Source organism: Cygnus olor, chromosome 1 (genome assembly GCF_009769625.2).
Source record: "Cygnus olor isolate bCygOlo1 chromosome 1, bCygOlo1.pri.v2, whole genome shotgun sequence".
In the NCBI taxonomy this organism is placed as follows: domain Eukaryota; kingdom Metazoa; phylum Chordata; class Aves; order Anseriformes; family Anatidae; genus Cygnus; species Cygnus olor.
In genome coordinates, this window is record NC_049169.1 from 58,177,883 (window position 1) to 58,317,684 (window position 139,802).

General features: G+C 41.8%; 4 long non-coding RNA genes across 7 annotated transcripts in view; 2 read left to right on the top strand and 2 right to left on the bottom strand.

The window, feature by feature from the left end:
• The window catches only part of LOC121071610, a 23,126-nt gene extending 20,259 nt beyond the window's left edge, over nt 1-2,867 (top strand). For all 3 annotated transcript variants that reach the window (XR_005820719.1, XR_005820721.1, XR_005820720.1), the window contains 3 exons: nt 235-343; nt 2,106-2,209; nt 2,623-2,867. This is a non-coding gene — a long non-coding RNA (uncharacterized LOC121071610). The remainder of the gene's footprint in view (nt 1-234; nt 344-2,105; nt 2,210-2,622) is intronic.
• Nucleotides 2,868-47,815: 44,948 nt separating this feature from the next.
• On the bottom strand, nt 47,816-57,726 carry LOC121071618. The gene is made up of 3 exons (XR_005820722.1): nt 57,619-57,726; nt 53,305-53,488; nt 47,816-47,899 (listed from the first exon to the last, which is right to left on the bottom strand). It is a non-coding gene; the product is annotated as an uncharacterized LOC121071618 (long non-coding RNA).
• Nucleotides 57,727-65,691: 7,965 nt separating this feature from the next.
• Nucleotides 65,692-70,834, top strand: LOC121078086. The gene is made up of 3 exons (XR_005824454.1): nt 65,692-65,799; nt 68,874-68,937; nt 70,725-70,834. It is a non-coding gene; the product is annotated as an uncharacterized LOC121078086 (long non-coding RNA).
• A 5,791-nt stretch (nt 70,835-76,625) lies between these two features.
• Nucleotides 76,626-120,926, bottom strand: LOC121071621. Of its 2 annotated transcripts, XR_005820724.1 has the most exons (4): nt 120,087-120,926; nt 103,436-103,600; nt 77,081-79,898; nt 76,626-76,980 (listed from the first exon to the last, which is right to left on the bottom strand). It is a non-coding gene; the product is annotated as an uncharacterized LOC121071621 (long non-coding RNA). The 2 variants fall into 2 exon arrangements; XR_005820723.1 differs by having other exon boundaries at nt 76,626-79,898; nt 120,087-120,923.
• Between the last annotated feature and the right edge of the window lie 18,876 nt (nt 120,927-139,802).

Genomic DNA, 139,802 nt, shown 5'->3' on the forward strand with positions numbered 1-139,802 from the left:
GCATCCTGTGGGTGCCCTGGGCCTCTGCTCTCTGGTGCCTTGAGAGGGGATTGCCCAGCTCTGCCTCTGCTTGCAGGCCGGTGTCCTTCCCAGGGTGGAGGGAAGCACAGGGTGTCTGTGCTGGGGGATCTGCATCTCCTTCTGGCATGGTTTCTGCAGCCACAGTAACTGCTTGTTTTCTGTTTTTGGTTTGCACGAGCTCATATCTTATGAGTTTTACTTTTACTTTCACAGAGAAAAAAGGAAAATCTGTTAAAAATGGATAGGTCACTGCCATTTCTACCAGAAATTACCAAGATTGCTCTCCACTGCATTGGACTCTCCTATGCCAATTTTACCAGAAGTTTGTTTTTAAAGTGTTTTTCATGCCAAAAATTGTTTCATGCTCATGGACCAGAACAAACCCTTCCGGAAATCACGCTGAGGCTGGGAGGTGATCTGTTGAGTTTGTGATTTGCTTTGGTTGGTTGCTTTGATTTAGTTCATTGTTCTTGGGGAGCTTCCTGGAGAGCAGCGGGCACTCGGGTCTCCTGCTTACTCCTATTCATGAAGGGTGGGAACTTGGGCACCTTCTGACAGCGCAGGCTCTGCAAGGGCAGGTAGGCAGAAGGATCAGGCTGTGGAAGGCATTCAAAGTGGATACAAAAAGCCTGACCTTCATGTGCTGAAGAAAAGGGAGGCTGAAGAGTGACTCAAAGAGGGTAGGAGGAGCTGACACTGGGGGGTGGATGGGTAAAGAATATGATCTTAGCAACTGCTTTTTGAATAGTGGCCTTCAGGGGAAAAAAGAAAAAAAAGAAAGAAATAAAATAAAATTAAAAAAAAAAGGTTGCAAGCAGGAAGGTTTTAGCAAAATAGGTTGACCTTTACTGATGGTAACCACTATGAATTATATCAGTTTATACCAGCAGAGGAATTGAGCCTGAATTTATTTTTCTTACCGACTTCCCCACTAGATGTAGTCAGTGGTGAGTGAGATAAAACTAGGAGGAAGCTGAGTGCTGAGATTGCTAACAGCAAAGTCCACCTCTCAGGCCAGCTATTCATGCAAAATATCTGTGATCTCTCTCTTTCTTTTTTCCTTATGAAAAGACTGAAATAAAGTAAAAATTGCACTGTGCTGCAATAAATGGTGCTAATGGAGGTGGGAGGCATCCTAGCACCCTCGTCCTCCCACCCTCCTCCCTTCCCTAATTCCAGTAAAACATGTCTGATTGAGAAGGGTTAACATTTGCTGAGGTCTGGAGCAGGACTTCCTGGACCAGAGTGGGTTGTCACGCTGGCTGCATTGGGGTTTAAGCAGCTAGTGTGAGGAGCAGAAGCTGGAGAGAAGTGGGTAGAAGTGGGGCTAACTTTTGCATGTGCAAGGACCCTGGCCCTAGCAGCAATGTATCCAATGCATTTGGCAGAACAGTGGTACCAGGCTGATGTTTTTTATTGCCAGGCTTTCTGTTAGCAATACTGCTTGCAAGACATTCGGCTATAAGTAAATCCCACTAGCACCATCTCCAAGATACCCCAACCTTGCATCACAAATGCCTGCTCAACCAAGAGCCAAGGACTGGAGGTGGTAACACTCTTTCTGGAAACAAAAAGAGGAATGATGCACCCATTACCAGTATAAAGCTTGAGTGGCAGCATGACATGGAGCTCAGCAGAGCAAGGATCCCAGCAAAGCACAGTTTGGCCCTAAGTTAAATGCTTTCTTTTCAAATGTTGTAGCCAAAATGAAGGAAAGCATAAACTGGTAGCCTTAAAATGAAGATAGGGAGAAAGAGAGGAAAACCAAAGCCTTTTTTTGATAGTTGGAAGGCTCTTATTTACAAGGAGTCACCCTGGATGAGAAAGTATAGAGTAGGCAGAAGCAGCAGCATTTCTGAATGTCTCAGGAACAAGAAAGGAAGGAAAACTAAGAGCTGAAGATGACTCATTTTACAGACCTGAACGAGGAGGATGAGGTATTCATCAGTTTCCCATGAAACAGTGGTTTTAAAAACAAACCTCATCTTTCAAAGAAAAAAAAAAGTAAGAGAAACAAAACCCAGAAACCTTTCATGAGATTTTGAGTAATTTATAAATGTCTTTTGCATTTTTCTCATCCTTAGAAAATTCCTTGAGAAATCAGTGGATCACTATTGTAGGCGGGAGCTTTCATCACCATATTGAGTAAGCAACAATGTTCATGTCAATCTCCTGCCTTTGGATCATGGTAAGTACTGTGCATGTCATCACAACGGCTGCGTTTGCACAATGCCTTAAGACACTGTTGCTGATGCTTGTGGAAAGTACAAAGCAGTCCCCGGAAGGCACTGCGCCCCATTGTCCCACACTTCTTGTTTCCAGTCTTTATCAGGTGGTGATAACAGGAAATAGTTGTTTCTCTGCTAACTTTTTTGGTTCCAGTTCTCCTGTGATTTATATAGGGTGTAAGTGATAAACGTATCTCCATCAACGCCCAGAGATTTATAAGAGCTTTGAATTAATAGGCTGAGAGAATATAAATCTTCTGGATTAAATTCATATAATCTCTACCTTACAAAGCTGATTTTTTTTTAATTATTCTCTCTGGAGAGAATAGATTAACAGTATGACACCAAAGTTTGACATACCCTTATCTTACAGGAAGAAGGCATGTGCAGAATAAGGATGGATTGCCTTAGTCCTTCACCATTAAGAGAAACAAACTAGTCTCATGCAGTTTGGGATGTATGGGCATCTCTCCCGTGCTCCTGCTGTCTTCTCAGTCTCCTCTGCCATCTCCAGAAGGAAAGACCATAAAAGCCTACACGCTCAGCAGGAAATAAGACTCAAAGGCATTTCCTACGCGCCTTCATGTTACCCTTTCGTCTGCTCCCAAAAAACAGCAATTGTTTAGCTTTTTTCTACTGCTGTGATTCGACTTAGAGATGAGTGCGTTTCAGGTCAATATCTGTATACAGGACAAGATCCCCCACTTTATATGGGGAAAAAGTCCTGGAAGAGGGAATTAAAAGATTTTCTGAGGTTTCCTGTACAGCAGTTTTCCTGGGTGGTCTTTCTGAAGAGAGGTGATAGGGGGACCAAGTAATTTGGAGGCTGCAACCGTCTCCTTCTCTTGCAAAGCACAGGACTCACTAGGATGTCGAAAACTTTTCCTAATCAAGCCAAGCATCATCTTCTAGATATAGCTCTTGTTTCTGATGCCTGTTTTCACCAAACTGCATGGTTCTACATACCATCACTTCCCTTGCAACAGTGTTCTCTATCACATTTACTGGATTTTTTTCCCTCCTACTTTATCACGCTTATCCCATCATTCCTAGATAAGTAATTCCACTCTTCATTGGGTGTTAATCTTTTGCAAATATTTACGTACACCTCTCCTCATACCATCACTCAGCCAGTCCCTTCAAACTTTTCTCTGAAACCCACCACAACTCTTGTAGCTGCTGTTACTCCTCTTTTCTATGGTCACTCACTACCCTTTTGATAACAGCCTCCACTGTTGGCCACTATACACATTTCTCTTTAAAACACAGAGTTTTTCTTATAGACCTGTCCCATCTCTGTCCTTTTTTTCCATAAGGAACAGTTGTTGGGACAGTGATGGTGGTATCCCTCCTCCATGACCTGAACCCTTTGGTGCAGGTGTCCCTGAACAGGATGGCTGGTGGTTTCAAGTCCTCTTGTATCCAACTACTTACTATCTGTAAATCCACAGTTTCTCCCAGTGTTCCTGCCTGTGAAGTTATTTCCTCCCTGCCTGTCTCTCTGTGCATTGCAGTCTATTTCTCTCCACCATGCACTAATTTATAATGAGGGAAAGTAAGTTGCTCACTGTTCTGCTTTATATAATTACGCATTTGAAACTTTAATTAGAATGCCACTAAGTCAGAGAAGAGAAAATAATCCAGCTCTAAGACATTGTTTAATCACCTAAATGCATTTTCAAATTAAGACAGAGCTCTTTGATAGCAAAGCCACTTAAAGCAATCCACACTGGTAACATTATTTACTAAGGAACCATGCACACTCCACCACCTGCATCCATCAAAACTAAGGGTGCTCTAAATCATCCAATGCCGAAATTAATGCAAACAACTGGCAAAAGGATAAAGAACAAAGAAAATAACATATCAGCCCCAGGACCTCTCTCTCTAATCTTTGGAAGAGCCTCAGGGTAGACACGTCAATTATTTTCTTTATTCATCCTTCTGTACACTGTTTGCATTACAATTTGGCATAATGATTTAAGAAGCTATGAGTAGTGTTGGATGTGGGTGGTGGATTCATGGCTTGGAGATTGTGTTGTTGTTGTTGTATATTACTGTCTAACTCTCAGGAGACAGAGCTTACTGTACTCCATCTGCAATTAATTTATCACTTTGCATGTGTGTGTTTATACAGTGTACATATTATGTATAATGTATGCATACACACCCCTGTAGCTATTAAGCAATATAATTTTATTTCTCACTCTTTTTGCTGTAGACAGCAAACGCCTGGCTAGACTCCTCCATTTTTTTCATCACCTAAAATGTAATAGGGTGTTTTGTTGCATACGGTTGAACAAACAGCAATGTGAATTTTCTTTTCATATTGACTGCTCTCAAGCTATGGAAATGTTACTCCAAACAGACAGCAAGACATTGTAGGTACATAACAAGATCTGCAGCTCATAGCTAGGGACTGTTCATTCAGGCTGTTCATCCTAGTTTTCTTCTACTAAGGATTTGGTTCAGAAAACTATTACCTAGAATCTGTGATATTTCTTCTTAACAAGGGTGATAGTAGAGACATTGAACACGTTGAGTCAATAAAAATGTGCTGGAATAGCTAAAAGAATGATATGATCCATATTAACCTAAGGCTGTACCATTGGCACATCATCCAAGAAAGCTGGAAAAGTCGCATTCTTCTAAGATTCAAGTATGCTTTGAGGTGAAAATATCATTTAGCAAGCACATATATCAATTCGTCTCATGGCCTTTTTCCTTAATACCATGGGCTGTAGGCCAAATTCAAGACTGGTGTCTGCTTCCTGGGTACAATGTGCTTCATCCGAGTTAATGTTTGGTGCCTTCCCCTTAAACCAGAACCAAACTCCTGCACAGAAATAACTGCACATATGTCATTTAAGCTGTAAGTGCAGTATTGGAGTATATGTAGGTAGTGAAATTGCTGCAGAGGAAATTTTATGCTCTAAGTGTTACTGGACATTAATCAGGAAGAGAAACCCATTATTAAAAGTGCTAGTAATTCTCTCCCAAACTGACATGACAATCAATTTGGTAAACGGATCCTTCGACAGCACAGCACACAAGCCTTGTCACGCTACAGATTAGATATTGGCTGGCCTTAGTCAAACCCTGTCGGGAAATACTCAGAGCTGTGCAGCAAATAGAGCAAATGATAGTTTTTCAGTACTGGCTAGTTAACAAGGAAATGTCAGGAAGGACAAGTTGCCTGTCCTTCCTAAGCTCTTGCGCTGCAATGTCTACCTCATCATCATACTCTACTGAGTAGGTAGACACAGGCTCACTAAAAGCAACGCCAGTCCCCTCTAGGCATCTAGGCATCTGGATGATAGACACCTGGCAGTGTGTCATGGCACTAAAGAAGTATGAGAAGTGCTGCTGATTTAGCTTTATCTTCATCCACGCTGCAGAGCAGATGGTTCTGCGTCCTACTTCTGAGGCTACTCATTCCTTGGGCAATGTAAAGGTCTTTGTAAAGGATGAATTTAATTTACACACATGTAGGGTCTCAGAGCATAATTCATAAGCCAGGCTTGAGAAATGTTTGCCACCTAGACAGTGCTGTTTTACAGGCAGTCTCCTCACCCTCCTCACACGTGAGTTGGAGCTGACAAAGTGCTACCATGCAAAAGTCCCTCAAGAATGGGGGCAAGCTAAATTATGCTCTGTACTCACACAAACTAACTTCTTTGTGGCCTCTCCATTGTAAGTCCCTTTGCATTTGGCTTGGGGACAAACCTAACATTTCTGTTGAAATTCAGCCTACCATAAAGCTTGCTGACAAGAAGTTCCAAGTGGGTTCCTCCTTCCATTCAAAGAAATCTCCTGTTGGCTTAAAACCTGCTAGGGTTTTGCTACCCTTCAGGAGAGCCTCAGCTAAGATTTTTGCTTATAATCTGAGATAAAGCCAGGCAGGTTTTGAGTGTCACTACCAAATTTGGCAGACACCAAATCTGAGGCAGACACCAGGCTGCAGAGCAAGCAGTACAACACACCTGCTGGGCGTGAGGCCACACACCCAGTAGGAGGCAAGACCTGGCAGGGCTGAGGAGCTCTCACAGCTTTCTCCTCACTACTCCAGGGTGCTAAACTGGGGTCAGCAGAAATTACTGAATATTTCCCCAATGCTAGGAAAGTCCCCATGACTGTAGCCACACTGCAGTGTCCATTTATTAGACATCTCATACATATGCATTAATGGGCCTTGTCAGGGAGGTAAAATTTGAACAATCTAGTCCCCAAATCCATGCTCCTTGCAATTCTCTGGCACTTGAGCTAGAACTTCTTTACTGGTTTAACCAGGTAGGCACTGTCTCTTATGCTTAGTTAACTTGGTCACTTCCTACATGCAGACAATATTCTTTATTCACCAGCTTTTGTAATTTGGGCATTTGAGGATGCACGAGCCGCTTAGAAGAAACACAGGAACTGGAAAAAAAAGATCCACTGCTAGAGAACCATGTCCATTGTATCTGTTCTTTGATGTAGAAAAGCAAGAAGCGTCCAAGACATGAGGTGTGAACATTTTCTGGGACAGTAATAAGGGAATAACATATTTTAAACTTCATTTTTAAGAAAATGGGGTCAAGCCCTCAATGGTGGGATCAAAGAGTCATCTGGCAGCACGATACTTCTAAGGGAAATCATTTGGCCATTTCTGCTGTGTTAGCAGAGTATACAATTCAGACACAAATAAAATTGTACCAATGTGTGAAAAGCAAATCCTCTTATTTACGAATAACTGGATAAACCCAGGCCTCGCTGAAAATTTCTGTGTAATTTGATCATTATGTCCATGGCTATAATTGAAAGGCACAATAGGATATCACAGAGGATAAATAGAGTTGTTACATGGCAGGAGTCTGATTTTGATTACATTCGTAAGGCGTAGCTGGGTAAGTTTCTGCTTACATTCTAATTTATGAGGATGTGGGTCAAAGCCATTTGCTACAGCTCAGAGTAAAGCCAGGAGATACATTCTTTACCTATTATAACTAATATGACATCTGTAGGGAGTTAAATAACGAGTGTCTCTCCTCCCAGTTTTTTTTTTTAAGCATCCTTCTACTGAAATGGGAAATAAATTCCAGGTTACAGTGTCATTATAACATCAAAAACAACAAAGCGAGGACAACCTCAGACATGTGCCTGAAACCTGGTGAGCTTCCAGAAGAGCTCTGTGTTGAAGGCAGAGTAAGTGGAGGAAGTCAAAAAGGAGTGGAAAGTGTGTGTGCCTGCTTTTTTACTTGATTACACTGGTTGGAAGAGGGCAGATAAAGTTTCATCAGTCCGAGACACTGAGTAAAGCGTGGACAATGAAATCATGTTGATGACTAATTGGTGCTCAGCAAGGCTATGATATAACCCTAAAATCTCAATAAGAAAGAAGAGGCACTAGGTCAGAGAGGTATTGCATTGTAAGGTGATACATGGACCAGGAAATCCGATCATCTGTAGTCAGCTCCAAATTCTGCTACTGACCTCTCTTGTCATCTCAAGTCAATCAAGTATACCTGTGTTTGAATAAGTGGTCATCATTTTGCATCCACCTGTGAAAACCCTAAGCCTTATTTTTTTGCAAGCCCCTATAAATACGACTGAAAAGGAAGAATTTTTCAGCTGTGCAGAACCTTTGAAAATCAGGACCAAAGTAGCTTGGGTTGATCCTTCCAAATTAGAAGATGTTTATTACTCACTTATGCACATCCCACATCTATCACGAGGCTTAACCAACTACATGCTTTAAACCTTGGGGTGGAAGATATTTCACAGAATGAATGGCACATTTGTTCTTCTGCCGGTGCCCTTTTTTTTCCCCTTGTACATAAAGACATGTTAAATTATGGAGTATTAGCCATTTTGATGCTTTAAGGAGTAGTCCAAACAATTATAGGATTATACCAACACATGATGTCCTAAGAATGTTTTAAGAAGGGTAGTGAGATTTACAACAGAACCTGGCTTTGATGCAAAGCAAATATCAAGACAAAACATCACTTCAAAACTTGAGACACGACCATGACTTTCTCTAACTAGTATAAACCTGGATAAACTTAGGGTATTTACTGTCTTATGCTTTAGGTGAAATGTAATCACCTGGTGCATATCTCTTAAAAAGAAGAGCTTTACCAAGGGTTTGCTTCTAGCATCAGCTTATAGCCGATTCTCGCCCACCACCCATGAAGTTTTAAGGAATGTGACCTTCCCGTGCAGCCCGTTCACGGGGTGCCTAGCATGCTGGTGTTTAGGAGCCTCTCCATATGGGGAAGTTCATATTAATTAGAAGGAAAGGGTTATTCAAAATGTTAAATGTAGGGTGGAGGAGCAGACTCGTTAAGCCTTATTACACCAATGGAGAAAGAAGCTTCTGCGGATGATGGGGAGGACAACCTGCCCTTGTCCTCTGAGGTACAGAGGCATTTCCCAACAGCACGTATACAGCTGGTCTCCTGCAAGGAAACCCCTGTATAAATGAGTGGTGTGTGAGTGGCTGATAAAGGTGACCAGGGGGAGCACTGTGAGCTGTTCCTGGGTAATGCACTCAAAGCCTGAGCTGTTTAAATTTTCCATAGCAGCTAAAAGATGCAGTAGATCTCTTTGACGGGAGCCTTGAGCCTGCAGCCCAGGGTCCTTCAGGACTGAAAGGATAACCTAAGAGGCGCATGCTTCTGAGTGCTACCCAAAGAACCTATCATCTGAATAGGCCTTTGCTTCCTGTTTTGTGGTATTTGTTCTCATAGGTTAACACTGTTCTTCCTGAGACCCACTGACGTCCAGTTTGCCCAACCCTGACAGGCCAGATGAGACCAGAGCAAGGTGGGTTGCTGTCAGGGAGGACATGTGGGTCCCCTGTTCTGGAGCATCTCTCCCACTTCTGCAGTTGCAGACATTCTTCTCTTTGGGATCAGACCTTTCACTCTTGCTTACTTTACCTTTTCCTTTCTGAAACAAAATCACTAGCAGCAATATCTAGCTTGTGGATTATAACAGAAGTCTCTCTTTTGTTGTCAAGGGTATTGCAAATGAAGACTTATATCCATGTATTTTATCTTGGGTGGTGGATTTCCTTTTTAAGAAGCATTACTTGCAAAATCTGTGCTGCAAAACATGCTCATTCTTCTTCATTCATAGCAGCACTGATGCTTTATTTTGCTAAGAGCAGGTACAGTAGCATTTGAGATATTTGCTATTAAGTTCTAAAGGGTTTTTGCCCCTTTGGTCATTCTTCAGATTTTCCCAGCTCTCTTCTCTTCCCTATTCTTCTGAGACGTTTCCTCAGGGGACTGTCTCTGACTGCTTTCCTTAGCCAGGATACTGTTAGCTGTGCTTGTGTATGTGCATGTAAGTGTTTCTGATTATAGAGGTTTTAAAAATGTGCCTAGTGGCTCACTACATGATATTAATGGAATAAACCCCATAATGGGAGGCAGGGGATGCACAAACCTCTTCTGCTCTGTTTCCAGTAGTTACTGCATCAGTCAGAGATGGACACAGGCGTATATCTTCACTGCAGAACAGCTTCCAGGAGGGTGAGAGGAGCCATGCAGTCCATATGTCTCATATATTTTTGTAGGTGGGCCATAAAAACTTTGGTATTCATAAAACTAGGCAGAAATGCAGAGATACCCGTGATTCTTGCAACACAGCTGGGGCTTATTCTTGAATAGTCTTTATTATCATTTTTTATGATTTTATAACTACAACCTGAAAGTTGACAGACAAATTTTCAGTTCTTTAGAGGATCCTAAATCTCTCCATGCTGACAGTGACAAATATGTACAGATTATCCATAATCTGAATGCTGAGTGATTTCACCAGCCCAGTAGGAAAGATTCTTCTGTTAATTACACAGGAACAAGTAGGGAATTGCTGTAGTGACGTGAATGGAGTTATTTTGGATAGACACCAATACAGGAGAGAACACAATCTGGCGCCTTGAATGCTGCCAACAAAAGCCTGGTTGTATTATGATTTGACTGTGGCAGCCAGTCTCACTGAACTGATGCCTGATCCAGCTCCCACAGAAGTCAGTGTGAGCTTTCGCACTGATTAAAATGCTTTTCAGCAGACCCTCTTGGCAGCCAGATCAGATTTCAGATCAAGGCCCCGGTATCCTACTTTGATGGAAACTCCTGGCCTTGATGGGGCTGACCTGACTTCCATCTTATCTCAAGATTTGCCCTGCTTTGAGTAGGGGGTCAGATCAAGCAACCTCCTGAGGGCTGCTCAGACCTGATATTCCCTGATTCTCTATGGCTTGGTAATAAATAGGGCTGTGGGAGACACAGCAACACTCCCATCTGTCAGCCCAAGCTGTCCTTTCAATGGAAGAAGGTCTCCTGTGCAGGTGTCCTTGGGAATTTCAGTCATTATTTAACTACTGTATTAGCATACCTGTTCTTATTGCCTTACAATGCTCTCATCATGTTACATTATAGGTCAGGACAAGCCCCAAACCCCAGAGATTTATCTTCCTTAAAGGAATGTTTCCAAGTATTTTGCCCAGTAAACACTGAAGCTTAGCTGGGATTTAGGAGGAATTACTGTTCCTATTTGATTTGCAAGGTCTGTGTTTTGTTGTCTCAACTACAAATTTCCAGAATCTGAGGTGATAGGGTTTCATTTAAGTAGTTTAAACTCCATAGGAAAAAAAAAATCAAACATTTAATTTTTCATCTAGAAAATACCTCAGATTACACAATTTTGGAGCTATATGCCGGTGAGACCAGAGTGCTGAAAAATATGGTTTCTGCAGAATCCACCCAATCACCGAAGCTTGTGCCCAGGGAAGTTTTCTTTAAATACTCACTTTTAGGTCTTCTGGGCTTTACAGTTTGTTTTTCTATTCCATCTTAATTTAAGTTTTTGCACATTGATAAAAACTAGACATTGTTCCCCTCCAACCCATGGATCTTTGGAACAGGGGTGGGGATGTCGAAGCAAGATGAAGTAAGTGTGTATAAATGAATATCTATTAAAAATCAGAATGGGGGCATGAATAGAGTCTCTCTAGATCTGGCCTTTCTGCCAAATTCTTCTGTATAGCTTGGACGATGGAAAGATTGATGATCAGCCTGAGTGACCACTGAACCATATCATTCTTCATCCTTATTGCTTTTGACCTGATGAATAGCTTATGAATTGCTGACAATGTTCCCTCCGCTAAGCAGATTGCACGCCTATAAAAGCAGGCTCATCTCTGTCCATTCCCTCATCCTCCTCCCAGGATTCAAATGTCCCTGTCCTAGTTTGGGTAGACTTTCTATTAAATCATGCTGCAGTGTGGAGAATGCAGTTCTCTGGTATCAAAGAGAGCACATTAGGGAAATTTGTCTATTCACTTTCCCCTTGAAGGAAAAAAATAAATGATTATCTTAGGACTCTCCAGGTTACTTACAGAGCTGAGATATGACTAAATAAGAAAAATAAAAGATCCATAACAGTTGTTATATAAGTGCAGTATGAATTATCCATAAGTAATGGAGAACTGGTCCAAATCTTACCATAATTGCCATACTCTTACTAAAGATGACATGTGGTTAAAGGCACGAACATTTGGGCAGCAAGTTTGGTACAGCGTGCAGGTCCAAAGACATTTGGTATGATTATACTATTAAACTGGCAGTGTTCTGCACCCTAGTTGTAATTAAAAGATCGAGGGCATGAGATTACTATAATTTTGTAGAGTAAAATCTTGGGCAAAATAGTATTTAATCCAATAGAGTCCACTACTGAAATCTGCACATTGTGAAATGACTCATTGACGTCACTGGAGTTTTGCCTGAGTACGAACTTCAGAATAAGGCCCTGAGGGATTAGCTGTGCTCTCCTATACTTATTCATTAAGTAAATCCTGTGTAGCTTCTAATGAATGCAAAATGGTATAAATGGAAAGATGACTCTTGCATGAAGTGAAGAAGGATTTACTGGATTTACTGCAGACACCTTCATTTAGGCTTTTCACATCATTTTTTTCTTCAGAAGCATTCTCTCCATAGAAGAACAAAAACATCAGAAATTTGGTTATGATAGCCATTATGACAGCAAATCTCTCAAAGACTGTGGTTTTTAATGTTTTTTTTTTTGATGTGGAGACCCCCAGAAAATTTTCAGTGGAAGTGCAGACCTCCTCCTAAGGAATTCAGGCAGCTTGCCGGTAGAAAGAATCTTCCTCACTATTTTTTGTGGACCTTTTGAAAGTAGCCCACCCACAGATCCTTGATTTAAAATCAATACTCTAAGACTGCTGCTACTTGGGTTGGTCCCCACAAGCACAGAAATAGAGAGTTGAGCGTGGACCATTTGGATCCAGTGTAATCACTGGCCCAGCTCCAGGGTGTTCAGCACCTGCTGTGTATCATTCTTGATCCACAATGAGGTAGGAATTGTCCTGCTGGATGGGAACCAGGATCCAGCCCTGACACCCTTCCTTCCTGCCTGATCGCTCCCCAGATGAACAACAACATGGACAGCAGAAGGAAAACCCCATGCTGCTGGGAATGAGATCTGCCCTGCTTTCCCCTTCAGCACTAGGAATAATCTTACAATTTGCTAGAAGCCAGAGGAGGATTGATGACTTTATTTATTTATTTATTTTTAGAAGCATTTTCCAGCCATTTTGAAGGAGGTGGAGAAAGTGTAAAGCCAAGAGTGCTTTTCACTGTGGCCCATGACATGTGCCCACATTAGATCATGTTCAGAGGGCTCGATTTCATGAGGGACTCTGGCCTCACTGATCCTTGAAAATGGTCTTTCGGTTCCCTACGTCAGGTTCCTAAAATCCACCTCGGCTGGTAGATAGGAATGTTAGCTACATCAGTGGTCTTCTAACAGATACCAGCACCACTGGCCCGCCTGTCCCCTGACAGCAGTGTCATTCTGCCTTGATACGACTTTGCTTTATGACAAACACCAAAAAGCTGTTATATCAGAAGGACTAAATGACAGCTGCATTTCTTTCATATAGTAATAAATTCACTGCTCCTGTTCAGCAGTGCCACAGACCTGCCCTCCTGTTGACAGCAAGTCAACGTTGAGATGCTGCTGAATGCTCCTCTCGTGTCTTCAGAGCACAGGACACCCTCCAACCCCACTGACCAGCTGGTACCACTGCAACCTGGGTGCATGACCTCCAAAAAAAAAAACATCAGTGGGAGGCCAACCCAAAACATTATCCCAATCAGTGACAAAGTGTTTTTTTCATATTCTTCCCTAAATTTAGGGTTCTCTGCTTGGAAGGCAAAAAACTTAGCTAACCTTGCCATGTCCCAGCCAGAACAGACACTCTGTTTGTTGTGTCATGAAAATGAACAACACATTTTCAATGTTAAATAAACATTTATCCAAAGGTTCAGCATGACTGCTTAAAGCTTAAGTAAATCAATCACCGTAGGTTAACCTTTGCTCGCAACACTATTTTTCCTTTCCAAAAGCACTGTAACCATGAGATCTCAGAGTTACATGGTTTTTCAACATGCCACTGTCAGGAGAAATACTTAGCAGAGAAATCTGGCACACCAAATACTTTTCCACCCAATGCTCTGTGGAGCTCAAGAAGTTTATGGGTTGCTGTGCTGTATCTTAAGGACATTAAAGATACAGTTTCAGCTACAATCCATCTGGAAAAATACCATGAATGTGAAACTACTGAGAGTTTAGAAGTTAATGTTCCCTGGCACATGCATATCAGCACAGTTCAATTACACAGTTACAAGCATGCTTTCCTTCTAAACTGGCTCAGTGGAACAGATCCTAACATGCCATACAAAGGTGTTTGCGTTACAAAGGGTTATTGTGCAGTGGTTTAGCCAAAGGAGATGAGAATAAGAAGATAGAAGAAAACATTTGCAAGGAATTTAGGCCGTGGCAAACAATGGCTGCTCTCTGCCCTGACAAAGCAAATATTTTTGTACCTGCAAAGCACCGATTAACTATGGTAAGCATAAAAGTCACCCGGCTTAACTGAACACTAAAATGGAAATCTGAGAAGAGCAAGGTGTCTTGCAAGGCCGTGTTTTGTTTAAGAGTTTATTCCTTCTGCTGGTTGGCATGGATGGCCGTTTTGCTGTGTCTGCACATCTAAAAAGGGTGACAGCACTGCATGAATCAAGACAAGGGAAATACATGGACCAAGAACAGAAGTGAAATGCTTTCAGCAGTCGGAGGCTATTTTTAGAGTGGGGTAGATGATACAGCGGAGGTGGACAAGGTGGGATCCTTTTCACCACATGTGGCTGAGCCAGCTAATGCATGTTCCAGAGGGACTCTTAAAGGATCTTCTCACTTCCCTGGAAATTCCTTTTTCTCCTCCTGTAAAATCCTACAGCACTTTTAGTTTGGATGAAAACCAGACTGTGACAGGAGCTGGGGCTATGGGGAATGCACCTTATGTGTCCTGGCTACCTTTTGGACAGCTGGAAATGCTCCCCAATTTTCCTGGACTAAATGTCACAGCTTTTCCTTCTGTGGGGATTTTCAGTGACAGCTAGAGGAAAAATCTCAGCAATGTTTAAGCCATGTACAGTCATGAGGTCTGCTTTCTGCTACTCAGATGAACTGGTCTGCAGCATGTTCCCTGCAGAGGCTGCATACAGCACAGAGATGCACAGATGGGAGCTGCAGCACCAGCCACAGGGCAAGAGGTCCCACTTCTCCACAGGCATCCCCAAGGAGAGCTGCTGTGCTTTCGGCTCAGCGGATCCCAGCCACCTGCGTGAAAAGTAGAGCGTGGGCTCTGCAGAGATGCATGAACATGGCCTGTTCAGGGAAATGCTCTGTCTCTTTCGCTCTTCAATGCCAAACAGAAGCCGTTCTTGAAGGAAAGCTGCAGCCACACACTGGCTTTCTGGCTTGTTGCAGAGCTACCTGGAAATCTGCAGCTGGTGGGTGTGGGAGGTCAGAGTATGTGGGCTTACAGTTTCCTCCTGCCTCAGTCACTGAGGATCTCTGAAGCCCCAGTGAGCTGCTTCTGGTCTCCCCATATGGCAGCTTTCACCTTTCTTTCTTTACCCTGCCAGACCAGTCTCTTTCAGCAGTGCTATTCTCTAACATACAAGGCGGACCTCGTTTCTATATCCAGTCAAAGCTGTAACTTCTGTCTGTGTAACTTTCCATCTCTTGTCTGTGGCAGGACTACTGCAGTTGTTTGCTTCCTCTTTACAGCCTTAATCTTGCCTCTCTCTCTTACTTATTTCCTAGCACTGTGTAATCAGGCTTAAAGGTATGGCTTGAAGATGGAGGGGCACCCAAGGAATCTATAGCCTGATTAGCATCCCTTTCTTTGTACTCCCACTTGCGTGAGGCTCTTCTGCCCACCCTCTGTATAACTGTCCCATTTGTGGGGCCAGCCATGGATAAGACAATTATATGGACTCCTAACAGGACAGGCCTCTCTCTCCCAACCTCTCTGAAGCACCAGCAAATACCTAACTTAGCTGCCTTGAATCTCTCCATGGAAAAAACTGTCTCTGTTAACCAGAGGAGGAGGCCAGGGTGATCAGACTCACTGAGACGAAGATACCTGTGTGTGATCCCACTTATGCCCGACCTGCATCCTCTCAAACCCTCAAAATCCATGGACCGGGGTTAGTCTGCCAGGAGTGGTAGACATCTACTTGACGCTCAAGTGATGCTGCTTCATTGGGAAATGGTCCTGGTTGGCTGTTACCTGCTGGGCCTGGGTGAGATGCAGCCTCTCCACCCTCTGTCAGGGATCCCAATTTGATCTAAAAAGCATCTGATCTGACAGCTCTGATCCAGTTAGAAGGAGTCTAAGTTTCCAATCTGGATGTCAGTCTGCTCCAGGTATAAGTACATTTGCTGAAAAGCTTGTAGGTGAGTAAGGCCAGTCCTGCAGTTGCTCCTGGAACACCACAGATGTAAATGCTGCGATCCCCCCAGCCCAGTTACCATCGCTGCCCATGCGAGGCCATCCTGGAAAATCTCTGAGCTCTGCTGCAGCCCTTTCCCTTTTCTCCACCTCTAAGCAATATCCACCAGCTCATCATGCTTCTTCAAAACCACTATGGCTGTGGTAGCCTTCCGCTTAAAGAGCTAAGTGATTTCCTCCGTTTTTTGAGGTAAACCACTAACCCAAGGCGATTGTGTGCAGTGTTACTGGTTTGAGCCTCACCCTAGAAAAGCTTCATTCAGCAATCAGAGCGGTGCTTATGCACCCTGTCCCTTCCACCAGTCCCAAAAAAACAGGCGGCAGTGGGTGACGTGGGAGCTCCTGGAGCTGTTCCCTGCTTGCTCTGTGGGTACATTGCTGTCTGCAGGCAGGAGCACAGACACAGCCCCTTCAACTAGTCCCCTGCATGGACAAATCCAGCAGAGATCTTTAGAAATAGAAAAGGAATTGGCCTTGAAGATACTACTCGGTCTCAATCAACCAAGCGTGATTTAGGCTCATCCCTTTGAAAGGAAAACTGCAAACAAACGGTTGTTTTCTCCAGCCACACTGCAAAGTCCTATTTGAAGTAATTTGCCCCTGAGGCAAAACATATAAAAGATACACCCCTGTTACAACCAGCTGCAGCTTGCTGGGGAAAACACTCCAGCAGCGCTGGATGCCTGCTCCAGAGTGACTCACTAACAATGTTTATCCTTCATTATGATGCAGGTTTGGTTCGTTAATTGCCCAACTGTTATGTCACTAATTAGAGAACCCTAAATGACTGGGACAGGAGATGTTCACAACAGCTTGTGGGGTGGAGGGAGCGACAAACAGGTCAGAAACTAGATGTGACCTGGCTTTAGATAGGCAGGAAGGTTGGAAGAATCAAGAACAAAACCTTCTTGTCTGGGGCTCTCTCTCCCAGCTGCCACAAAAGGAAACACATTTTTCTTGGTGCAGAGGCAATGTTTTGCCGTACCTCTCTTATTCTGTGCTTATTGGTAATATAGGGAGGGAAAAGAGGTGGACAAACAAATACATCATTTTAAAGCTAAAGAATCAATATTGTGCAGAAAGCAGCAAGCAGAACTAATGTCCTACTTGGGCTCAGTGACAATGCTGTATGCTGGGTGAGTAGGGCATGGCACATGAGCAAGTTACCTGGGGATAAAGCTGCCCTGTCACTTCGCAGTGCTTTAATTAATCTACTGTAAATGTGTGTGCTCTTGGCCCTCGGTAAGGATGAGGTCTGATAGCATGCTCCCTGGCAAAGACAGCTAAGTATCTAACACATTGTAGGTTCTTTGCTTCTTGCTCATTCCAAAATGAGTGCAGACATTAATTACTATAATAAAATGGCAAAGAAATGCACCATGGCTGTCCATAACATCTACAAATAGCAAAGCTGCTACTGGGATAATCTAAACTGCTACACCAAAATACCCATGAATAGAAGGTGATCCAGCTTGGAAACAAACTGCTTGAAAGTAAGAACTAGAGGAAGTCGAAAGAGCAGGCATCAAAACGTCAGTCCTTCATGTTTGCAATTAGCAACGAAACATATGGGGGAGTGGGAGGACTTGCTGCTTGCTCAGAGTGAAGCATCTGTTACACAAGAGATGCAGCAGTGCCAAGCTTCCCAAGTCCAAGGCAAACAAACCTCCTTGTGAAGCAGATGCACAACCACGTGTCTTGCTTGCATGCCCCATCCTCGCTGTTGCATGGAGCCACGGCACTTACAAGTGCCTGATGACACGCTGCTAGCTGGAAGTGGGACTTGTCACGATTAGCATTTGGCAAGAGGGTCATCTCAGATGCCAGCCTGTCTCCTGCCTGTCTCTTTCAATCCAGGCATTTGATATTGATATTCATCGTCGAAGCACTGGGGCAACCTTAGAAGTGAAAGCTATTTCACCAGCAGGAACTGGTTAATGTTTAACCCCCTGGCTTTGCTTTTTCCTTTCTCAGTGCATTGCTCTGCTTCACATGTTTTGCAGTGGAACCAGCTGTGCCCCCCTTTCGCTGAGTCCTTGGCTCTTGGCATTTACTGGAAACATTTTCCAGCTGTGAGATGAAAGGTAAAAGATTTAAAATTATATAGTGGACAGTAGACCTCTGAAACAGTTTATTCACAGGGAATCTGATGTGCTCCCTACTAAATACCACAGGCTGTAAGAAAACCTTTGAGCGCAGCAACCCATCAACTTTATTTGGAAAATGTAGAGAAGGCCATCCAGGGATCTGAAATCTTCTGGCTGCGTTACCTGGCAATAAGCAAAAGCCAATTTTGACCAGAGGGTCCCAGAGCTTTTTAATTTATCAAACCCCATACGTGCATGCGGGGGGACCCAGCATGCGAAGCCCTGGGCAGCAGCCGTAGCCCAATCCTCCTGGCAAGCTTCCTGGTAACTAGCCATCTGGCACAGCTACTTGCCAAGCCATGTGGCAGCTGTACAGGGTCATCCTGCTTAGCTGCCCATGCTCTTTCATCCGTGTATTGTTGTTTTTTTCACAAGCGCTTCACTCAGAATTGCAAATTCCTTACACCTCCATCAAGAATTCGATTCTTCTTCCCCCACCCTCCACTCCTCTTGGTGGTTCTCCCTTTTTATGGTTTCTATTGCTTCAGCTGCACAGACCAAGAAGAGCAATATTTTCACCACAGCTAAATAAAATATGCCCCACCCACTCATTGCCACAACTTGTCTTTAAACTAGCTGGAGCAAAAAAACATTCCAACAGGTAAAAATGTTAATTTACTGTGGGCTCAAATGAGCCTTGGAACAGTGCAATGCTCTATGAAATTGCGCACGACAGAGCAGGTATTGTCTGCACCTGAATTCATTAGACTTTAATATATAAGGTTGGAGGTGGGCCCGGCGGAAATCACCGATCCAGGTTCTGCATCCTGTAGTGGCTGCAACTCTCTGTCCCGCTCTCACCACAGATCCCTCCCAAGGGTCTGGGGTTCTTCAGATCCTGGGATGCCTGAAATCTAAACTCGAATTCGTCTGAAGTTCAAGGTATTCAAGTTCACCGGCCAAATCATGAAAAAGCTCAGAGGTGCTGTTGCTGTTGCTCAGTGCAGAGCCCAGCATGTGTTTCAGAGATGTGTCTGTGTAACTTTGCTTTTGCTGTGAGAGCCTCAGAGCCACTCGGTGGCAATCCTTCACGCCAGGAGGCACGGTAGACCTTCTCTGCTATGCTCAGTCTGGCTCAAGATGTCTTTGCTTCCAGCAGGGTGTAAAATATCAACCAGAAGAGCTGTGGAAAGAGTAAGAGGAGGCACGACATGTGACCTGTTCACCAACACCCCCAAGAAGCAAACATTTGGCAGCATAATCTGACCGTTAGGCTCTATAATCTAAATTGACAATGTGGGTTGCTGTTACCAAAGAGAAAAACGAAACCATGTTTTCCCAGATTGCAGAGATTACTCTGGTGGGAGGGGATCCCATTTCCACAGTGACAGCTGCCCACCTCCTCCCTGAGGCACCTCTCACTTGCAGGTCACCAGCCAGGACTTGGGCAAGAGGAGGTTGCTCAGCATAGTGAGGCCTCCCAAAGCCTGCAGGATCAGGGACCTGCAGTTCAGCAGGTGCAGGAGTGGATGTGGGGTGGCAGGCCCCCCGCCTCACCCTGACTCAGGCAGAGCATCATGTTTGGAGGGGAGACCTTTAGGGCACCAGCCTTTGCAGAGCTGCAAAGCTTGGGAGGGCCTGTGCAGCACCATCCTGCCCCAGGTGGCAAACGGTGGCTTCCAAGGACTTTTTGTGGCTGCCATTGACTGATTTGTACCGTGACAAAAAAGCTCGCTAAAATTCAGTGCCATGAAGGGAGCCAGAGCACAGAAGAAATGCTCTGCTGTGGATGGGCAGGACAGGGAGGTGACATAGCACCCCATGTTTAGTAGTGTCTGGTAGTGCTGTCCCCAGGTGCGCTTCCCTGCAGTGCTAGTGTTGAGGAGCACCCATTTTCTAAATGTGTAAAACCCCCATCCCCAGGGTCCAAGCTCCCTGGGCTTGCCAGCACCTTCTGGAGCATGTCCAGAGAAGGGCTATGAAGCTGGTGAAGGGTCTGAAACACAAGTCCTGTGAGGAGCGGCTGAGGGAACTGGGGTTGTTTAGTCTGGAGAAGAGGAGGCTCAGGGGAGACCTTATTGCTCTCTGCAACTACCTGAAAGGAAGGTGTGGGGAGCTGGGGGTTGGCCTCTTCTCGCACGTAAGTAGCGATAGAACTAGAGGGAATGGCCTCAAGTTGCGCCAGGGAAGGTTCAGGTTGGAAATGAGGAGACATTTCTTCTTAGAAAGAGCAGTCAGGCATTGGAACAGGTTGCCCAGGGAAGTGGTGGAGTCACTGTCCGTGAGGGTGTTCAAGGAAAGGTTGGACGTGGTGCTTATGGGCCATGGTTTAGTGGGTGACATTGGTGGTAGGGGGATGGCTGGCCCAGATGATCTTGAAGGTCTTTTCCAGCCTTAATGATTCTATGATTCTGTCTGTTTCTCAGGCCCATTGCTCATGCTACTGCTTTTCTGAGATTCAAAGTGAAGCTCAGGGAAAGTAAGACCAAATATATTGTGAAGAAGTTTGTGAGTGTCTATCTGATTTCAAGTTTTGGAGGCTTGTGAACTACTGATGTGGAAAATGCTTTTCCAGGAATGTTTGCACTGCTCCTGGCAATCACATTCTTATGCTGCTAAGTACAACATAACAGGTTCTCCAATGTTTTCCTCAGTAAAGTGACTGTTCTGACTCTGGACTGTTATGTTTTGCTCACTTGTATTACAAAGACACAAATAAGATTAGGGCTCCCTGACACTTGGCAGTGTAAAGAAAATGAAACAAGTGCCAACTGTGCCTCAGTTCATCTTCAGAGTGGGATAAGAAACAGGCACAAAGAGACACGGTGGCTTGCTCAGAGGAGTCAGTAGCAGACAATAAACCAAGCCTAGATTTCTTGCCTCTCATCCAAAGGCCTTTCCATGGGCATTACTCTCTTCACATAGTCTGATTTTGTATTTTTTTTTGGGGGGGATGATCCTTTGGGGACCCAGGAGTAGGACTCAATTATCCATGTGGGTCCCTTCCAACTCAGATATTCTATGATTCTATGAGTCACAGAAAATATTACCTTTTGTTTGCATAACTGATGAGTTTAAAAGGTACGTAAACCGGATCTTGATTATGTACGTTGAACAAAAATATAAGAGTCGAGACATGACCAAGAAATGGCAATGGAAATTGCAATAAGACAGAAGTAAGAGCAAGTTTCAAGCCTTCGTAGTAGGATGCAAAACATAAGTGATTGGCTCCACAAATGGCTTATTGTAAAACCTAAAATGTTGAAAATGAGAAGCACGAATCCCTTTTCATGACTTTCTCTCTTAAGACTGGGAGAACATTTTATGTAATTAGATCAGTACAAATGAACACCAATGAAAACGAATCGTTTTTTCATGCAGTTTATTATTAAGCTCTTCTGAGAAATTGAGTGGCAAATTGAATCAGTCATTGAATCTAATGTTGCATCTGAATTAAAAGAATAAATGCATAATTTCATTTCAACTATAATAATTTTTGCTGCTGACAACTAGACTAGTCAAATTTAATGATGCAGGATAGAGGAGGATACAGGCTGATAACTCTCGGCACCAGGAAACTGTAGCAGTCCTTCACACCCTCTCTGTGTGTTTGCTTGGCAGAGGGAATATATTTTCCTAATTCATGATGAGCTGCACTAATCTTATCCTAATTTTTTTCAATAATAGGGGAAATGGAGGTGATTTGATGACTCTTTAGTAATTAATAGTCAGTGGCTCTCATCGAGAGCCATCGAGGTCTGAGGGAAACGCTTGGCTAATGTGCTATTGGAGGTAGACTGAATTGCCAACATGTGAGCACAAGTAGGACATGTTCAGAGAGCTTCTCATTTCCACACCAACTTGCAGGTGATGTTTTTCTTTGATGTCACATGCCCATAACGCTGGTATATTTGGGCTGGTGAAGCAATATTATCATTAAAGCTTGACGTCTCAACCAGGTCTGAGTCCAAAATAAATAAAATTAATCTCTCCTTCCCTGCATATATTAAGGCATTAGGAGGACCAATGCACTAGCAAACAATGGGAACAAATTTGATCTGCTGTAAAATGATTTTGTTCTTGTAATAAAATTAATGCACATTTGAAGAATTTTGCAAACAGTTTTACGTAGCACTTAATATATGGTGAACCCCACGCAGATCTTTTCTGTCTGGATTATAGGATGGTGTTTTCTCCTCCAGAGTGAAAACAAGATCTCAAGTACAAATGAGTGACAGCCTGCAGCTTTAAATATCAGCTCTGGAGGGCAGCTATTCCAGCACAACAGATGCCTTTCTCCTGTGAAATTCCCACGCACAGGAGATGCTGGGTTCATGTATGCTTAACTGCTACATCCTTCAGCACTTCTTTTCCCTAGAGTGAGGGAAAGTTAAAGAGAGCTCCACTTTCAGCAAGGATGCAAACGCTGTTTTGAATTACAAAGAGGAAAATGAAGGACTCTCCCCGGGTAGCCTGAAATGTGTTACAAATTCCTCTCTTGTAGGCATAGTCTTGGGTCTTCCTCCAGGGAATCAGAAGACCAATGGGTTCAAAATGCTCTAGCAACACAAAGAGCTCAGTTTAACTCCAAAACCCTGAGCAACCTTCCTCAATGCTTCCCCTGGCCCCCTCAAAAATAGAAAGCACAAAAAACCAGTTGGCTATAGTCTCCAAAATACTTCTGTTGCAGTTGCACTTAGTGTAGCAGAGCTCTGGCTGGCAGTGGCTTACCTTTTTTAAAGCAGGCAACAAGAAAGCATGGAGGAGTTACAACAAACTGTAACACACATGAGCTCAAAGCTGCTGGAGAAGCAGAAATAAGTAAACAAGGGAAGGTTTCTCTGCACTAGCATTTCCGAGTCATTTCGTCCTGATTTGGTCCCATTGCTGCATGTAGAGAGATTAGGTTTGTTTTATAGCTTGTCTGATCCCATCTGTGCTTGTTTGCCAAGACAGACTCGAAAAAGTTAGAGACATACCTGAGCTTTACCATAGTCTACCTGCAAGAAGAAAGATATTAGCCTAATCCTTGCACTGTTGAAGTATGGGAGGACACACGGAGGAGGGATCATACATCATAGTTTAATGTAAGATGGCTAAGAAGCAGTAGAGAATGCCAAAAAAGGAGAGAGAAAAATGCTAGGGCCCAATAATATTTCAAAACTGGTAGTTAAAAGTCAAGAAATATAGAATAAAAGGGAGTTTGAACTGCCCTGCCCAACAACCAGGAATATAAGCCTGACCAGTAATATAAAAATAGCATCTTCTTATAAAATGAAAAATCTGTGCTAAGCCACAAAGCTCCAAAGTATCATCTGGTGCTTCTATTAAAGTATCATCCTTCTCTGCCAGACACATCCCTGCTACTGTCCTTCCAAATGGAAAAAGAAGTGGAGAGGACTGCTCAAACATGATGAAATAAACTCATTACAAAAATCTATAGCAATTACAGGTAAAGAAGTGGAAAGGGGTTCTCAGAAGGGAAGTTTGTAGTGCTTCTTTCAAATGACTGACACCTGTCAATGTCCTAAAAGTTATTACCTCTGAAAGATCTCATCTTCTAGGATTCAAGGTAGATTAATTTTATAGTGTAAAATAAGAAGAGAAAAATTTGTAGGTATATATGAACAAGGGACAAATATTTCCTTGCCATATCCTGTTGGAGAGAAGAGGATGGTTTGCCACTGCATTTTGATTTGAGAGATTAAAAAGTTCATCAGCTTGTTACTTATAATGCACAGAAAACATGATTTCATAGAAAGGGTTTCAACCTTTACAGTTGGCTTCCTGGAACCTCCATATCTACTCTAGTGATGGATGGATTAAAACATGAGTGGTCTGAAGGTATGAGCTGACCTAGGTAGGCACCATGCCAAATTCAGATGCTGAAACAGCTGCATGGGAGCATGAGGTTGACTCCGTCCTACACAGGCACCTTTCCCAAACAGCCTCCTCTCCTTTCCCTGGCAGCCAGACCTTCAGGGCCCTGAGGCTGCAGCTGCATCACTGGGCTGGGGAGGCTCAGGTTGTTGGGTACCTTTGGGCTGACTAAGACTTTTCACATCACCCAGTTCCCTCAGCTTTACCATTTGTCTATTTGTGTGGGTTTCTGTTTGAAGTGTAAACCCCCCATATATTGTACAAGGTGCAATGAAAACAATGTTTTTGTTTGTTTGTTTGTTTTTTGTATTCATGCTGGCTCCGTCCGTTGCTCCTCTGCACCCTTTTGGCCGCTGGCCCTGAGTAGATTCCTTCCTCTTCAGACTTCAGCCACCAGCCTAATACATCAGTCTGACAGAAACGGGGTATTCTCAAAAGCTGCAGAAGATAACTGGGCTGTCTGAAGAGACTCTTGTTTACTGAAATTTTGAATACAAAACCCCATTTTTACAGCTTTAAAATTTTTGCATGTTCCTTATTTTTATAAAATATATAACAGGTGCGTAAGAATACACAATCAACAAAAACACCTTACTTAAATGACTCAGCATTTGAGAATTCAACAGAAAAATCAGGTCTAGCACTGACTTTTGTGGCAACTCAGTGGCTGTCTTTTTCTCACCCATTTTCACCCCCCTGCACTCTCACCCAGCACAGTTTTTTACCACATCAATTCTAAATCTCTTTGAACTGGATTGCTGATGCTGCGTTTGCTCACAGACCTCAAACCCTCTAAGCATCTCTAGTGCTCTGTGAAGGGCTGTGTTAAAAGCTTTTTGAAAGTATGGCTAGATTAGATCTACCACTTTATTCCTGTTAGCTCTCTGGCTGTGCGATATAAGCATCCAAACTCAGCTAGATGGAATTATGGCAGAAAGACAAACACAAGTAAAATTAATGACCGAGCAATGCTCTACCTAAAGGAATATATTTATTCCTTATGATATTTTTGTTAAACTGAAATATAAGCAATTATTATTTTTTTTTTTTTGTGATAAGATCAGATGACTGTTCAAACATACCAAAATTAGACCTCACAGAGAAGGGTACTCAAACTCCTGACTTGGTGTGACCTGTGAATACATTCTTTTCCAAATCCTAATACTACTGTAGTGCTTCAAACACAACTTTTCTTTTTTTTTTTCTTTTTTTTTTCCAGCTTTTTTTCAAGTGCATTTATGTGTGGAACAGAAAAGAAAAGAACAAAAGGAAAAGCTAATGATACAGCAAGGGAGGGAGAGAGAGAGAGAAGATATCATCCATATTACTACAGCTTATGCAATTTCCAGATGTCTGTTAATGAAAAAAACATAGAAGGGATGAAATTAAGAGGAAAGCTTAAATAAAAATAAGCCAAACCCAAGTTCACATTTGTCTAAAGGTTTGCTGCATCTCAGAAACCCTTTGTGTGAACCTGGACTGATTTATGATTTCACATCAAAACCACACCAGCCAGGGGATTTTGCATGGTTAGGCTGTGAGACCAGATGATTCTCACTACTTCCAGGGTTTATTCAATACTCAGAACACAAAAGAAAAGCCAGGGGGTGCAAGCCTGCATGAACCGACATAAAAGAGAAAACAGCAAATCTCTGAAAAGCACAAGGGCCAAGTTTTACATAGCTCCAGTTGTGAACTAGGAATTTCCACATATTCTTTCCACACTAGCGATTCCTTTGAAATTGCACCTTCTTCCCCTTCCAGTCCAGAGAGCCTAAAGTTACATGTGTTTTGGCTCTCCTATAACTACACAGCTTGGCCCTCAATCCCCATTGGCAATGTTACATTAAAGTTCCCAGGAATCCTTAGCCAGGCACAGATACAGGACAGAGGAAGAAATTGAGGGAGTCAGTGCATGCTCCAGGTCATGTAAGGCAGCAGTGATCATACAGCTGCACAGCTCCCACCACTCCGCATGGCTGCCTTGGCTTGTGCGAGGCTATTTTTAAATCACAGTATGCCATTTCCTCATGCTTTTCATTCCTTTACCTAGCTGTTGCTTAGAAATGTTATTCTCATTTATTTAAATGGCTCAAATACCAAGCAGTCATGATTTCCTTTCCAATCTATGTTGTCTGCAAACTGCTATTTCTTGGTTGTGTTTGCCAGTTTCATGGGTTTACCCAACAGGCAGGATATACACTTCCCCTGTGAACTGTCCTCTGACACCAGTTCAGCTGCTTCTTGGTTCACTGAAACACTGTCCAGGCAATGCCAACCTGTCCTCAGCATGCCACGGATGCTGTTTCACGATATTATTTGGCATCCATTTTCCTCACTGTAGTTGTTCATAACAGCGTCAAATCTACACAGGGAGGATAGCAGTCACCCATTTGGAGGTCCTGCTTCCGTGCATTTCTCTGACATGGTTCAGAAAGTAGTTTCTGTCCTCAGTAGAAGAGACCTAGAAGTTTTACTCAAAAAAGTTTTGGTACTGTCATTTTGGTATCAAAATGACTGATGGCAACACTGAGAAACCCTCTGCAACTAAAAGTCCCTGAATATCTCTGAAATATGGTCTCCTCTCTGCAGCTATAATCTTTCCTCCTTGGTACCTGGGTACAAATGGCTCATCTTGCAGTGATCTCTGGGAAATAATACAACTATCACTGTTCCTACAGGATTGCAAAGTGACAGACACAAGCTACTTCTAAGGGGGATGTAAAATGGACAGCAAAAAGAAGAACATATCCTCTAGTGCTTGCAAACAGCAAAGACCAGAGCCCTGAAACTCCTGCTACTGGTGCTGTTGCTGATTTCCAAACCAGGGGGGTTTGGGAAGCTCTCTCCTAGGCAATGTGTAAGTTTGTCTAGTGCTGCTGATCAATGCAGTATGCATCCCACTGTGATTCAGATTTCTGTCACCTGCCATTATTTCAGATAAGCAAATGCACCGTCACAAATCGTGTGGGTCCGTGCACTGAAAACACAGCAATTCTGACAACTGTCAGGAGCTCTCCAACCAAGTCTGAGGTCAGGACTTTTCCTAAACAACAACAACAACAACAATCTTGAAGAAAAAACAAAGCCAATGGCTCTAGGTAATTGATTCACTCAACCCTGCTTCTTGGAAGACGTTCATGTTGCATGAGGCCTGTGCCCTTGGAACATGGGGCATGTGCTCACATGCTGCAGGGAATCCTGACAGGGCAACCCTAAGTCACTTTCTACTCATGGGTGATGACACTGGGGTGGTTCATATTGAGTAGTAGTCCAACACTACAAAAGATTTATGATATTTTAAGAAATGAGAGATCTGCTGAAAAATGCTCTGTGCTTCATTTTTGCAATTAAACTGGCGAGTGGTTCCTGGGTTGGCCTTATTAATAAGATAATTTCCAAGCCAATTAGGTGTAAGATGCCATCTTAATCTCTCATTGTTCTGGGGTTTCTTCTAGACTGCCAAAGGAGGCAAAAAAGTAGCACACAATGGGACAGAACTGCCAAATTCTCACTTCCTTGACAACTATGCGAAACAAGTTGGCACTTTCTTAAGTTAAACCAGTCCCTGGGACTGTTGGAAGAAGTCAACAATGTCAATACCTCGGTCTGCTTTCTCTTTCTGACACACTCTGCTGATCTCTGTAAAGCTGCCAAATGTGCAGAATTCCTTGCTTGGATCTGACAAAGGACATCTTTTTCCAGCACGGGAATTACTTCACATTGTACAAAGTTGTCAGAAGATTTAGAAATTTAAAACTAAACCTGAAATTAAATGTATCTTACTGCATGCTTTCCCAGCTTGTGGGAACAAGTTTGTTTAATCCAGGCTTATTTCACTTTCTGTGGGGTCTGGTTTGGAAGAAAAAAGGAGATAGTTTATGGAAGCTGGCAGGGCAACAGAGAAAGGGAATCTTACCCGGCATTTCATCTTTTATTTTCGTATGAATTCAAGTGCTTTCAGTACAAGTTCACCCTAATCCTCTAGTTGCCGTTTGAGAAGGGAGAAGAAAGAATGTCTTAGTTAATGTGCTGGTTAATTCTCTCAATTTGATCTTTGAATTAGAAAAATCTGCTGACTTCTTCATCTCTGCATTTCAGAGTCTTTTAGAGCTCTAAGAGAAGTACCTGAAGAGATTTCAGCGTGTGACATTGGGTCTATTCACCCAGTACCGGGCTTATGCCCCCCATTGCTATAACCAGCAAAGCCCAACACCACCTCCTCCATGGAAATGGTTTTCAGACCTATAGCTGCCCAATGCATCTCAGCCGTATGTACACAGAATCACAGAATCGTTAGGGTTGGAAAAGACCTTCAAGATCATCTGGGCCAGCCATCCCCCTACCACCAATGTCACCCACTAAACCATGTCCCTAAGCACCACGTCCAACCTTTCCTTGAACACCCTCACGGACAGTGACTCCACCGCCTCCTTGGGCAACCCATTCCAATGCCTGACTGTTCTTTCTGAGAAGAAATGTCTCCTCATTTCCAACCTGAACCTCCCCTGGCACAACTTGAGGCCATTCCCTCTAGTCCTATCACTGGTTGTCTGCGAGAAGAGGCTGACCCCCAGCTCCCCACACCTTTCTTTCAGGTAGCTGTAGACAGCAATACATCCTAGCTCTCCTTTTAGATGATCACAACAGCAAGCAGTCTCTGGCTGTAACTTAAGCACCTTTGGTCACGTACACAGATTAGCTACAATATATATTTTGGGGGCTAAAATTCTAGTGCTGTTTTGATAGTCTTGGTAGGTTGTTATGATCTGTAGTACTGGTTGGTTTGCTCGGCTCCCTCGGTCATCTAAATTAAACCAACTGCTTGAGAACCAAAGCAGACAGGATTCCCCAGATGTGCATGTGAACGTAGCAACTGCCAGATTTACATTTGCTCTAGTTCTGCCTTTTACCTCCAGCCAGGATCTACATCAGATGCTGATGAGGAAGGCACAAACCTCTCCTGGAAGGCAGCTGTGTAATAACCTGCTCTCTGCACCAAAATTTTGTCCTATTTCAAGATAATTTGTCTGATACAAGCCATAAAGAAGCAGATCCCGGATTTTTTTTTTTTTTTCATTCAGTTCATGGAGCCATTTTATCTTTTGGCAGTTTTGGTTGAAAACTCTTTACTGGACCATGAAATTACATTGCATTAGTTGTTGAATGTGATAAAAAGAAAAGACTTTTGAGAAGCAATGCCCTAAAGTGTCCTTCATAAAACATGGATGGTGAGGAGTCTGATATTTTCTAACCAATTTATCTGAACCTTCCCCACATCTTTTGAAATTCCTGGTCTTAGCGACTTTCTGGGATTATCTACCTTCAACCAGTTGAGACAGATGCTGGCCCACAAGCTCACTTGGCCAGGATGATAAGCGTAGTGCCATATTGTGTGCTGTGTAATTCATTCACATGACATATCTCTGTAGCACCTCATGAGAGGGACAGCTCTGATTCATCCCTGGATCAGCTGACACGGGTTTGTGTGAATATGTATCCCAACAAACCTTGAACTGGCACCTTCACAAAGTTGTCAACAGCAATGCCTGTGCCCTTTTCTTGACAGGGGTCATTAAGCTCAGCTCCTAAGAGGCTCCACAGCCCAGTTTCCCTACAGCAAGGGCACATTTGCAAACCAAACTGCCCTTTGCCCATTTCCACCAGCTGTCTGCAGCTCTCTGAACCCCCTCATAGTCTTACCAAGTCCAAGCCAAACATCCACCACCCTGCAGAGCAACAGGTCCCGCTCTTTGAAGAGCAATCTGGAGGCTGCATGCTCTCAGCACATGTTGTCCAAATTCATTTTATGACATGTGCTTTGCAGGAGGTGTGGGTCCATGTGCTGACTGCTGAGCACCGCCCTTGGGACTCTGAGTGTTCACCTTCCTGGAAAACTCTTTCTTTTAGGCAAAAGAATGATTCAGTGGGAACAAAGAATGCATCAGTGTGTGTGTGTATATATATGTATATATACATATATATAAAAAGAATTTTTCATGTAAAGTTTTCATTTAAGAGTAGTAGTTTTCACAGTGTTGCTCTTATCACTGAATAAAAACAAAACCACAAAAGAGCAGAAAGACATGGCAAAGATTTTTGTATGCATTTCTTTGATGAGAAGTTCTCACAAGGAATCTTGCTTTATTTTAGAAGGCTGGATGAAGAATAATCCCAGCAGGTCATTCCCGTACACCAACTTTCTGTTTTTCCAAGAGATTAGGAAACATATGCCATCTCACCACTTTCTCATCTGAAATGATTTCTAAGTAAATATTACTAATAGCTATTCCATGTAAAATTGCTTTTGATTCTCTTTCTGAGCTCATGGAAACCACCACTTTTAAAAAACATTGTGTAAATAAAAAAATGTATCTGGCATTGAAACGTAGACTTTAACACTAACATCTTTAGGTTGAAGATTGTTTGTGTGATTGCGAAGCCCAGCGTGGTTTTCTTTTCAGTGCTGTTGCACTTTATTAGTGTTTGCTCATTAAGGGTGACCAGCATCAGTAGTTAGGAACAAAACAGTAAAAGAAGCACTCAGAAAGCTCAATGCACCATCAGAACTTTAAATCTATTATCTGTACCTTCCTTCACATTTTTGAAATAAACAAATACATGCTTGCTCTACTCAATCCTCCTTGAATACAGTACCACAACTACCATCAACCAGATAAAGCCCAACTAATGACTTTTGACTTTAAGCTGTTCTGCAATATTGTTTAGAACTATTCTTTCCTTTCTTTCTTTCTTTTTTTTTTTCCTTCTTTCTCCTCAGTCCTTACTAATGAGGACAGTTTTTCAGAAGGATCCAATGATTTTGGGTACCGAAAGTCAGAAACCCCACAGACACTTGGACACTGTTGGGAAGCAGGCTCCCTTCAGGATTCCCAGCTTGGGCACAAAACAAAATGAAAATTATGGAAACAGAAACTAGCTCCCAGATGGCAAAAGCCGAAGTCCTGGTGAGCTGGCTGTACCTTGCAGGCACAGCTCACATGACTCAGGGTCACTTTCCTTTAGCATCCTCATTCAACCCTGCAAGTCATTTGTGAGCTCTCACAATTCACTGAACTTTCCTAGGGGCTTCCTTGTTACTCCTATTCATCTCTCTTTTGTGTCTTCTCTGACAAATGCTTCAGCTGCACTTCACCAGTCTCTTTTGTGTACCACAGGGATTTCAGTGGAAATCCCGTCTCTGAAGATGAGGCTGATTTGCTGCCCTCTTCTCCCTTCTACTCTCTGACTCCGTGATGCCAGCTTGCTTATCACTGAACTTTACCCTGTTTTTGCCAGGTTAATGGCTTCGCTGTAACCTCAATAGATGGGCATTTCTTCCTTGCCATGTTCCTTTTCCTTCTTGAGTTTCAGAAACGCACATAACTTTAAGCTACTCTCCAATTACAGCTAAATTATTCCCTAAGGCAATTAAGGTGAAACATTACTTTGAAAGATGGTGCTGGTGTTTCGAATTAACAGCAGCATTTGATACAGTTGTCAGTATTTTTCCATTAACAGTGCTAACCTCCCCATTCTCCCTGCAAACACATAAAATTGATCTGATTCCCATGGAGCTGATGTGAAGGGCCCAGGTGCAGTTTCTCCCAGTGAAGCTGAAATAAAACATTTGCAAGGACAATCTGATTCTCAGAACTCCCTGCTTCATTTATTGATCTCTTTCACTCAGTGCATTACAACTCAAAAAAAAAAACTTTTTTTTTTTCCTTTTAATCCCCTTTAATCAGGGGTAGATCATGTTTCAGCAGGGCTTTAATGGATTCTTGAGGATTGTTATGGAGCACTTTACCCTTATGACTTGGCGGCTGTATAATCAGTCTACTGGCTTAAAATCCATCTGATTTCCTGGAATTCTTCTAAAGAGAACTGAAAGAAGCCTGACAGTGACAGAATTACACCACAGTAGGGAAATCTGCTCATACTCATGGTATGCGCTACTGGTTGCTCATTCCTCTCTGCATCCCTATCAGCAACACTCCAGTAGATGTGCTGCAAGAACAGCAACTCTCATCCACTGGGCTTCAAAAAGGCCGGATTGTCAATGTATGCACAACATATTTCCAAGGTAAAAAAAAAAAAAATCTATATACATATTTACACTGTCTCATACTGACAGTGTAAATATATACACAAATGTGTGTACTTACAGTGTAAATATATATATTTGACATTATATTTACAGCCTTGAACTCTCATTCTGTATTGATGGAGGATAAGGAGGAAGCTTTGGGCAACCTGATTCTCTAAAATTCAATCAAGGCTCATCTGGTCTGTCTTTGACTTGAGTACTGCTGGCACAAAATTAAACCTTAACTGAAGGACAATGACATATTTGCTTAACTATTTTTTTTCCTTTAAGAATAACTTCATGCATGGTTCTTGCATGTTAATTGCTTCTTCTCCCCCCTTTTTTCTAAATTTAAGTGAATTTTAAAGCAAATGAACATTAGCATTTTAATTGTAAATGTTTAAGTCTTCTGAGATAAATGTAAGTATAGGGATGTGTAAAGTGATCCTCCATTGATCTGCTCTGATTAAGAAAGTCCAGAATGCCTGTCAGCCATTTAAGTAGAGTGACAGCTACAACACCTGGAACGCTGGGCTCAAGAAAATACCTTTTGAGTTTAGAAACAGCTCGGGTTCACAGCATTTCCCTGATAAAATCTGAAAAAAGCAACACTCCAGGATCTGTATTTACAGATAAAACCCTTAGAAGTATTGTAAGCAGTCTGTACAAAGTGAGCAGGTAGCTCATAAGTGATAACAGGCGAAGAGAGTGTAAGAGCAGCTCTGGTTTGAAGTGGACATGGTGCTACCCTGAGCCTTTGGCTAGCACAGCACAAATAAGCTGATAGCTGCTGCACCTGACATTTCTTACAGATCCTGCTATCATATTTCACTAACAAGGGATGTGGCAGGCAGTCAGGTCCATTTGAAACAGAACTTAATAAAACACATTGAGAGTATGACGTTGATAGTTTTTGGCAATTGTCTGGCTAAGTACGTTCCCGAGTCAATGGCCCTAATCAGACCAAATCTTTCCAAAAACTTGATCTTTTATCTCTAGGACTATTGTTCATATTATAACAGATATCCCTGCAGCCAACAGCATTTTGGCACACAGGTGCTGAGCTCAGTTGCAAAGTGTATTGCTAGCATGTTCAGAAGGCAGAAACAACCCAGTGTGCTACTTCTCCATCTAAAAAGTCTTTTCTCCCCAGAAGGCCACAATGCAACCTCACAGCTCAGTTCACAAGCTATGGACGAAGGTCAACAAGAATTTACATAAATAGATCAAGGCACAGAACAAAGAACCCATAATAAACGGGGAAGGTGAGAGAACCCATAATAAATGGGGAAGGTGAGAAGAGCATATTGTCTTCCTCAGGAAACATGGCAATTGTCATGTGCACTACAGCCAAGGCCACTCAGAGAAACCACTCTGCACAGAATTGCTTGTGATTTATTCTGCAGGAATTAATATTCACATCACAAATGTTTTTGCTACCCGAAAACACTAGAGAGAAGTGGAAAGACAGCTACAGACAGAAAAGAACAGTGATTCACAGCTGCAGAAGCTGTCACTGGCTCAACTCACAGACCCTGCACTCCAGGGCAAATGAGTCCTTGTATCTTTCTTCAGGCTTCCTACATGCAGGTGAGGAGCACAGAAAAGGTGTGAAAACCAATGCCAGGCTGCTGTTCAATTCAGAGCCCATCATCCATGCTATCTGCACAACCAGCTGCCAGCCATGGCACATTGGTCAAGTGCACGGATGCCCAAATTGCAGCTGGTAACAGAGGCATACCTCTGTTGCAAGTTGTTCTAAAAACAACTGCTAGAGATGAAAATATGAATAAAACCACATGACTGAGTATTAAACTCCTCCTTTAGAAGGGTATTCAGCTCTAATAAAAGCCATGCTTACATTAAAAAAAAAATTCTAATAGATAGTATTTTGAATGCACTTAGCTTTATTTTTTCCAAATATTCAGATAATTACTGACCCTGCTTTGAGCAGGGAGGTTCCTGCTCAGAGACCTCCTGAAGTCCCTTCCAGATGGAATTTTCCTATGATCCTATAATTAAGAGTTATTTGAGAAGAGTTCTCAAATCCATCTTAAAGAGTTTGAGAAAGCCAGATGTCCAGCTAAAATTCATCTACTATCAAGCAGTCTGTCCTGCTTCAAAGTGCACAAGTGCTCAGAAGTATGCTGCACCACCAACAACTGTGAAATAAGAGAACAAAAGAGTACCACTGTTTCTCTTGCTGCATTTGAAGCTGCTTGAGAAGACAACCCTGAATGCCCAGGTCTGTCAGCCTCTTCTGAAGAAGTGCCACATGCCTTCCTGGTGGTACTGGGAACCCTCCCCTCAGCACTTTACCTTTTCCTTCATGAGCCCTTACATAGGTCTTATAAATTACACCACCTGCAGAGCACAGCAGCTTCTTGCAGACCTAGAACCACATGCAAGCTGCAATTCTTACTCCTTAAGAAAAAAGGAAAGCAGGAGAAGAACAAGAAAAGAAAGAGAAAACAAGGAAGAACTGCCCCGATCTTCATGAGATTGTTCTTATTTTTGAATCTGCCTAGTTTTGGATTAGACACCCATCCAGATTTCAAAGCCAGAAAACATCCTGAGACATAAGTTACTCACTCTAAAACAGTCACCAGCTCCTCACCAAAGCATTTACTGTCTCATTCAGAATTGTTCTACTACTGAGATAAAGAAACACATTTCTCCCCAAAACCTAGGCTCCAACTACTGCAAGAAAAACATATCCCTGAAAGATCACTTTCCCTTCTGGTTATAAAGCAGCAGATTTAGTAGGCCTCATTGTTTTAATTCAGAGCACCTGAAGAAGCCCAGCTAGCCAACATTTAGCTTTACATGGTTGCACTTTTGTGTTGGGGGTCTCCATGGCCAGTGCACCCAGTTAGATTCTCCCCATGCCAGGTACCCAAACCAATGTGGCTGCAGGTCACCAGCTGAGCATCTGGCCCACGTTGGTTTAACTCTATCAACTAGTTGGATCTGGTTAATATTAGAGCCTAATCAAATTCATCTGTTTTGGAAATAAAGGTGAGCCAACAGTTAAATCTGCCATCAGTAAAATAATACAAAAAAGGTTAGAGGAAGCCTGAGAATGATTAATGCTAGGCCCAAACTAACCAGAAAACAAATACTCCTCAAAGCTACCATCAAGAAGAAGAGATTGTAAGCCAACATTTTGATGCATGATGTAGAAATAACTCTGACTGAGAAACGTAACGCTGGAATCAATTTTATCCAATAGCGCAAACAATAAAAATCACAAGCCAAAGTCTACGCTGGATGTACACATGGGACTCCCATTGATTTCAGTCCTAGCCACACACATGCATCTGAGGGTGGATTTTAGAACCCCGGGTCTTTAATCCACTACCTCTACTAAGCTCGGTTATTACATGCATTAAGGATGAGGGTTGTATAGCTGTAACTGAGAACAGAATTTGGCCCATTTATTGTAAGTGCTGTGTCTGAAGTGGGTTTTCTCCTACTAAAGAAAACCAACTTTTTAGGGTTATGAAAAGTCATAAGTGGCATATCGTAAAAAACTTCCAGTCTACAATATAAAATACACCCTGGAAAACTACTTAAATGAACAGAATCCATCTTCTAGAGTCAGGAAATGATTCACTATAGAAAGTGCATGAGGAAAGACTGTTCCAGCTGCTTTGACTCTGGACTAAACTAATCTCTCTGCTAGTTTTCTGACTTTTAAGTCCTTTAGTACCTTTCTATCTAAGTTGTATTGTCCCTGAAAAAACGTGACCTTTTGCTGAAGTCTGAATATCACTGCGTCTGTTTCTCCCCTCTTTGCTTTGGCTAGCAACGCTAGGAGGACAGATAAATAACCAATGATGTCAGAAACATACATCATAAATCATTGGGAAATTGAGGTAATTTGAATAGTCTCTGACTTCTGATATGCATTAACTATACGTGCAGCTCTAGGAAACATTACATGCAATTGCAAGTCATTAAACTGAGGTGCATCCCACATCCCACAGTGTGCTCTGCAGAGCCTGACCCAGCACTGCTGACCTTAGGGGAGTGTTCTCCAGAGTTCATGGCTCACATACTGAATGCTTAAATCCACCTGGAAAATTGACCAGATTATGTTTTTCTTAAGAATTCTATGCCAGTGTTCGGAAAACATAAATTATCACAAAAATTGTTAGCAAAACAAATAGTGGATTTCCAGGGGACCACAGAAATGTAGGTGTTTGCACAAGTTCTGTATTTGTTTAGGGTCATTGGGAAATTCTAGCCTTTATGGGCTGAACTTTCCAGCAGCACAAGTTGCAGCTAGGAAATTAATTGCAATCAAAAGCCAATGAAAAGGGGGTGTGAAACCTCATCGTCTGCTGTCAAGAATTTTCCTGAAGATTTAGCCACACTACTGTTATTAATCTCAATGCGGCCCTGATCTCTGGCTGTGAGGGTCCTGAGTGCACCCTCCTTGGGGCCTGGCTGCCAGGGCTTGGGGTGAGTGGAGGGCTGCCCTGTCCTGCAGCGGGGAGGGCTCCTGGCAGTGTTGTGGGGAGGCTGTGGCCTGGGATGGCCCCTGCCCTTGGGATCTGCTTTCAGCTGAGGCACTAGCACTTGGGTCCTGGTGGAGTGTCCATAACCACCACAACCTTTAAAAGATCTAAAGGCAGGCTGTGTGGAGGCTCCCTGAAGTAAAGTGTCTGAACTCTGACGATATTTACTCAGACCGCAGCTGAGGCCCAGCTTTGCAGCCTACATCCTGCCCATGAGCCTGCTCGTGGACTTCAAGAAAATCCCACTGGGACAATGGGAAGCTTAGCATTTGTTTCAGTTCAGTGGGAATTTTTTTTAAGTGCTAATTTACTGTTGTAAGCACGTTTTGATCTATGTGCAATACAGTAAAAACAACCTCAGTGCAATAAAAACCCATCCAACAGGCAACACAACATCACTTCAACAACAGAAGGCTTTTCCCAACAAACGACTTATCTGCAGTGGCCTTGCAGTCCACTTGTCTTCTTGATTCAGACACACAAATGAAACTGTACCACGAAGAAGATTATATGCATGAGTATATACATATTTTTGATCAAATGTAGGTGCTTGCTTCAAAGCATTGGTTGTCTAAATGAGAATGAGTCCTGACTGTTGAAGCTATAGTAAGTAGTTTTGGGAAGCACCAAGAAATGTGTTGAAGGAAATACACTGAAGGAAATTTGTGACAAATCCGTCAAGACATCCTGGAGTTCCCATTGCAATATTTCTCTGTCTTTTTTAAAGATAAAGGGAAAATTGATTTGCCTTAATTTGTTGATTATAATGAACATTATTTATAAAAAAACACCATTGATACGTGACAGTTTAGCTCTTGGTTTGGAAATGTTAGAAGTGACAAATAATATGGCCTACAACCAAACAATCACTGCTTGAAAACAGAAGGATCTGCACATATTGTTCATTCTGTCCCAATGTCCTGACCTGGGCTGCAAGTTTAGGGTCAACTTAGAAGGCAACAGTAATCTCTTTGCTTTTAAACTCTAGGAAGTCAAAGGGCAAGAAGGTTAAAACAAAGCTAAACGTAACTGAGTCTTTCACACATTTCACCCACACATCCATGTCCACATAGAGGCATCAGGTTCACAGTGGACTCACTTGGCACAGATCAAACTTGATAGCAAACCTGAATGAGGGAATGGTCTCTTCTTGCAGATAGAATCTTTTGATAATTTGGTCCAGTCTCTGCTCCCAAGCATGCAGAAAATAGACAGGACACACCACAGCCTCTGCTGAAGTCCTGTGCAAGTTTCTGATAAATTTATCTCACGCTGCCCTGTGTAATGGATGGTTCAAGTGCCTTGGTGAGGCTTCTGAAAGGAACGACTGTCATCGGTTGATACTGCAGGCCTGTGTGCAGACATGGTTGCCACAAAAGAGGCAAAAAGCTAAAATAAACATGACAATATCTGATGAAAGATGGCTGTCTCTTATCGGAGCCATTAAAATTCCAGTCTTGAAGGGAGACTGAGTTGGATTGTCCCCTGGAATTTGCAGTCATCATTCATAAGAGTGTAGCATTCAATAAAACTGTAAATAGTTCGGGAAGCACTAAATACATTTTTTATTACAGTGTTGTATGGTGGCCTGTTCCCTCACTGATGCTGTATGACAACAGTTTGCTGATAAGAGCACTCATGAGCACTGACTTAGTGTGGTTGGTTGGGATTGCTTTGCTTCCTGGGAGAATGACTTTAGATAGAAAACCAGACTTGTTTGAATTACCTGAATAAACCTAGCCTTATAAAAAGAAATATGTGAGGCACAGGCCTTCTGCAGAAGGTGAATATCACTCTAGCAAGTCACAGAAAGATGCAGAATATATATTTCTGACTCTGATATAAGCTAACAGAAAAGAGAAAATTCGCAGTTGGAACTTTAAACATCTGCTGTTGTCATTTTGCTCTGTACAAATTCATTGCACAAATGAGAAACCAGTCCTTATAATTATGTGAGTAAATCATAGCGAGACAAAAAAAAAAAAAAAAAAAAAGGGAAACTGGGCATCCAGCATTTTCTTTGAGACTGGAAAACTTTTCTCCATATACTCAAGCTGGAACTGACTCAGTCATATTAATTAAATTAGAAACTTGGTCTTTACTTTAAATTTTACTTTACAGACACTGGCTAACATTGTTTTGTTCAGTAGGACCTTCAACATTACTATTATATATGTGTGGAAAGGTTCTATTCTTCAGACACTTAGAGATAGTCTATTTCCACTCCTGGAAATGTGTTAAAATTGTTTAAATGCACCTTTAAAAGAAGGAGGTGATTTTTTGTTTGCTTTGTTTTATTTTTAGAAAAGCTAGTGGCTGAATGCTGGTGCACATTAAAAAAAAATATTTCTAAAACCTTTAAATACAAATTTTGTGCCCCACAGCTCTCCACACACACTCATCCATCACTTATACTGTCATATTAGTATCCCTCTTACTCCGTTTTCTCACTGCCTACTGTGCTTATGACTGGATTCAGTTCATACTGAGCTCCTCACCTATTACTGTGCACAGACTATTAAAATAATCTTTTTTAGCATGATCGGTCTTTGTATCTTTGCAAGTTTGGCACTGCAAGTGGTTAACACTATTCCTATAGTTATTGCAGGGAGCACACTGAGACAGATGGAAGGCTTTAGGTGTACACAGGCTAGACATACCTCTCAGAGAACTGGTGGACTCATCTGCTGAGAGTACTCTGGTTATGGGACTTCCTTGCCTACTTCACGTGAAGATTTAAGTGGTAATTGTCGTTCATGTTATCTCAGTACAAAACCTTGAATCTACACCTAATGACAAATGCTCTTGATACTGAGACTGCTGCAAATGAAAATACAATCCAGAAGTTTTCCTAACGATGCATGCCTTCCAGAAAACAGCTTTTCAATAAGGGTAGCATTTCTGAAAACAGTGAGATATTCTACAAATAAATCATTCTGTAATAGTGGACATTGGAAAGTCAGCAACACTGTCTTGCTTTGATGCACAATGAGAGATCACATATTCTGAAAATGAGAGATCACATATTCTGAAAAGATCTTTTCCTGATTTTGCAGAGTTGTTCAGCATCAAAATCCACAGCCAATAAAGTAATAAATTCAGTAATAAAAAATTTGTAAGACATTCTGAAACTTTTAAAATTCTCTCCCTTTCTTTCCCACCTATGAGCTGAGAAAGTTTAGGTCAAAACTATTTGGAGGTTTGCCAGTTCTTATGGATTTCTATTGTCATACCAATATATAGCATCTTTCAAAAGAAATCAACTATGCCTGTCACTGTTTAAAAGAACTTAGAAATCTTCTATGCTCAAGTTACATCAATAAGTTATTTCACTTCACTGTTCATCAGTAGTTCTCCAACCTTAACATCAGGGCCAGCACTATGTAGGTCCAAGGGAGTACCAGCACTGGACCTTCATATGGTTTCTTTCAGCTGGAGAGCCAGAAGAAACATTACCTAATATGTCACAGGTGTTAAAAAGGAGATGTCCACAGACATAACAGATAAAAAGAACACCCTCTGTAAACGCACTTGGTTGAGCAGAAAATCTACTTTAGTGTGTGCACAGGGACACAGGCTTTAGAATGGAAATTAATGTCCCGTATACCACTAACTGCAATACAAGTTATTTCCAATGTAAGAGAGAAAGCCTTTCTTGCCTAAACTCTATGCTTCGTAAGACACCAGAGGAAAATATAAGACAGGTTTGGGCTAGGTTGAGGACAGTATGCCCCCACTGTACAGACGCTACTCGTATATGGGTGGTGACGTCACCATTCCTAAATCTGATTTGAATTGTTCTAGATGAATGATGACCTTAATCACTACGAACCAGCAGCTAATTCAAACCAGTGGAATATGCATTTAAAGAGAGGCAGGACAATTACATAGTACATAGATTCTTGCAGGGCATAAGAGTTTACGAGCAGATGGCAGATAATAGCTTTTTAAAATAAACACTGTCTAAATGCACAATCCAGATTGCACACAGGTCTTTGAATCTCAGTGGCTGCTGTTTTATTTTCCCTGACAGTTGCAGTCAGAGGCTCAGAAAGATGTCAAGGAATTGTCTGCTGGTTACAATTAGAGAAGCCCTGCAAGATGGCATCCCCATTAGTAGGTGACCTCCCTAGCTATTATGTTTGCTTTAGAACTCTCAGCAGAAAGTGTGCCACCTCCCAGAACATTATCATCACCAGAACTGGAAGGATTAGGAGTGAGGAACCCAAAGGGATTTTTCTTTATATTACTTTATTTGTATTACACCTGATGAAACTAAACAAGTATAAGTCTATATGGCCTGATGACATGCATCCCAGGGTCCTGAAGGAATTGGCTGATGTAGTTGCCAAGTGTCTCTTCATCACATTTGAAAAGTCCTGGCAGTCAGGAGAAGTCCCTGGTGACTGGAAAAAAGGAAACATCACTCCCATTCTTAAAAAGGGCAGAAAAGAGGACCCGGGGAACTACAGACCAGTGAGCCTCACCTCGGTGCCTGACAAGACCGTGGAAAAGATCCTCCTGGAAGCAATATCAAGGCACATGCAAGACAAAGAGGTGATCCGAGACAGACAGCATGGCTTCACCAAGGGTAAATCGTGCCTGACCAATCTGGTGGCTTTCTTTGATGGAGTGACTGCATCAGTTGACAAGGGAAAATTGAATAATGTCATCTACCTGGACTTCTGTAAGGCCTTTGACATGGTCCCACATGACTTCCTGGTCTCCAAATTTCAGAGATATGGATTTGAAGGGTGGACCACCCAGTGGATAAGGAGTTAAATCTATGGCTGCAACCAGAGAATGGTTGTCAATGGTTCTATGTCCAAGTGGAGGCCAGTGACGAGTGGTGTACCTCAGGGGTCTGTCCTGAGGCTGGTACTGTTTAATATCTTTATCAATGACAGACAGTGGGATCAAGTGCACACTCAGCAAGTTTGCAGATGACACCAAGCTGAGTGGTGTGGTTGATGCAATAGAAGGAAGGGATGCCATCCAAAGGGACCTGGACAAGCTTGAGATTTGGGCCCACATGAACATAATGAGGTTCAACAAGTCAAAGTGCAAGGTGCTACACCTGGGCCAGGGTAATCCCAGACATGAGTACAGACTGGGAGAAGAACTCATTGAGAGCAGCCCTGCAGAGTAGGACTTGGGGGTTCTGGTGGATGAAAAGCTTAACATGAGCTGGCGGTGTGAGCTTGCAGCCCAGAAGGCCAACTGCATCCTGGGCTGCATCAACAGAGGAATGGCCAGCAGACCGAGGGAGGGGATTGTCCCCCTCTGCTCTGCCCTTGTGAGGCCCCACTTGGCGTACTGCATCCAGGTCTGGGGCCCCCAGTACAGGAAGGATGTAGAGCTGTTAGAACGGGTCCAGAGGAGGGCCACAAAGATGATCAAAGGGCTGGAGCACCTCTCCTATGAAGAAAGGCTGAGAGAGCTGGGGTTGTTCAGCCTACAGAAGAGAAGGCTCTGGGTTGACCTCATTGCGGCCTTTTAGTACTTAAACAGGACTCATAAAAAAGATGGAGAGCGACCCTTTGCTCCATCAGATAATGACAGGACAAGGGGGAATGGTTTTAAACTAACAGAGGGGAGATTTAGATTAGAGATTAGAAGGAAACTCTTCACTCAGAGGGTGGTGAGGCACTGGAACATGTTTCCCTGAGAGGTTGTGGATGTCCCATCCCTGGAGGTGTTCAAGACGAGGTTGGATGAGGTCCTGAGTAACCTGATCTCATGGGTGGCATCCTATGGCAGGGGAGTTGGAACTGGATGACCTTTAAGGTCCCTTCCAACCCTAGCCATTCTATGATTCCATGATACTTTTCAAGTCTTTTCATGTTTCATCTAAGTGGTTGTGATTATGGGCTGCAGTATGATCCTTAATCTCAGAATCTGCCATATTACTGCTTTGCCTGACCTACTATAGAAAAATCCAGAATCACCTCAAGAGAAGTCTGGCCAACTTTTGACAGGTTGTAGATCTCTCCTTTGCTAGACAATGTCACCCTTGTGCTAGGAGATACTTCTGAACCTCTGATTATCTGGTGACTGTGGACAGCCACTTTCCTCCTGGGAGAGCATTCAGGACAGTCAGTTTTGTACAGAAGAGTTTTCTAGACACAATGTCATATTATAAACAACTGCAGAAGCTTACTCAGGTGTGATGATCAGGAAGGGGAGTTCTACAAACACATTCATTGCCTATGTGGACTTCATCCAGATCAATATCTGGCAGCAACACATGCACAGTGCCTCACATTGTCACTTGTGAAGATTTTTTTAATTATTAATATTATTTTTCCATCCAGAAAGTATTGCTGTTCTCTCATAAACTCTATGATATGATATGATATCTCTTTGCCATGATATCTCCCTTGTGGAAATCCATTTGCCTGGGTCAAAGGAATCCACCAGAAGCACAAATGAGTGGCCAGCCAAACAGGTAGTCTCCTTACATTTATTTGGATGGGTGAGTATTAAGTACCTGAAACTGAGCCTCTCCTATAGGCACCAACATCAGCTCTTAACACAAAAGAGGTGAACCCCATGGTGGGATCGAGCCCTTCCCTTGTCCAGGACCTCATTTTTTGAGCTACACTGACAAGACCTCCCGAAGGCAATGGGGTGCCCACTCAGACCCATGGCCTCTCCCAAGATGTAGAGGCAAAGGAAACAACAATGAAGAACTGAGAGAGAAAAGGAGAAAACAAAGGCTTTATGTGAAATTGTGTCACATTAAAAGAAAGGCAATTCCACACCATTCCAGCTGTACAAAATTCAGGCCCTGAAGTTTTTTTCCAAGTGAAGATATTAATAGCAGAGAGCAGCATTTTTTATGCAGTTCTTTTCATTTAAAAGAATATAGAGACACAGAGACATTGTTTGCACAGTAGGACGCAAACAACCGGAGGCAACTTCTCTTCTCAGGCACCAGATCTTTCCCAGCCACCCTCCGGCCTCTCAGGCTACTCCCAGGACACGTGCTGGTGCAGCTCTGCCTGGGCTGCAGTTCCTTCCAAAGCCTGTTTCCCACATGCTGTCTCCTCCTTCTCCACCTGAACCATCTCCCATCCACCCACACATATTCCTTTCCCAAAATAATACCCAGACAAAGCCTGGCTTCCCACAGTATTCGAATTCCTGAGCTGCCTTTGTTTTGGGTGGAAACATGTGCTTAACAGCCCATTGTAGCATCTTAAATGGAGGAGAGACTTCTGCAGGACATAATGCAGATTACAGTATACCAGTGTGCAGAGATACCGTGTTCAGGCCTTTGCCCTGAGCTCTCTTATTAAGCACAGGCTATCTTAGGTTTAAGCAATATTAAAGCTAAATGTCCTTATCACATTATCGAATCAATACCACTGAAGCCTACTGAAGGCTGCTGTCTTGCTTCTTGGAATTTGACACCCAGCACAGACAACAGTGGTATTTGCAGAAACAGTTAGGGTCCTGAACCTCTGATAAACAAAGAAAAAAGCAGAAACCCTGAATGAGAAAGAGCAAATGGAAGATGTCTGCGAACCAGCTCTGTGTACATCCTCTGCAACACGGCAAACGACTTCCTCTTCACCACAGCTTCCTGGCTTACAAAATGGCCCAGCACACAGCCTGGGCAAAGGCCTCTGCACCTCCACCTCAGGGCAGAAAAGGCTATAAAACTCCACCTTTTTCTGTTGGGTTTTCTCCCTGTTGGGCACAGGACCACATGGCAGTTGTCCTATGCATGTCTGAAAGGTAAACAGGAATCACATGAAGCGACAGTAGCTGCCACATATGCCTGAATACTGGTATGGGACTAAGTTTTTATAGTTTAAGCCTTTGCTGCTTTGGCTCTGCAGCTGATGAGATCTGTGGTGGCAGTGGAATTGAGCCCTGTTATTCTTTCTCATTTTCTCCTGTGCTGTACAGGCCACCCACCACCACAAATGTCCTGCAAAGGCAAGCCACATAGCTTTGAAAAATGCAGGAGGAGATGAAAGAGGTAATATTAAAGCAGCCTGCAAAGTGCACCGGGTAAAGTTTCTTATCGTACAAGTGGTAGTGTGGGTCATTTACTTGGCGCCTGCAACTGCAATGCCTCTGGGGAATGCCGCTAAATGTTATCATCCTGCAGCAGGATTTCTCCTCAGAGCCCCATAAAAGAGGCCGGGAAGTTACTTACATTCCAGGGCCAGTAACTGTTGAAGTGCAACAGAGCACTGATGCCCTGGCTAAAGGATATCAAGAATGGGAGAGAGAGATGTTAGCAGAGATCAGGATCCCAACTGTACAGATCACCGCAGATGGGGACTTTTATCCATTAGAGGAGAGCAAAAGCACTATAGGGTTACAACACAGGCTGAAAGATTGAGGCAAAAAGTCTTGTCACTTGGTGTCAGTGTCAAAGGACATGTCTAGACAAAATTACTTGCTCAGTTTTTTGGGTGCTCTGCTACGAAGCCTGGAATCACCCCCTAGAGATGCACGAATCTGAGCCACTCAGGTACAAGACCCTTCTCTTTGCTGGGTCGTCTGGCATGGTCCTACTGCATAGCTCAGTAGCATCCACAGGCAACCTGTGAGAGCAGCTTCAGGAGTCAGGGAGGAGTCATATTTTTGCTGTGAGATATTGAAATACTATAGTGCTCTGGAAAGAAGCTGGAAAATGCAGCCAAGAAGCAAAAGAAAAAGAATGGCAATATTATTTTTTTCTTTAAGATGTCTATATCTGTCAAGGTTAGCTGAACATGAAGGCATTGGAGAGGCAAGACTTTTGAAGTAACAATGGGAACCATCATAGACTTTTAATACCACTATTTTTAATACATCATCCTGTGTATAATGCCTAAGAAAAATGACAGGACAGCTAGAAGAGACTGGTTTTGTCTCAGCACACTTCAAAGAGAGCATGAAAATGGCTTGGATCTACACATACTTCTCTTTAGTTAACTTGAGTACTTGAGTTCAGACACGGTCTGCTAAAATATTACTTCAGTGCTCAGAAGCAGAATTTGTATCACATTTTGGAGCTATAAAGAACAGCCAGGACTCAGGTTTTGAGAAAGCACCTCCTTATAAGCAAAACCAAAGATGCAGAAGTGATTTTATCAAGCTAAAAACCAAGGATGTAAATTTGCAGCAAATGTGAAAAAAGAGAAAATAAAAGATCTGTCTGAAAATGTGTCTGATTCCAACATAACCAACTCCATCCAGACCCAGCATCAGAAAGTGGTTTAATGAACCACAGCTGAGGCGGAAAGCAGAATTGTTCACGTTTCAGGGCATGTCATCTTTGTTTTACAAGGCTCAGGGAATTTGCATCAGGGTTTCAAGGGAAACTCCTTCCCTTGGATTGCCTGTTCCAGCCTAGAGCAATCCAGGCTAATGAGACCAATAGTTACTAGTAGATAACACACAGTTGGTTGATGCTTTACACAAAATAAGTTATAGGGTGCAGTTCCTACCATTATAGGATATACTGGTACATATATACCTTTGCATCTTTCTAAGGGTATCTACAAATACGAAGACCTCATTTAATTTATCCCACTCTTCTCTTTTTGTCCCTCTCTTAGGGGAGGACCAAGGCAATACATCCTGAAAAAATAATTTCTATTGTTTTGAGGTAAAGAGAATGTGTTTTGTTCTGGAGAAATCTCTCCAGATTATACAGAATATGCAGTGAAAAAGCAGGAGCCTCAGACTCCAGGTCCCTTTCTACTGTGGCATCTCTCAGACAAGGGGTGTGGGTGTGAGAGACAGACATCTCGTTTGCCCCGGACTTCTCTGTCTCCCAGCCTCTCGCAGCTCGAGCAAAGGGAGGAAAACACAACCACTGCTGGAACAAAATGTCCTTGTAAAACCAACAGATCTTCCTAACTTCAAGCATTTGCTAATTACAGCTATGCCTAGGAAACAGAACCTGTTCTTTCTAATCTCCGTAGAAACTCAGTCATGCTTCCTTCCTAACCCATGTACACATCATTGCAAACATGTCAGCATGGACCAGCAAGCCTTGATGGCTGGTTTGGTCTTTTTACCTAGAGCAATGTTTGTCCAAAATACACAGTGACCAATTACAGCTGAGGGGATTAAAAAAAAAAAAAAAAAAAAGTGTTTGTTCTCTTATTTACAGGCACAAGAAATTAAAGTAATCATTCTACCTTTCCTGTTTATCGTGCATTACAATGGAAACCTGGGATGCTGACAGCTGTCTACAAGTTCCTGGAAATCCATACACTTTCCCCTAATGTCTGACTAAAACTAGGACTAAAAGTTACAACAGCAAAAAATACTTTTTATGGCGGGTGGTGTTTTTCTTGTTAGAAATCTGGGTTATTTTATCATTCTTCAGATTGGGATTTTGCCTCACAGACTGCAGTTGAAATCTTAAATGACATCTGGGTTCTTGTTTGCAGTTTGAGGCCAGAAATCTGATGACAGCCTAAAATAACCATATAGGTTATATAGGTCTTGTTCTGGCACAGTGTAGGAGTACCTGGGAGTTCCCCACCTCTTGGCAGTGCAGCTGCTTGACAGTCTGTTGGCAGCTTGCAGGTGGACTTCTGGTACTCTGGATCCACGTGACAGGACGGAGAGCTGCTGGGTTTTCTCACGTACATGCCACAACCTCCTCTGGAGAGTGAGTTCACCCAGTGCATGGGCCCCGTGGGAAGGCCTGCTGTCAAGACCTAGAGCTAAGCTGGCCTTGTGGAGACCTTCAGGTGTCATGTACGCACACCAGGAGGTCCTCTCCTCATAGCCAAAGGTCTACCACACCATTCAGTACAGCCATAATAACACAGGCACTGTGCTTTGGAGCTCCCCAGCTTACCTGTGCCACGGACAGTGAGAACCTGGATCTTCACCCGGACTAGCAGTGACATCTGCATTTAGCCCCAGAAGCCACAGTGTGATCACCAAAAGTGCATAAAATGTCTCCTGCTAGAGAAGGTAGCTTGTTTGCCTGAAGTGGTAAACCACCCCGACTTCTGCGAGGATTTCTGCATACTAGACTGATTATCATTCTGTGGCAAATGTGTATTGGATTTTTCTTCCTTTCATGCATGTTCTCAGAAAAACCCTTGTCTCTCCCTGTTCAAAGATAACTTCTTTCATTCCTTACCTCTTTTTCCCTTATAAGTGGGGGAATGGCTTTTGGTTGACCAAACTCACAGTAGCAGTTCACTTAGCATCTGGGAGAAATCCTAAAAGAAAAAAAAAAAAAGATATTTCCATTCCAGGAAGTGAGATTTTTGTAATAAGTATGGGTTCCATATCTGTCCCCTGACTAGCATTTCAAATCCATTTTAAAACAAAGCAACTGAAGTGTATTTGCATTTTATAAAAACAAAATGTGAAATCCTAGCCTAATGCTTTGAAATTGAATCTAACAGCTCACAAATGCCATGTGTCATGTTAATCTGAAGGCTCTGCCTACCATAAACATATCTGAATCCACAATTGCATTTAATGCTGTCTCTGCCACACTTCAGTGGAAGAAGAGAGGAAAAGCTCTCTCTGCAGCTCTGAAAGTAATCAGTCTTAGAATAATCAGCCTTATATAATCAATCTTAATTGTAAAAATGTTTTTAAAAGAGAAAGGATTGAGTAGAAGTTTAGTGACAGCAACAACAGGATTATCTGGACATTGGAGTTTTAAATTCTATTGTCTGGTTAAATTAGCCAATTTCCTCCATCTTTGCAATGACAGATTTAGCCAATTAACATGACCAATAAACTTTATAATGTGTAGATTGGGATTTCAAAATTGATTAAACAAAGTTGAGGAGGTAAGTGCAATTAGGCTACATCACAGTTCTGAAGGTAGCTGTAATTAACTGGAAGCTTCAACCTGAAAGACCAAAGGCCAGATGCTCAGCAAAGTACAACTGACAGTAAGATAATTAAGTTATATCACATGCCACTAGCTCCCTCTTGGACTTAATCCAGAACCATATCCTTACACAGGAAGAATTACTTTAATTATATACTGTGAAAGGAGAACAAGACTCTCACTGGCTGTAGGTGTAAATCATGATATGCATCCTTAAGCCCTGAATCAACAAAATTCATCACATCACAGAGTAAGAACATCCGTGCTGAGTCAGACCAAAAGCCCATGCAGTCCTCTGTTTTGCCTCTGAGCAGATGCCTGGGGACAGCCTTACCAGCCTGTGTCACTGGGGCTTAGTCCACATGAATAAAATTAGGCACATGATTATTTATGTAGGGGCCTAGATGTCAAGGAAGTGAAGACTAGGGTGCCTGGTCAGAGGGAAGGCATACAGTGGGCCTTCTGCTGCTTTGCACTTTGCCATTTTCTCCAGGAAATTAGGATTATTCTTAACTACTGATTTATATAGCTGTAAAGCTGTAGGACTGGGCATTTCCACATTCAGTGGCCCATGGAGATCATTGCTACAGGGCCCTTGAATGCCTTAAAACCTGTGAGCAACTCTGAGAAGACCAGAAAACTTTATGGAGATGGATAAGGCCCCAAACAACATGAAAAAACGATCACCTATTTCCACATAAAATTGAAGGTCACTGTCATTTTTTGGCCAACTGCCATTTTTTATGGATACTAAACAAAGTAGGTGCTTGGCTTTGAGTGATACAGATTGTTGAATGGTTGCATTTGATCATTTTCTATGAAGCAATCAGCATTTTCCCATTGTTCCACAGAAGTTGCTGAGATCCACTGCTTAAGTGTCAGAGAGAAGAGAACCTGAGAAAAGGGCAGGAAAGGAGAGAAACACGCGTAGCGCATCTGCAAAAAAATTTGGACATTTCACTTGATCATATTAACATATCTGATTACAAAGTGTGGGATTCGTCTCATCCAACTTCATATATCTAAGAATTGGCCAAGTTTCCCTTAGAAGCAGTAGAGAGAAACAGGCATCCCCAGAGGGCAATGTATCCCCAATGTATCCCAGCTGTCCACAGTGGCCATGCTTGAGTGGGGTGACTCACCCTCTGTAGACAGCTGTTGTTTTTTTTCTATAGAGTAATTTTGAAGGACTAGCTTAGACTAGGATGACCAGATTTTAGTTAGTTAGAAACTGTGGGGATGAACTCAACCTATACAGACCAAAAACACGCAGATTTTTCCAAAAGAAAGCCATAGAACCAGTCAGCGATTAAAGTGAGGGGGAAACAGAGATGGAGAGCAGAGCCTGCTCTAGGAGTTAGAGCTCCTTTACCTCTATCTTCCCATTTGTTTTCTTTTTTTGCAGCATTTAACTGCTATGCACTGAGATGCAGCCTGTGAGAGCTAAGCAAACTTTTGAGGTGAATGGGAAATTTTTAGAATAAGGATAGAGATTATACTAAGAATACACATCTGGATTTTGTCCTGAGAGAAAAATAGGAGCGAAAAATCTTACTTATCCTTTGCTACAACAGATGCATGTCATCACCCACTAAAACCCACCTACAACAGGATGAGTTAAAAGAATTCACAGTCTTTGAGCCAAGCCTGGACAACTCTGTTCCTGGAAGTAGCAGAGGCTTCTTTTAAGATTAATGGTGCATTCTGCACCCTTCAGATTAACACGGGAAATGGGAAGAAGCTTTCCGGAAAACAGCATCAGCCTTGGGCAATACGTAGTTTTGGAAGGCTTTGTAGTATAGATGCCTTTGCTGAGGCCTTGCTTTCTTCTTGTGTTATTTACTCAGACTAGCTTGATACTGCATTTTTCTTTTTATCCCAGCCCCTCTAACTTGCTTTTCCTTGCTGCTTTCTTACAATGTTTTATATAGGAGATGAGGCTAGAACATCACGACTCTTCCAACCATGAAACTGCTTGATGTTTTTTCATTTTGCCTACCTTTTCTTTTCTCTCCTTCTCATGATTTCATGCTCACATGTGACTTCTGTCTTCAAAGTTTGTTTGGTACCATGAGATCCCTGCCCATCCTTAATGACACTTCTTATCATGTTGATGTATTTTAAATACATAACGGTGATGCAAGCTTCTCTTCAGCTATTTTGTAGAAAATCCCCTTTGAATATCTGTTCTTGAAAACTATTTGTTTCATGATAGCTGGAATCCATCTGTGGCCTCCTCCTATGCAATAAAACTGGCATTTCAAAATCCTAGTGTAGCTTCACCAATTTTACAAAATCACAACAGGGAGGAATTTAGATCCATTGGCTTTATGCTATTCAAGACCATGGGTTGGTGTAATTTTTTTATTGATTTCAAACCTCAGATGTAATTTATGAACCTGTAATTTATGTACTCATCCCAAAAGACTTTCTCCTACTCCACTGTGACTGTCTAGAAAAGCTCTCTGTTTCAAAGCCAAAACTACTAATTTTGTGCCATTTTCCTGGGGAAAAAAAGTTTTTCTAGAGTAATTCAATTTTATCAATCCCATTTGAAGAAGTTATTCAGCTAAAAGCAACCAAATTTGTTTCTGGGCAATCCTCTGTGTTAGTAGACGTATGGATGTAGGTGACAGAAAGGTTGGTCTACTCTTTCTAAAGGTATCCACTGTCAACTGCTTTCCCCTGCTTGTACAGCTGATTTACAAAGTAGCTGCCTGCAATAGTAAGGGCCTGATGGTGAGCTCTGAAGTATCTTATTACCTATGTTCTCAGGTATTTCTGTTGTGAAATGTTCCTTGGTGTGACCACAGAACACCTGTATTACACTGAAGTCCCAATTACAAGTAAATATGCACCTACGAGAAATCTCCTCCTACGCTGGTCTGAGTTACTATGCCTTCAGACCTTAAGACACATATATACCTACTGATGCCATTTTAAGGCTATGTTTTTTTTTTAAAAAAAAGGCATGTAGGGTGTAGAATAGCAACTTTCAAGTTATCTATTGACAAGGATGGATATTTGATCTCAGAGACCCAGATATGCTCAGTAGATACGCAAGGACTGACTGATTAGCAGGCAGTGACTAACCCAGGATTTCTCTGTGACATGTCAGCATCATCCTTGTTGAGGGCAGAAAGATCCTACCTACACAACGCTGCCCAGACTGCTACGTGCCAAAGAGCTAATGCAAAGGTCCACTTTTACATTGGCCTTTCCAGCAGATCAAAGGTTGGACATTGATTGGCAATTCACATGTTGGACATAAAACACAAAAAGTATAGAAATATAACAAAGAGATGCTTGAAGAACTGACTGAGGGAGCCAAGAAATATTAAAGGAAAGGGCATTTTGCTGTGCTTTCTGAAGCAATGTGAGGTTACAGCAAAGTCCCAGCAGTATCTCCTCCAGTCCCAGGCTGGGACTAGGGCTGGTGGGTGCAGAACAGCTGCTCTGGTGGTCCCCATGCAGCCCATCACCACCAGCCCAAGAGCCAAATCCCAGGACCTTCATCAAGCAAAACTCTGATGGGCTGCCGTGGTCCATGAGAGCTGGCACTGACTTCTTATTGTTAAGTACTTCAGGACACCTCAAATATGAATGGAGCTATATAAAATCCAATTCAATTGTAAAGAAAACAGCTGTCATGAATTAAGGGTACATTTAGCTTTTGAGATGTGGACTGCTGTCCAGTAGGGAATGAACAGAAAACTCAACCCATTTAACTTTAAAATGGAGATTTGTCTTCTCTTTCCCAGAAAACAAAACCCCAGGGATTTTAAATCTATAAACCACATATAGCGTATCACCCAAACAATTTCTTTTGAGGTTTGAAAAATCCCTTGCTGCTAATTATTGCTTATAGATGGTTTGAAAGAAAAATGTAGTTTTAATGCTGGGTTTAATTAAAATGCCTTTAATAACAGTCATGGATTTTGCAGCAAAGTGCTAAAAAGCCAAGTCCTGCTTTTGCAGTGAGTTAAGTTCAGAAGAACTAGATGAGCAAGCAGCCCAAGCCAGCTTTGGGCCAAACTTTTCAAAACAGTTTTGCTTTTAATGTGACTGAAGTCTGTTTCCCAATAAGAAAATTTTCTGGAAAGGAGTAGTTTCACTCTTTGAACTTTATCATTTCCTTTTCCACAAAACAATAGGAGAGAAAAGGAACCTTTCCAATTTTTCACCCCTTTAATTAATAAGACATTCTTTAGCACAGGACAGGAAAAATATGTGATGAATGTATTTGATAGGTTATGATTAATGGTGGTCTAGGGAGGTTTTAGAGACACGAGACGCCCCATAAACACAGAATTAATACCAAAGTGAACATTTTTATAATGTCCATTTTGGCACTCTCCCTGACCTAAGATGTTAGTAGCTTTATAAGTCATTTAATTAATGCTTTAAAAAATAAAACACAAACAGCACTTTTCAAACCATAACAATTCATTGCATGACTTATGTGGGTTTGAACTGGCACAGTTAGCGAAAACATTTCTAGTGCCACTTTATTTCCATAAACCATTTGTATTGTAAACTTTACCAAAAATTTCTGTGCCAGGTTTGAAGAGTTCAGGAACAGGGCACTTTGAATATAGGGGCTGGATATAGACTGCTCATCAAAATGATTTAATAATGTAATTAGCAATGACTAGAGAAAGAGAGGGAAGCTACAATGGTATCTCTAACCTATAACCAGAATCTGCAGCTAGATATATTATGTTTTAGGAAAATGAAAATCTGTATTCAGGTCTGAAAATACTGACTTCCACTTACCTCTCTCACTGGTGGAAATTACAAATAACTAGTGGTGTCAATTCAAAATAATATCAAAATAAGGGGATAATTCATCTCTCTTTCCATCTCTTGCAACAAAGGTGGTATCTTCCACACAGTCTTCTCATGGAGAGGTCCTCAATCCAGGGCTGGTTTGGGTACTGTGCTGAGCCGATGGCCGAGTCTGGCATGCATTGGAGAAAAAACAGCTGGGACAAAGATGTAAAACCAGGAGGATAGGATGATACATGCTCAGTGGTTGTCACTCTGGAGCAAAACACAGAAGCAGTGTAACAGTGTGGGATAAGCCGCAAGTCCAGAAGGAGTCACTTGGTTTGAAACCCTGAGCTTACTGGGAAGTCAAGCTGAGGAGCACTGAGAAGAGGGCTGAAATGCTGTGTGCCCTACTGGCCTTTCATCTCTAAGCACCCAGACAAAAAGACAAGGGTTATAGAGTAGTAATATACTCACCATCCTTCCCCAACTTCCACAAAGAAACAGTGGAAAGGAGGAAAAATGGATGGTTAACACTGGAAGCAATCACCCAAGTGATGGCACCCTTAAAGAAAGAACTGTGTCTACTCTGTTTGCTAAACCAACAATCATTAAGGTAAACCTGAAGTGTCCAGGTCGTTCCTAAAACAAAAAGGGAAAATAGAATGAGTAGCCAATAATGTGAAATTCTGTTTCACCAAAAAAACATAAGATGCATTGTCAAGGATGAGGCAACAGGTATATTGAAAGGCTTTTGATACAAAGATGTATTTTTTTTTTTTTTTGAAAATGAGTTGGAGTAACTTTATATGCTGTACCATGAAAGGCCATAAAGAAGTAAGCAATGAGGTAGTATGCATAATACTATTCAAAGTACGTAAGTACATTATACTATGCTATGCTAAACTATACAGTGAAAAATAAATATTAATATTAAGGATAAGGTACAGGTTTTCCTGAGTATGATAGCAGACAATTTTCTTTATCAACTAAGATAAAGTTCACTGAACAAGAGGGGGCCCTTAATTAGACTTTGTTTTTATAACTGATAAGAAATAAAAACTTGTTTCAAGAGGATCATGGGTTGATTCTGTTAAAATACAATTTAAGGATAAACAAAGGCAGTTTTGTAATTAAGGTTTTAGATTTCAAATGGATAAAGACTGAAAAATGAAGGCATCTCATTAGTCAGCTATCCAAAAGAAATCAAGGACCTGAGTGCAGAGGAAACATAGAATTACTCAAAGTAAGAGGGATAAAAACCTATCTGGAATCTGTATCATAAGCAAAGGAGAAATCTTTTTAAACTCATGGGGAAGGACTCCAGACAGAAAGAAGTAAATATCTGCCTCAAAAAAATGAATTAAGATTTTAAAAAAACCCTCTCCAGAGGAAAAAAAAATGGAAGGATCAGCAAAATAAGCTACAGTAGATGTCAGGAAACATACAGGTAAAGTGAAAATCAATACAATTCAAGCTGAACTACACCTTGAAAAAGAAATTGAGACAATGAACAAAAAGCTGTCTAACCATGGGCAGGGGAGAGTAAAATCCCACTGGAGTGAAGATGATGTAGAATTCAATGATAATTTAGGTACAGATTCAAAACTGTGTCTTGTTTATTTTAATGAAGGCAACAAAATAGTGTAGGGTGGGAAATGAAAATGAGAACCTTGAAATGGAAATACACATACCAGAAGTGGAAGCAGAAATCACTGAACCAGACAATCTCCCTCCTGGAACCGTGAAAGAGCTGGCACAAGAAACTGCGCATCAGTTTCTCACCAAAAATAAATAAATACATAAAATTTGTTCCGATTATGTTAAATTGGCATGGTGCATTATGGTTGCTCATAGCTAATGCAATACTGCTGCTTATGAAAAGGTGGAAACAGCCCACTGAAAACTAGGGACTAACCTGACTTTAATAGTATACAAAATCTCAGAACGAATTTTGAAAGAAATAATATGTAGAGAGAAATAAAAAATAAAATAAAATGTAGTACAGCTTCAACAAACTGAATCATGCAAGAATAAGCAGGTGTATTTCTTTGGTGATAAAAATGCTTTCCTAGAAAAAGAACATGCTGCAGTTTATCTGGATTTCAGGTAAACATTTGATACAAAGCCACAGGGAAAAAGGTTGCATTACATGCAGAAGCCAAGAATTAGTATAATAACTATAAGGTCAGCAGGGAACTGCCTAAAGGGCACCTCACAACAGGCTCTGCTGAAAGGAAATTATCAGGTGGGAGGAAATCTATTGTTTGACAGACTGACCTTAGGACCTATTTACTTAATAGTTTCATTAGTGACCTTGGCACAGAAAATAGTAGCAAATGAGAGATATTTACTGATGACATAAAACTGGAAAGCATGAAAAGAATTGGAAAGAAAAGAATGGATAACCCTGGGGCCTGGGCGCTAGAAGTGGGACTATCTGTAACAGGACTGAGAGCAATGCCTTTGCACGGAGAGAGCAAAGACACAGGTCTGCTTCTGCCTGTCTGCTACCAGCTACTCTGAGCCTTCAGAGATACCTAGCTACTACTGAGCACCCAGGCAGAGCTCGAATTTAGGCCATCTGCCTCCTGACCATGAACACTAATATCAAGGATTCCTATTGGAAAGAAATAGGTGTGTATATGAATGGATATGGGGATGGGTCTAAACCATCAGCAGGCTGCATCCATGAACACACCCTGAAGAAACTGTTGGAAGTATGTAGGGGAGGCACTTCCAACAGCAAAAGGAAAATAACAGTAGAAATAATAGAAGTCCACAGAGAGTATGCTGTTTTCTTGCCTGGAAAAAGCTCTTTTCCTTTTACTGACCTTTCCTTGGTCATTTATTACCAAGAAAGAAGTACTGAAACTGAAAATAGTGCAGAGCAGGACTTCTCCCAAGACTGGAGAGACTACTACCTAAGAAAAGGTAACTGGGTTTGTTTCTCTTAGCAAGGTGAAGTTAGAGAAGATGTGGGATTGTTTTCTCAAAGTACGTTGGGGGTAGATCTGAAAGACAGCTCTGGTACAAGAGCCATATACACTGCTTCTTAATCAGAGCTGTAAGCTTTTTGAACAGTTTCTCAGTAGCAGTATTTAAAGGGGAAAAAAAACACTAGCTATCTGTTAATCATTCTACGCAATGGACTGTACGTCCATCGGTTGTGTGATGAAGCCGAGCAGAAGACTCACAGCCTGCAGCATCTCTTCCAGTCCTACACTCACGCTGCAACCACATGCATCTCTGCCAGTTGAGGTTCACATATTGTTTTCTCTGACAGTTTCAGCATAACTGATTCTGCTGGTGACCCGTTATCACAAATATTTGGATGCTTTGAAAATCCTGGCCTTAAAAAGAAAGGTGTTGTCTCCACACTTTTGGCAGGATTAGCATTATTGTAGGGATTTTAAGAGTTAATCAAGCTCAGAAACACTGGAGCTGAAAAAAAAAAAAGAGCAGGGAGGGTGTGGGGCAGGAGGGAGGAATTGTCAAAAGAAGGCAAGTTAGGGTAAGACCTTACTGAGCCCTGTCCTTTCAAATTTCCTGTGCTTGACACATCATCAGGATGATGTCAAAGTGACTTAACCAGCTATGACACTTCATTCCAATGATGTGGCCAAGCAGAGGAAATTTGAAAGGATGTGGCTTATGGTACTGAAAACAATCGTTAAGAGAAATGCATGACTGCTGTTTTTCAATTTAAATGAGTTTTAAGCCCTTCCTCCCCTCTCTTAAACACATATTGCAGCACGTGGAATATTTGCATTGTTGCTGAGCTTGCCAAAGATCACCAGAAAGGCTTCAATGTGATTAAGAGGCAGTCCTAGTTTTGATGTGGGGACTTCATCATGTCTTCTGCTGTGTACTATAGTATCTATATCTGCACGGATAACTACTAAAAATAAAATAATCAATGCTGTTTTTGTTGTTGCTATTAATTTTAATACTATAGTAACAGTAAAAGTACTTCCTAAGAAATGCATTGCTCCCACAGCACCACTGGATACACGTACACCCCCAAAGGGCTGAGCCCTGCAAGCTCTATGAGCCCAGAAGCCCCAAAGCTTTTGTTACACTCGCCTCCTCACGTGCCCACTTATGTGGGGCCTTGCTGTGTAACCTGGGCAAAGCAGTTGGATAATGGATAACCCTTGCCTATGTGGCAAGACCCAAATTAGAGCCCAGGACAGCAGGGACTGTCCTCAGGCTGCCCTAGCACTCTCCTGCTGTAGGCACCTCTGAGGTAACCATGACTCTCAGTAGGAGCTAGGCCATGCCTGGTGCCTCAGGGCAGCTCAGCTCAGCTCAGCTCACCTCATAGCTCCCACTCATTGCTGTGGGGAGAATGGGGAAAGGCTGAACGCAGTGGTTCTTTGGGAGCACCGGATGTCCTCTGTGGTGCACAGATGCTGCTGTCTCCACCTCTCCTGGATCCTCAGTGAGAACTTTACATCAATGCATTTTCTCAGCCTGGAGGGGCAGTGCGCTTGGTGACAGTATGGCATAACATTTTCCAGAGCAATGAAATGCCTTGGGAACATCATTTTGAAAGAAAGATCATTTTCAAAAATGTCTTAGCCATCAATAGGCTTCAATAACCTGAGTCACAGTTACAGTGGTGTCTCATTTCCCAAGGCACAACTGAAAACTCTGGCTGTTCTTTCATGGGTAATAAGAGAAGCAAATTGTTCAGATGCATATTTAGAGGACGTGCCGTATAGCTGTGTTTTGGAATACTTAGCCCAAATCTGAGGGCAATAAAATAATTTCTAGGAACAGAGGGACTGTCACACCCCCCCAAAAAAACTTATCAAAGGACACCTTATATATCACCAAAAAGAACTGATAAAGCTTCTTTTGGACATGAAAAAAAAAAAGGCCAGACAGATTTTAAAATGTTAAGGGATAAATTACAATAAAACAAAACAGAACATTTTTTTTGAAGGGGAAGAAAGAAAAGGAGAATGCCCAGAAAATAGAATACTTATGTGGCTTAGTCACTAAAATACACAGTAACTATAGCTGTAAAAGAAGTCTGAGGACAAACAGCTTCAGTACTTACACTCTTCTTAGTTAAAAACAGATAGCTTTTATTTAAAGAATGTGAATCCTTTCTTTGTTTCTGACAGTTTTTCTTTGTTAGACGCTGGTTTACAGCTTCAGCTTCTATTGCCGTTTTAAGCAAGCAAAGCTTTATCTTAAACCTGGTACATAATATTTTCTGGTAAGTCTTAAATCCTTGAATTCATCTTATCTCTATGGTGACAAGCTTACATTCAGAATAAAGTATCAAGGCTTTTCAGAGTAGAGGCATTTTCAGATAAAAGCTGGTGAATTTGATCTATGGCAGTTCCCATCTTCTACCATTTGAAAAAGACAAGCCTTATTATTAGTTAGTAACGGCTTTTTCAGGAAAAACTATTATGAGGTTGAAAACCAAACTATAATTATACAACCTAACTCAAGGCATCATTAATTTACATAAAATGATGACTGCTGGCACCAAATGGACACACAGACAGTGTCACCTGTGTTTGAAACACCATGAAACTCCTCACTGAGAAGGAGGGAAAGGTAGCAGCCCAGACCCCTGTGCAATAGCTGTAACAGTATCCCAGAGCTGTTGATGCATTTGTCTTTCTGACAAAACAGGTGTGATGTTCAATTCACATTAAATGTGGTAAAAGGACACCAAAAAGCCAACCACTTTAAAGAACTACATCTCCTTTTGAGAACAGAGCCCTGTTCTGCCAGCAAAGACCAGCCCATCTCTCCCCAGCCGTTCACAGGTATGCAATGCTCACCTCACGTAAGGAAAGCATCATGTTGAAAAACATGTTGAAATGTGGATTTTTAAGTTCAGGTAACATTGAAACTGCCTGCAGGAGGTCTTTGAGTATGTCTAAGGTAAGGTCTGGTGCTTTGTAGGCACCACGAACACAGTGAAAATAAAAAGGATCCTGCTAAACACGTGCAGTAGAGACCATGAACTTTCTAGTGGAACATTAATTTCTTTTTTTTCTTAGAGAGTGTAATAGTATTATTTTGCAGTAATATTTTGCCAAGTAATTCTTTCCAAACCCTAACAATAATTCTTTCATAAAGATGCTACAGAAGATTGTGAGGCTGACATGATGTCTTTTAAAAACAACCTGTGAGGGCAGATATTAACAGTTTTCCAACCTTTTTCAGTTCTGAACTATGATGCTAGTTCAGCCATAAAAACCCAGTGGAAACTACGTGCAACACATGCTTTGATTAAACTGTCTGTTGATTTTACCTGATTTACATATATCAGATGTTTTCCAGAGGGAGCAAACAGTTTTTCCACTACCAGCTGATGCGTTACACTATGTCCTCAGAGTTTGTGTCAATTTTTTTTTCTGTTATCTTTAACTTTGTACAGAAGAGGCAGAAAAATGTTCCAAAATCAGCTCCCCCAGACCTCGTTGATCTTCTCTGACATTTTCATATGAATGTCCCTCTAGTTCTCATGATCTCATTATTCATGAGCAAAGATTTATAGCATTTTTTTTTTCCCCCAGAATATGTCAAAGTGGAAAGCATTTCAGGCCCCTTAAAGCATTGTAAGAAATATGATGTAGGGAAAGAGGCATAGGAGCAAAGGCAATAACAACAGTCATGTAATCCCCTGGGGAAAACCTGCTTCCTTCAAGAAGTAACACCTTTTGTCTTTTTATGGAACTTAATGTTAAATGAGATATTTGAAAGGGATTCCAAACTGGTATCTCAAAGGGATCTGACCAGACACTAACATGTGATTTTGAAATGCTGATGAGCTGGAAGGAAAGACAAGAGCAGCACATCTGTGGATGTTACAGAGACCAAGGAGCTTTGGGTGTCTGCCTGCACAGTATCTGCTCTGTACTTTTGTTTTGTTACTTACTTCAGTCTGATGCAGCCAAGACCCATGGACAGGATGTATGTAACTACTGAGTGACACAAGACTAAACTTCCGACACAAAACTGCTGTCCTCAACAATACATTTTTTAAAGAGGAAACAATACTTTTTTTTTTTTTCCCCAGTGAAAGAGGTTAGGAATGAAACGCGAAAACAGTTATTTTCATAGTTTGCAGAAAGTTATTTGCCTGCAACCACAGTGCATAACAGTTGTAGTCACATCAGATAACCCCCAGACCAAGAAGAGACATCACACTAAAATGAAATTTCCTTCACTGGGTCCCTCCTGTGAATTTCCCCACTTTCTTTCTTTGCCCTGTGGTTATTTTCTCCTTAACTGTGATATGGTCTTATTCCTAACCTGCTGCTATTCAAAAGGCTATTTCAAATTCTATTTTGGCTTTGTTCTCCGTGCCAAACTGTTGGTGTTCATAACCAGGGGGATTCTCATGCTTGAAACTGAAGCCACCTCTTGATCTGCCACAACATTTTTAAGCCATGACAGTCTTCTACAAACACTGTAAGAACTATTCTTCATACAAACACTTTATCAAACCAGAGTTTCTAGCTTTGACTTTCCACATTTGCCACACGACGCATAAATCACACAGAAGGCAGGTTTGGTAGATTATGACAACTACCCCATTTTGTCAGCTTTTGGGCCTCTGAGCATACCATTCTAAACAAACCTATTTCAATTTCCATATTTACATTTACAAGCCATGGACATTGCAGAAAGCAAAAAAAGCTGCATTAATAACTATAGTTTATAGGCAGGGAAGGAAGCCCTCAGAGATATCCAGGGGTTTGATTCATTGGGCATCGAATGAGAACAGGATCCAAGGGGAAATATTCAAGCGGGATTTGGAAAGTGTATTTAAAAAATAATCAAAACCACAAAACACCTAAAATGTTAATTCCACGCCTCTTGGTGGACTGCAAGATGTCAGAGCTCTGCTGCAGCTTCTGCTTAGCTCTATTCTATTCTATTAGCTAAATCTATTCTATTAGCTAAATCTATTCTGTTCCCTTTCAGTGAATGACACCAAACTGAATTGTGTGCCAAGGCCTTCTGAATTATCTTTCCTCTTCGCATGTGCTGAGCAATTGCTACAAGATACCGTTTTGCTTAGTGCCTTGCATGACGGGGGATGGAACAAATGAGGAATTCTGTGAGTTTTTTTTCTATTAAGTCCTAATCCACAAAGATATATCTGTAATCTCTATACCAAGAGCCCTCTCCTTTTGATATTAACTTAATGATGACAAGGATTCTTTTTTTATGGGTCAAATGTACTAGGTAATGCTTCAAACAATCTACTTACTAAAAAAATGGTGGCAAAGATCATCATTACAAGTGAATCACAGCAATACAATAGCACATCCAATCCAGTCGCTGCTGCATGTAACTACTGCAGCAAGGATTTTAGATGCCATGCAGGAGTGCCATAGCCCTAGCTGGATAGCCTTTGTAGGGAAGGTGGGAAATGAAATCAGACCAATCTCTCTTACATGAACAAGGCATATTAGTCGATAGGAAGCATCAAGATACTTACTGTCTGCAAGTAATGCCAGCCATATCCCTATGTGGGATAGCCAGTATACACACTGAAAGTAGGCAACAGCTTTGTCCTGAAGACGTCATCATCACCGACTCCAACAGATGCTCCCAGGTTACACTCCTATGGCAGGACATACAGAACTGCAGCACGGTGGTACTAGCCTCACCTGCCTGTGAGGAGGAGAGACCCGACAAGCAAGTCTCACCACTTGCGTTTGCCAAATCCCTCACTGAACTGCAGGGAAGTGCCCATCTTCGCCAGCAATTCATAATCTTGACTCTTCCCCTGGAGCCAGACTCCTATTTATTTATTTATTTCACAAACCAAAGCTGGTTTTATGTCTTTCAAAAGATAAGTGAAAGGCCTGCTTGCTTTTTAGCCAAGAGCCCAGTAGTTAGTTAATCTCTGTTCATCTAGGGAACAGGTAAAGTTCCAGCACCTGCCTGGGGACATTTGTGTGCATGTTACCCACCTCCCTGGGTGAACACTCTCATCGTGCAATGACTTTATGTGAGGCTCTGCCAACTCTTCTTCTTGGAGCTGTCTTAATTTACTTAACTATTTCAACGCTGCTTGGGCACAGGAATACAGAGTGGCTCCATATCCCCATGGTTTTACAGCTCAAATGAATGGGGAGAGGTGGGGGTTTTACTTCCATACATAAACCAGTGCTTAAAGTAACACCAAAACTACATAAGAAAGGAGAAAAGATTACCCCCGACTCCATTAAAAACTGAATTATTTTACACGAAGTAGAACGTTTACGTTCCACACTTGCATGTGTCCACAAAAGACATTGTGACAGCCCCAGCTCAAAGGCAGGTAGGAGCCTCTGTCCAGGAGATGAGATGTGCAGGACCAAACATCCTCTGAAGGGATTTGGACCCGCCTGGTTAAGACCTGATATCTGTGGGTTCTTGATGAAAAAGGAGAGAAATCTCCTTCTCTAAAAAAGTAAATGGATATTAAAATAAGGAAAGCATGAGAATTTCTATTTTGAAACAGCCACAAATTACACTTTGTAGAGTATTATATTGGTTAATATATTGTTGTCTATTGTCTTCATGTTAAAAGTGAATGCTTTCCTAAAAGATAAGACCCAGAAGCTGTTGTACTAATGCATTTGGAAAGAATAATTTATTCTATTGCAGAATTTTCTGGACTCACTGATTATGGTTCCTGAGCAGGTAATTGCATTGATGCCTTGTGGCCTTAATGGCTATTAACTGCCTTCCAAAAGATTGTTGGTAAAATATTAATAACATTATGTGCCCTGTGTAACAATATGAAATTCAACTTGACATGTCTACTTAAAAATAAATAAAGCTTCCACTTCTACACAGTACCAACACAGACTAGAAACTCCTTCAGATTTTTGTGTAAGTATATATGAACTATTCAAGAAGATGAACAAAATCTAATGTTCTCTGATCCCTTTCTCAGGAAGCTTTAATTATGAAAATTCCCCTGCTTTCTCAGACTCACTTGCTCTTTGCGTGCTTGTTTTCAAAATTGTTGAGAACCACAGTTCCTGCAAAGGTGAATCATTGTAAAGTATAGACAAAATGAACAAGCAATATTATGAAATCTCTTTGTAGTTTGAAATACTTCGTTATTAGCCAAAGGAGCCTTGTTCCATATGCCACTGTGAATACCAATTAGTTCAAGTAGAAAAGATTAGGGCCAGGTGCAGGTTTTGAAGTGACTTTTGGTGGGAGGAGAGAAAGGTCTCTCTTTTGTTAATTGTCTGTGGTAATTCATCAGGCATCTGAGGAATTTAGGGATATTCAACCTTTTGTGCTTAGCCAACAAAATACAACCTTCATAACATTCGTGAACTGGATGGAGAAACAGGTCTTATTGGTGGTTGTCAGTCCACTGAAGTGAAAGAAGACATGAGGAAAAAGTATATGTTATATTTGTCTTCCACAGTACATCATCTGTTTTGTGGGGGCTTTATCAGAGAGCTCATTATGAAGAAAGGTAGAATGAGCCCCTCCTGTGTGGGAACCCATGGAAGAGCACAAGGGCCCAGGGCAGGCAGCAGGCAGATAAAGTAGTTGCAGCAGTCCCTTCAAGGCTTGCAAATCTATAGGTGATGGATAATTACAAAAAAAAAAAAAAAAAAAAAGGAAAAAGGGGGCTAACACAACACAGTGTGCCCCCGAGAAAAAAGATAGTCTCAAAACTTCAAAATCCTCTTTAGAAGATTGGATTAACTTCTTTTAATCCTTTGAATCATGGATAGATATGAGTTCAAAGGACTAATGTAATTTTATTACTACATTTAATCAAATGTTTAAGTTAAGAAATAGGAACTGAGTTAAGGGCAACCTTCCCTTATCAGCTTCCAACGTCTGAAAGCAGGAATGAATTAATTAAGTAAATGTAACAAATTTAGGGGAATAACGTACAGCAGCAGCTGAGTCAGCTTGACCATCAGCCATTTATTGGGGTGAGATGTGGAACTCAAGTACTACCAGATGATTCAATTCACTCATCTTGGCAGTAATGGATAAGCCAAAAGGGATGCCCAGAGGGAAATTGTGTCATAAATTGGCAAGGCAGAGCGTCATTCACCAGCTTAAACAAAATGTTGTCATCAAAGAAATTGCACGTTCAATCCATACAGCAGAGTAGTCTGGCCTACCAAACAAGATTTTGCAGGTTAGCTTCTCACTAAAGTAGTAATTATTTTTACCAGTTCTGGACATATTTTATGAAACTGGATTACATCAGGCCGTGTACTACAGCATTTGAATACTGGTGGCTGTAATCATCAGGAAGCCAACCCCTCCTTTTCAGGAGTTTCAGCTCATATACCAATGCCAAATAAGAACCCATTGGTCACAGTAAAACAGTTAAAAGTAAGGAGTGAGCATTCCTGCTCATTTCCATAGCTTCCCCAGACAGTGTCCATGACAAGCAGGACAATAATGTGAAATTTCTCCAATGTTTGCACATTTGCTTGTATTTTGACCCAGGAAAATGTAATATGTAATCTGCACCCCCCCTTCCCCCCCCCCCATCAGGTACATACAACTAACATATGACTAAAATATTTCTTTTTCTTTTTTTTTTTAAATATAAAGTAACTCTGGATGAGATGTGACTACATTGCAATAGGCTTCATTTATGCACGCTCAATGAAGTCAGTGCAGCTTAATAAAGGAAATTCCACCCTAACAGCACCAGTTTCAGCACAAGCATTTCTCCTTAGATGACAGGTAGAGATCTTCAGAGTTGGACAACTAAGTACAGGAAGAAAGAAATTATCTAAAAAATCAGAGCACATTATCGCGTATTTTCAGTTCAGTGAGAAACCTAAGTGTTGCTGAAAGAAAGGTAAAGTGCAGTGTAATTTGAATGAATCATTCAAGGGATAGGAATTTCTTCTGTTTGCTAGCAAATTAACAACACAGAGCATCTAGGGGTAAAAGAAAAGGAATAAATCTGCGTCCTCTTTCAACTATCCAAATTTGGAACAAGTATGGAAACTTCATGAACAACAGCAACCTCAAACCCAGCACCTTAATATCCATGCAGAGAAGGCCCTGGCAGTGAGCTGCCTGGGTGAAGTCACACTACCCAAGTCCAGCACAAGACCAAGAGCTAGGAATTTAGGAAACACACAAGAAGACTTTCTGTCTTCTTCCATCCTACACCTTAAACACAAAAACAAAAATAATTTCTGGGTTTCCACTTTTTGCACTCTTCCCCAGCTGTTTTTTCACATACATTTGTATTTGTGTATGTAATATGAATGAAAGAGCTCCCTCTGATTTCATCCCTTCTCCTATATGGTTTCTGCAGAAAAATCAGGTCGTGGTGTGTACGGTGCTCAGATGTTCCCATGGAAACTGGCCGTGATGTCAGAAACATGGGATTAGGAGCTGCTGGCATCGCTGAGCTAAGGGAGAATCCTGGCGGGGAAGGAGAAAGCTCCAGTCCAAACAGCTTCAGCAGCAGAAACAAGCCTTTCAAAAACAGCTAGAGAAGAAACTTCAGTAGTAAGCTGTCCGGAAACAACCAGAAATTCCGAGGCAAAAAATCTGTTGACTGAAATAATCCCGAAAAAGTCAGCATGGGAGTAACTCATCAAAATCAGTGGAGCAAAGCCAGTGTTGCGTCAGCAGTAACTGTGATATTAGAATCAAGATCATTTTACTATTTTACCAATGAAAGCAACATACAATGGCTGAAAATATAGCATCTCTGAGTAAAATATACTATGAGTATTTGGGGTCTGCTGGTAAAAAGATGAGTGTAATTTTACACATAATATTCTCTTGAACCAGAAGTTCGTGGAAGAAAAGACAACGCAGGAACTATGTGTGCGAGCATACTTATAATAATCGGGCACCTCGGCCCCCCCTTGTCATGGGGGGCTGAGGCAGGCCCCCCGAGCCCACATCACAGCACTGGGGGTGAGGATGCTGCCCAAGCTCCCGCTGAATGTCATGGTGGGCATGCAGCTGGCACAAGGGAATCAGGAACAAAATAGAAACAGGGAGACAAAGACAGAGAGGGAAAGAGTGCAGAGGCCCAGAGCAGAACTTGAAACTGGGTCGTGCTGCGTAAGCGGGGGGTTGTAATGAAATGAACTGAGGCCTTCTCTAACCTCGTAGAAGAGAGAACTCAGAGCATGATGCCTTGTTCCTCCTCTCCTGCCTGGGTGGCCATGCTCCTTCCTGGAGTCACCACTGCGATGTCTTACCTACTTATGTGCCTCCCTGCCCCGCTGGGACTCTTAAATCAGAAGGGCTCGGCCTGCTTCCTAGACAGGAAGCCGTAATGACTTGTGTTGGCCAAGGTTGACATGCGATGAGCTGAAGGACCTCAAGCAGTGTATCTCAACAGAAAATTAAGTAAGATGAAGGATCCCCCCACACCCATCATGATTTTCAGAGGTGACTTTAAAAAACAACGTAGGACTCAGTGTCTCTTCAGCACTGTGCTGTGGTTTAAGGCATGTCTACACCCAGCAATGGAGTATTGAGGCAAAGTGCCCTGAGCTACCTATTTCCAGAGCCGGATGCAATATAATCGCTAATTGGCCTGGTTTCAAAAAAGGGATTATTAGCTTGTGTGCAGCCCCACATAAAGCCATCTATGTTGCAGCTGGGACATGAGCCAGCACCTTCTTGCATCCCCACATTGTGCCGTGGAGGCACACCATTCTCTTGAGAGGCTGCCAGGGGTCTGGGCCCAGCTCTGTGGGGTGGACATGCCCATAGGCTGCTGCCTGATGATCCGCTGTGAAATAACATTTAAAAATAAGACTTCAGCTCATATCTGTGCTTTTGGAAGCAAAACTCTGTTTCACTTCACTAAATTCCAGGCAGACCGACCCATATTATTTTTGGTACGGATGTTGTACTGACCTCTAAATTATTTGAATTGCTGGTAGGATTTTTGTGCCTGTTTTGCAACCCAGAATCCCTGGGCTGTAAAACAGAAGCTGTGATTCCAACGGACAACATTTTCCTCAGTGTTTGGAGTGCTCTTTTCAGTGGCAGTGAACTGTGAAGAAGCCACAGGCCAGATTAGCAGTGAGCCCTCTGCATTGTTTTCTGCATTGTCTTATGTGGTATTTTAAGCAACTGATGTGTAGATGACAATTACCCATGTTGCTGGCATGCATCTATGTGCTACTGCTGATTCTTCCCATTTTACTGCTATTACTTCATATTTGCCTTAAAGTATGAAGGAATAACAGGCACAGCAGGGGTTTTTAATATTGTTTGAGCCCCAATCTCCATCAGCCTGTCTCCTTCTCAAGTTTTGCTGGGCTTTTACTTCTGCCATTCCCAGCACTGCACTCTGCAGAAATGGAGGTGATGCAAAGAGCTGGCTGCACATTTAAATGACAGCAACAGTGCGGGCACTCAGTGCAAAGTGCTTGATCATAATTAACCCACCAACTTAGCGGGGAGGGAAGGGGACTTTTGGGAAGGGGAAAGAAAGGACTGCTGAGTTTATCTTCAACGAAGCTGTTCCCTGAAATAATAGGATGCCTCTACTATCTTCTGCATGCAGTAAATGTTGCTACATGTCACCAGTTATGTCGAAATTGTTCTTGAAATCTTTTAGAAAAGGCACCTACTCATATTCATATATCTTTTCAAATGATTTTGCTTGGCCACTAACATCTTTCTGGAGTTCCTTGAGTAACTTATTCTTGCTTTGTAACAAATATGACCTCAGTTACAAGTTACTGCAGAAATACTACACACTTGCAACAGGTGACAGAAAAGTGTAGAGGACAATCATGTTATGCTGAAATGAGTGAATTGCTGAGGTTCTAGAACGACTCAATATCTACAAGAATAAAATTAAATAACTATTGAATTCTTACAGCCAAAAAATGAGTGAGAAGGGATTTTGGCAGCCTTGAAATACACAGTGGTCAGAGGAAAAAGGACTTCATTTCATTTTATCAGAAAATATTTTTTTATTGACAGCTATCTCCTCAAACACCTAGCTATACTGGAAGCAAAACAAGAGATCAAGCAAAAGTAGGTTTTAACTTAAGCTAAAATGTTTGCATGTTGCATTTTGCGTCATGTTCTCATTATACCCAGTTCACTAAGTATAATTATACCACTTAAGGAATCATATGAAAAATGACAGGCAAGCTGCAAACACTCTGATATCAAGTGCAGGCTCATGTCCACATGCTCATACTCGTGCTCTCCCACGCTTTTTCCTCCTTTAATTATGTTATTTTTCTAGTAAGTAGCAGATTACCTGACATGTATGTCAATTACTCATCCTTTTCCCATTGCAAATCATACCATCTGTTCAGGATTTCTTTGGATTCAATGTGAGTTTTCAACTGACTTCATTATTCACTGGGTCAGACCCTCAAATATTCAAACAAAATGGTACTATCATACTGTAGTTTAAATTAATGTGAACCTTTCTGCAGGAACAATAGTCTGATCCAGCTAGATCTAAGAATCGGATCCAACTAAATCATATGTTTAAGATGGAGACGTAAATTCTTGTTAACTCTGAATGTATTGTTTGACTGTCTTTAATTCTCACTGAAGTAACCATTTCTGTCGTTATACCTTTATAGAGACAACAAAACATATTTCTTGCAGACCACTTACCATCTGTGAATCACAACGTACTGCACAAAGGTGAGTAATCTTTGGACACTGCTGTGTAAGAAAGGTGATGTCTTCTTTTGTTCACGGTCATCCACTCTTCCCAGAAAAACATTCAGGTGTTTTGATTCCCAGATTATTTCCTATATTGCTATCGTGTTGTAAATAACTACATTAAACCCCGATTACTTGAAGGAAACTAAAGCAAACAGACACATGGTTTGATTCTCAAAAGTACTGATAACTAACTCTAAATATTATTTCATATAATGAAATTAATATTCCTAATATTAAATAATTATAATTAACAAAAGCATGGTATATGACTGTGCTCAGTCCCTTTAAGGATGCCAGTAACTGTGCAACTTGCTCAATTCTGCTAAAAAAAATCCTAACCATTTCTGTTTATCGGTCTGATTTCTGTAATATTCGACTATAACATAAATATCAAAATTTATAGTGGCCTTCTTGGTCTTGAAAATATAACATGCAATAAAGTCAACATTAAAAAATCAACCTCCCCAAAATTTTTGAACAGATTAAATAAAATACTTCCTCTTGGGTAAGATTCTAAAAATGTATCACAAACACCAGAAATTACTGATGCTAATAACCCTGCCACTGTTCCAGCTGACTAAAAATAGAGGTCTGTGACAGGCTAAGAATAAAAATATTCAGTCAGAAGTTTGTAACTGTTAGTCAGATTTTGATCCCTTAAATCTAGCCTCTGTGCAATAAATGAATAATATAAAAGCAAACCCAAAAATAAACTTTTGGAGAGCTATGAGTATATATTAGAGACAGCTTCAGTAGATGTCTATTTCTGCTTCGGTAAATTTATTATACTAAATGCCTAACACAGTAATTGCATTTTTGCAGGCATGTAAAGTCCATTACTCATTATATTGCATGTACTTTTGACCTATGTATGCCATTCCAGAGAAGAAAGTTTTCCTTACTTTTGGAGGAAAAATATAACTCTAGTTTACCCTCCCAGCATTGTCATTTCCTTCTATTAGTGATTACTGTATTCACTGATTCACTTCTACGTATTTTTGAGATAACTTCAAAATCTGAATTTCTACAGCCACATACATGAACAGAAGTTGTTGTTTATCTGTGATAAAGACCAGCTTCTGGGGAGTTTGGTAGGATGTGGAGCATCTCTGGGGTGCACTTGGCTCCTCATGATTCTTTGTGGGAAAGAGGCTCTGTGCTGGTTTCAGATATGGATCTTAAAATGCTCTCCATCCTCCTTCACTTTCCTGAACACTAAATATTTAGGAGTGTCAGGGAAGATTTTAAGGGAAAATCTGGGCCTACATGCTGTTTTAGCTCTCAGACTGTAGGGTTTCTGAATAAAGATATTCAAAGGAGTCAGAAAAACATCACCTAGATCAAGTGCCATTTGCACATTTATCTGTTCCCTGCTTTTTAGGGGTCTGGGTCACTGGTGGTGAACACTTGGGCTCTCTTCCTGGGTCATATTAGACCTTATTGCAATAGTATAAAAGTTGTCTTCTTTTGTATGAATGATTTGAGCCTGTTGCCATAGCTGACTGGGGAAGAGTTTGTAGGTGCTGTATACAATTTTCTAGCAAGCACAAATCCAAGGACCTTGTGAGCAACATCTCAGTGACATGGCTGTCCAGGACTGCTTAGGCTGTACCCAAGACCCCAGCTGCTATCCTTCTAGCAGACCTATTAAGGAGTTTCTATGCTACTCAATTGTCAGAGCACCACATTCACAATGGATGTAGAATTTCCTGAGAAAGGTAGGTGATGGCATCCCTGACCAATGTCCTTTTTGGCCTTTACAGAGGAGGAACATTAGAAGTGGTGACAGCAAGGAGAAAGAATCACAATGACATTATGCCTTGGGGCTGTGAGCATGTCCCTGGTATAGAAAATATATATACATTTTTCAGACAATGTAGTCTGTTTGCAGATTTTCTTACCACTGAGTTGTTCACAATTCTTTTTTCATTACGCACGTCCCTCTGTCTTCTTCTGTCAGATGTTCACTTTTTGGCAGCTGGGGCTGACTCCAGCCCGAGATAGTGTGTCTACTTCAGCATTTTAACACAGACCATGTGTGTACTTTTGAAACAGATTTTTCTAGTATCCCCATACCCTACACTTTGGTTTACATGGAGGAACAGTCTCAGAGTGCATGAATAGGACCTCCTCAGTTGATATCAAACTCCAAGATGCCATCCAGAAAGGTACCTTACTCTACTCCAACCATCAACCTTCTCAGGGCCACACTAGAGCTCTTCTACTACGAAAACCCATCAGCAGTGTTCCTGGCTCCAAGCATCTCACGCTGCAGACCTGCTCCTCCTGGGCCATGCTACCTCCTAGCATAAATATATTCTATCTTTCTTCACCCTGTTCTCAGTATATTTGTATTTCTTGGCACTTTATCTAAGTCCCTACTAATCATGCCAGACTGGGTATGCTCAGTAAGAACACCGGGGCAAACTCTACTGTTCAATGTCCCACAGAATCACAGAATCACACAGAATCACAGAATCACAGAATCATCTAGGTTGGAAGAGACCTCCAAGATCACCTAGTCCAACCTCTGACCTAACACTAACAAGTCCTTCACTAAACCATATCGCTAAGCTCAACATCTAAACGTCTTTTAAAGACATCCAGGGATGGTGACTCAAACACTTCCCTGGGCAGCCCATTCCAATCCCTAACAACCCTTTCAGTAAAGAAGTTTTTCTTAATATCCAACCTAAACCTCCCCTGGCGCAACTTTAGCCCATTCCCCCTCGTCCTGTCACCAGGCATGTGGGAGAATAGACCAATCCCCACCTCGCTACAGCCTCCTTTAAGGTACCTATAGAGAGCAATAAGGTCACTCCTGAGCCTCCTCTTCTCCAGGCTGAACAATCCCAGCTCCCTCAGCTGCTCCTCGTAAGACTTGTTCTCCAGACCCCTCACCAGCTTGGTCACCCTTCTCTGGACTCTCTCGAGCACCTCCATGTCCTTCTTGTAGTGAGGGGCCCAAAACTGAACACAGTACTCGAGGTGCGGCCTCACCAGAGCCGAGTACAGGGCGACAATCACTTCCCTAGACCTGCTGGCCACACTGCTGCTTATACAAGCCAGGATGCTGTTGGCCTTCTTGGCCACCTGAGCACACTGCTGTCTCATATTCAGCCGACTATCAACCAATACTCCCAGGTCCTCTGCCAGGCAGCTTTCCAACCACTCATCTCCCAGTCCGTAGCTCTGCTTGGGGTTGTTGCGCCCCAGGGGCAGGACCCGGCACTTGGCCTTGTTGAACTTCATACAGTTGGCCTCAGCCCATCGGTCCAGCCTATCCAGATCCTCCTGCAGAGCCTTCCTACCCTCAAGCAGATCGACACATGCACCTAACTTGGTGTCATCTGCAAACTTACTGAGGGTGCACTCAATCCCCTCATCCAGATCATCGATAAAGATATTAAAGAGGACCGACCCCAGTACTGAGCCCTGGGGGACGCCACTAGTGACCGGCCTCCAACTGGATTTGACTCCATTCATCACAACTCTTTGGGCCCGGCTACCCAGCCAGTTTTTAACCCAACGAAGCGTACGCCAGTCCAAGCCACGAGTAGCCAGTTTGTTGAGGAGAATGTTGTGGGAAACAGTGTCAAAAGCCTTACTGAAATCAAGGTAGACCACATCCACAGCCTTTCCCTCATCCACTAAGCATGTCACTTTGTCATAGAAGGAGATCAGGTTCGTCAAGCAGGACCTGCCTTTCATAAACCCATGCTGACTGGGCCTGATCGCATGGTTGCCCTGTAAGTGCCGCATGATGACACTCAAGATAATCTACTCCATGAGCTTCCCTGGCAAGGAAAGCCAGTGTCCCTGTGTCCCACCACAATGCTTCTGGTCCTGCTGGAGGGAAAGCTCATTTCCCCGGGAAGAGGAGCAGGGAAGGATGTACCGAGGTGGATGGGGGGAAAGATGTGCAGATGCTACCACAGGCGTGCAGGACACCACAAAATCAGAAGGAAAATACAGACCTCTGCACAGCCCCCCCCAGACTGTACCTCTGGGGAAGCCAGTGGCCACCAGGCAGAGTCACAGCTGGCAGTAACACAAATTACTCTGAGACCACTTGTCCATTGCTGGGGCTGCTGGGGATATGACACAACTCATCTAGATATGACATGACTCATCTAGAAAATACATACTGCGTTCATTTTCTCTTCTGTTCTGCTAACTGCTGCACAATCAATAGATCAACTGCCTCATTACTGCTTGCTAGACGTGCCAAAGCTTTGCTTTTCCCTGTGTTGGATCATGCTCCTCTGGATTTTGTTCCCTACTTTTTTTGCAAACTGCAACTACTTGTTTTCTAGGGCACATTTTTTCATGCCACTATAATTCACAAATCTCACAGTCTGGTGAGGTTCAGGCTCTCTATGACACAATTCAAAGCTAACTGCCTCATTCTTAGTTGTATTCTTCTCTACTGCTAGAGAGGTGTAGATTTTTTAGGAAGAAATTGCCTTTTTTTTTTTTTCCCCTAAATCAGTGAGACCTCTTTAAAAACCTGGGGTTAGACATTCCAGCATGAATTATTGTGCAATGATCAAGGAAGGGTGGAGATATAAATATCATAAAGTACAAATTCATCACTGAATCTGGAGCACATCCACAAATTTAAAAGCCGACGGGACACTCAGAGTAGAGATAAACACAGATGGACAACAACATTGCCAGAGAGAGGGATTAGACAGGACCCTCGAGTGACGTTAGGGAATGGTCAGATCAAGGCAATGGATTTTACTCCCACAAACTTCCTCGTTTCCCACCTCTTCCAGTAAGACGAGGCAAGAAATTTCTTACCCCCCACTAAGCATTCTTGCAGCAAAGACCATTTAAGGGTGCAGTCAGTATGTCCTGCCTGGGTTTGTGCTTCTGACATCTCCATCTTTAGAAAACTGACCACTCCGTGACCTTCCTGTGCTCTTCCCACTTGCTGTGTTGTCAGTCAGCTATGGGCAATGTCAAAATTTCCTTTGTGAACTCTGTCCTAATTCCCTTGACTATCCTGGTTTGCTGTGTGTCCTCTTCTAAAACAATTCAGCTCCCTGAACCACACGTGCATAAGCTTGCTTCTTGGAATAAATGTTTCACTGCATACAGACACAACACATGGAAAAACGAAATTCTTCTTCTAAAGAAAAGGTTGTTTGGTGGCAACTCTACCTGGATAGCACCCTCCAACAACAACAAAGACACATCACATTGCTCCCTCTTCTTCCTTGCTTCTCCCTGGGGACTTTGAATTCACTGTGTGCTTCAAAATGTAGAAGGTAAGCTCTAATTTATGAGACAGCCCGTTCCCTCCACATTTCTCTTCTTTGCTTTCAATACCCATCCAGTCAGACAACTACTACCAGCATCTCTATCGCAAGTGTTCACTGCCCTATCAACGGGGAGTGATGCCTCCATCTAACAGTCAACACCTTACACCAGCAAGGCACTAGCTGATGTTCTGTAAGGTAAGCTTTGAACTGGTATAAGCAACTCTCACTCCCATTTCTGTATGTAGCATTCACTCACAATGAATGTAGTAGCCTAAAAAGTATCCTGTACAAGTCAGAAAAATTTTCAGCATATAGTTTTTGACTTTGCAATGCACATCCCTATATTTAGACACAAGGAACAATGGCTCAAAAGTTACAAAAACTAATGTAATTTTGAAAGTGAAACCCTTAGGATGATTTTTAAAGTTTTGCTTGCATTATCTTGGAAAAGCAGCAATCCTCGTCCAAGAAGATCAGCCATAAGCAAGTGGTGACCTTAACACAGCAGTCAACTCTGATGCTTTGGATAGTCACGCCTAAAAGTCATTTGTTATCCTGAGCCAAGTCAGCCTTATTGCTGGAGTCCCCACCATTAGCTACTATTTCTTCTTCAGAGTTTTTCACTTTCTGGGTATTTTTTAATATACTTTAGTTGAGGATGCAAACAAATGCTGCAGCTGCTGGTTCCCATTCACTTCAGGGATCACAAGCAACCGATGCACGTTGCCCTGGCATGCTGAGATTGTCCTGGTGGCTGCCTCCCGAAGGCCTGATTCCCATTTAAAGTAGGGTCTGATTCCCTTTTATGGTCCTATAAAGCAGCAATGGAACAGAGCCTCTGCAGGAAGAAATGGGTGTTAAACAAACAGAAAACACCTATTTGTCAGGTAGCTAACCCAAGACATTATAGTCATTTATAAAAACGTGTTATTTTTCTACAGTCATCCAGGAATGTTGTTAATAGCTCCTCACTGTGGTGCCAAGAGACACTTTTTGAAGGGATTTAATGCCCAATTCATTGCAAATCTGATCGTTGTTTTTGCCTGTTCCCCAGCCAGCAGCTATGAACAAAACAGACTTTGAAGGCTGCAGCATTATTAATCTGAGATTTACTACAGTAAGAGAGAGAGAAGGAAATAAATCCCTTCTCCAGCACTGCTAGCTCAGTGTAATGGCCCAAGAATGGCAAGCTAAACATTACTCCAAAATTATCAGGCTTCATTTCTCATGACAGATAGCAAGCAGCAGATTGCATTTTATCTTTTTAAGCTGAGTTGACTGCAAGCAAGGAATGCACAGCATGCCATGGCCCTCCGCTCCATCTGCGGAGCCTCTTCCAGCAGCAGCTCTGTATCATGATGCAATATTTAGCACTTTGTTCTTCTAGTGCTCAGGACGAAGATATATTCGGAGCAAGCCAGTCCCCTGGAAATAAAATAAAAATTAGGAAACAACCTGAAGAAGTTTCCTTTTGCAAGCCTACAAAGCATATGCCTTTTGTTGATTCTGGAGGAGAATGCAGGGCTTGGTTAGGGAAAGCGCTTCAAAAAATATATCATCAACGTATCTCTTGAACTCAGCTTCGATCAGCTTCTTTTACTGTCCAGCAAAGCAATTGGTAACCACTAAAACATGCGGAATGATGTCATGTGGTACTGCGAGGATCAGCCCCGAGTACAGGATGGTCAGATGCCTTTAGAGTGAAGACACTCCTCTCTGTCAAAGGCATATCAGAGGAATGACAGGCCCACACTTTACGGGTGCCTAAAGGCTTTGCAAGTGGTCAAAGTCACCAGGGATAAAAGGGCATCTTAATTTCTGGTGAATAACTCTCCTTTATCATCATGTTCAGGGTTGTATGATGATAAATTGTCTTCTTTTTTTTTTTTTTCCCAGTTTTATTTATTTCTCTCCTGATAGAAAAGTTGCCTAAACAACAACAACAACAAAAAAACACAAACAAACAAAAAAATCACTTCTATATTTTTGCATTATTCTTGCCAATCTGATACTTCAGATCCTAGAAAAAGAAAACAAGTAGCAAACTGAGTTTAACACTGAAATATGGGGGAAGGTTGTGGTAGGGGGAGCATCCACGCACAGATTATAATTAGATCAGTTTGAAAACCGAGGATTGGAAAAGAGTTCAATTAGCATGAAAATTAATTGAGTTGCTCAAAGGCTTGAAAAATAAGATTTATCTTTTAAAAATATTTATGTTAATTGTTAGTCTCCGTAGAAGTTGCAGCATATTTATCAGGAAATTTCAAATGAGTTCAAATATTCAAAAAGCATAGAAATTCATGTCTAGGGGAAACAAATAACAATGCATTATTATATTAACAGCTCATAAACTATCACATTAGGAAAACAAACAAACAAAAATAAGCAACCTTCATTCAGGTCTCTTTTATTTGCATATTATTCCTTACTGGGTTTTTTCCTACATCATAAACTTAGGCTAGGTACGTTGGAAATCACTAAGTGCAAATGACAGTGCAGCAAAACCATCCATCGTGGGCAGCACTGGAGGGCCTGTCCTAGGCGTGCAGCATCAACACCTTGAAGGTGCATCAGTCCTGGACTGATCCCCCCGGACTCAGTACATAAGGAAGGTGTCACCGGAGTCATTGCTCTCCATGGCTGTACTTCAGGTGGGTGGCAGCATGCACTCATTACACACTTGGGTTTAGGTGTCCACTTCTTTGTCCAAGGCACCTGCCACACCACCCAGATGTCTCTTAGGATGCTGCAAGAAAAACAGCAGCCTGTTATGGAAAGGAGCAAACTGCTCTTGTAGCCCATTGGTTTGGAAGTTGTGGTGGTTTAATCTCTTCTTCATATCTTACCTGACCAGCAAGACAGAGGCGTCTCTCGTTGCATTGTTTCTAAAGAAAGGGATAATTGAGTTCATGTAGCATCCAAATACAGCTTTACTGTTATTTCTCAGCAGAACTCAGGATGAAGCTCCTATCAGTTGATAAGGCTGTCATCGTGCCCATCAAAATATGCAAACATCCACATGCCTCAAAGGGAGACTACAGGGGCAGGGCTGCAGTGCGCAAGGTCTGGGTTGGAAAATTTGCTCATTGTCCCACACTTCTAAGTTTCTTTGATGCTTCTCAAGGGCTAAGTGCCATTTCTGCAAGCAAAGCCTATGTATTTCCTCTTCTTTATTCATGCATTTTTGGAAAATATTATGCAGAAATTATTCACCTATTTCACATAACAATCTCTTTGTGTTGCAGAAGGAGTTTAATGAAATAAAAGAGAATTATGGGGTAGAAGAATGGCACTGCAGTCTCCACTCTATCAGTAATGTGCTGTTATTGCAAGAACGCTTGGGGTTATATTTTTTCTGCGCTGGACTAATAGATTGTGTTTTAATCTTTGCAAGTCCAGTTGTTTAGATACCATTTGGAAAGCTGCGGAGAAAATGTTCTTTTCATAAAAACAGTCCAATTCTTCTGTAAATATCTGTTGTCATATTTATCCTTTTGGAATTAAATTCTTTTTTTTTTTTTTTTTTTACTTATTATTATTAAACTTGCTACCAGAGGAAGCAATAGTTGCAAGAACTGTTTAAATAGGTACCATTTGTAAATATAAACAGTTTCAGATTTTTATTTTTTTTTTGCCTGAAAGCTTAAGTGGTTTCATAATTTCTGGTATTGTTTTGTGAGTGTCGTTATACAGAAATAGGCTAATGCATGCTGAACCTACATGTAAGCAGTGGAGAAGGGGGAGGAGTGGAGTTGTTTTTAAAAAGACCTGGAGATCCAAATGGGAGGCTGTGAACACAAATGAATTACACGTATGTGAGCTGCAAAAGGGAGTCTTTCTCCACATTTGGAAAGGACAAGAAATATCAGGCTGTGCTGTGATCTCACCATTCAGAGCTGTAAATCCAGGAAGAAAAAACCATCAGCAGACCATAGTTTGAATCAGGATATGAGCCTTCAGTGAACATGACAAGGTAGATATCTTCACTGCAGGTTAGTGGTGTTCATCAGACACTGTGACAGAGATTCCTTTGAATTTTTACTGCTACTTAATGTCTACTTACAGGGAACATAAAGATAAATCACTTAAGGATAAATCACTCACAAAGGAAAAAAAAAAAAAAAAGTGAAGAAAGAATCAGAAACAAAGGGCAAATGAGAGAAAACTCGTTTGCTAAGTGATGGACTGGGCTCTACCCTCGTGCATACCATCCTGCTCCTTACCACTTCATTCAGAGCAAGCCTCTGCGCTGCATCCCTCCCCTGCTACTGCAGCCACAGCCCTCTCTCCCTCTTGACTTGAAGCAAAGGAGAGACAGTTGAAATAACCTGCGTCTCCAAAGACGGGCGGACACAGCAGCAGCGGGCCCAGCCTGCCATTCACCCGGGCACCCAGAGAGATCTGGTTTTCCAGAGAAAGGTTTTTTTGAATGGCTCACACATCCCAGAGCGATAGCATCTAAATTATCCCTTCAAACTACATGGAAGAAATAAGCAGAAACAAGAAGACCCTGCTGAGGTCCCAACAAATTTGTGAAGCTTTCCTCCAATACTGTTTTGGGGTATCTCTGCTCTCAGCAAATGTCCCAGCAACCCGGTGTGAACATGCAGGTAAGTAACACCCTGCTTTTCACTTTTTTTCTCAGGCAAATTGTCAAGAGGCACCCATCATAGCCACTGTTTTGGAAAAGTGTCTGTGATGGTGTAACCATGTCACAAGACTGGTCTCCAGGGAATTTCCAGCTTGTCTGAAAGATATTTCTTTGTGTGGGCTTTGCTGTCTTGCCTGGCATCATCTTCCCCCTCCATCGAGTCCTTAAAAGACGATTGCTGTTTGAAGAATGACTTCAGCCTCATGGGATCAGATGCTGTGGGTAGTCACACAATGCGATGCAAAGTCTCTGAGGTAAATGATAGCACAGCGAGCAGGGAAATGGGAAATCAGGCCCATGTGGCTTTCATGATTTTTTTTGGTTTTGCTGCCTTGTAAAAAAAAAAAAAAAAAAAGAAGAAGGCGCTCCCAGAATTCACAAAGGGAACTGAAATGGTATCGGACTACTCTTCATTCATGAGCCCAGATTTCACATAACATTGATTTACTCCACACTTTTTTTTCTTTTTTTTTTTTTTTTTGGTGGCACACAGAATAGTAACTACCAATAAAACTCCTGAGTTCACTGTTTCATCACTTCAGACGCAGTGCTGGAGCTGGCCACTGACTGTTCAGCTCTGTTGTTCCCAAGCTGCATTTGATAACATTTCATGGGAAGAAGCTCTGGATGTTCATTTGTCTCCAGGTTCCAACTTGCATATTTTATTATAATCCAGTTATCTGAACAGAGCTGTTTCATCTCTCCCTGTTATGTAGTCACAAATCTGCTTCCTCCAAGCTGCTAAGTTACAGCAAACTCCTGATACAGCCTGCAGTTCCTTTGAGCTCCGAGTGCCAAATGCTGTGGTTCAAAAAGATTAAAACCAGAAATGAAACCTGATTGTTGTTCCATGCATCTGCTTTAAATTGGTTATTCTGTTTATTTTAGAGAATTCAGCTGGTGCAATGAAAAAGCAAGCATCCATTCTGCAGAGGAAATCTTGCTACATTGGGCTTTACATTCAGCTTTTATTTACCCTTCTTTTTTGGAGCATCACTGAAATCTTGTCTTCACTGCAAAATTAACAGGGTTAACAATTAGCACATGTTATTAAATTAAATGCTACCTCTACATTAAATCAGTGGTGTTCTAGCAGTGGTCATCTGGGCCAGGATACCACTCATTTCAGTATCACTCATCAGCAGCCCCTTCGTGCCTTCCAACAGCTTTTCCTGTGAGCCCAGCACAAGTAGATATGTTCTCCCACACTGTACTAGGCAAGAATTAATAGCAAGATTCAGCTTTTCCAGACTTTAGACTGAGAGGGTAAGCCCCAGAGGTGCCAGGGGCCATGCTCTGAATGGGAGGGGACACCTCATGGCTTGGCCTAAGGTGGCACTCAGGATGGTTGAGATGGAGAGGAGAGACTCAAGGGTGGGCAACATAGTTAATGCTGTCAGGGACCCCGGGAGAGATCTTCCACCTATGTCAGCCGCATTTCCTTATTCAGGCAACCCTTCCACAAATCAGGAAAATGGGATAAATAGTCCTATCAAGAACCAAAATAAAGCTTCGTATCATTTAATCTCACTTGAATGGTCTGCAAATCTTGACCAGCCTTCAGCAGAAGGATTAATCCCACCCCCATCACTTGTTCTTGTGGAAGCTGAGATATTAGCTTACCACAACTGCTTTTGGGCTGGGATCCTTGGACCACATTGACAGTTCACAACTGGTCTAGTGGGAGGGAGGGAGGGACGGAGGAACGGAGGGAGGCTGGAACTGGATGGTCTTTAAGGTCCCTTCCAGCCTGAGCCTTTCTGTGATTCTATGATTCTATGTATAAGCTATATATAAACCAATTTACAAATACTTTAAGAAAAAAGCAGTGTACACCTTTGCATTAAAAAGTCCTAGGACAAAGATATTGGCTGTTTGTGTTTACAAGCTGTGCAACAAGTTTCAGCAAGTGAAACACTGGCTTTTATTTTTAAAGCAAATGGACAATGCAAGCTTGTGGCAAGCTGCAGTAGTCTGCTTGAACCTGCGTAATGTATGTGGATTTGACATCCAATTACATCCTGGGGCATTCTGGGAATGGAAATAACGTTTCTGGTGCCAGGCCAGGTTAAATGCATCTGGCATAATAGACCCTGCAGATGCTCAGTTGGACAGATGCAGAAAACTTGATGTTATCCTATTTTCAGATGCCAAAGAGAGCTTATTCTGTTCTTACAAAGCGAGGACATAAGAGACATGATGAGGAAGTGGTTTACCGCAACAAAGGCATTCATGGCTTGTAACGCCCTCCCAATTACAAGGAGCAGACAATTGTTCATCATAAATGTTAGAGAGAGAAAGCTAAAAGAGGAGAATAAGCAGCTTGCCATGAACAGGAATAAAAAGGCTGTATGTGAAGACGAGCACTCGCATAGGCTGATGCACATCTGGCACAACTCTGCTGTAATCATGGAGTTAGCCCACGCTTGCCCCCATGCACGCAACAGCTGCACCCGACCCCAAATGTCTCCCCCTGTAATTGTGGCAAGTACTGCCTCACCCAAACCACTCTTTTGTTCTCCCCAAACACTGGGCTTCCTGGCTTTCCAAACTAATCTCTGCTTAAAAGTCACAACGATGAAGATTATACCCTTCCCTCTCTCTTCTGCCACGCAGTTTATTTGCCTGTGGACTTCCTAAGAGGGAAAGATCAGCAAAGATGCAACTTCCAGCTACACTGAGGAGTCGTCTTCTCCTGCTTGCATCCTGCTGAAGGCCATGTTTGCCCCAGGACTGAGTGATCACTTTCCCTGATTTTGTCCTGCTGTTACTTTCAGCATTAAACCAGACGACACAACTGTGAATCAGGCTCCTTAACCTGGGCTTTCTACAAGGCAGGGTGGAGGGACATGAGGACGGATTAAGCATAAAGAAGGCCCAAAACCACAGTGTTTTCAAACTCCTTCAGCCAAAGGAGTACCACTGGGGAAACAAATAAACAAAGCAACAGCAACAACAACAAAAAAGAAACCCTGTGGTTTTAGTGAGCATTTATGGGCCTCTTTGTGAAAGTGGCTTTCTAGACATGTCCAAGTGGCAACCAATGAGACTTGTTTTGTGTGGCTTTTCACTCAACTTTGGTAGATAAAACTGATATTCTCCACTTCTCATTTGGGTGTTTTTGGCTGAGACACGCAGGGTATGTTATGTTAGGGAGTGCACCACCTTCAAAACACACAACAGAAAAACCTCAGAGAGCTTCCATCTGCCCAGAGTCTTGCGTGACCATAGCTGCATTATGAAATAGCATTAATAATATCTTCCTACTGTATCTTACCACAAAGCTTTGTGACCGCTGAAAAACACATGTGGGAAATGATGGAGGTGTATCCAAAACAGAGCAGAGACAAAGGGCATTGAGCTGGGTGTCACCCAGAAACTGCAGTTGCTTTTTAGCAACCCTAATGAGTAGACTTCTCCCATCCCAAGGAAAAGATTTTTTTATTTTTTTTAACCAAATCAAATGGAATCCTATTAATCACCATCCGCAATTAGATGAAAAACAGTGATTTCACTCATTTAGTATCTTTACCTTAACGAAGCTACTGAGCAGTGACTAGAGCACTAACAAAGCCACTTATTTCTATCATATTTCCTGTCTCAGGGTTGTCTGATGAGGAAACTCCAAAGACATACGGAAAATTTACACTTCGCTTAGTGCAGCACCTGAGGACAACACCAAAGCAAAGGAACCTTTATATTTGCCCAGAATCCCAAATCCTTTCCACTGTATGGAAAAGGCAGGGTTGTGAACACTCGGTCTCAGCCAGGTACCCACTGGCACAAGACAGCAACTGTATTGCTGCACTAATCTGCACAGGTCATCAAAGAAATAAATCTCACTGTTTAAACTCATATCAGAGTCAGAGGCACTGTAGACAGGGAGATCAATATAGCAACGTATCAGCAAGGAACTGGCTGCTACTAAGATATGTTCCTGGTAAATGAGTGCCCTATCTCCAGTTAGCATGAAAATATGGTCAAACATTTCTAAAAAAAATAATCCATTTTTCTTAGCCAGTTGATCAGAAAGTTGGTATTTTCAGTCCAAGACAAAGCCATGACTCAGAAGCCATGAATCAAATGACTAACCACAAGAGATAAATTGGGTATGATCTTCCCTAGCTCAGCCATGCCAAAGAACTTCTTAGCTTAATAACACTGGTTGACACTGGCACTATCCCAGTGGTTCCCAGCGTTTCCTTATTAATGTGAATGTTTTCGACTCAGCACTTCCACGGTTTCATAAACATCGAAGGCTGACATCATTTAAACTGTAAAAAGCATTTATAAGCATTAAAGCTCAATAGCAAATCTAACCTGAGGCTTGAGCTAAGCCTTGATTTATGCACCAAAGGTTTCTACTAACCAGGCTATGAAATACCTTCTGCGCAAAACTGAATTTCTCATTTGCTCCTTGCTCTGTAATACAACAAGTTAAATCCCTGGAACCAAATCCTCAACTTCTTGGTCTGAGCTGTTCAGTTTGGGTCTATTTCCAGTCATTCTGTCACAAATGTAGCATAATTCACTTATCGTTCTGAAGACATTTAGACTAAGGGCAGCTTTCACAAAGCAAATCTTCCAGGTCATTGCTGACACAACTACTCCAAGCAATGTCTGCTACCCATCCTTTATGTTTTGAGATATGGGATAGAACCAGACAAGACAGATTTCATGGTAACATCACCTCTGTCACAAAGGATCATGCACACCACCTACTATGCCCAGAGCATTAAGCCAGCATTTGTTTGAAAGCAAAGTCAGCTTTACTCCTTCCCCTGTAAGAGCTGCAAAGAGAAAACGGTCCCTCAATATTAACCATGTAGGTCATCTGCAGTGACCACCCTACTCCATGCCCCTCTGTTACAGAGAGCTCATTTTGGTGACTGGAAATCTTTATCCAGCCCAAACTGAAAACTCTACCTGGTCCTTCCGATGAGTAAAAATGGCCCTGTGGTTAAGAAATCCTAGCTTACAGCTTTTCATTATGAATACATCTTCACTGGAGCCTCATAAAGTTCATTTAACTAAACTTGCCAAGTTTGACTCAGCGATTTTGTTACTATATCCCTTATCAGCCACAAGAGAAAAAAATGTTCCTGCAAGAACAATATCTACTTGACATAGGTTTCTTTAAAAGTGTTCAAAGGGTATGCGTGATACTAACAATTCAGCATAAATAGACAGGTACAAGTTAACTGACTAGAACAGGAATAAGCAAAAATAATGTATGTTTGGGGATAGCATGGAGACCCTGGGGAAGGAATAAAGGAAAAAAGCAAAGAAAAGATCAAAATAAAAAGATCTGATGCAGATATTTGCTGATGAGCACAGCTCTATAATGACAAACTTTCCAGCACATCGCTTTCATTCTTTGCTACAGACAAGGTACAGCAGTGCTCTCTGTACAGAAAGCCTTTGCTGTTATTCTTCAAAATACAGAGAGTGAAAGGAATAGGCCTGCAGCCTTTTTGGTAGCAGTGTAAAACCTGAAAGTGTGACCTATGGTGAAAAGTCCCAAAAGTCAGTGAAAATTTTGTGCCGGGAGGTTTGGGTTGCTTTGAGAGCCCCGCAAAAGATGCTATTTCAAGTTTCTGGCACTAGGCTGTCACTCTCCACTGTGCTAATGCACAGAGAGCTGCAATCCTGATGTAAAAAATGCTGTGATGTTGGTTCTCCCTCACTACATAGTATGTGGACAAAGCTGTGAATCCCCTGGCCTGGCATGTGTACTCCGAACACCCAACCACCAGTGGAAAGCCTATGGTACCCCCAAACTTTTTCTTTTCTATATTTTATGTCTCCTCTTGCAGCATCCCACCCACACCCTCCTGCTACAGAAAAACTCATTAAACTAGAACCTTGAAATAGAAAGGTTCCCCACATCTGAACCAGATGTGTAGCGAACAAATGGCGATACAGAGGGACCAGATTTTCTCTCTGTAATGTGAAACAATCATCCCCAGCACATCCTGATCTGTCCTTCAGCAAGTGAGCAAGCACCAGGCAGGGAAGATGGAGGTGGGGTGGGGGAAGTGGACAGTGCTGAACCAATCGGAGCCCATGCTTCCACGGCATGCCTGAAGGGGACGAATGAAAGAGTATACCTCAAACGAAGAATGAGCAAATAGTCCAGAAAGTCTTGATCTATTATGGAGAGGGGCCTGCTGACTAATGGAAAAGGAATGCACAATCAGGTTTTGTCAGGTTCGACTCCATCAATCTTTCCGCTGCAGGTTCTGTCTCTCAGATGTGATATGCAGGGCTGGCCACAAAACAAGAATTTTATTTCACAATTCAGAAGGAAAAAAAAAAAGGGGGGGGAGCTTTTCGAATCTGTTTTCATTAAGCACCAGAACAAAGCCACCGTGCTTCCAAACCCTTCACACATAAGACCACAGAGGCAAGAGAAGAGGAGGCCAAGCAGCAAAGAAGTCAGTGCCTGGGTTATTCCCCTTGGAAGGGAAGGCCTGGCTCCCAGCTCCCAAACACTGTTGGACAGAAGAGGGACAGCAATTTGGACACCCCTGCTAGAAGGTCAGGGACAGTCAGGTTTTCTCCCCACACAAACTGCTCTAGTTAACTCTCTCTCACCCTCTGCCCCCATCTCCTTGGAGCCTCTCCACTCCATATAAATAATTACATATGAACCGAGCTAGAGAGAATGAGAGCATGCAGTCCAGTGGTTAGGAAGTTCCCTGGAGATAAAAGGAAGCTGCAGCTTCAAGTTCTTGCTCCGTCTGATTTGAAGCTGATTTCAATTAAGTATTCATTGGACAAAAGAGAAATGGCCCTTATAGCTTGGCGGTCAGGGAACTGCTCCAAATCAGAGCAAGGACGTGAACCTGGGGATGTACTTCCCCGGGAAGCCTCCTAACCCCTGGCAGATCGATTGGCTCTTACACATGACGCACGAGTGGGAGGAAGGCTGAAGCACTCAGCCAGGTCTGGGGGAGCTTCCTCTTTGTGGGGCTTTGCTCCGAAAGGAAACCCCTTCGGAGGGCGGGAGTCCAGATGGTATGCTAGAGTCATCATGCGAACTGATGTACAAGCATGCCCCTTCCCCTCAGCCCCATCATGCAGGCCCTCACACAGGCTCTCTCCCACCAGGATATGAGGAAGCTGAGAGGTTGACATCAGGCATCTCCAGAGTAGGACTCGTTCTCTCCTTTCCCACAATTCCCCTACCAACTTAAGAAGGCTTTCTGCTGATGTTACAGTTGAAACATATATTCTCTCAACAAGTTCCAGAGAAGCATCATTTCCAGGTGGAAAAGTTGATCTTGGTATATCCTGGACTATATGGGGTATATCCAACACTAGTAAAGAACAGTAAAATTATCAATCATAGCGTGGGAAATGGAGAAATACTTGACAAATGTTTCTGTTTCAGATTCAGAAGGAAGCAGAATGATATATTCAGAGCCTAACTTAATACTTACTGTTCCACTGGCAATTAGGGATGATGTTAAACAGCAGTCATTAATAACATTTGTAAACCTGCAGGACTTGATTACAGTCCTGGTGAAGATTGCCAGCTTGGCTGACAGAAGTAGCTGCAAAAAGGAAAAATATTTAGACCTTTTAAGGTGTATAACTCACTCCCACATAACAATCCATTAATGTTAAATGGCTTAAAAGCTGGTTAATGAATGGATTTCTGAAAGTAATTTTAGCAGAACAGCTATCATTCAGGGAGGCTGGAATGTAGGAGGGCTCTATTCTTGGTGCCAACTACTGCTATCAATGACATCTATACCAACAGTGCAGACAAAAACAACAACAAATGTGGTAGGAACAAAACCAAAACCACTGTGGTAGAAGTTTTAGACAGCATAAAGGGGATATAGGGTGATAAAAATGATGTGGGGAACAAGTCTACTATAAGGATTAATTCCTTGACAATTGCAGTACTCACATTTTCAGAACCAAATGCAAGCTCATATATCTTGCAACAAAGGCTTTATGTCACCCTTTTAGCTATGAACCAGCAACTCAGATACAATTAACTTTGAAACAACTTCATGCACACATTAGATAATCAGTTGAACATGGCCCTCCAGAGCAATTCCAATCTTTAGATAAATAAGCAGGGGAGTTTGAAAGAGTCGGTATATAGCTCTAGCGAGAATATTGCTGAAATAACGCTTGCAGTTCTGGCATCCAAACTTTACAAAGTGTATTCAAAATTTGGAAAGCGTTCAGAAAAGAGCTACAGGAATGACCTGTGGTCTGGAAAATGAGACTGAGACTAAGGAAGTTTAATCTGATTTATCCCAGAGAAGTCTAAGATGTAATATGATCACAGCTCATAGATACCTGGATGGTAGAGTAACTAGCATAACTGTGAGAGAGATTTTTAACTGTAGGTGTCATATATAGCGTAAAAGGCATAATGAAATCCACTAGGTAGAATCCAAAGCTGGACAAACTCCAAGTAGAAACAGGGCATGAATTTTCTTTAAAATGTGAAGGGTGCAATAATTGAATATGAAGAACCAAATTCTCTATCCCATGCAGTCTCAAGAAAAGGCTAAAAAGCTGTCCATTACCATGGACAGAAAAAATCATGAGGTGCTGCAGTGAAGTTTGCAGATGTTTCATACAGGAGGTCGGACTAATGGCCAAAACCTATTCTGGTTTCAAAAATCTCTGAATGTGTGGTTATAATTGTCTCATTTTTCTCTTCCTAGTGCAGGATGGTAGCTGACTTTACTACAAAAATTCCTAAGTCAGTACTGGACAGTCTGGGGACATAATTATGTACAGAGAACACCGTTAAATATCCACTGCTAAAATAACTTTTAAGGAGTTTTAGCTCTATGACTGCAATCTAAATAAGGGTTCCTGCTACATGCTGCAAAACTGCATCACTTATCTTCTTGTAATAACATAGAGATGTTGGAATTTCAGAATATTAACTCCAGAGTGAACTATACTGATTCTGAGTTTCTGCACCAGTTAGTAAGAAGCTTTACATTTTTCTTTAAACCAAAAGAAGGCTACAAGAAATAGCACAGGGAAGAGAGAAAAATATATATATATATTTTTAAAGAGGAATATTGCTCTAGCTTTTGGAACATTCCTTCACACTGCCACTGAGCATTTTATAATGCCAACAACCATGTCAATAAGTCAACTGAGATTCAAGGCAACTCATAGATCTGTTATTCACTTTTCATTTCATAGGCCATATAGACACTATCTAGTATTACCATTCCAAGACTCTTATCACTTCACAGTAGGAGAAGATCCAATTTTATGTAGGAGATGGCTATATCCTTTAAGGTTGTGCAGACAAAAGTTACTTAAAATGGACAATGATGCAAAATTATTTCCATAAAATCAGCAACAAGAGAAAATTTACCTGAGCATGGATTTCAGTAGGAATTCTGTTCTGGTTCAATAGTGCACAGTTCATGAACATTTCAACTAATCTGAAATGAATAATGGCTTTTTCAAGCTTATATAAAGCAGATGAAAATCTTGAAGTTGTGGTCAAGTATCCCTTTAATTTTTTGGGTTCACTGGAACCAAAATACCTGAGAGGTATGTAATGAAGTATGGGAAAAAACTCACATGAAACTATTCCAGAGTAAAAGCCCTGAGATTTTGGGCAATTCTACCCAAAACCTTGCTGCAGAAAGCTTATGGGAAAGCATGGAGCATTGGAATTAATCTGACATTGCTTCATGAAGAATAACGTAACACATTACTGGTGTCCTCAGAATTGCACCATATTTACATAAATAAATACTAATATGTACCTTAGGTATCATGGCTTATAATCTTAAAACAGTGATATCAGTTCAGACAAGTTACTACGTGTGATGGCCAAAAATTGGTCTCCTGTACAGAAAGCAGAGAGAAGTCCCACAGTGGCTCTTACAGCAAGCTTTTCAGGCGACAGCTGACCAATACTGTCTGCAAGAAACTTTCTCCCGTGATTTCTCTATCTGTGAGCAAGTGGCCAAAGCAGAAACAAACGTGTCAATGGTCTAATCCACATTCTACAATAACAAAAGCCCTTGATCTCATTAGTCAAAGCCCTGACCCCACAACAGATGCCATGCCAGCACATCAATCCTCCAGTCTGGACTGGCAGTTAGACAGGGCACTTGAAAAGTTTGCATTTAGTGCTATGGTGGCAACCAGCTAAGAGTCAGCATCTCCAGAGATCACTGTGGTCTGATAGTGAAAGTACCACTCATTCCTTTCTTAGAGTCCATCAGACCCTCATATATAGATTAGGGAAAATCACAGTTTCTCATATCACACTGTACAATAGTCCCACTTTTATGTAAACTTCTGCCTTTCTTTTATATGTTACAGACAGGATATCTGTCTTCATGTGACACTGAATCTCAGGGGCAAGTCTTCACCTCGTCTTTCAGCTCACCTATGAGTTTAAGCATATAGATTTCCCTTTGATTTCACACGTATAAAAAGCTTCCTGTGTATTTTGAGTAGCTCTGCATAGGTAGGTCCAAAGTGGACCTGGGGCTGTAAAGCAAACCGTTAGTATTATGGACTAGATCTCCACAACATCCAAGCAGCAGCATAAGGTAAGAAGAGACTGCTAGGCCATAGACTAAAAAGTCATTGCTCTTAAACTGACAGAAATCTGGAATTGCTCCTGTGTCTTTATTATTACTATTTATTGTATTGCACTGCAATAGCCTCACAAAGGGATTAGCACTTCAGCACACTTGGCATTGTACAGTTAAATACTTTCTTATTAATTACATTATGTGACCCTCCTCTGCCCTCTCCACCTCTCAGTAATGACCCAGCTTAGCACCCGTGAAGGGTAAATTTCAGACTGTTCTGTGAAACTTTGAAATAGAAAATCTTTTTTTTGTGGGATGTGACAATGTGAATGTTCAAGACTATGAAAATTTCAATGTACCATAGCAATGTAATCTGACCAATATTTTTATTGCCTTTATTATTATTACTGGAGACATATATTTGTTAGGAGGCTGCCTTCCTGCCTTATTCTCTTCTACATCAGCACGTCATAGAGTCATGATATCACAGTTGCTCTTAAAGAAAAAGGGAAAAACAGATATATGTTCTTTGCAGGGCTCAATGGAGGATGAACAATTGTCTGCATGATCAGCTTGAACATTGCAGAGCCAAAATAATGAAGCAAGCACATGGTTTGACAGCATTATCTATACAGATGTTCCGTAAAGGCAGGATCTCTGCCTGTGCCACCCGTGCAGTGGAACAAGGAGGCCTGGCACCACCAAGCCCAGCAGGGCGATGCAGCGCCTCCAGGCCACCTGAACGCTTGCAGATGCGCAGTCCCACCCTCCCCAGCGATGGGGACAGGCAGCCAGGGCTGGTGAGATTGATGTTTCCGCCAGCTGGGAAACACTCCTTGCAGTGAAGCCTGTCTGGAGACACAGTGCCACATGCAGCACAGCGCCATGGCTTCCCTCCAGCTCGGGGCCGCCACGCAGCTGGAGTCGCCTGCAGCGGGAGCGGGGCCTGGGCCGCAGACGGAAGTGGGAGATGGGGCTTGAGAGCACGAGTCCTGCCCTGACAGCATCTGACTAGACAGGTCTGGTTACAGCAGCTGAAGATCTGATCCGCGACACACAAATCCTGCATGAACAATATAAAAATGGAAAGCATCCTGTGCTCAGAGAACATCTGTTGGGGCGGTGAAAACCCCTTGGAGTACATCATTCTGGGTGAATCAGCACGTCTGAGACGGCTGTTCAGCTGCCCAAGTGGCTGATTGCATTTTTTCCCAGCTTTGCTGTGTGCCATCGCAAAGATTTATTAACCGCAGCCCTGCACAATTCCAGGAGGTGCGGTTATCAGGAAGTACTTGACTCCCCAGCACTGTTACCAGGCTTCGCATGGCATAAATTACAAGGTGTGCACCGATCTGCAGATAAGCAGACCCTCCATTTACGCCTTGCTGTACTAAAATTGTCATTCCTAACTGGGTTTCTGTGTTGGTTCTGAAAGCACAGAATAAGACCAAGACTCTTCACTGGCGTAAATTAACATTGCCCTGTCAAAGTCAGTGATGTAATGCTCACTGAGCATCTGGCCCAGTTTCAAAACTCTCTGGATGAAAACTGTTTGGTGTCAAGAACTTGTAGGCCTGATATTCCTCATAATTAAGCTGAAAGCTTTAGAGGGGTTTGTCTTAGCCCTCACTATGTTTCTGCAATGTCTATGGATGGGAAGAACAAACCATGATTTTCTGACGCATCCTCTAACAAATTAGAATTGTGGCCACTTGACATGAGACAAGTATTAAGAGCACTGTCACGTTTATGAAATAAAGTCCAGATAAAAGAAAAAACCCATCCCAGGAACCTTGAGACAAGTTCTGGAGGGCTCTACTTCTTCTGTAGCTCTCCTATGCCATCCCAGGACTGCCCAGTCAAAAATCACAATCCTATTTTCTTCTCTGTCTAGGCAAGGTAATGGCTCCCAAATGGATTTCTCTTCTGATACATGGTGAACATAGTGCTAGGCCTACGTGTAGGTCAGTTGGCCAGTATTGCTTTTTTATGCATATCAAAAAGTTAGCAGCAAATTAAAACAAATTTGTGCTCATAGTAAATACTTCAGCAGAAAATTTCAGCTTTGGGATACAACTCAGAGCACCTGAAGACTTCAGGATATCCTCTTTGACTAAAAATATCAGTTTTCATTATATTTCTGGGAAAAGAATGTATATATTAAAACACTTTTGAATGTAGTAGACACTTCAGAGGTACTGAAATATTCCAGAAAGTCCAGTTCTCTGTCAAAGTTGAAAGTTATGAAGCACAATGTTGATAGTCTCCACCTGGATAAACCTAGAAAAAGAAATTTTCTGTGCCACTGCTTTCTTACACATACCTAAGCTGTAGCCATTTTATGAGCATGGATGTAGAACTAGGATGTAAGCCAGGATTCAGGGCATGAAAGTATTAATCTAGTCCAGCTCTGAATGTTGCCAGAAATCCCAACTTCTTGAAAGAGAAGTCTACCAAATTTTGAAGAACATTTTTCTCCTTCTGGCCTAACCTCTAGTTACAACCCTGGCTTTGTTTAGAGCAGATGTCAAGAAAAGATGTTTCTCATCCTCTTCAGAAAATACCAGTTTCTAATTCTTTAAGCAAAAGATTCCCATTAGCAGCCAGTTGGTCGGTGACTCGGGACATAGAAGATGTGGAAATGTGCTGCTCATGAAGAGACTAATCGTGATTTCTTAACACCAAAAATAGCAGAATGTAAAACACCCCGTCTACCAGTTGTTGAGTATTTGCTCCAGCATGCAGAATAAACTGGTGCCCCAGTAAAATCTGGAAATACAGGCAACTACAGCTTGAATAAATTTTGAAATCAAAACTATAATTTTGCTGAGAGTATTTTATAAATGTTCTGGCTCCTCATTATACCCAATGAAACAGTGGCTACAGCACGCAACTGAGAGCCTTGTTTTCATATCCCCTACTTGGTCTTAACCACCCAGCTGAGCATCGAGTGTTCTGTTACAAACACCCTATGAATCCAGAGTAAGCAGTTAGGTTTGAAAATACTGATATTTGGAAACATGTGCTGCTTTTATAGCCCTGCTACTGGGATAGACCAAAAAACCAAGACCTAAACATCTCCAGATTCTCGAGAAGAAAACAGAAAATGGAACAACACAGTTTTTAACAGCCAGAGGATGACCAAGGAACCAGTAAACAAAAGAGGATTTTTTTCCCTCCGTACGCTGCAGAAGCATCACTTGGCACAAGACAACACAACTAAGTTGCTGATGTACAAAATCACATCTTGGGGCAGAACCATCAGCCACATTTAAGGACAGTCTCTTCTGCCCCTCTCCCTTCTCTCTTCAGCTCAAAGGGAACTATTTGAGTGACATCCTTTGGCACAAATGTGCATCATTCAGCTGACCCTAATCTTGATGTCCTCATTCAAGAAGAACTCAGTTCTTGGCAGTTTTATCTGAGTTAGTGTTAAACATATGCTAAGTAGAAATGGAACAAAACTATTAGGTTGTCAACTCATAACAATAAGTTGCTGCGCTTTGGCATATAATAAAATTCAAATTAATGGAAAATGGTAAAAAGTCTACAGGATAGTCATCTATCAAACTGACACACACCACCACTTTAAGTATAGTTAACCTAATCTATACTGCCTAATGCAGCTTGAATAATGTGACTTCTCAGCCTGAGGGACGGGTCTCTAGGCCCTCGTATCACCTCCCTCCTAGCACTTTGCTCTTCTATTCCTGACAGCAACATGTTGAAGACAAATACTTGCTTGCATCACTACCTTTTGGTCAGAATCTTAGGCGCAGAAATGGAATAAAGATTACCACTGTGTTTATTTTCATCTCACTGTAAGGATCGTATCTTCCCAAAGTTTTGCATTACTGCTCAGCATGGCAAGGCAGGTTGTAACAAGTAACTCTTACAGCAGTGTAAATGTGTTACTGTCATGCCATTAAATTGTTGTGTTTTTATGCCATATTTCCAAAATAAAACTTGATTGGTTACAAATCACAAAACCAACAGAAGATGCTTGCTATTAAATCACTGTAGGGAGAAAGGAATTAGTCTCAGAACTGTGTATTTTCAAAGACAGTTCCTGCAAAGAAATAACTTTCAAACTAAACTTTATTAAATTTAGTGTTTGAATACTTTTCCCTTTGGTAAAGACCTTTTATCCATTAACACTGGAAAACAGCCCTTCATGGGATTCACTCCAAATCAAATTTAGGAGAGAAGCAGGGACAGTGTGTTCACAGACACATATGTGCAATTAAATGAGTACATGCTCTCATAACAAAGAGCCAACTCAATTACCTCCCAAGTACAAAGCTTACAAAGAGGCAGATGTGATCTCTATTCCAGAAGGTTTACCGAGCAAACATGAGAGAAAGAATGTGGAAGAAATTTATGTGAAAGCAAATACTTCATACTTTATAAAGTCCCCATTGGCTGATTACAAAAATCTCTTGGAAATGCCAATTAGTCAGGTGTCTCTTTGTCCTTTTTAATTCTCCTACCCTTATTAAATCAATATCTCAGACAGCTTAATGGCTCCCCAAAGTCTAGGTCAAACAGAGAGGCAAGTGGAGGTAGAATGAAAGACTGTGCTTAATTTCATGCCATGATCTAACTGTGGGTGAGGAGAGAAGGAATAATTTAGCTTGATTAAATAACTAAATATACAGTGCCTCGAAAGGAAAATTGTCCTTCACTCACAGAACTATCAAGGCAATCCCTGACCAAAAACCATTAGCACTGCGACTTGCAAAGTTGTTGCAAATTCTCTTCAGAGGCATTTTGTTTTGTCTGTCCTGCACATTGGGTCCTTTACCTCTTTTCTGATACCTCCATATGCAGAAAAACCATAAGGCTGAGTCAGAACCTTGACTGTACCCAAAACACTGTCCACCTCAACAGGCAAAACAAGAACATACTGCCCACAAACTTCTGTTTCTCTAAGTCCTTTCCAGCAAGTGTACGAACTCCGATTGTGGCGGAGAAGGGACGGAAGTCATTGTAGACCTTGGTAGACCATTGTAGTCAGGTTCAGAAATACTTCAGAATTTGGCTACTCTAGAATACCATACGTTGTACGGAGAATTGTATCAATGGAGCAAAACCGCTCAGACTGGGGAGGCTAAAAAGGAGGAGCATCAATCTTTTCCACAGGAAATTCGGGAAGGATGGAGCCTGAGTTGGAATAAGCTGATACAGTTCTACTCACCATGAAAAAGATGCTATCAGTTTGCATCAGCTGGAGACCTAACTTAGGATGAATATTACAATCCACTTCTACCTTTTTAAATGATGGTTATGGGTTCAGCTAAGGACTGAATTATCTGCTGAATGTGCAGTGTTCATCTCACGTGATTAGATAGGACTTTAGAGCAGCAAATCTCCCAAATTAAACACTTCAGTTTGGTATCTAAATAGAGGATGAAATGAATTTCAAACCTAATCATACCAAATCCTTGTTTCCCATCTCCTCAAGACTACTTATATTCTTGCTAAGAAAGCAGAGCTTCCCCAACCCAAAGATCAGACTCTTAGGGAGCACAGTTTAAAAAAAAAAAAAAAAAAGTATAAATAAGTAAAAATAAGTCTATCCATTTCTGGGAGCCTAGATTAGATTTCTACTATTTCTCAGTAATATCTCTTATGCCTCAGAGTAATATGATATGAAAATATTTAGAGGACCCTGAGAGAACAAGAAGTGGGAGTATGCTAATTAGTGAACTTTTATCTTAACACTCGCTATTGACTAAAAGCGGAGAAGGAAAGCAGAAGCAGTACTGTGGTAAAAGGGCAGAGAACAGAACAGAGAGAAGCAATAAATGCAGAAAACCTTTCCCTTGATTTTGGAGATCAGCCAGTAGCTCAGCCAGAGCACACACAGGGATGAGGAAGATGGGAAGACCAAGGGAGGAAGAGACAGGAGGAGGAATCATGACTGCACATTTCTTTGTTTGAACATGAAGAATAGCACCACTGGACACAAGAGTTAGAGCAGGCTGCTATCAAAAAGGGGAATTTTTTCCATTTTTAGAAAGTTATTCTCGTAATACTCCTGTAGTGCAAATAAATAGTGTCATCCTCAGCCTGAAAATGAGTACAGTAAGATCCAAAGTGATCCAGGCAGTGTTTTTAAAGGCTGACTAAATCCTTCAGAATGCAATCCATACTAAAAATCATCAGTTTTTCAAGGAAGCTTGTGTGTACAGCTTTTACTGTGTTGGTATGTTTGCCTACTGGAAAGGTAATTGTAAGAAGTATTCAGCAAAAAATTGATTAATTTCCAATTAATCTAGAACAGCTCTTCTCTCTCCCCGGTTGTTTTCACAATGAAATCATTAAGGAGATGAATGCCTTTACTAGGTTGACTAAAATGGTTAATTCAGCAATGGTTTGGATAGCTTGTTTCTTAAATTACTGAAATGAAAAATAAACACTGAAAATTAAATCAAAAAAGACAAATGTTTCATTTAGAAAATGATATGAATATAGCTCTTTGAATGGCTAGAAAGTGGTTTCATGGATCTATACACTTACTGAAACAGAGTACCTTGTAAAGCAAAAGCCATTTTTTCACTAAGAACATTAAAAAAAAGGGAATTTCTGCCATCTTTGACCAAGCAATTATGCTTTGTACAAAAGGGAGTGTCAATAAATAGTTCTTGCTGCCATTTTCATCTCCATGACTTGAGTCTGACTTTCACATGCTCTGTAAAACTGTGGCAAATGGACTTGATTAAGAGTTTTCAGTGTACATGGATGGATGTGGCCTGGTTCATGTTTATGCAACTCCATGGTATCTAGCACTACATTTGGTCTGTACATTTTCTAACATTTTGCGTGCTTATGACATGCACCGAACAAGGTAATGCAGACTTCTCCTCTCACTGAAAATACCTCAAAAAGCAAGAACAACAGTTACTTCTTTTCTAATATTGTTGGCTATCAGAACTTTAATGTGTGTGGCATACTGAAAATGAGAGCAATGTCAGTGCTTAGAGAGTTTCAGCTGCCAAAATAAAACCCTACACCTGCACAATCCTAAGACAGAGAGGCTCCACACCTTGAGGGGATCCTTCTCCATGGCAGAGTTTCCTGGATCAGGGCCATTGTTTATATTATACCCATCGACTGAAAATTCCTGAATTCTTCTGCTTTGCCTTCTACGAGTTGCAGCAGTGCATGAGTCATTTTACCTCATACCTAACATGTCATTTCCCATCATATATTGAGTACGCGCAACCACACAAAGAAGAAGCAAAACCAGAGCTATTTCTTATCTCACAACTGTGTTTATTTTGAGCTAATCAGTCATACTGACATCTGCTTGGCCCATATACTGATTTTGTTAATAACCCATTTGGACAAATCTGTTCTGTGAAAGACCGTGGCTTACTGCACTACTGAAGACTGACAAATGCATTTTAGGAGCCAGTAACGCTTTAGGATAAGCCCACCTTGGAACTCCAGTAATTTTCCAATAAATGTTGTCCATGAATGAGCTCATGAACCTCCAGTATGAAGACCAACTTTATCTCTAGGGTCAAAGTCATACAGCAGGCAAGTTTCCAAGTAGGAAAACAATGCAACCTCCTCCATCCCCAAGATCTTCCTCCAAATCTGCACTTCTGCTTAAAAAAATGGTCCACCCTTTGAAGTGAGCCCTTGAAAATACCACGGTTAATTAATTATTCTGTTTCTTGTCTCCTGGTAATTCTCCTATATCCTTGCTACAACATTGATTCATATTTCTGAAGGCCAGAGCAGACCAGACTGATCATCTGGTCTGTCCTCTTGCATAACACACACCACAGCATTTCACCCTCTGATCTCTGAATTAAGCCTTGTACCTTGTGGGAGATCCAGGCTATCTTGATTTTGTCTCCACATGCTGGAGAATTTACCACATCCTCGGTTAGCCATTCCAGACATTTGTTGTCTTTGCGGTTAAGACATTCAAGTTTCATTTCCAATTTGGATTTTTCTGGATTTTTCACTTTCCAAGACTTATGTCCTGCTATGCTCAAGGCACAAGAGCCCTATGGTATCCTATCCTTCACCACATGCAGAGACTTCATCCTGAGACCCAGGGGGCCTCTCAGTCTCCTGCTCAGATAAACACACCACCTGGAGTTCCTCATGTCTCCAGCTGTCAGGAGTGGGTTTAACACCAAATTCACTCTGTTAATTCCTCTCTGATGTCTCTGCAAGTCCTCAGCCTTTGTTCTGAGGGCAGAGACCAGTGCAGGAGGCAGCAGGACTGGGCAGGGTGGGACACATCTGCTCCTGAGTAGATGCAGCCCAGCCTCGGCTCACTGTCCTAGCCCCGCTGAGACCTCGTGCCACAGCTGCTCGTTCACCCAATTAACAGCACTTTGTCGCCACTTCCCAGGACACACTACTTCCTCACCCGGTACACACAGTTTGCAATGTTTATTCCTTGTCTGCCTAATCTCTTGCTCCTCCTCTTAAAAAGCATGTTTCTCGCACCGCTGGGCTTCCTGAACAATGCAGGCTATGTCACTCTGGGTAGGCCTTCAGCTATTTATTTCTTCAGGAAATGCCACATCACCTGGAAACTTTGCATTTTCCCTCTTCCAAAATAAAGCTTACGGTAACGAATTCTTTACTTCTGTCAACTTCCTTATGTCCTTGAGAGACTCCAGCAGCAAATGGAGTCCAAAGAGAGGCATCTTGAGAAGCCTGTACTAATTGGCTCTACAGGCTGCCACAGCCATGGGGATGTGACTGTTTCGGGTGTGCTTCACAGGAGAGACACAGGAATGGGTATGTGAAAAATATAAGAATTAAAGAGTTCAGCACAACTGTTTGTATTCCTATCTAGATACTTGATTTTCTTTTGTCCTCCAGTGTGGCATGCCCTGCCTGAGGACCCGTGGTAATCCCGTGAAATGTCACAGGGATTCAGCCCATCCTGCAGTCTCTCTTCCAGCCGAGGTGCTGGTGGAGTCTCTTGCTCCAAGCCAGATGCCTGCTTTCCAGAAACTCCCCAGACCTTAACAATGCTGAGGTCTTTATCCCTCAGCTAATTTGGCTGAAATTAGCCAACCACTTCAAAAGTTCCGGAGGGGAGGAGGAATGACTCGCAGGCAGGCAGACAGACAGACAGACAGACACTTATGCAGATGGACAGTCACAGGCTAGAAAGAGGGAAGAGAAATCATTTGTGTTGTGGGAGTTTATACTCAGTGACCTCAGTGATCTTTTGCTCCTCTACTTTACAGTATCTGCTGCGCAGCCACTGGCTTCTCACCCTTGATTTACATTGACACTAATTTTACCAGCATTTGTAGCCTCTTGGCAGTCATTTGTCTAAGATTTCTGTCTTACCCCTATTCCTGGTAAATTCATATTACAGTAACCACTGAGAAAAGCTGTGAAAAATGGCTACTGAGCATACTCAGGCTCCATCTGTTGCTTCCAGCAAGTCCCAGGAAAGTACTGACAGGCTTAATTTGCTCTGAGAGGCCACTGAAATCAGGGAGATTCAGCTGAAGCAGCCCACGCCCTGTGAGCCTGCAAGACCAGGAAGCATCCCGAGGGGCCTTGTTCCGGACCGCGCTATGCCACGCATGGCCCCGGAGTCATGGAAGCGTGCCAATGCCAAAATCAGTGTATAAAGGCCTCAGGGTGCCGGGGACAGCCACCTCCACCAGTCAGGGCTGCAGTCATGCCCGGGATCCCTGTCTCTACCTTCTGGCCAGGGCAGGGGTGCTCTGCCAGCACCAGGATAGCAAGGGCCGACTGCAGCAAGAGGCAGAGAAACAATGTCCATTAGGTGTCAGGTGTGCTCTGTCGTGGTAATTAGTGCAGCCAAAACACCATGAGCACAAATCAGACTGCATACCAGGGGTATCACGAGGCCTCCTCTATCAGCCCATTGTGAATTTGCCGCTCTCATGGGAAAAATTAAAGGGTCCGGGGCAGCAGACAGCCTGTTTGCAAGCTACAGAAATAGTGAGTGGCTGATGTCTGGACTCAGGAAAGGAAATTCCTGTTCGTGTTTAGAAGAACAACACACATACACATACAAATAAAAAACAGGAAGGCATGCATTGCCGTAGACTTTGATAGCGGCCCAAGGGAAACGGTGTAACTTGGTAGAAGCAGCAAACAAGACATCCACTTAGACACTACCATCAGGCCTGTGAAGAAGCAGATTTCTTTGACAGACAAGTCTCAGATCTGCTCTGTCACAGGTCCAGCACAGCAGCACAGAGCTGACTCTGTAACAAATGCAGGGGACAAGGCCCTGGGAGAGACCCAGACAGGTCAAACAGCTCGAGACCCCTCAGTGACAGAAGAGGTTGCAAGCTGTCAGTGTCCTGTTGGCTGAGAGATGCATATTTGGAGCCTTTACAGCCCCTATCTTTTGGCCTGGGAGCCCATCTCTGTTCAAATACATTAATCTCCCTTTGAGAGGGAATTGGGTGATATGTGCATACTCAAAAGACCCTGCAAAGATCCTGGCCCAGACACATTTATCACATTATAAAAGACCTGTAGAAGTGCCAGTTTTGGTGAGTACTATGTAATGTGGTTCCAACCACAGAGACTTTATTTTTCCACCGTGATGAGGACCAGAATCTCTCTCAAACAAAATAAATAAATAAATTAAAAAGGAGAAGGGTCAAGGGCCTGCAAATCATACTGACCTATCAAACCATTTTCTTTAATTAATTGAACTACAAGCATTTTTTTTCTTTTCTTTTCTTTTTTCTTTTCTTTCTTTTTTTTTTTTTCTTTTCTTTTTTTTCCCTAAGATATTTGCTACTAGACTGGAGGGCACCCTGCTCCATTTAGCAAAGACCAGAACAGATTCACAAAGTCTTGCCAGGCCTCAGACATTATGTGATCTGAATGCAATTTCTCCACCCAGTCAACAAAACACTCTATTTTTATTAATTTCATAAGAAGCTAGTAGGGAGGGAGGGAAAGAGGAAGAAGGGAGGGGAGGAAATGCCCTTTGACCAAGCAGAATGCCAGAGCTCAGTGAATTGTTACTAGCACAATATGCTAAAACTAAAGCTGGACCATGTCTTTTCATTTCACAGCAAACCTAGCCTTAGGACTGGAAAACAAGATTTCTGTTCCACTGGGCTGGCACAACAGCATTAGAGAACTTAAGGCAGGAAATGAAGAAGAAATTACTAATGAGATGTCAGGGGAATATAGAGTAAAGCCTCATTCTTTTACAAAAGAAGAGAGTTAGGACAATAACTCTGCCCCTGCACATCACTAGCCTGTCTGCTGGAACACTCGAGCCAGGACCAGCCCTCCTGGATGGCCAGACCACCATGGCAGCCCCCTCCCATGGACAAGCTCCTTGGGTACATAGGAGAAGGCATCTGTGAGCACAAGAAAAGTGTCTGGTGTCCGCCGGGACCCTTCATGTTCTCCACATTGTGTTTCCTCACTGGACCCAAGTGAAAGAATGTCTGTGAGCAGACCAGAGGCCACTTAGCTTGGTAAAATGAGCTCTGTACATCCAAGCGGCCTTGCCATAAACATTTCTCTTGTGCCTGGTGTCCCAATCTCTTTCCAGCTCTGCAGCAGAGCCTCACTACAACCTTTCAACAAAGGCCATGAGGAACAAGGGTTATACCAACTGAGTAACTGCCCAACAAACTATTTATTTTAGAACTTGTTGCTGACCTGTCATCTTCCCAAAAGTGTCGGCAGCAACTCCTGAAGCACATGGGAGGCAGACCAACCTGATATGGGGCATTACCAAGAAAATTTCCGCTATAGAAGATCATTTTTAGAGGAAACATAATATTTAATAGTGTTTCTGGAGCAAAAGGCTTAAATAGGACATACACATCAGTCCTGAAAGTATTATAAGATTGCAGAAAGATTAGAGCCCGGTGGCTGATTTTTTAATTGTATCTAATGTGTGAGACTCCGTGGGGGGAAAAATGATGATAGGCTCCAGTAAAATCCTCACTGAGCAAACTTGTCCTGCAGCAAATCGGAATCCATTCCTGGACCCAGCAGTGTCCCACCTTACCAGAAGATGTGAAGAAGAGTGAAGAAGAGCGTGCACTTCATCCCGTCATATCCAGTATAATGCAAGTTATGTTTACCTCAGTCTTTCCTGTCATTTGCCTCTGTTATAAAAGAGCCTTATTGCGTGAAGATGAAAATGCTTTTCTTCAAGGTAAGTATTTTGGTTCTCAGTGTAGGGTCACTGGGTGAAATGTAATAGCCTACGCTATTCAGGAGGTTACTAGATCTAACTGTTCCTCTTCACCTTAAATTTGTTAGACCCTTCACCTCTAGTTACCTGTACCCTTCACCTCTAGTATGGGAAAAAGAATGAGCTATGAAGAGAGATTCCAAGCAGCTCCATTTTGAAAAAAAAAAAAAATCCACATTAACTTTTCACCTACTAAAAACACTGTAGCATTATACCTGTGTGGTGCAGAAGGCAAACTCTCTGTAAATGATAGTTGATACATGACAACGTGCTCCCCTTTAGTCCGGACCCTCAAGCTTTCTCTCTGGGAGATTCCTAGATGATAGCTATAGCCACAGTTTTACACTTCATTGATGAAGTGTACAAAAGGGATTTCAAATACCATAAACCACCTTCTTGGAACCTATTCCTTGGAGCAGACAGTTTACACTGTTTGCCAACATTTTTGTCCAGCATGGAGAGCATTCAGTGGGTGCTAAAACTTAATATCCAGTAGGTGGTTTTGTTTGTTTACTGATTTGTTTTGGTTTTCCTGCACACAGGAGTTTGCTATGAAGTTCTTCACTGAACTGCTTCCCTCTTTGAAGTAAGATAGATGAGTTCACCAGAATTCACCAGCAAATACTGAGCCCAGAAAAACTGCATTTCTGTTGGTCAATCTTGCTTTTTATTTGTTAAATTCTGCTCATGTGTGTTACAGTGGCTATTGAACAACTTCAAAACTCTGCAGACACAGACTAATCAAAAGCTTATTGAAATCTGTCGGAAGCTTCTTACTGATGCCTTGGGCTCCTATCGCACCCTATTTAATTACATGCTGTTTGGAAGATTCAAAGCCAGCTAGCAAGGAGAAAGCAAGAATGCACCTGGATAAAGAAACACATAAGCTGTATATTTTTCTTCCTTCTGTCCTTGCATCATATTCATTTGTTAACGGTTAAAATATTTTTGCAGTCCCTGAAATCCCACATTCTGTGTTGCTTAATTTTTTTAACTATATGGTAGAGCCAGGTGGTGAACCAATAACATTTTTCACCTCAGTTGACACAATTAAACACTATGATTTTCAACCACCAAGAAAAGTTGGCTAGTTGAGTAAGGGCAGTTTGACAACTGAGATATTTATGTACAGCCAAAATGAGATAGTGCCCTATATTTTAAACAGTTCAAGTCAGAGGAGAAAAATGTAAAATTGGTTCCTAGATAATAGTGCCTAATCTCTGTTTTTATGGCACATTGCTGTGCAATTAAGGTTGGCCCATGAAAGCTGTGCATGAGCACACTCAAATCGCTGAATGGCTTCATAGATGGCAGGAAGAAAAATAAATATTCTACTGTTTATACTTTCAGAAGTAAAATCTTTGAGATAAACAGTGTGTCAAGCTGACAGGTGTGACTTCTTTAGCCTTCGCCTGATGAATTTTTCATTCACAGCAGAGACTGATAGCCTAAAACTGTTGATGGAAAAAAACCACTGTTCAGATTTTGATAGGAATATGAATGTCTGAGTCTTAGCAGGGTCTGACTTCTGTGCAAAGAATTACAGACACTGCTGCACAGGCATGAGGGAAGGCCTGTACTGCAGCTGTGCTGCATCGGCCTGGTGTTTCACTCACGGTGCAGCAATACAAGGGAAAGGCGTTTTATGAAGCGAGTTGCTCATATACATCTCCCCCAAGATACCTGGAGAACAAAAGGGTTTTTCAGAGGTTTCTTGTGGGTATGTAATTCTCCATAAAGCGCCCAAAGCCATGCATTACCACACCATTCTTCATTTTGGCGAGTTCCTCACCTGCCAAAATGTTGCCCAGATCTTTGTGGAGCTACTCCTTGTAGGCATGCAGTAGGAGCATTAATATCATCTTCTTCTGGCTTGCTGTGCTTGGGTTGTCCAGGGTTTCTGCTTAGGTCATCCCCAGTCTAAGGAGGACTGAAATATGGGTGGAGAGAAATGGACCTGCATTAAATACAAAGAGGAGAAAATGATGAGCAGTGATCATCTATGCAAGCAAGAAAGGCTGCAATCTCCAGGCTAACCAAATGTGAAAAAGGCTTGCTGAGCTCCTGCCAGTGTATGGAAATTCCAAGAACAACAAGTTAATCCAATAAGATCCAATAAGACATTAAGATTGAGAAGTAGAGAGACAAATTGTGTTCATACTCCATGAAAATATAGAGCAATTGTAAGTCCTATAAACTCCGCAAGATTATTTTTCCTGTCCAAGAAAATCACTCCTGTCTCATATGGCTTGAATTTAAACCAACTAGCTTAAATCCTGGACCTTAACTCAATCACTGAGAAAATAAAGAGAAGGTAGGATCGAAGTTCAAAGAAAAGCGGTGGGGCAGAGGATGGCGCTGGGCACAGGGATGGCGTGGCAGGCAGACTCAGTCCCCCTGCCCCACTGGTCTCACACCTTACAAAGCTGTAACAGCAGGAACCCAAGGGGAACCCTGCCTCTGCTCCAAGTTTCTGAGTGGCCGTCACACTACAGAGGGCTTATCAGTGGTCAGTGGCAATGTGCAGACGCATGACAACTCAGAGATGTCATTTTGTACTGACAAGCATGTGAGAGCGTTTGAGTAGAGGAGGAAGGAAATATATACATAACCCACCACTGCTTCTCTTATGCAAAGCTTTCTATTACATATTAGCAGTCTTCCCAGCTGTTTCAGGCATAGATCATTTCAAGTTTTTCAGAGTAATTATCTCCACAGTCCCTTTTCCCCTCTGGACCAGCTGATTTATAAAGTGATGGCAAGACTGCACTCCATCAGGACGCCTAGCAGCGAGGGAGAGATGAAAACTTACTCTAAAACCTTTATCGTTTTAGGTGGTAAATTATAAACATTGCTGGGGAAAGGCAAGAAGACTGGAAAGCTCTGAGCATGACTTAAATGTAAAACAATGGGAAAGGGCTAGGCTATGACTAAATTGCACAGGAGTCTAGACCACACACACGCAAATACGTGAAACTGTTCAAAGCTGAAGACACAGTGTGTGTTTTTTCAGCCCCACACATGATAACGGAGAGGATCAACTCTCCCCTTAGAAGTCCATATCTATTCAGAAAAGTGACTTTGTGAAAAACTTGCTGGCTGTGAGTATTCACTACCTACCATGTTTACTCCAGCGACAGTATGTGTAGTTTGCTTCAGCCACTGGAGTCACGAGAGTCAATTCCAGAATGCAAAGAAAAGGAGATTGCAACCAAGAACAGAAAGGGACTCTTAACTGCCAGTGGTGATGCTCCATTAGCATGGCTGACAGCTGTAAGTATAGGGAATAGAGCAGAAATCCTTTAGCCTCCTCCATTTACCACATTTAATCTGAGCTTCTGAGCTTAGCAATGCCCAGTCAACACAGAAATCTACACTACGGTTGTTAGTTTTAGTTGTGTTTGGTTTTTTTTTGTTTTGTTTTGTTTTGTTTTGTTTTCCCAGAAGACCTGCTATCCTGTCCACAGCACAAAACAAGACACTTTTAGCACTTCTAGAAGGGTATTTTTTTGTTGTTTTCTTGATTAAGAGTAAGCTCTGCTTCCCTTTTCCTACTTGAAATTTTCTAAAGATGAATCTACATATCTCCTTTGATTTGTTTGCTTATTTCCTTAAATAAATAAATAAGTAAATAACCAGGAGGAAAGAGGTGGTGCATTTCTGTAAGGTTATTTGTGTAAGAAATACTATACTATAAATTTACATGCATGGAATACTCACATAAAGAGGCAAAAGTTCTGCTTAAAGGCCCGTGCCACCAGGAAATGAAATCACGGTGTTTGTTACTGACATTTCCCGAAATGAGCAAATGAGAGGGATGTGGAGAGTGGGGGACAAGTGAAGACCCTGCTCGGCCTTGCAGAGCCGGGGAGCACCCAGCTGAGCGGGATCGGGGGAGAGGATTTTGCAGCCGGGCTGAGGCACGGCTGGCAGCGCTGCCTTTCCCTGCTGCCGTAAGGGCATTTCCAAGAGGTCTGAAAGCCAAAACTTGGCAGGCCTAATATGAGAGCTGGATGGAAAGGGAGAAGTACTGGGGATTAAAAATGATCACTTTCCAGAAATAAAAACAAAAGCCAGCCACCATTTTTTCCCTTGCATAGCAGGATACATGAGGATACCTGTAAATATCAAGAGTGTGATACTCCCACTTACTCCCCCATTCATGCTCACTCGCAGTGGTTTCCTCACCATTTATCAGAGGGAAAAGGCAGAAGTTTTATTTACAGAGCGATATAAAGAACAAAGCCTGAAAGGAGGAGCATGATGCCCAGCTCTGCAGCAGTGACAACAGCAACCTGGCGGGCTGTCAGGCACACTCCCCTATCTGCAAACAGCGCAGCAATCCAACGTGGTGCTACCAGAGGCTGCAGCCACCCACCACTGAGGCAGGCACAGAGCACAGCCTTCTCCATAAATAACGGTACTCCATCCAAGTGCTATTATTAAATTCTTTCATGGGTGATGCAAGCTGTCCTCAGGAATAAATAGTCTGGTACGCGATTGTGGAGGATGGTTTTGTAGGAAGGCAGTTCAAAGAAAACATGACCCGCACCAGATTAGGCTTGGGCAATTCAGAGGAAACTATGAAATAGCACATGCATTTTTCAAAGTGTTGCATTAAACACTTTCCAAAATCCCAACATCTGACTATTTGTATTCTTTCATGCGATGCTATGTAACCCCTAGCCTTAGATTCCAGCAACTGAAGGCACTTGAGCCTCACACCAAATGGTTACAGCTCCACCAAAATCCCACCCAGCGCCCAGTCAGAGCTGAACAGGGGAACATGGCCAGTCAAGGCTAACTCAGATCCCACTAGGTCCAGCCAAGGACTGTTCTCCCATAAAGCACAAAGCACAAGTTTGCCAAAGTGCTGGTATGCAGTCCAAACCAACACTCAGACAAAAACAATCTCAAAATAGAATTAAGGTCCTAATTATATCTCCCTTGAATATTATTAGAATGTTACAGTTGTTAAAAATAGACCTTTTGAAAAAACAATCAAGACATTTCCAAGGACTTCAGCCACCAGCTCCTCTCTCCTGAGCATTCCTAGTCTGTGTTCATTGCCTTTACCAACTGCTGATGGTCCTCAGTCACAAGAACACACCTCGACCCTCCCAGACCAGAAGACGTATTGATAAGTAGTGCCTGCTCATACACAGGAAGCTTTGTAAATCTGATTTCTTACCTGGGGTATGAGTATCCTGAGAAAGAGGCTCAAGTCACATAAGTCCCATTAGCCCCCTAACCTTTTTTTTTTTTTTTTTCCAAATTCCTCTCATTTGGGGGGGATTTAGGCAGCACCAACCAACTCTGCTGCTCACCATATAAATGCATTGTCCACACTTCGCTCTGTCCCTTTTGTCCCAGCTTGTCCATCAGGAAGAGGACTTCTTTGTTAAAATCAAAACCTTTTACAGTCTCTAGGGTCTCCTTCATGTTACTCAAATAAGGCACAAGTCCATTTCTGGTTTATCTGTGTGTAATGACAATTAAGTAATTCATTTCTCTTTGATGGTCCCTTGCACTAACGTAAGAGGGAAAGAAGCCTACTATGAATGAAAGGGCAGCTCCCATGATTCGGGACAGTTTGCCTTTTTTCCTCCAGTCCTCTCACTTCACAGCACCTGCATTGCACCCACAAGCCTGTTACAGGAGTGAAGGTAGGGGAATGACACTAAAGAACAGATAGTGCCATGGCTGTGCACTGCTGGGAAGATGTTCAGATACTATAATCTCAGGAGCCTCTACCGGAGAGAACAGCAAGCAAGGGATTTCTCTCTCCACATTTGTCTTTCCATGGGTGACAGAGGAATTACCCTAATTGTATTTGAAGTAGTGTCAGTATTTCACTTGAGGAGGAAGCCGGATCAAAGAAAAGATAATGTTATACCTGGAGGCATGGTAAGGGTAAGAGCATGTGCAATTCAGAGGCATCAGACAGGCATTCAAAACCGTATCATGCAGGCTTTCTAGCTCATTGGTTCATGAACCTCAATGGCACAGGGAATATTTTACAGCACTTCTGTCCCTTCCCTGATACTGCTTGAGAGCTGTATAGTATCTTGATCTCAAAGCTGTGTCAATGCAAACATCTGCTAAAGAAAAATTAAGAAAAGACCAGCTGCGTACAGGATAAACAACACAAACTTTATCATCTCTGTTTTTTCCTCCACTAATATTCTGTTTATTCACAGAACTACTTTATTTCATTGGTAACTGGTGTTCAGCTGGTCTCAGTCTATACAAACTCTCTTCTTCCAATGGCACGTTGCTGATCTGCGCCAGCTATGGATCAAGCCTCAAATGGAGGAGACATCCTGTATTTCCTGTTTTCTGGCCCTTGATCTTGGTGTTATTATTTGTCAGAGGTTTGCCAGAGGTGGCCTGCTTCCCACGTAACAGCTTCGAAGTCAGGCTGGGTTAATGCTTGATGGAAGATGCCTAACATGTATGTTGCTGGTCCTCATCTCCTCAGCCACTCAGTGCCATGCCCATAAGTCTTCCATGGGATGTGCTGCAAGACTCCACAGAGGCACTGGAGCTTGTTCATGCAGCAGCAGTGGGCTGGGAAGGCAGTGGCTGACAAACAAGAAACACTCTTCCCCTCAGGTGGCCTGCTTCTCCCTCGCCAGCCGCACACTGCAGAGCAAAGTAGCTGAAAAGCCAGCTGTCCTGCCAAAAAGGACAGAAGAGTTTCTCGCGGGCAGCACAACTGCTTTATTTATTTATTTTTCTTATTTACCACACTCTAGTCACTAGCTTGGTTTTCCTTAATCTTACAAATCGCCTGCCAAGGACACAGAGCATCTGGCTTTCTTCAGCAAATAAACTGTTTGCCATGTGTCTGCTGTCCAAAAAGACATGCTGCCCCCGAGTTACAATCCTGAAAAGGACTCTTGTCAACATGTTTTATCAACTAATAATAATAATAATAATAATAAAAAACCCTCCTGTGTTTTTCTCGCAGCTATTTATAAAATGTCTCCAGAAGCCAGACAGTGAATCAGCCTCCTTATCCAACTTTTGTTTCTACCAGTGCAAATGCTCTCAGATTTGTTATTGGAGGGCTGTTCAAGAACAGCTGGGCTGCTGGCATTCAAGCTATTCCTTTTTTAAGGGGTTTTGTTCTGAGTACAAAGAGGCAGATTCAGAGATCATTCATGGACTTAAAGTCAAGCATATACTTAATTACTTTGCTGCACTGAAGCCTAAAGCATTTGCATTGAAGCAAAACCATACAAAAGCAGCCTTTCCGAACAAGCATGCACAAATGTCCGCTACAGGCTGAATCTTTGCAGAGCTGCTGTGTTGGTAGCAGAAAGGAGGTTGTAAATTCCCCCCTGGTAAGCAGGAGTGAGTCAAAGTAGTTAATGAGTAAAGCTGGCGTGAAGACTGTACACACAGCTCTCCTTTGGAAGGTGGCTGGGACAGAAGGTGGGGGGGGGCTTGTGCCCTCTGAGATTTCAACACGTGGGCTGACAGCACAGCTCACACTCAGGCAGAGAGTAGGGGTCAGGAATTTTAGCCTATGTGCCATCGCGCATGCACGCTACTCCTGCTGATAAAAATCTACTAGCAAAAAAACACACCTCCATCCTTCCATCTTCTCTTCTCCCACAAAACTGGGCCTGCATTTGCCCAGGTTACTCAAAGGAGCAAATGTTACCACTGCATTTAGTGGGGCTATTGCAGGGAACTGCTCAGCCACAAATTTGCCACGAACTAGCTGGGTGTGCTAGAGTGTAACAGGAACTGTTGCTAAGTCTCATGAAATGCTGTACAAGGATCTGATCCAACCCACGCTGAAGTCAGGGCAAAGACTCCCACAGATTTAAATGAGTATTAGATCAAGACCTCAGACTTGTAAAATCTTCAGGGCAGGGGCCGTGACTTTATTACAATGCACAGTGTGCACTTAATATGCTCTCTAAGTAATAATAAATAAGAACTTGGAGGTAATTTGATGGGGGGTGGGGAAGAAGTTTCCAAAGCTTTCCAAACAGCCTTGTTATCCCAGCATACCAATGTATTCTACCAAAGCTGTGCTAATCTTTTTAAATATCTTCATACAAAGACTGTAAAATCCTAGTTGGTTACGTGGGTTGCAACTATTCTGTGGCAGCTATTCATTTCACTCAATAGCTCACCTTGCAAAAAATAAAATAAAAAGCCTATCTGCTATTATTCCTTTGCACATAATTAATGGCTTGCTGCCATCCTCTGCTGCACAAAATCTTTGAAATCCTTCCCGCTCCCCTTTACGTGCTTTTCCTCCGACATGAGACACAACTCAAAAAGTTAACTTCAGGTTCAGAAGTCAACAAACTATCCATCACTTTCAGGGCACTGCGGAGGAAGACAAATAAACACGGGAATGAAAGGACAATGGAATCTCTAAAATGCACCCAGTTTCCTGTGACTAACCAACCGATAGACACGAAGGACTCTTGTGGTCCACATTCAGGGATGACTGTAAAAGCTTTTGACAGCTAAAGGAGGTAGGTTGTTGGCTTGTTTGTTATTTTGTTTTGTTTACATAAAGAAATTTGTTTTAGGACAGTTTCTCCCGTGTGAGCAAAATACATTAGCTCTGCAGGCTTTGAATGAGCAATAGACTGGCCCCTTCAGTCTTACCTAGGAAAGGGTATGCATAAGACTGCTATCTGTCTGCTTTATTAGTGGCAGACTTTTCCATTCCTCCTCCCCAAGATGCTTAAGTTACAACCTACTTCACTGGAGCAGTCAGGTGAGATTAAACACCCTTTGAATACACCCAGATCCTCTTTGGTAGGACAGTCACTGAGCAATGATCCCTGTCTCACAGCTTTTCAAAACCAACACTGTGCCCTTGCCATGCTCCCAGGTCTTTGGCTCAAGCATCAAGAGAACGGTCCCAGAATTCAGAATTCAACCTGAAATCAAGTGTGGTGCTTATTGAAGCTAATGGGCAAAACCTGGACCAGCCATATATCCATCGCTTGCTGTCAAGTGGGGTATATTTGCTTTACTGGGACTGTTTATCCCAGGATCTCTGCTGGGATGCTGACATTTTGCAAATGCTTCCTCTGAGATATGCTATCAGTTTGCAAAACAGTCTCTTTGAGTGCTCTCATCAGTTGTGCTCACAGATAACGTAAATTGACAAGTAAGGCAAAGCACAACAGATTATCAGCTAAGAGGGAGATGCTGATCTTGGTGACAGTCACTAGAAGTCTGGAGTAACTCAGCTGGACTCCATGGAATTATCTGCCCCCCACAAATGTCACTGAGTTCAGGCACTGTCCCCTGGGTAGGGGAGGATGCTTGTTTTTGCAGCTTTGTAAAGCATAAGTAGTCACAAGTCCTATTCCCTGTTAGCAGGCCTGTGAGAACCTTGTAGGGTTAGAGGACAGCCCGCTGTGTGGAAGCTGTTCTGCTGTAGAAAGCATCCAGCCATGCCCAGATGGACACAAGCAGTGAAATTCTGCCTAAGGCACCAAAAATCGGGAAGACAACTGTCTTTGCTGAGGTCCCAGTAAGTCAGGGAAATTCTGCTCTGCTGCCCAGTTGTTTTTCACCTGAGCAGCTGCAGTTGTAACCTCCTCTGAAGCTGAACGGTGGAGTGGGGAGGTGTTCAAAAACCCTCATTGATGCTCTTCACATGTCACTTCACCAGAGGCAATTGAATGTTACCATTCTCACTCCCTATTTCTCCCTTTAGCTACTCTGACAACAAAGAGCTTTCAGTCAAATAAAGGGTATAATGTACTGATGTACTGAAAACCTGTCAGCTCACCTCTACTGTAAAACTTACGAAACTCTGTGGGCCTCTTCTGCACCTTGCCTACCTCTGGAGCAGCCCCCAGCCTGCAGAGTTGCAGTAACTGAGCATGAGGCCTCATATGAAAGGGTGTTAGAAGTACTCACCTTGCCAATTGCAAGGCTCACTTTCCTTGCTATAAGGAAGGAAAAAGAAACATCAGAAAATGGGTCAAAATTGGACCTTTCAGTCATGAAAGATCCACCTGAATCTCCCATAAGGATGAAGCATACAGTTAATCTCTATATGTGATGAAGAGAAGGTGCTTTGCTGTTCGTTCATCATTCTGCTGATTGTGAGCATGTTTCCTTAAAGAAAATAAATGAATACAAATATTAGCTTTCGGACAGAGGGATTTGTCCTGTTTGGTGAGCTATAAATAACCCTTCCCAAAACGTTTAAGTGCCATGAGGCTAAAGTGTTTGGACATGCTAAACAAAACGTTAAGTACATGACTTTGGAAGGGAGAACCTGTCTTTCTGAAAGCATGATGACGGGCCTGCAGGGAGCGCATTAAGACTTGAATCAAGGCAAGTACAATACAGCACTTAGTTATTAAGAGCTCCTCAAAAAGAGTTCAAATAGCTGCACTTTTCATGAAGCCCAGCCAGACACAGAAATCACTTAATTCACCAAAGCAAGTACTACAGTTAACATATGCATTTCTTAATGGCATATTAATGAATAGGATGTCCCCTGGTCACTACAGCTGGCCGTGTCTCTATCTTTGGTCCATTTAATGTCAGTGTTTAAGATGATGAACTAAAAAGATCATTTCCATCAAGTCTTTAAGCAGCAAGGAGACAGTCATTAAGGCTTGAAACACCCTGAGGTTTCAACAAAAGGTTACATCATCTCTTCTACCATACCTATCTTTCCCAGCTTGTTTATCTTATTTAACAGTCAGTTTGGTTGTCTTTTTTAATGGCTGATATTTCTCATGTACCAGATATTTAACACTGAGGGACAGATTTGCTCAAAAGTCTGCCTTTGTGTTTGAGGGGGTGATCACTGGCTAAAGCTCACCTCTCCTGGGGCGTTGCATTCTCAATATGCACTTTAGCTCATTGCAGGCCATTTCAAGATCTCAGAAGGGTGACAGCACTTCCCCCTGCGCTCTCTCCATATTTTAGCAATCTGGAGTTGAACTTTTAGAGAGGAAGGAAAAAGGGGACACTGCAAAGCTTTACTGTGGGTTTGCAAGAGGTTCAATCTCACTGCTGCAATAATGATTACCCAGAAAGGCTGGCAGGCAGAGTCTGTTATTATATTTGACAGAGGCACACAGTTTTTATTGGGACCAGGCACACAGAATAGATCAAACTGGGACGTGGTACACAAATATAATCTGGTTCTTAGTTCACTGTTATACTCTATATTGTGCGCACAAGTTTGACAGATGATTTTTCCACAGATTGCTGTAACTTTTTCTTTTTAAGAGGAAAGGCATAAATATCTGCCCTTAAGAGAACTGTCCAAGCTTGCTAGCAACTGTTTTTGCCTGTCCTTGTCCTGAAAAAGCGTTACGAGGACACCTTCTTGCACAGCTCTGGTGAGAAATCGCCTATGGGAAAGGGCAGCCTGTGTTTCCATGCAGGACTGTTTGTGCACCAGCGTGAGAGACATGATATACATGATCAGCCTGGCAGATAGAAGTGCATTTATTTACTCTGCAGGTTAATATTGCTTGTGTGCCCTCCAGCACCACGCAAATTGAATTAGTTTTAAAGCAGTTGTATTTTGGGAGGCAGTTTGTTTTCCAGGCCTAGCCTTGAATTTGCAATCGAGACTTTTTTTAACAATACTAAAAGGATCCTCAATGTATCTGTCAGCTTGTAGGTGCAGACTGGCATCAGAATGCCTTCCACAATATGTATTCAGGCTGCAGATGGGTAGTGTTGGTATTTCCTAATTTGTGAGAGCATGGCTTTACAACCATGGCATTCTTCTAATGTACTTTTGCTGTGTGTTCAACTGAGCTTTTAAAACAGCTATCTGAAAAAGCAACCACACCAATGAATTCCAGCCAGGGCAAGAGAGGGATGGTCCAGATAACCTCTCAGCCCCTTTACAATTTGAGGTGGAATCACTTTGACCTCTAAGTGAGTCTTCAACAGGGGATTAGGCAGACAGATTACAGTGTCCTTCACCACCAAGCAGAAGATAGCCTCATAGGCTTTTCTCTGGTGGACAAGCTTACAGTGCAGAACAAGGCCCACAGATGCTGACTTTTCTGCTTTTAGTCCTCCCAAGCCTGGTTTCTTCTTTATTCTGCTCCTTCTTCATCTTACCCCCTGTCTCCATCTTTGGCTCTATCTCCAGCTCCTTACCTTCTGTCTCCATCTCCAGCTCTGTCTCCAGCTCCTTTCTCCATCTCACCTCCACCTTTTTCATCTCCATTAACCCAGCGCATCTCCAAGTCCCCAACACCAGTCACACTCTCCCTTCTCTCCCCTTACCTGTATCACAACTGATTTTCCTTTACCTTTCCTTCCTTCCCCACAGTTGAAGTCATTGTCCTTTATTTGTGTGAGTTACTGTCCTTGATTTAGACTATGCAGAGGTTGATAGAGGGAGACATTTCTGCTGTATCACACATCAGTAGTGAGCAGCAGCTGAGAAGCGCCACTGACCCCAAATTGTGGACTGCTCACCCTCCACCAAAACCACAGGGCAGACCTTCACGTATTCAGCCCTGTCCCATGCCTCTCCCTCTTCAAGTATAAAAATCAAGCTATGTGCAGCTAACAGTAGCTGCTGCAGGGAAAATACTACTTGGACCCTTCAAGCAGAAGATTTATCTAAGTATAATTCTGTCAAACTTTTAATGTTTTTTTCAGATGCTTTTTCTCACATGCACAATAGTGTCAGCTGGCTGCCAGTGTTGTTAAGCACTCTCCTTTCTCTGCCCTGAAGAACAGAAGTTATAGACGGGGCCAGACACTGGTGTAGATGCAAAGGTAGGGACCTGCAAGCTCCTGCCTTCATTTTTGTAAGCCTAATGTAAACAGCCCATGGCACCTGGTGGCTGGTGGGATGACCCAGGAGTCAAGAGGAGGAATTTAGGTCAGTTTACAACTCTTATTTTCTGTTTGTTTTCTAGCCACTGCTTTCAACTTAAATGGCCACTGTTTTTGGTAAAACAATCACATGTAAAAGATACAGCTAAACCAATCTTTGATTATACCTGGAGAGCTGCATGTAAGCAAGTTGTTGAGCCTCTCCCTCCCAGCATCACTTCTGTCAGACTGAAGGATCACAGACTTGACAATTCAGATAATTAGAAGTGGCAAGGGGAGAGGAGCAAAAGAAAATACTACAGCCTATCACAATTAATCAGCTGTCAATCTTCCTTAAATCCCATGAAGAGACACAGCACAAGGGTACACATCCAACCTTAAAAAATCCTCTGCAGTTCCCGTTACCTGATTTCTATGCATACAGGACACAGCCCACTCTAGGATGCTTCTGCTGCAAGCCAAAGAACATTGTGAAGGAGATGGCAAAGGAAACACTGCAGACCAGAGGAAATGACAGCATGCATTTTACAGATAGCCCTCTTGCCTCTGTACCATCGTTAATTTAACATCCCAGAGCCTGGACTCTGTGTTAATGAGGTCTCTCCCTGTCAGATGACGTGGAAAAACCACTGGCTCTGACCCCTGGAGGTCACCAATAATCCCGCAGCGCTTCTCTAAACAATGCAAAGTTAAACCCTGTGTCACAGGCAAATTGGCTTTATCTATCCAAAATTAAAAAAAAAAAAAAAAATCAAACAGCAGCCATCATTTTACAAGTTTGCCCCTCCCAGACCTTGATGGTCAGGGCCACTGTTAACAAGTGATCAATTAGCCTGCTTAAAAGCACTGATAACAACATTTTTGTGTCAGAGCAACCAGAGGGCTGGCTGCCAGGACCTTATCTCCCCCTTCCTCATGGCAATCATTTTTGAAAACTAAACAGCTTGCCGTCTGGATGACGGCATTAAACCCCCCTGCTGGATTTCTTTTCAAGATGCCCTCAGAGAAATTAAGTGGACTTTTAAGATGTGCAAGGCCCTGCAGCAGGCGGCCCTGCCTTGTGCAGGCACCCAGCCTCTCCAGCCCATGCTGGAGGCCTCAGGACTCTGCTGACCAGCCCCAGTGGGGTTCAAGTTCAGAAAACACAGAGGCAAATTACCCTTTTCTGTGAAAGATGGAATAAACTGCTAACACTGCTTTGGCACATGGGCGTGGTTTGCTGTAACGCTTGCAGGCCCAAGGCTCTCTGTGATCAGGACTGTTTATTCTTTGCATTTGCTGGTCTTCCCACTCCCATCAGACACTTCCTGTGCTATCTGTCCCAGGACTTCAGTCAACATAGCTTGTGGGTTCAGCTTCATTTACGTCAACATCAGCTTGGTATTCTTCTCAGTCTTATTCTTTGGGCAGGCACGTGAAACCAAATGTTGTCCTGCTATGAGAAATACAGCTGCTGTAGCTGCAGGCAGATGAAGTGGGCCTAAACTCGGACCTGTGGGCTCCAGGCTCATCCCAAGCTTCGTGCCAGCCCAGGCAAATGGCATCTGGCATGGGAACGGTGTGTCTCACTGTGTTTGCCCCCATTTACACTAAATCCTGCTTCACCAACAAAGCAGCAGGCTGCTATCTCAGGAAGCTGTCCTGTCAGCCTGTATTCTTTGAATATTTGTTCCCCATGTCCTCTGGCATGCACAGACGGGCAGCCAGGCAGAGGCCATGCTTAGGGCTGGGTGTATTTGGGCCCCAAACGTGGAGTGTCTGGAGTCAGGTATCCCCCATCTGCTGAGAGCAAGTCTGGAGCCAGCAGGCCTCTTCACAAGCCCACATGGCCACATAAACATTGCAACCCCCAACTACAAGGCTGGGACCTTGTTTTTGCCTTGCACTGTAAAATACTGCATGCTATTTCTGTCCTCACAATACAGCACAGAGTCTCTTAAGCACTCAAATGCCTGGGGCCTATTATTTGAGTTTTTGTAAAAGAAAATTCCACTTTTTTCCTTAAGACTTTCTGTTCAAACATGCAGGTTGCCATGCAAAATGACAAAGCACCAGTGGCCCTGTAAGGACATCAGCTGATGTATCTCATAACCTGTTTGTAGACTGCATGATAACAAAGAGCAAAGAGGTTGGCACAAATGAGGCTACACCATGGCTTTGCCCAAAGCCCTCAGCACTGTAGTTTCCAAGGACAAACCAAGACGCAAGCAGCAGCTCAGAGCCTGCCACCTGGTTTAGCTCATGGTTTGAACCAAAGGTACCAGACTTACCCTTTCATGTGCAAATGCCCTGTCTCTGGATGTGCTCTAACTCTTGTATAGGTCAGCATGACGCCAGGACAGAAAAGGGGTAGTGCTCATCTCCTCCCCAACCCTCCTCTACCTCCAGGTGTAGGACACTTGGCCACCTCACAGATGCTACCTGCTTCCTGGGCAACCCCATGACAAGAGCAGTCCTTGCAGGCAGCAACGGCACATCACGCATATGATCCCTGCCTGCTGGCTCACGTACCCCACTCACTGCCTGTCCCTGAACTACCATTACACCTTAAAATAAACTTAGGCCCTAGAAATTTCTCACAAACCCTGTAAATCTTCACTGGAACCAACACAACAATCCCCAGTCTTAATTTTGCTTTCAGCTTTAAGCCTCTCTTATGACAGCCCTGGAGAAGGGCTGTTAAGATGCTCAGTATATAAAGTCTCACGCTCAGGATGTCAGTCTTAGAAACGTGGTATTTTCTAATAAAATACAGCCAACCAGGCTAGTTCAGGCAGAGACCTACCTGGGGAAGAGGCCTGAATCCATGATCTCCTTGCCAGCTAGAGTACTGAATGGTGCCTTAACATACCAAAAGTCATTTTTATGAGTGTTACTTTGCAGTACAGCTGCATCTGGTCTCCACATTTCCACTAATTCCTGCCATTTCTGAGTAATTTAAAATAACTCCTGTTACCTCACTTTCTCCCCTCCTGCTCATTACATTTTTTTAAATCACTGATGTCACCTCAGCTCTTTTCTTCAGTCACAGCAGAACTAGTTTCTCACTCCCACTTTGGCTTCTCAGTTGCCAGTCTCATCACCTCATTCTTTTTCTATTCCTGAAAACTACAAACTAGGGCTGAGTGAGTTTCTTCTGCTGGCACCTTCGGTGTTTGTTTTTTTTTTTTGTGTGTGTGTTATTGTTTGTTTATTTTCTAAATGGACTCTTTATGCTGTCCTTATTGTTCTGCCTCTGAGGAAGCACTTTTTTCTCAAGGCATGTTCTTTTTTTTTTTTTTTTTTTTTTTTTTTTTAATACAAGAGTACAGTGCATTTCATTCTATAAAAGTTACTAATTCTATACTTCAAGAAAGTCGTCATGCTATTGGATGTAAATTCAACTCCTGAAGCATGGACAAGATTAATTAGATAATTCTGTAAGGTTTGAAGCAGAGCTACTAGCCATACAAATGCTGCTGTTACCCTCATCTTGAAAGAAAATAGGTATAAAGTTACAGATGTGTTAGATACATGCCTATTTAGGCATGGTTTGTTACACAGCTCCAACATCTGTTCTTTGTCTACTAAAGCCATTCAATGTGTGTTCATGGCCCCAGTGTATGAGGGCACTATCAACCAAACAGAGAGCTGGTGCTGGAGACTACTTTGCTTCCGCCTAGCAGAGGCTTGGGGGTGTCATTCACACCAGCCAGCTTCTCACCTGCCCATGCCCAGTGAGAAGTCAGAGCATCTCCCTCCATATGGAGGTCCGCTATCCAGCTCCAGACTGAGAGTCAGGAGGCCATGCTTTGCCATAGAGCTAATAGTAAGAGCTTTGCTCCTCTGGGGCCTTAACAAGACAGTGCAAAAGTGGATGTGAGAGCCATCAGGTTGGAATTAGGCCATTGTGCAAGCAGGACTTTCCCAGGGACAGCACGTAGTAATTGCCAAGTGCAACTTGAGATCTGCCTTGGTGATCTCATTGCTGAATAATTCAATGATTCCTTTCAGTTAACATCAAAAGGGATGAGCAATCTTCAAGGGGGGCACTGCCTTGCTGCAACCTTATAATAGAGTTATCACAGGTGTGAGGGCAAGTGGAGCTTGTGGAGGACTAAGATGACAATAGCCTTTTATGTGAGAACATTAGAAATGAATCTGCAGGTCTGGGGTCATCTAACCCACCCTTTGGAGACCTTCCTCAGAATTGCTTTCTGTACTGCATCAGAAAGCACTATAGATGGTTAAGCTGGCATATGCAGTCGCTCTGATAAATGACACAAAAAGTTAGAAAATAAATGCTGGCTTCTCCTTTTTAAATTATTTTTCTCCATTTTGTTTAAATCTTGGAAGTTATTTGATTGTTTCTTTTAGTTTCTTTTTTTGGCAGCCCTGGACATTCACACAAACAGCTGCAGAGAAATTGCAAAATAAACCCTCCCCCTTCTCTTTTATTTTCTGGTAAGTTATGTTGAGAAAATAAATATGAATGGCACAGATGTTCCATTTTTCTCTCTGCGTAAAACAGTTTATGACATCTTGCAAACACTGTAAAAATATTTCTTTTAAGAAAGAGATTTCTCTTTCTCAAGCTCACTAAATTTCAGAGATGTTTCAAGAAGCATTGTAGAGCAAAGTCTGTTTTTTGCATGTCATTTTCTAGTTTACTAATAACATCAGAGAAATAAAGCAAATGCTTTTAAATCAATTGTACTGGTTATTATTTGGATTTGGAAAGCTATTAAAGTTTTTAGGGTTGCTGATCAGCTGCTACAAATTTATACATCTCTGTAGGCCCCCCAGTAACAGACTTAAAGAACAGAGTTGCAAAATTAATGATGCATCAGCTACAAGAGAAGACGTTTAGCATAGAAAGTGAAACATAATAAAAAAAAAAAAAAAAAAAAAAATTAAAAGGCAAGTTTTTCCTCTTTAATGATGTAAAACAAAGAGAAATAGAATAGCTGAAAAAAAAACTATAATCAAATGTATAATCATACTATACTGAAAAGCCTAAAAGCAGAGAAGACAATAAGGGAACTAGATAAGGTGCCATTCATCATGGATTTCCTCTGCTGTCAACTCACTCTGTTGCTCCCATCATAAGTAATTGGACCTTTCCCTCAATCACAGCCACGTGGGCTCAAAAGGACCTTGAGAGGTCAGCTAGCCCATCCCTCTGCCCCAGGGCAGAATCAGCTATGCTTACCATCACTTCTGACAGACGCTTGTCTAACTGCTCAAAAATCCTCCAGACACGATTCCACAACATCCCTGGGTGACCTATTCTCATGTCTCGGTCTCTTGGCCTTTAGAGAGTTTTTTGTGATGTCTAATCTGAGTCATGCCTGTTGCAATTAAAGCACTGTTCTGTATGGGCATGGTGGAGGGATGAATCCCTTTCTCTTTCCACTACCCTCAGGATGCATGCACAGAAATGCTCTTCTGCACAAACTGTGCCCCCAGCCCACAGGTCCCGCAAAACCTCTTTCTCCAGAGTATATCTCATCAGCTGCAATCAGAAGGAGCATTTAGACACAGTAGGGGTAGATGTCCCCTGTTCTGTTCATCAGGTTATAAATTAAAAAATGAAAATAAGGGGGTAAAAGAATGGTCACTGCTTTTAAAGCCATTACCTGCCTAACAGTAATTTCAGAGTGGTCCATCTTCTTTTTCACCCTCCTTTGCTACACAGCTCTTGTTCAGGTGTTCAAGCATCCCATTTTGCTTTTCAGGAACCCAGCAAACCAGAATTTATGCTTATTAATTCGACCAAAAGACCAGAGAGGACAAAATAGCACCTTGTTTGAATGATGCCAGTAGTCACCATCCCCGTAGGCTCGCTCCATGCTGTGGTTGTGTTGCAATCAGTACTATGGTTTTCCCTTAGAAAAAAATTTCTGGAGGAAAAACTCTTTTCAGCTAAGCTATTGAGAAATGTTCTACACTGTCCATTTGTTTTCTCTTTGCAATGAGTTCATAAGTTTTATAAAGCATACAGACAGATCCCTTTTCTATGAAAGAAAACCACAGGATTTCAATAGCAGGGACATGAAGTAGCCTGCAGTGTTCACAGTGCATAGAAAGCATCCACGATGTGAGTTCATGTCCATGCACTTCCAGCTTGACAATGAGCGTTGCTTTATGTTTTAGATTCAGTCTGAATCAACCCTGATACTACTGCAGTACTCACAGGTTATAAGAAACTTACTGGGGAAAATTCCATTCTCACCTAATAGTCATAAATCAGAGTAATTGTCATTAGTACAATAGTACTAAACCTACCACAGTGGAAGTTAAAGTACAGGTCAGCTCACTGCCAGTACAGTGATAGCTAAGAAAAAGAAGACAAATCCTTCAATGTGATCATTAATTAGTTAATAATGGCTTTGAGAGGAGTCAGGAAATTCACTGTTAAAACATTACCTGGACAGAGCACAACATAACCATAGTTCTGGTTTCCTTGTGAAAGACGGAGAGAGAAAGCAAATGTAGGAGAAAAAAAAAACTATTTAAAAAAAAAAAAAAAAGTGAAAGAAATTCTAAAGATTACTTATTCTTTTAGCCAAGTGCAGAATATAAAACTAGTAGACCAGATTCATGACACTATACACAGAAATTCCATATTTTTCAGCTATATCTCTGAAAAAAAAAAGGCTGAGAAAAAAAGGTTCATTAGATGAAGATTTTCGTGAGATTTAAATGTTACCATCTGCAGTATAAACTGGGGTCACTCACGATCATTCTTCACCAGCAAACAAGGCAAGGAAAAAAAGGAAAATGCAATCAAGCAACCATAGCACAGACCATGAATCAGGACCCCTTTTATTTGGTTCTGCCAATGGCTTCCTGTGGGAGCACTTCATTCTCTACACCCAGCTTCTTCCATCTGCAACATGGGAGCGATACCTCATGCTGTGAGACTTACTTCACACACTTACAAAGCAGAAAGACTCCCTAATGCAGCAGTGCAAATGGCCATTTACTAATTATCAGTCCTATTATAAAATAGAAATAATTCAACTATTTCTACCATTTGTTCCACCTCCAAAGAGATCTCATTCAATCATGAGCTATATGTCCAGAACTTAGCTTTATTTTCAAATGCAAAGAATTATTAAATTCCTTCTTTTACCCATGGTACATCATACTCCGATCAGTAAGGAACTGAAGGCCTTTAATGGCTCCCTATGAATGAACACTGTGCAGTTGATTTGTGCCTGTCTTCTCAGCTAGCCACAAGATGGCTCTTTTTCTAAACCCGACAGTACTACAACTTATAAATTTGCTTATGACTTTTGCAGCTACCTACAGTGACTGCTGTTTGAAACACTTGCATCAGAAGATGAGACCAAAAGAAATTCAACAAGTGAGGATTTTTTTGTTCAAGCCCAGTCCTCAAGCTGAAACATAGATGGAAACAGATTACAACAAAAGATAAGGTTTTCATCAACCCTGAGAAAAGAAACCAGCAAAGCCATTAGAGCATAAAATAATTACAAACCAGTGTGAAAAAAAATCTTTTGGATACACTGAGGACTGTTTGTAAGCCACTTCTTATTTACTTTGGCATCAGAATGCTCTTACAACTCAATGGAATTTAGACCTAGCAAAAAAGAAGGACTTAGGCACATAAACTGCATCTGTAAAACCACGAATCAGTCACTGTCTACCCATGGAGTTGCCTAAGCTTCAACAGCTCCACAGTTTCTGACCTCAGATTTTCCCAGAAGTCTATACATGCACTTGGGTGTTACATCCTTGACAGGAAGGAGCTTCATTCCCTCTACCTCACACCTAAAAATCCAGTTAGGTTCCTCCATCTATTGAAGGGATAAAGATGAGCAGGTTTGTAACACGCATTACATAGGAAAGAGTCTGAACACCTCACGAAGTGCAATAGCAAGTATTTTTTTTAATACCCACCGCAGTTTTCCATTCCAACATACATGCAAAATTTAATTATAATTGTAATGTTCTGAAGTACAGCATCACTTCATCAATATGTCCTGTGAACATAACACTGATGCACATTCCTGCCATCCCTCTTTCCCTAATGAGTAATGCTATTCACAGAACTGTGAAAGCATGGGCATCCACTGAAGGAGCAGGAGAGAAGGACAAAAGTAAGGAGGAAAGACAATGCTGTGAATCAGGTATTTCCATGAACAAAAGAAAGGAAAAGTATATTCAATAAATTCCAGCCCCTAATACAGATTTTCACTAGGGCAATGATGCTGCTCTTGAGGCTGAAAGTATGGTCTATGTGGAAGTAACTCAGCTTCATATCAAACAATATTTTTATTGAAAATTCCACTTATGTTTTCACTTTCCTAAGTGGTATTACACAGGAAATGCCGGTAGCTGCATGGATCTTCGGAAGAAAGGGTAGATGAAATAGGTGAGGGTGTACATTTCAACAGACCAGACTTAAAATATTATGTATTCTAGCTTTTATGGAAGGTATGGTGACTACTTATTTTGCATCAATATTTTTCTTTGTTCTGGAGCACACAGTCCTTCTCCATTTCTTCTCATCCCTCATTCGAGGTGACTAGGCTGGGTTACATGCTGCTCATTACAATGAATGAGAAGAGCCTCTATTATCTTTTGGGTGAATTGAACAACATTTGTCAAATTATTTCTCATTTGTGTGAGGTTTAGTTTAAAATGCATTGGCTCCCATATCCCCACAGCTTTTGAGTAATTTGAAATTAAAAACTTAAAGTTATTTTTCATGAGCTAGAACAATAGCATTTATATCTGTTGGCCCATAGAACTGACAGGGTACTGGCAACAGGCAATTTGGAGCATGACTTGCCAATGCCTGTATGCATATTTCTAAGAATAACTCAGTGTCCAAGAATTTGGCCTGTTATATCACAAGCCAGGACTAGCTGACAGCTGCTTTAAATTACAGTGGACTGAATGATATTAGCTTTATTGTAGTTGGACTGACGCTCTGCTTTCTCCTAATCGTCTTAATGTTCTGATTTGTCCTTTAGCCAGCAGTTGCACAGCATTTATTTATAACACTCAAGGTTTAAGTCACAAGTGACAGATTGGTTGGATTGTCTTGTACACATGGAACATGATCAAAGTAAAGGACTACACAGTTAGGGAAATTTAAGCGTCTTTGCAAGGGACAGCCTATAGATTCAAGGCTAGGATTTTCCTTGCATAGCAGAAAAGACTGACTCTCAAACAGATCTATTCTAATTTTCCTAGAAGAAAGGCATTTCTTCCAAGACTTGCACGCTATTGTCAGCTACATAATCACATCCCACTTCAGTTTCTTCTTGGGTAATCAGGCAAAAGGTTAGTCATGGACCTGCAAACAGCTGTGTACTTCAATTAACTACAGTCTTCAGAACTCATTAATTATATTAAGAACTTATGTCTACTCAGGGCCAAATCTTGAGCCCATCATAGACAGTACTAAAATTTCCGAAGATTTTACTGGGGTCAGAGTATGTCCGTTAAACTTATTTGCATGTGAACTTTTGGCAGTTCTTTAAAAAATTGCTATTCCTTCAGGAGAAAACAAGTGGATGTGGGTTTTGTTTTGTTCAGTTGTCAGAATAATAATAAAAGAAATCCTTTACAAGGAATAGCAAAGAAAACTGAACACGAGATTCTGATTCAAGGTGCAGGAATTAATCCTTCGACTCTACTCAGCATTGGGAGGGTCCCAGGCAGGGTCCTCTGTCCAACTTTAGGCACTACACTTAAAGAAAGATGCAGACAAATTTCAGAGTCCACAGGAAAGCAAAAAGAGTAATAAGTTTAAATATATGGCATGTGAAGAAACAAGAACTGCAGGAAGGTGATGGCAGAAGGAATAGTACACGCTAAAAGTCTTCAACTACATGAAAGGCTATAGTATGGCAGGAGGGATTAGCCCATTCTCCATTTCCAAGGATAGTAAAAAAAAGATGTAGCAGGCTTAAACTGCAACAAGAAAAATCACGTCAGACTCTTGGGAAAGGCTCTTTCATGGAAGGGTATCAAGGCAATAGAACTGTTTGCCAGAAAAAGTGGGGAGTATCCACCCCTGCAGGTTTTTAAGAGTTTGATCCTACCACAGGTGGAGAGATGGGTATGGTGACCTTGTAAGGGCTCTCTCAACTCTATCTAGTAAGATCCCATGATCTGTAGGCTTTTCTAGTACTCCCCTAGTTTATTTGAACTTAACAGACTGGGTAACAGCCTTTACTATTTGTTATTATTATTACTACTTGAACTTATTTGGAGTCGTTAAGAAGCATCATAGTGTATGTAACTTAAAAGACACCTTCCAACTGCTTTTCTTAGTTCTGCTGAAGCAATGACACAGCAGAATTCACTGAGATGCAGAAAATAATGTATAGCAATACATAAAACAAACAGAATACCGCACCTACAGACAAACCACAAAGAATTCCAATCACAAGAAGTTATGCCAGTCCCTTGCATGTCAGTGGTTGAAGGCTATGTCCTTTATTTTGCTTTAATATATACTCAGCCAACAAAAGAAACATTAAAGGAAGCACAAGGCAGAAACCAATATATAAGAATGAGGATATCTGTTCTTATTTCAAGGGTTGTGCATTGACAAGTCCAGAGAAGGGCGACCAAGCTGGTGAGGGGTCTGGAGAACAAGTCTTATGAGGAGCAGCTGAGGGAGCTGGGCTTGTTCAGCCTGGAGAAGAGGAGGCTCAGGGGCGACCTTATCGCTCTCTACAGTTACCTTAAAGGAGGCTGTAGTGAGGTGGGGATTGGTCTGTTCTCCCACGTGCCTGGTGACAGGACGAGGGGGAATGGGCGAAAGTTGCGACAGGGGAGTTTTAGGTTGGATGTTAGGAAGTACTTCTTTACCGAAAGGGTTATTAAGCATTGGAACGGGCTGCCCAGGGAGGTGGTGGAGTCACCATCCCTGGAGGTCTTTAAAAGACATTTAGATGTAGAGCTTAGCGATATGGTTTAGTGGAGTGCTTAGTGTTAGGTCAGAGGTTGGACTTGATGATCTTGAGGTCTCTTCCAACCTAGAAATCTGTGTCTGTGTCTGTGTCTGACAAAGCACTCTTCCTGATGGTACAGCTGAGTCTTGTATTTAGCACCACAGTCTACCTGCCTTGTTGTATATACAGAAGCCCACATAGCCTCTCTGGTGTTATAGTGTTATGTGAGTCAATAATTACCTTCCTGAAATCAAGAAAAACCATTTGTACTAAATCTTGCACTGTTAATCCACTTCGATTAAAATTAAAATAGATTGTTTCCTAAACTCAGTGCTCTCAGGTGTGCCATCTAAATTTCATGGAAGATCTTATCACAATAAAAGACAACCTCCAGATTTCTCACAATTCAAATTCATTGGCATCAGTGCACAGGTCCCACAGCAGCAAGTTCTAGCTCTGGAGTTGGCAATCATCTCTCCTTCCCCATCCTTTGCAGAGTAACAGAAAAACTTACGTTGGAAGAGACCTCTAGAGGTCACCTCACCCAACATTCTGCTCAAAACAGGACAACTTTCCAGTTAGATGAAGTTACTCTGGACATCATCTAGTCAAGTTTTGAAAATCTCCAAGGATGGAGAGTTCACATCTTTGTGCAAACTGTTCCTGTACAAATATATATTTCTTTTTCTTTATTCCTAATTTGAATTTCCTCTGGGATAACTTGTGACTGGTGTCTCTTGTCCTTCCACTTTGCATCTCCAAAAAGAATCTGGCTTCATCTAATGAAAACTTCCCCTATTAGGCTGTAAAAGACAAAAATTAGCTCACACATAAGCCTTCTTTTCCCCAGAATAAACAACCCCCCAGTCCCCTAGCTTGTCTGTGAACAATCATGAGGCTAGCCATCCTAGGGGCCCTCTGCTTTCTCCATTTTGTTGACATGTTTCTCACACTGGTGGACCCAAAGCTGGACCTACTACCTGAGATGGGATACCATAAGTACCTACCAGAGGTGAACAACACTTCCCTTGACCAGCTGGTGATACTCTCACTAATGCTGGCTGGTACATGTCTCACAAAAAAAATAATCTTTTTTCTGCAGGTTGGACACGCCACCCTCTTTCAAAATGCTCACCTCTGTTCCAACAGGAATTGAAGCCATAACAGTCCCGAGTCAGTGAGCATTTTTGTATAGCTGCCTTCCCAGGATAAACCCTGCAGCCCCACTGAATGAGAAAAGTGTCTCTTTAAAACCTTCAGGTCTCACTTTGGACTAGAAACTTTGCATTGCACCAATCAGCTACACAACTCCTTATGGCTTCACCATAGTGCATACGATTAACTATAATTACTATATAAATGTATATACGTATTTTATACATTCATTCTTAATGTTCAACTTCCTGTGCTCTCAGTGCAGCTCCTAGGATACTTATGGCTCCTGTGTGATACAACTTCCCCTGATTTACCAATATGAATTTTGAATTTTAACATCACAATGATGTTGTTTGGCCTGGAAACAAAGCAGCTGAACTGCTTAACCAGCAGTGAGCAGTAACAAAAGGAATACACACTCCTTATGGTGTCCAAGTCTTCTTAATTACTCTTCTTGCATCTTCTTAATTAGAACTGCTAAAAGGTTGTCCTTTGTAGTACAAGCAGGTCTGATAGGAATGGATGTACAACTGTAGATCACAGCTTCCTGCCTAGCAGTGACATTGTTCCCTGTGAGGCTTCCATTTAATTATACATTAATTATACATTCTCAATTGTATTTCAGTGAAGGCTACTCTCAGCTCATTGTGGAACTGCCAATAATTATTCATAAGCAGCAAAACTGGGAGAGAAAAAAAGAGAACCACCTTTTTTAAAGGAGACTCAAGATATCTGCTATGGACTCTCTGGGTCCTTCTTAGTTCCCTGGCAAATGAACAAGAGAGAAGCTTTCCACACTTCTACCATAGGGATTCCCACAGACTGGTGTCTCTATGGTTTCTTACATCACAAGTTTTGTAAAGAGCCAAGAAGTAATGAGTAGAATGTGCTAATTTTGCAAAGAGAGCAACAAATACTGAAAGTAAGCAAAGTACTCATGCTGCAGTGATAATGGTGGCAATAGCATTAGTGCTGCAGCTGTGACCTCCTTCAACACCATTCCCTGTGCAGGCAAACCAGCACTGACACTCTTTCCACCAGTATTCATTCTTTCACACACACACACCTCTCTTTTTTATGTTTAACTCTGTCTCGCTATCTGCTTATTCTTTTTGTCCAACTCCCATGCCCACAGACTTAAGTCGTTAACAATCCTATTCCTTTGTTCCATTGTCTCGTGGAGATTCCCTCTAATTCAGTATTTGGGGATTGCAAGAGATTAATAGAAAGTAAAATATCCAAATCTTTCATGATTCCAGAAGAGGATAATTTCTCTTTATCTTTTCAGCTATTCCTCACTGACTTGTCCATTAAAGTAACCACACTAAACCATTCTTCCTTCTAAAGGCAATATGCTTTTGGAAAGGGATTTATTTTTAATCAGTGCTAACAATCTATTATGGTCTACAGAGCATGCTCAGTATGAAAGGGATAAATCTTCAAAGTGAAATATAAAAATCTGCTAACCATTATAAGGATTTTGCGGGTGTACCTCCAGCTTGCTACTTTGAAAATTTGCCCCTTTGCCTGTCTTGAACTGGCTGAGGAATTTCCAGATCTGATGTATCATTAGAAATAAAGTACTGGATTGTGCACTAATGGTACTGTTTGAAATTTAAACATACTGGGTTTTCTATACATGAAAAAGGAAGTATTTCCAAGGAATGCTTGGAATGTATTCAGCAAGGAAATATATTTAATTATATTGAAACAGAATCCTAACTTTATTATAGATGACTACCCTTGCTGATAGCAAAGGACAAAGAATGATTTTGGGAAAGAATTGCAAAAATATGTTCCAATGGCATAAGGGCTAAACAAGGTTAAGGAACAGAAGTGCTAAACTTACCATACTTAAGCCACATTAATCTTTTCATTAGTACATAAAAAAAAAATCACAACTTTCCATCTCAAGTCATTATGTTGATGGGGCATCTTTGATCTAAAAAAACAGCAATGATCCCAAAGGGAAGCCAGAAGTGTTTTTGATTATTATCAGTAAAGTCTAAAATTCCTTAGGTGAAATTCAGTATGAAATGCATCCATGCAATGATGAAGGTGAGTGAATATGTCAACATCTGTGCTTTATTAAAGCTGGACTATTTTTACTAGGCACTGAACCAGGGAGACCAAATACCCTGATAAAACCAGAAACTCCAGGAAGGGTTCTTTGAAGGTATTTCTTGCTGTCATGTTACTGAAAAATACAACTTAATGTTATTTTCTTACATGTTTAATATAATCAGTTTGCCTCACTACATATCACGATCCAAAACTGTCTTCTAAAAATGTACAGGGAATGAGATAGATTCCTCTTGCTAACCACGGATATCAAATGGATCATGAAAACGCATTTTCCAATGTTCTGAGTAATGACATTTCTGATAAAAATGCAGCTTGAGTGTTGCTAGGTCCAGAAATATAAAGTAAGCAATCAGAATTATATCTCAGTAGAATTAATTAATAGGATATTAGATGTCCAGAGTTGTGAATATCAAAAAAAAAAAAAAAAAAAAGAAAGAAAGAAAAAAGAACAAGTTTCTATGAATTCTCCAATGGATGAATACTGTAAAGCAAATATTGGGAAGAGCAAAATTCAAAGAAACTATACTCACTCCGTCATCCAAGCTCCTGTTTAGTACAGACTACAATGTTTCTTCTGTGCTAGGCCTAATAACTAATGCTGGAGTGCAGCAGACCAAGCTGAAAGGCGATAACATGGTTTTGGAGACAGAAGAGATGGAGAATTTACAAAATGAAAATCCAGCATCAGATAAGTAGTGAACAGGAAAGCAGAAGCTGTAGAGGCTGCTGCTTCCAACTCCATGTTAGTGAATGGAATCGTTCCTCAGTCTCTGTGAGATTCAAATTAGGTCATACTCCCTACGATGTTGTATTTCAAGAAAGAGTGACTGTCAGTGCATCTCAGTGAACAGACTGTAACCACAGCTTTTCTTCATGGCTGGATAAACCTTAGTAAATATTAATTTTTGCATTTTTACTTCAGTCCAATTTCTATACATTCATATATGTACACATTCAATTTTCATTAAGTTTGTAGGAGGCTGAAAATTTATGTGCCATGGAAAGTACAAAAAACACTAAAACCTGCCAGAGATATCCTCACTAAGCTATGCAAAGATGACTTATAAAGAAATCATATAGTCTGTATAATTATTGCTAATTTGTTATTTGCAGAACATTTCTCATGTTTATTTCCACAGATTTCTCGTGACTCTTTGGAGATTGCTTATTAGCCATGCATGGAGAGCTATGGGCAGATGTGCACATTCTGTGAGCCAGAAGATAATTTAAAACAAAGGAGTTAGTTACAAAAACAAAATTAAATTACAAACAAATTACAAAAGCATTTTAACACTTCACAATTGAATATGGACATTACAGTCTGACATGAGGTAAATTGCAAGGTTAGTCTTTCACAGTGCAAGGTACTTTTGTCCCATTTTTAGCAAATTACTCCAATGAAATACGAAAATACAGAACCCATACTGTCTTTGGAAGTTAAAAAGAACATTTACAAAACTGTCAAAATATTTTTACCAAAAAACTTTGCCATTAAAATGCTTTTGTGTTTTGATAGAGAAATTCTTTTGGTCAGGTAAAGAAACAAAACATGCCTTGCTGATTGGTACTAGGTTTGGGCACTTTCCTAGAAAGTGGTGCCCACTTCCAGTCTTTGTCACTGCTGAGCTTTGGTCTGCATTACACCCAAGAGTGATAGCAGTCTGCACATCCTGTGTTCTACGCTAGCACCAGCAGCTACAAAACTTCAACAGAAGATATACTTTTTTGTTGTTTGTTTGCAAAAATACAGTAGAGTTGCTTTCACTTCAAAGAGAAAAAAATACATTTCAAAACAAAGAAGTTGCCATGAAAAACAGTATCTTTCCTTTGACTGAGGTATTCTAGACTTCTTTTCAACATGGAGAGTCTTTAACTACTACCCAAGTATTACAGTTAAAAGGGCACTCATGTTTTACCTTTCCCTTTTCTCCTCAGTGAGTCCCAGGCTTGGCAACAAATCACATAGTAAATTAGCCCACTTACTTATATGCAAGTAAGTGGATCTGAGAAAGAGTTAAATGGTGCAAATATCTCCCATTCTTTATTGCTGTTCTTTGCACTGTGCTGTTTTCACTCAATATTACTGCGTTTATAGCACAGTACCATGGTACCAATCAGATAGGCTTCTGCACTGAGAAACTCTGCAGTATGTGTATCTTTACCCTGTTTGTTCTACCCATGATAGAGGGTAGAGGGTCTTGCCAGAGGTTGGTTTGACTCCGTGGAACAACATAGAATCTTTAAGGTTGGAAAAGACCTCCAAGATCATCTGGTCCAACCATCCCCCTACCACCAATAACACCCACTAAACCATGCCACTGCTAGTACAAGATGGCAGTGACGTTCACTTTAGTCATGCTCCTGGTCATGCACAACAACAGCTCCACACAGTTCGGAAATGGTCATTCTATTAGCCCAATCACCACTCTTAAATGTTACACGTGAGAAGCAGTGGTCTCCTTTCATTTTCCATTCTGCAGTTCTAGTCAAGCTGATTCCAGTCAACAAGGATGTTGAGCCATTTTCCACATTCTGTAAACTTCTTGCTCATTAAAATTTCCCCTCCAGAAGCAAACACTACCTCCCCATGTTGCTGTCATTGACATTTATGAAAATGAAAGAGTTCTTGTAAATAGTTCAGATTTAAGGCTTCTCTGGAAGGCATGCTTACAGTCACTATCATTTCATACTGCACTACTACAGTTACTGAATACAAAATTATTTATTTACACCTCTGAAGTCACTGGGGACTCACCGTCTTCAAAGCAGAAGACAGTAGGAACAAGGTTGCCATCACTGAGTCTTCAAACTACTATGTCACTGACTCTAGTTGGGGAACAAAAACAGGCATCTCTGAAGAACATCACTCCTGTATTACCCCCGTATCAATTATCAGAAAGACAGAGCAGGGCAAGGAAAAAAAAGTAATCCAGATAATCAATCCAAGCTACCATCTTACACAGTGCACATCACCAAGTTTGAGACCACTGCATCTGGTTGCAAGAGCCAGTTTCCTTTAATCAGTACAAAGAAACTACAATCATCGGTGGGTCCCTAATCTTTTTCTCCTTGGGTATCCCATTTGATTATGAAGTAAATACCGAGAAAAGTAGAAGGTAAAGTAGGAAAAAATCTACCATAGTCCTTTAGTACCAAAACTTAACCTCACAGTATTGTTTCAATTGTGCTTATGCTAAATGCTACTTGGATATATATTTATCACATGGAGGTACCATGCAGATTCCAATCCTCCATACCAACTCAATGAAGACACAGTTTACTCCTCACTTTCAGCACTGAGTGAACACGTTCTTACTGTAGCTATTGAGTTTCTGAAATATGGAATTAATCTGGGCTGCATGGCTCAAAGTTTATCACAGACAATACCGGAGTTCAGGAAGGCACATACAAAATGAGGAATTACGGTTGCTGTTCTAGAAAAGGCTCTCATCTATATTTATTTATTTTTATCAGTACAGTCACTATCAATAGAATTGTAGCATTTTATATTTCTTTCAGCATTTCAACTTTTCAGAATGTAACATGCACAAATATCCCCTTTTCTTTCTCCTTGAGCTCTGGTAGTTTGCCTCCTTATCTAAGATACTGATCCAGAGCACACTGAGGGCAACTTTGAAGACAGGCTCAAGAAGCGAAAGTAGTTACAATGCATGTAGGCATTTTGTTATCTCTTTTTGATGTCTTTTCTGAAGTGAGATAATGTCTGCTTTTTTTGTTGCAAACATGTTACTATCTTCTATCTCTTAACATGCCTACTAAGACCCTGTACATTCCAGCGATATTTTAAGCCAGGTCTTAAAGTACAGGTCATGACACATTGCCTGAAGTTCATAAACCTATTCCCTTTCACCATCCCCAGACTCCCACTGAAACAGACTTAGTCACTCGCAAATAGTCCTCCTCCAATACCAGCAGCACTCTATAAATCACTGCACCCATTCCTGCACGTGTGCTTTGAAGCACCATGGGAATCAGTCCAGAGGATTCTGGGGCACATCTAAGAAGGTCAGATAGAAAATAAGCCACCATGGAGTCAAAGCAGGGAGTGAGTGTGAGTACACCTCATCAACGCAATCAGCAAGACAGATGATACCAAAGAACGTATGATCCAGTTAAGTTTTCAAGTGTCCAAGGATTACTGAAGGGCACAGGCTGAGGGAGACATATCAAAACTCATTGGGAACAAGAATCAAAAGTATTTTCTGAGTGGGTCTGCCCCTTAGTGACACAAGGGCACAAACCTCATTTGAAGTCCGTGAGAACTGTGATCCCTGGCTATTTTATAGGAGAACAAAAAGATGCATTTGGAAAACTCCCTCTTCCCCTTAGATCCTCAAATTGTCAAGTGACCAACTGATGAAATCCCTTGAATCTGCTTTGACAGTGAAGGCGACAAGTGATTCCCCATACAGCACAACCATGTGTCCTATTTCTCCAGCTTGTTTGGCTGAGGACTTCTTGAGTCTTCTGATAACTTCCTAAAATTAATTATGACCATGGTCTTAAAAAAAAAAAAAAAAAAAAAAAAAAGACCCTCTTGCATTGTACCACACAGGTATGTGGCACATAGTTGCCGACGAGCAATAACTCGTGGCATGGCATGGGGGAAGAAACAAACTGATTTCCACTTAAATTAAATATCAGGGATGATAACAACAAATAATGTTGTACTTGAAATGTAAGTCACATCTGTGTATGATGTGAAAGATCTGCAGAGCTGCTTTCATTGGGAGTGTTTTCCTTAGGGCTCTGGGCACTTCAGTGTAACTTTCTTAACCTTTTGGTACAGACTGATAGCAGAAAAAAGCCAGTCACAGATGATACTTTGTAGGGTGGTGTGGAAGATAATATGATTTAGGTCAGAAGGGAAATTAATGCAGTCTTCTGGCTGTGTCACTCGATAGCTCTAAAGGCTTGTTTTTGAGGACAGGTTATGCCTGAGATGTCTATATGGAAACTGAAAAGTGAAAGCCTTTCAGCACAGTAAAGATTCACGGAGAAAGGTGATAGTTTTCTTATACCAGTTAATAATGTCCCTGTCTACAAACTTTTCCATATTTATATACTTAGATCATCGTGGCTCCAACATCATTACTACCATATCAAAATATTTAAATATTTCAAGATATAGAAACCATCTTTGTACTTCAAATAAAGTAACACACTAGCAAAATAGTGTCCCAAATGAATGCATCTGCTGGATCTGAGGGAAGATTCCCGCATGGATTTCAGGGAACCTGACAGAAGGAAGTAGTTTTAACCTTCTTTGTCCAAAAGGAGCATAAAAAATATTTCTTGACTTATTCTGAGCATTTTCATGAGTATCAGTGAATAGAAAGTTCTCCAGCAGGCATGTTTTTCCTAACCAGGTTTTCAGATGATTTTGCATATGTCTGCGAGATTTATTGCTGACTGATTCATTAAGCATCCTTGGACACGTCACTTCAGACCTCTCTGATCTTGTTTCATACAAAACCATACTCACAGTTACAAGAGGCAGGCATTTTTCCTTCCATGATCTACCCTTACCTCAGACCAACACCTCTTTGAAATTGCCACTGCCAGTCCTTGATACAGAGCCAGTACTTTGAAAACAGATATTGTAGATATTTGCTGGTTATTTCCTGCTCCTTACTGTTTGGCTGATTTAATCTGGCAGGGTGAGAATGGACTTGGTTAAACATCCTGTCCTGTAGTTATATTCACCCTGGTCCATTTTTTCCTTTCACTTTGTTTTTATGCTGTTGTAGGACGACTGCCTTCTACTAACTGTTTCCTGGCTAGTAATGTTGTGAATTAATCTAATAGCAAACTGTCAAAGTCTAGTAGTTTCCTCTGTGTGCCGAGGACACCGAACCAGATTGTGTCCAGTTGTCTCTCTGCAGGAATATTCATGATGTATACAACCTCCTCCACAGGAGCAGCTGAGCTATCTTGAAGCTCTCCTGCCCTGCTTCACAATTGCATTTTTCATAGAAGAAAAATGAAATTATCTGGTAACTGAATAAGGAGCTTGTGTTGAAAGCTCTGATACAAAATACCAGCCAGGTGAGTGAGGCTGGCCTGGACACCATATGCAGGTAGCTACTTATACTCACCCCCAGCCCATGGATCCTACTGTAGCTGCATGTTTACACACTGTACAGCAATGCCCCCAGGCATTATTGGGACAAAGCACAAAATTTCTGTAGAAGCTTAAATTAAAAAAAAAATAATAATCTTATTTTTTACTTGCATCGGTGCAATCCAAAGGTAACTAGTAAATCTTATTGACTACAATTCCAAACTCACATCAGGGAGAGAAGTTAGTTCTCATTTTTGTGTCTGTTTCAGACTAATACGGCAGTGTAATTCAGAGAAATATTCAACCCATAGCCGCTTTTAAATAGTTTACAGAAGACTGTATCATTTGCAATGACAAGGTTAAACCACTGGCACATGCAGTCACTGCTTTATCACTAACATGGGTCCTTTTTTTAGCACATTCCGGCCCACAGCCCTAGGAGAGCATATAGTAACTTGTGGCACTGTTTTAAAAATAAAGTTTTTGTAAATGCCAACCACAATAACCTTAAGGCCTGCAGTAACTATTCTGAGAAAAAACACCTTATTATGTCGGAGACATCTCATAATACTTCAGCCAGGAAAGACTGGCCTGAGCAGGCTGTCCTGTCACGGCTGTCCTGTTTTGAATTTTCCTCAAAATTCCTCTGCTGACAAATAGGCTTAGCTAGTTCATCTTTTTTAAAGGTACACTCAATAGAGAAAAACTATATGAACCTACACCCTACTTTCTGAAGTTCTGAATCCAAGGTGAGACTTCTCTTCCATGGTAAAATGTTCAGAAACACCTATGATTTCAATTCTAAAGCAGTAATATAAGTGTTCTAAGATGCCTTCTTCATACTACCAATTTACCAAATCTTTATTTAACTGGTTTTGTAATTGAAACACAGGATCAATAGCAAGGTTGGATGTGCCAGTTGTGATTGTGAAGTTTCCTTAAAAGTGTATTTTGAAAAATAATTTCTGCAAAATAAAATGCAGTAAACATGCAACATTTCCACGTCATTACTAGGGTAAAGCTGGAGCTAAGGATGTACTAAAATGGAGATTAATGTAACAGTTGCACTGACTGCCAAATACAGCCAAGCTACCGATTACTGGCAACAACTCAGCAAGCTAGAAGTTATCTTTATCTCTTTTGGCTTGACAGAAGGATTAAGCTTTAACTGTTTTGAGAGCTGGGAAGGGTGTAAAGGAGGTGTCTGTCTTCCATAAATCATGATGAAATAGGGCATATGATCAGTACGAAAGAGCACCTAAAAGCAAAGAAATTATATTTATTTATATTTAATTGGCGATATTGTATCTGATTGTGAATATTTCAGAGTCCTCTGCCTCCTATAAATACTACGTTGTTTTTATGCTGTCTTGAATTTGTTTGGAACCAACTCGACTTTTTTTTTTTTCAGAATTCCTTATATACACAAAACGCTCTAGTGACCTGGAGTTGCTTACTGTTTATCCATAGACCGCACTAGATGAGCCAGATCAGGAGCAGGACTGAAACAGATGCAGCCGTCCCACTGACAGTCATCACAGCTGGACTTAGGTTAAATCATTCTTTAACTATTGCAGAGGATGTTCTTGATACAAGCTGGAGAAAGTAGCACTCACAGGTGGACTCCGCCAGTGCTGAACAGGGGGTGTAGGATTGAAGTTCCAGTGTGGACATCCTTACCACTAGATATCAGGGCGACGCTGGTCTCACCAGCTTTAGATTGATGCCTACCTCGCTACTTCTAATATATGTTAGTGATCTGGTCAGTGTAGATATTTGTCCTGCATTAAGGACATTGTCAACATCTTAGGCACTCAAATTCCTTTTAAAATCTGACCGAGTCATCAATAGTGTGTGTGCTTATGAACATATATGAACAAGTGTGTGTTGATATTTATGGCCTTTTACAAGGTGTTATACATTCTAACAAAGAGGATAGCCATAATTATGTAATAAATTGAGTTTAGTTAAGGCCTCTTAGTCACTATGTAGTCCATGCAAATTGCAGACTTCTAAAAAAAAGCATCTAAAAAATTAACTATGGCCTACAAGTTACTAACCCCAATAAACTCTTTAAATGATCGCAAATTATTTTCTGCCAAGCATTAGCAATTACACATTAATCTTCTTCCAACCTCTTCCCCTCTCCTATAATTTCTTGTGCTCAGACACTATTTAATTCAGTTATTTCTTTTATTTCATCATTTCCTTCACATATTACCATGTTTTTATGATTGTTATCCTACCTGCATAAATATTTGTAGGGTACAATTAGCACCTTTTATGACACTGTAGTTGTTATAATCAATGAACTTGGTCTTTTCCATTATGCTATCATGATACACAAAGGTAAGCAGAAGAGCATATTAAAAATGTTTAGAAATGTTCAAAAACTCTCTTGCTTGTTCAGCTCAGCAAGAGAGATAGCTACCATTGGACTCTTCCCTATTGAATTTAGAAAAATAGAAGAAAAAATATTTATTTCTGAATACAATATTCCTAATTGTAATTCCAAAAATTCATAGAATAATAAAGCTTTAATCAAGTTCAGCATTAGGAAGGCATTTTCCCTTCTCAGCTATTTCTTCTCTAAGTGAGTCTAACCCTCCCAGCATATACATGAGATGACTAATAAGCCATTTGGTATGAGCACAGAGCTGTACAGGGGAAGGGTAAGCCATAACACAAAGAAACTGAGTGAACTGCTCAAACTGAAATGCTCCTGGTGTCAGATGAATGACTAGAGGCCAAGAGGTCTTGGCTGCCAACTCCTATCTTGAGACTGCTAGACAAAACTTATTAATCACTCACTTGCACAACCAAACTAGGAAAAAAAAAAAAAAAAACACGGGAAAGGACAATAAAGTGAGCTGATGAATAGTGGAGCACAGACATCTCTTCTAGGTGACTAGTTCTGATCTGATGATGGCAGCTAGCAGGCATCCCTTTCTAACAACTGTCTTATTGCTATTCAACAAAGTTCAGTAGGTGATTTCAGGGTATTCTGAGCTTACATCACTAAAGCAATGCCAGAGGTAATATACTCATTACCAGGACAATCAAATAACTTCACACTCTTATTGGATACAGGAACTGAACTTCTCAGAATATTTCCATCCAAACTCACTGATCATGGTGGCACTCCCATGCCAGTTGAAGTAGTAGAGCTGTCTTTACTTCCAGAAATCTCAACTCCAGAACTAGAAGTACTACTTGAAACCTGATTTCACATAAATTTTTCATAGATAATGCCACATCTGTAAGTAGACTGAATGGAAGCCGCTTCAAATTCAATTTAGAGATGATACTCCAAATGTAAGCAACAGAAGAATTATGTGTGAAAATCAAATATTCCTTAAAAATGTGATCACAACTTCTAGGATCTATTCAAATAATCCTAGAAAAAGTCTGAATGCTGTTAAAAGCAATGCACACATGAATATAAGCAGCAACCAAACAACAGCCGACATAAAGAGCATTGCTACCAGAGATCAGTGAAAGTAAAGAAGAGTTAATCACCTGAGACTCTTTCAGGTGGATGACAACTTTTATCAAACTTTTTATCTGAGAAGCAGGTTAAACTGACTTCTCAAATAGGGTAACATTAATAATCCATTCAAAGATATGCTAATGGTTTTTGAATAAAAATTCAGTCCAGAACCCCAAAAGAGCTTTGCCTTTGAAAGTCTTCCCTGTGATTTTTTGATTATTTTTTTTTTTCCAACAGACCTGTATTTTCTGACACAAGTATACAGGCTGGAGACAACAACTCAACAACTTGCTTTGTAAAGCACTGCAAAAGGAGCTCATAGAGCAGGGCTACAGCCTGACTGGACTCAGTGAATGATCTCTGTTCCCCCCGAGTGCCCCAGGCAGTCTGATGGATGCTCATAGCAATATATCCAGCCAGAAAACAGAATGCATTACATTCAGAAGCCGACTCCACACACGTGTACGAGTGCATGACTCCCTGTCAACTTGCAAAATCAGGGCTGTATAAGCAAGAACTGCATTCCTCAAGACAGGGAGTCATTTTTATGCCTTCTGCCAAAGGAAAAATCTACAAAATGTGTGTGGAACCCACCTAACCAATGTTATTGCCTTTTTCCAACAAGCCTGACTTCTCAATCCACAGCCTATTCTAGAGGCAGAGCACTACGCACAATGCTGAAGGAACCAATTCTGTGTTCTTATGACCACAATCCAAAGCCTAGCCAGGCTGCAGAGGTGCCCTAGGAGATTAAATTGATCTCGAAGGCATGCCAGACCTGTGATATCTGTGAGCTGGTTATCTGCATAGACTTCTCCACAGAATTCAATGTGGAATACTCTAAACTGTGTGAAACTCCATACTCTAAACTGTGTGAAACATGCACCAGTTGAAGAGATCTGTCAAGGATTTTTTGACTTGCTAGGTTTGAACATCCTTGCTATTTCACTTATTTTTACTGGAGACAAATGAAAAAGCTAGGTTAATTATATCATGCAGTGAAAGTAGACAATGTAAAGCGCCATCAAAGGGTAGAAATCCTATAAATCTTTATAATATACTGAAAGGATGCAAGGCTTAATCTGACAGCATTTCACTGGTGGTAACAGAGGTACTTTGATGGAAACTTTTCTCTCAAAGGGAGGGTTTTCCAAGGCTCATTAATTTAATGCACTCTGATCTTTCAGGTACGCAGCACTGGACAAGAGGAGAGTTGGAAAAGAAGGCACCTTTTGGACAAAGAAAAGTTGGCTGCTTGTTTCTTTATCTTTCATGATCCCATTAACCCGTTCATGGCATCTCCTTTTCTAAACATCTGGAGGTTAAGATAAACCAGTTGTTTTCTCCAAAAGTGTAGCTTTCCAAACCCAGCAGGTATTATCTCACAGTTTTTAGCTCAGTGTTTACTGGGGTAAAGCAGGACGCTGCTCACACTAGGCACACTGCCCATAGTCCACCCACCGTTAACTTTCACCTCTCAGGAGCAATGCTTGAGCCATGCTTCTCTCCACAGGCAACAGACTTTGCCTAAGGAACTGCAAACAAATGACAGCCCCAAATCTTCCATGCAAGGCATGGGACTGTCTCTATGTATGCA